Raw genomic sequence first — 144,179 nt, forward strand, 5'->3', positions numbered from 1 at the left:
TGAGGACCCCTCAGCGATCATCTCATGGCTGGAGCGACAAGACACAGCGGCACCACCCTAATTCTTCGGACTCCCAACTTCACAGCAACAAGATTGAGAAGGTATTCAAGATTTGTGCCCCTGATGATACCCCTACTTGCAGTGAGTCTTTTCTCTATTGTATACCTGCCCCCCTCCTCTTTCCCCCCTCCACTTTGCTTTTGCTCCTTTGGCGCCCATTATACGCGCCCTGCCGTCCCTCCCCTTTAGCTGAAGTACACTGGACTTGCCGGCACTTTTAACAGCTGAAGCCTTGTCTCATGTCCCCCAAAATATCTCTATGACTTACTGCATAGGAGCACAAAGTTCACTCTCACTCAGGTACTCTGAAGCTGAAAACCCCAGCACCGAACTGCGCTTCTCACGACTTTTGTTCGCCCCCAGGGACAGCCGAGTCTGCACTGACGCCTCTTTTTTTTCGTCATTGGTGCACCTCGCTGCCCCCCCAAGAAATGTTTCCCTGGCCAGCCACAGTCCCCACGGCCGTGAGGGACTGTCTCAAGTTTGTTAAGCCATGCTGGTCCAGAGCTGGCAAAGTTCAAGGTTTATTCGCTTTTAGACTTTTTTTCTTTTTTTTTCCCTTTTTTTTTTCTTTTCTGTTTCCCATCAACATGATATCTGCTACACTCATTGTTGCACTCTTTGTAATACTAATCGCATCGTACTGTAATTATCTTAACTCCTTGTGGTATGGCTCACCGCTGGTCTTATGCAGTAGTTCTGCGGTTCTAGCGACCCCGCCAGCGGCGATCCAGCACATAGACTGTGTTATAAATGTATATGTGTGTTCTCCTATGAGCGAGCGTCTGCACTGGCGTGGGGGTGGTTTGCTTCCTCTGATCTGGCCGCATGCTCCCATATACCTATCTAAAATATGGCATCTATAAAACTGGTAGCCTGGAATGTGCGGGGGTTGCGAGCTAAACCCAAACGCCTAGCCGTCCTCTCCCACCTTAAACAAATGCGGGCGGACATATCTAGCCTTGCAGAAACCCACATCACGGGCCAATTACAGCTGGCGTTAAAAAAACCTTGGATGGGTTGGATTTACCAAGCCCCATACACTAATAACTCGAGAGGGGTTGCCATAATAATCGCTAAAACTGTCCAGTTTCAACTCCATAATCTGCGGTCGGATCGGCAGGGCAGATACCTATTCCTACACGCCACTGTTGGGGGGCTCGAGGTATTACTCCTGGCCTTTTACATTCCCCCACCCTTTCAGTTTACTGCTTTGAAGGATGGATTGGCCTTTATGGCCCAATACCCTGCAGTGCCCGCCATATGGATTGGTGACTTTAATATGGTCATTGACCCCTCCCTTGATAGACACCACCCACCAGGTAAAACACCCACCCACCCCACGTCAACTAGGTTTGGGAGATTTCTTCGGGAGTTTGCATTGACGGACTCCTGGAGACTTAAACACCCCTCCACAGTTGCGTTTTCGTGTTTCACCCCCTCGCAGTCCGCCATGTCCCGCATAGACATGATCTTGATTTCCCCTGCCCTAATTCCGGATATTCTGGAAGTGGGGTTTGGGGCCAGGATCTTGTCAGACCACTCGCCCTACTGGGTCACTCTTCGTCTGCCATCGGCCCCTCCGACCCGCATATGGAGACTGAACCCATTCTGGCTCACAGTTCTCTCAGATCTGGAGGCCATACAACGAGAATGGACCCACTACTTTCTCACCAATGCGGGCTCGGCGTCGGTCGGGCTCGTGTGGGAGACATTTAAAATCCATGCCCGCTTAATCCTCTCCACGAGGATCAACAGACACAAAGCTTCCTCTAAAATCCTCCTGCAACGGGCGGAGGAGCAGCTGGGCTCACTCGAGCGGCTTTTCCTTGCTGACCCCACGCCCTCTAACTGTGCCCAGCTTCGTTTACAATCTAGACTCACGAATCACTTACACTTTGAAAAAGCCAAAAGAGGAATATTCTTCAGTAAACAGAGAATATTTGAGCATGGCGAGCGGGCCGGGAAGCTTTTGGCTTATATGGCCCATCTGGACCATAGCCCCCCGGTTGTGGTTCAGCTCCGTTCGGAGTCTGGAGTCATAATCACTGACCCTGCGCAGGTAGTCCATGAATTTAGACGATTCTACGCGGACTTATATACATCTAAGACCAGCCACTCTCAAGATGCACTGACCGCCCTCCTGCAGACTGTAGACTTCCCCTCTCTTACTCCAACCCAACTTGAACTCCTTGAGGCGCCCATCACTGAAGAATGCATACAGGAGGCTCTAGCGAGTCTCCCCACATCCAAGACCCCCGGCTCAGACGGCTTGCCCCTAGAATTTTACTCCCAATTCCAAGAGGCCCTTCTCCCAAAATTACACTCCTTATATTCCCACATCTTTGACTCTAATACTCTCCCACGCTCAATGAACGAAGCCCTTATTGTCCTTATCCCGAAACCAGGCAAGGACCCCCTATACCCCGAATCATATCGCCCCATTTCCCTTTTACAATCGGACGTAAAAATACTAGCAAAGATTCTTGCCCTAAGGCTTAATAAAGTGATACTGAGTCTTATACACGCCGATCAGACCGGTTTCATGCCTAACAAAAATACAGCATTCAACCTACGTAGACTTTTCATGAACCTCCAAGCCACGCACGACAATGTTGGATCCCGGGTGGTGGTCAGCCTGGATGCCGCCAAGGCTTTTGATTCAGTGGAATGGAGCTACCTGTGGGAATGTCTTCGCAGATTCGGATTTGGGCCCAATTTCATCAGGTGGCTCCAACTCCTATACCAGGCTCCCTCCGCCCGGATTCAGGTCAACGGCAAGATATCTGATGCTTTCCCCCTGACCCGTGGAACCCGTCAGGGATGCCCCATATCCCCGTTACTGTACGCATTAGCTGTAGAACCCTTGGCCATCGCCATAAGGGCACATCCCGACATTAAAGGTCTCCGCCTCGGACAGGTGACTGAAACACTTAGTCTTTACGCAGATGACATGCTTTTATATTTAGAGGATGCAGGCCCCTCTCTGACAGCGGCACTACGCCTGATTGAACAATTCGGGAGTTTCTCTGGGTTGCAAATCAATTGGGCCAAATCCCTGATTCTACCCATTGACCCTTCTGTTCCTACGCCCGAGGAAGCGGCCCTCCCCTTGGTAAGGATTAGCAGTTTTAAATACCTAGGAATACAGTGCTCACGTTCCCTCCCTGAATATATACCCCTTAATATTGAACCAATCTATAATCTTCTTAAAAATAAAACACAAATCTGGTCCAGACTCCCTCTAGGAGTAATGGGCCGCATAAACTTGATCAAAATGATCCTGCTCCCCAAATTACTTTACCTATTCTGGCACTCCCCCTTATACATCCCCGCTCGCATGTTCAAAAACATGGAATCTATTCTCAACACATTAGTTTGGGGCTCCTCCCGGCACAAACTCTCGTGGCTGATCCTGAAGCGTCCTGTACACCTGGGGGGTACGGCCCTCCCTGACCTGGTTTCCTACTACATCGCTTCCCAACTGTCCCATTTCTATTACCTCAACCGACACGACAAACTCCGCTACTCCGCACTGGTATGCACATCGATCACTGACGTCGTGGCCCACCCTTTTCAGATACTTTTTTGCGGGTACCGGGGTTCTCCTTGCTCAGGGCGTGGAAATACTATGCTAAACCACCACCGCAAAATCTGGCAACTGCACAACCACACGCCGCTCTGGGCCAACCCTCAATTACCTGAATTAACGAGTGTCCCTGATTATAAGCTATGGATACTTTATAGAGTTATCTATCTCTCCCAGTTCATAGGCGACGGCGCAGTAAAGACGTTTCAGGCCCTTAAAGAGGAATATAACTTACCCAACTACATGCTATTCCGATTCCTCCAGGTCCGACACGCCCTCCAGACCCAATTCGGTAACTCATTCCCCGCCCTGAAACCAGATCCTATGACGGGGGTTCTCCTCGGTGAAGACCCCAAAAAACTTATTTCCACCCTATACAACCAACTCCGTCTACCAAGCACCACCTTGCAGGCACATCGAGCAAAGTCCAGCTGGGAGGGTGACGTGGGGGGGATGGAGGACGAGGAGTGGGAGGAGATATTGGGTTCATGTAAAAAAGTGTCCCCCAAACTTTCAGACCGTCTCACACAGCTCTACATCCTTCATAGATCTTACCTCACTCCTTCCCGACTAAGCAGGTACAGGCCGGATACCACCCCAACATGCCCCAGATGTGACAGTACAGACAGCACCTTCTACCACTTGATCTGGACTTGTCCACCCATCCAACAATACTGGTCACAAATAGTCAGATTTCTTCATGACCACATGGGCTCTCCCCTGACACTGTGCCCACGCCAGTGCCTGCTTGGCCTTCTCCCTATCCCTAACAGAAATATTTATCCACTTTTCTCCATGAAACACTTTTTATAGCCAGAATGTTAATAGCTCGCCTTTGGCTCAGGGCCACATCTCCTACCACTCAACAATGGAAGAGGGCGGTCAATCTCACCCTTCCGTATAAAAAAGTTCTTTATTTACATCGCGGGTGTCCGGGCAAATTCCATAAGATATGGGACAGATGGATTGATGACTCCTCCACTTGTTCTGATTGAGCCTGAATGTATCCTAGTCAACTCAACCAGTATACTCACTATGTGGTAATGCTGCCGGGGCCTGTTGGGCAGGCGGGAGGCCGGGACTTGTATACATCAAGCAGTATTTATATGTCTTAATGTTAACGCAACATGCCATATGGATATAAGGGATAGGAAAATTTGTTTTAATTTTTTTCTCCCCTTTTTTTTTTTTTTTTCTTTCTTATTTTATTTTTTTCTCTGCAATTGTTTACCTCTGTTTAAATGTTAGATGCCGATAGCATCCCCAAATTCATTTTTCCCTGTACGCAACCTCCTGTATAACTGTTTATGCTCAATAAACTTTGCTTTTGACTAAAAAAAGGGTCAGACAGATACAGGCAATGGTAGACGTTTCACAAGCGATAGCTTGCTTGTTTAGCTCTCTGTCACCAATCTCGTAATTGCACTCGGCAGGTGACAATTTCTTGGAAAAGTAGCCACAAGGATGCATAGCACTCTCAGAGGTAGGACATTGAGACAGAAGGGTGCCAACACCAGTCTCAGAAGCATCAACCTCAAGGATAAAAGATAACGTAGGATCTGGATGTGCCAACACAGGAGCAAAGGCAGCCTTGAGACTTTCAAAGGCCTTAATGGACTCCGAAGACCAACTCTGTGGGTTACCATTCTTTCTGGTCATATCGGTCAGGGGCTTAACCAGAGACGAGAATTTACGAATAAACTTCTGATAATAGTTGGCAAAACCCAGGAAATGCTGCAGAGGATGTAACCCCACGGGTCAAGGCCACTGTAGGACTGCCGAAAGTTTCTCTGGGTCCATCGAAAAACCAGCAGTGGAAATGACAACCTGTTCCTGATGGAACTCGCACTTCTCCAGTTTACAATAGAGATTGTTCTCTCTTAATTTCTGAAGCACACAACAGACATCTGTGTGGTGGCTCTCCAGGGACTTGAAAAATATGAGGATATCATCGAGATAAACCACCACACATAACTGCAACAAATCTCGGAGGACATCTGTCACGGAACGTCCCACACTCCCACACTCCGCTTGAGTGCTTCCGTCATATACCGCTTCCTAAGTTCTGGAACACGAGTCCAATGGATCTGGCTATAGGTACCCCAAGAACTAGACAACACCAGTCTTGGAGTACATCAGAACTACTCTTTATTTGAGATCTCCCACACATTTATACACCAGGATGACTCAAAGCTAACCTAATTAACATGAGCTCTAATAGGAGTCGTCCCATCTCCTACATTGTATAGAGGACAATGTGATCAGCTCATTCAATTTACACAGATTACCATAAACATCAACACAGGGTTAATTAGAACAAACAACAATGAGTTGAATACCCTTAGAACCTAGACTAAACTTATTTACATTAAACACATTATAGCTGACATCAGACAGGTGAGTGAAGTTGATGACATTAGCATCTCCTCACAGGATGTGTCCCAACGGAATGAATCCATTGAAAATCCAGGGCCCATAATCAAAAGGCAACAGGCTTGCATACAGTCCTCTCCAACAGCCTCTGTTCTGGCTAGGTCTGTGACATTTCTCCCCTTTCGGCAGGAGACTAACACAGGAGAAGACCCCAGACGGGTTGACTCCGAAGTTAGTCCATAGTTCCAGTCCTCTACTGCCTGTACCCACACAGTACCCCAAACAAATTGTTCCAAACAGAGTATTACTCACCCAGCCAACCTCTGCCTCTCTCAGAGAACATATCTGCTGCTGGGGAGAGGCCTGGACTGGCTCTTCTCCCTGGAATCCTTTCTGCCGCTGGAGAGAAGACAGGGTGTCTGGGCTCACTCTGTCATGCTGTTGGGGATCGGGGCCCACTGCCCAGCATCCCTGGGGTATACAGGTGGAGACTGAAGTCCCATCCACCTTCACAGGAAATCCATCCTCTGTTAGTTGAGGGCAGAGTCCAGCAGTCCTCGGCCCTGTTGCCAGCCCTTCTGCTGGAAACCCCACACCATCTGTTCCAGCTAACTGTTGGGGAGGGAGGCCGACTGCCCCGCCTCCCTGGAACTCTGCAGTTGTTGCCGGTGCTGGGCAGAGGTTGGTAGCACTCTGCCCTGTTGCCAGCACTTCTGCTGGCGACTCCGCATCCTCCGCTCCGGCTAACCGTTGGGGCAGGAGGCTGGCTTCCTCCACTACCAAACTGTGTAGCTGCCATTGGGGAGGTGAGCTGGCTGCTTCCTTTTCCATTCCCTCATCTGGCTGCTGGGACGACATGTCGATGGTACTGTCTCCCAGGTGCACTGATCTTTGCTGGGGAGGGAAGGCCGCTTCCTCCACCCTGGCCAACTGTTGGGGAGGGACAACACACACCTCCTCTCCCTTCTCCCCCTGTATCTGCTGCTGGGAAGTGATTGCCACCTTCTCACCCTGAGCCTCCGAAACTGCCACAGGTGTGGGGCAGAGGTCTTGGACCCTCTGTCCGGTTGCCAGCACTTCTGCTGGGGGTTTGCTAGGTGGTTCCTCCTCTACAGAAATGTCTATTAAATCCCCAGTCTCTGGAATTGGTAAAAGTGTGGGACAAAGGTCTTGGACCCTCTGTTCAGTTACCAGATCTTCAGCTGGAGAAGTTTGTTTTAACTCCATAAATGCTGCTGGCAGAAAATCACATGTCCCTGTCAGTGTTGTGGGAGAAAGGCCGACTACCTAAGAAGGCCGAAGCCACTGTTGGTGCTGGGCAGAACACAGTGAACTTTGGCCCTGATATCAGCTCTTCTGCTGGAGGCTCATCAGGTTGTTTTTCCTCAGCAGAAAAGTCTATCAAATCCCATGTCTCTGCAACTGATGTCTGGGGATAGAGGTTCACCATCTCCTGTCCATGGAACCCAGAAGATGCTATCATTTCTGGGCAGAGGTTAGCAGAGCTCTGCCCTGTTGTCAGCACTTCAGGTTTGGGGACGGCAATCTCCGGATTTTCCACTGCCGATTCTCTGGCATGCTGCTGAACTTGTTCTAGCAGTTTCCTGTATGCCCTTTCCAGATGCTGTTCCTTCCTTAGCAAATGGTCCAGATCAGGTTTGAGTTCTGAGACCCCTGCAAGACCGAGCATAGACTCTCTTTAGTCTCTCAGGTCCTCAAGGTCAGGTTCCCCTTCATCGCCAAACATAAAAAGATCTGTAAGGCTCTCCCACAGCAATCCAGGGCCGCCAAAGTCATATCCCTCCGGAGAGCATTCTGTTGTCTCCCTTAAATATCCCTCCTCTGCGTGCCATTGCAGAGCCCGATAACGATTGTCCAGCTCTATCTCCTGCTGGACCAACCTGTCCAACTCAGTCACCCATTGCTCCTGGGGCTGCTCTCCCAGGAATGCCATCCGCAATGCCCGTTGGTCACTGGCCCGTTGCTCTTGGGTTGGAAAGCACTTGCCCTGTTTTATACCAGCGAGACGGAGGGCTGCAATCCAGAGCTCCACCCGAATTTGCTGCCTAAGCTCCAGGTATTCATCCTCAGACACAGTCCTGGTGTATGTTGAAAGGATGATCCGCAGCAGCCCCGGGAACTCTGATGCCAGGTCCATATCTCCGCTGGGGTGACTGAAGTCTGCTATGCTGATCTTGGATCCAGTTGGAGGTTTGGATGTCCCAGACTTCAGGAAGCTTTCCCGCTGCTTGCCACCAATGTCACGGAATGTCCCACACTCCGCTTGAGTGCTTCCGTCATATACCGCTTCCTAAGTTCTGGAACACGAGTTCAATGGATCTGGCTATAGGAACCCCAAGAACTAGACAACACCAGTCTTGGAGTACATCAGAACTACTCTTTATTTGAGATCTCCCACACATTTATACACCAGGATGACTCAAAGCTAACCTAATTAACATGAGCTCCAATAGGAGTCGTCCCGTCTCCTACATTGTATAGAGGACAATGTGATCAGCTCATTCAATTTACACAGATTACCATAAACATCAACACAGGGTTAATTAGAACAAACAACAATGAGTTGAATACCCTTAGAACCTAGACTAAACTTATTTACATTAAACACATTATAGCTGACATCAGACAGGTGAGTGAAGTTGATGACATAGCATCTCCTCACAGGATGTGTCCCAACGGAATGAATCCATTGAAAATCCAGGGCCCATAATCAAAAGGCAACAGGCTTGCATACAGTCCTCTCCAACAGCCTCTGTTCTGGCTAGGTCTGTGACATTCATTAATAAATTCCTGGAAAACTGCCGGGGCATTACAAAAGCCAAAAGGCATTACAAGATCCTCATAATAGCCTGTTCTGGTATTAAATGCAGTTTTCCACTCGTCGCCCTCCTTAATCCTCACAAGATTGTAAGCCCCTCTCAGATCAAGCTAAGTGAAAACCGTTGCTCCCTTGAGGCGGTCAAATAACTTAATAATAATTAACCGGATCGGGTAGACATTCTTAATCGTGAAATGATTGAGACCCCTGTCACGGACCGTCCCACACTCCGCTTGAGTGCTTCCGTCATATACCACTTCCTCCCAGTCTGTATACAGATATCCCAACCTCTCTGAGCACAAACAAGGCGACGCTTGTTTCTACCAAGAACTCACTTTATTCAGAACCAGAATACAGTCTTATATACACAGGAGAAGATTACTCTAACAATACAAATGTAACCTAATTAACATGAGCTAATTATCTAATCCTTTATACAGCCTAGGTGACTGAGACATGACCTTTCGCCCAGACTTGTGGGCACCGAGTTTCACACAGTTATATCAACACAATAGCAGTCGTCCCGTCTCCTACATTGTATAGAGGACAATGTCATTAGCTCATTCAATTAACATAAACACAGGTTGATGACACCAGCATCTCCTCACAGGATGTGTCCCAACAGAATGAATCCATTGAAAATCCAGGGCCCATAATCAAAAGGCAACAGGCTTGCATACAGTCCTCTCCAACAGCCTCTGTCCCGGCTAGGTCTGTGACATTTCTCCCCTTTCGGCAGGAGACTAACACAGGAGGAGACCCCAGACGGGTTGACTCCGAAGTTAGTCCATAGTTCCAGTCCTCTACTGCCTGTACCCACACAGTACCCCAAACAAATTGTTCCAAACAGAGTATTACTCACCCAGCCAACCTCTGCCTCTCTCAGAGAACATATCTGCCGCTGGGGAGAGGCCTGGACCGGCTCTTCTCCCTGGAATCCTTTCTGCCGCTGGAGAGAAGACAGGGTGTCTGGGCTCACTCTGTCATGCTGTTGGGGATCGGGGCCCACTGCCCAGCATCCCTGGGGTATACAGGTGGAGACTGAAGTCCCATCCACCTTCACAGGAAATCCATCCTCTGTTAGTTGAGGGCAGAGTCCAGCAGTCCTCGGCCCTGTTGCCAGCCCTTCTGCTGGAAACCCCACACCATCTGTTCCGGCTAACTGTTGGAGAGGGAGGCCGACGGCCCCGCCTCCCTGGAACTCTGTAGTTGTTGCCGGTGCTGGGCAGAGGTTGGTAGCACTCTGCCCTGTTGCCAGCTCTTCTGCTGGGGACTCTGCATCCTCTGCTCCGGCTAACTATTGGGGCAGGAGGCTGGCTTCCTCCACTCCCAAACTGTGTAGCTGCCATTGGGGAGGTGAGCCGGCTGCTTCCTTTTCCATTCCCTCATCTGGCTGCTGGGACGACATGTCGATGGTACTGTCTCCCAGGTACATGGATCTTTGCTGGGGAGGAAAGCCCACTTCCTCCACCCTGGCCAACTGTTGGGGAGGGACAACACACACCTCCTCTCCCTTCTCCCCCTGTATCTGCTGCTGGGAAGTGATTGCCATCTTCTCAGCCTGAGCCTCCACAATTGCTGCAGGTGTGGGGCAGAGGTCTTGGACCCTCTGTCCGGTTGCCAGCACTTCTGCTGGGGGTTTGCCAGGTGGTTCCTCCTCTACAGAAACGTCTATTAAATCCCCAGTCTCTGGAATTGGTAAAAGTGTGGGACAGAGGTCTTGGACCCTCTGTTCAGTTACCAGATCTTCAGCTGGAGAAGTTTGTTTTAACTCCATAGATGCTGCTGGCAGAAAATCACATGTCCCTGTCAGTGTTGTGGGAGAAAGGCCGACTACCTCTTCTCTCAGGAAGGCTGAAGCCACTGTTGGTGCTGGGCAGAACACAGTGAACTTTGGCCCTGATAGCAGCTCTTCTGCTGGAGGCTCATCAGGTTGTTCTTCCTCAGCAGAAAAGTCTATCAAATCTCATGTCTCTGCAACTGATGTCTGGGGATGGAGGTTCACCATCTCCTGTCCATGGAACCCAGAAGATGTTATCAGTGCTGGGCAGAGGTTAGCAGAGCTCTGCCCTGTTGTCAGCACTTCAGCTTTGGGGATGGCAATCTCCAGATTTTCCACTGCAGATTCTCTGGCATGCTGCTGGATAGGCACATTCCTCCATCCAAGATCATCCCATGTAGAAACAGGATCATCAAGGTCAGTCAGCACTTGCTGCATCCGCCATAAGACCTCCGCCTCCATAGCTGTGGGGGCAGGTTGGCAAAGCACACTATTGCTCTGCCACATTGCCGACTCTTCAGCCAGGATTTCAGGATTGTCAGCTGGTATTTCCTGATAGTCCCAGGCAAAGGGAGCCCAGCCCTGGCACTGAGCAATGTCTAGCAGCCGTCTGTAGGCGATCTCTAGCTCCCATTCCTGAACGGCCAGAAACTCCAACTCTTCCTGTGCCCAGTGCACTTCCGAAATGTTCAGTAGCCCTTCTCTGAAATCCATGATTTCGTCCACCCGCCGCTCCAAATCACTCCCAAAGTTAGGGTCCCCTGTCAGCTTCACAAACAACAGTCCCAAGCCGCCGTAGCTTAAGCCTTCCGTTGGGCTGTCATCCGCTATCCAGGGACATGCTTGGGATACATGCCACCGGAGGGCTCTGTAGCTCTCATCCAGCTTTATCTCTGCCCAGACCAGCCTGCTTAATTCAGCTGTCTGCTTCTTGTGTGGTTTTTCTCCCAAAAACCGCACCCGCAGTCCGTACTGCGACCAGTACCTTTCCTCGATGGAGGGGAGAACTTTTCCCTGGTGTCGCTGCTCACGGGCTAGCGCTTCCTTCCAGAGTTTGCAGCGAATAGAATCACACCATCCCAGCAGGACCTGCTCCGATACTGGTCCTCTGTGCTGTATCTGCATCTCTCGCAACCTCCTTCTGAATTCCTCATCCATGGCGGCTGGTATCTGTACCTCTCCTCTCCTGCTATCTGGACCTTGGATCCAGATGGAAGTTTGGATGTCCCAGACTGCAGGAAGCTTTCCCGCTGCTTGCCACCAATGTCACGGAACGTCCCACACTCCGCTTGAGTGCTTCCGTCATATACCACTTCCTCCCAGTCTGTATACAGATATCCCAACCTCTCTGAGCACAAACAAGGCGACACTTGCTTGTTGCTACCAAGAACTCACTTTATTCAGAACCAGAATACAGTCTTATATACACAGGAGAAGATTACTCTAACAATACAAATGTAACCTAATTAACATGAGCTAATTATCTAATCCTTTATACAGCCTAGGTGACTGAGACATGACCTTTCGCCCAGACTTGTGGACACCGAGTTTCACACAGTTATATCAACACAATAGCAGTGGTCCCGTCTCCTACATTGTATAGAGGACAATGTCATTAGCTCATTCAATTAACATAAACACAGGTTGATGACACCAGCATCTCCTCACAGGATGTGTCCCAACAGAATGAATCCATTGAAAATCCAGGGCCCATAATCAAAAGGCAACAGGCTTGCATACAGTCCTCTCCAACAGCCTATGTCCCGGCTAGGTCTGTGACAACCCCTATAATCAATACAAGGTCTGAGTTCACCGCTCCTCTTCTTCACAAAGAAGAAACCAGCACAAGCAGGAGATGAGGATTTGCGGATGAAGCCCAGAGAAAGTGCGTCTGCAACATACTCCTCCGACAAAGGGTAAACCTGGCCACGAGGGGGAGTGGCACCAGGTTGAAGGTCAATTGCGCAATCATACGGCCGGTGTGGAGGCAAACTACCGGCTTGATCTTTGTCAAAGACATCGCTAAAATCACGATACTCCTCTGGCAGGGAGGAGAGTGAAGAGGTACACAGGACCTTGGCTACCTTCCGGAAGCATGTTTCACTGCATTGCGGTGACCAGGAGAGAACCTCAGCACGGAGCCACTCAAAAGAGGGGTTGTGCCTCTGTAACCAAGGATAGCCAATAACCAGTGGAAACTTAGGAGAGGAAATCACTTGGAATTGGATTATCTCAAGGTGAAGAGCCCCTACAGCCATGGACAACGGAACCGTCTCATGAGTCTCATGGGCAGGCTGTAGAGGTCTCCCGTCAAGAGCCTCAATGGCAAGTGGAGTATCACGCAGCTGCAGTGGAATTGAGTGCTTCGATACAAAGGCAGCATCAATGAACAGGCCTGCGGCCCCAGAGTCGATTAGAGCCTGTATCATGACAGACGACTTAACCCAAGAAAGGGTGACCAAAACCAGGGGCTTATCCTTCTGGATAACTGGGGATGACACACAACCTAAGGTCTGTCCATGACAGGACCTCAAGGTTCGGCTGTTCCCAGGACGGGTAGGACAAGGCCTCAAAAAGTGACCTGCCTGGCCACAATAAAGGCACAATCTCTCCCTCCTCCTAAAGGCTCTCTCATCCACAGAGAGACGCGTGAATCCCAAATGCATGGGTTCATCTTCACTGACCAACTCGGTACCAGGAGGCATGGGAGGTGAGGGAGACACGGGTGGGACTGCAAAGCTCGGAGGCAAACGTACAGGAGGCTTCCGCAAGCGCTCCTTAAAAGAAAGTCTTTCTCTGATCTGGAGTCAATGAGGATGGTAAACGAGATCAAGCTCTCCAGCTCAGTGGGTATATCTCGGGCTGCTATCTCATCCTTGATGGAATCTGAGAGACCATGAGAAAAATCAGCCACGAGGGGCTCATTGTTCCAAGCAACCTCTGCTGCCAGAGTACAGAACTCAATGGCGTAGTCGACAACAGTTCTCGTACTCTGTATCAGGATAGACGACTTAGCCCAAGAGAGGGTGACCAAAACCAGGGCTTATCCTTCTGGATAACTGGGGATGACACACAACCTAAGGTCTGTCCATGACAGGACCTCAAGGTTCGGGTGTTCCCAGGATGGGTAGGACAAGGCTTCAAAAAGTGACCTGCCTGGCCACAATAAAGGCACAATCTCTCCCTCCTCCTAAAGGCTCTCTCATCCACAGAGAGATGCGTGAAGCCCAAATGCATGGGTTCATCTTCACTGACCAACTCGGTACCAGGAGGCATGGAAGGTGAGGGAGACACGGGTGGGACTGCAAAGCTCGGAGGCAAACGTACAGGAGGCTTCCGCAAGCGCTCCTTAAAAGAAAGTCTTTCTCTGATCTGGAGTCAATGAGGATGGCAAACGAGATCAAGCTCTCCAGCTCAGTGGGTATATCTTGGGCTGCTATCTCATCCTTGATGGAATCTGAGAGACCATGAGAAAAAGCAGCCACGAGGGCCTCATTGTTCCAAGCAACCTCTGCTGCCAGAGTACGGAACTCAATGGCGTAGTCGGCAACAGTTCTCGTACTCTGTTTGATGGAGATGACGCACTTGGCAGCAGAAGCGGAGCGTGCGGGAATGTCAAATACCCTTTTAAAAGAGGTCACAAACTCAGGGTAACTCAAGCCAACAGGTTTTTGCGTCTCCCATAGAGGGTTAGCCCAGGCCAAGGCTCTCTCAGAAAGCAAAGATATCACAAACCCTACTTTGCTTCTGTCCGTGGGGGAATGCCTGGAGCAGCATCTCAAAGTATATCTCTACTTGGTTGAGAAACCCTCTGAATTGAACTGGATCGCCCCCAAATGGCTGGGGTGGAACCAGACATACCTCTTATAGAGGTGATACTCAAGACAGGTGCTTGCACAGAGACTGGCGCAGCAGCAGGGAAAGCCTGCAACTCAGGTTGTACCAGAGCAGCCACAGTGGGGGATTCCAGGTGGGCCGTGCAACTCAGGAGCATTTGTAATGCTATGGCAAACTGATCCATGCAGTGATCTTGCTCATCCAATCTGGGAAAGATATTACCAACAAGTGGATTGACTGTATATTCTGAATTCATGGCCTTCGCCTACTGTCAGAAACCATGAACCAGACCGAGACAGAAGTACAGTAAAATCACACTTGTTTATTAATAAAAATAAAAAGGTAAATAAAGTAAGCATAGTCAAAGTATAGCCATAGAGTCCAGTAACCAGATCGGGTAGTCAGCCAAGCCAGAGTTCAGTAACCAGATCGGGTAATCAGCCAAGCCAGAGTTCAATAACCAGATCGGGTAATCAGTCAAGCCAGAAGTCAGGGATCCAAGTAGAGGAACAGCAAGCAGGATAAGGAGCCAGAAGGGATGTCAGCAAAGCCAGTCTTTAAACAGGAATGCAGGAGATGATTTCTTGTGATGTGACAAAGGCGAAGGCAGGAATGAAGTGAGCTGAAGATCTTTAAGTAGGCGGGACTGATGAGCAGATCGACTACAGCTGGTTAACTGTGGAGAGAGATGAGAGCTGGCAATTAGCCGACAGCTGAGCGGCCAGCTCAGAGAAGGAAGGGCTGAGCCAGCCCTGACAGTTTCATATTCATATTTCTGTACTCAAATATCTGTGTGCTAAATATACCTTTTGTTTCATTCTCATAGGGGAGAAAAGACTAAGAGGACACCACTCAGAGGACACCAGGAACCCCACACCTTAGAAGGAAGGGGAACTCAGCACAACACCACACCCCAAGGATCTGGAGGAAGGAGAGGTGGAGGAAGTGGGCGAACTTGTCACCACAACAGGTGTCAGGAGAGTACTTACCGAGGCTGAGATGCCAAGAGCGGTCCGCCCTTGCAACTACGCGCACCCCGTCCCCTGGAGATGATACAGGGACTGGGTAGCACTAAGGAGCACGGGCCACCAGCAGGTATAGAATCCTTTGTGGAGGACTGCAGAGCCAGGTCAGGGGGTGCAGGAGTCCTGGAACTGGCTGAATACCCGATGCTGGGTGGAGTAGGCAAAACTGTAAGCAAGCAGAGGGTCAAACACAAGTGATAGGCAAGGCAAGTCCGTATAGGCAGGCCGGCGGTCAAACACTGGTGGCAGGCGGAGCAAGTCCGTTAAACAGGCGAAGGGTCAAACACTGGTGGCAGGCAGAGCAAGTCCGTTAAACAGGCCGAGGGTCAAACACTGGAGGCAGGCAAGGCAGAGTCCGTTAAGCAGGCCGAGGGTCAATTCAGGAGAGAAGTAGCGTGGTGGGAACAGTCCGGGTCACAACAGGAGATCAGGTAAGCATAAACAGGAAACAGGAACTAACAGGAGCTGACGACAAACCAGCAACCCGTCTGGACGCTGGAGCCGTTTTAAATAGCCCCGCCAGAGTGTCATGATGGGCGTGCACAAGTTATCGCATGCACCCGTGTGCTATAGCGCACGCGCTGCTCCATCGGACCGTGTGCGTGCATGCGCCGGGGCACCAATCCATCGCGCACAGGGACATGGTGAATGCGGCTGGAGAAGACCCTTCTCTGACAGTGCCCCCCCGAGGGGCGGACTCTGGATGCCCAGACTGGACATCAATTCAGGATGTTCCTGATGAAAAGCTTGAATTAAACGTGGGGAATGGAGATTCCTAGCAGGCTTCCAGGAATTGTCCTCGGGAGGGTATCCCTTCCACTGAATTAGATATTGAAGCTGTCTGCCCCTCTTCCTGCAACTCAGGACAGACTCCATTTCGAATTCGTTCTCCCCATCCACTTCAACTGATGGAGGAGGAAGTTCCTTTCTCCCAGGGAAAGGACTGGCCACCATAGGCTTTAGTAGGGATGCATGAAAAACTGGGTGTATCCTATAAGAGGTTGGTAATGCCAGCTCAAATGCCACGCGGTTGACCATCTTCTTGATTTTAAAAGGGCCGATGAATTTTGGCCCCAGTTTCCGTGAGGGCAGGGGTAATCTGAGATTTGTGGTTGACAACCAAACTTCCTCACCTACTTTGAAGATTGGATTCTCCTTCCTTCCTCGGTCATACTGTTTCTTATAACTTTCCTGAGCTTTCCGTAAGGTGTCCTGAATCTTTTGGAAGTTAGATTGGATAGAGCCTATCCGGTCTTGTACGGCAGGAACAGACATTTCAGGGATGATGTTAAGGAGGAAGGGAGGATGGAATCCAAAGTTTGCCCAGAAGGGTGTTTGGTTACTTGCGGAGTGAACAGAGTTGTTGTAGGCGAACTCAGCATATGGTAGAAGAGTCGCCCAATCATCCTGAGAACCAGAACAAAAACATCGGAGGTACTGCTCCAAAGATTGATTTGTTCTCTCTGTCTGGCCGTGAGGATGGTACGCAGAGGAGAGGCACATCTTTATTTCCAGGGTCTTGCAGAGCTCCTTCCAAAACTTGGAGGTAAATTGAACACCCCTGTCTGAGACGATGCTCTTGGGCATACCATGAAGTCTGATTATTTCCTTGAGGAAGATATTAGCCGTATCAGAAGCAGAGGGGGTGCCCACCATGGGCAGGAAATGTGCCATCTTGGAGAGGCGGTCAACAACGACCAGGATGGTGGTAAACCGCGCCGAAGCAGGTAAGTCCACAATAAAGTCCATTGACACTTCTGCCCATGGTCGTTCCGGAATGGGCAAGGGTTTGAGTAGACCACAAGCTTTAGTGTTTAGACCCTTATTGCGTTGGCAAAGTAAACAAGAAGAGACATTGTCCTTACAATCCCGTCTCCACCCTGGCCACCAGAAAGAACAGGAGATCAGCTCAGCAATCTTTCTTGTTCCGAAATGGCCTGCAAATCTGTGATCATGGAAGGTTTTGAGGGCTAGGTGCCTTACATCCTGTGGAACAAAAATTTTCTCTTTGGCACAGAGCAGCTCATCATGTCTTTTTAAAGCATGTATTTCTGGACCGGAAAAGTGGCTAGACGAGGATTTGATGGCAGTCATTAGATCAGATTGGGTGAATCCAAGGAAGTTTTGCGGAGAGAGGATGGTACTAGGATCAGTGATCTGAGGGGTTTCAGAGAACATCCGAGAGAACGCATCTGCTTTTCCGTTCTTAGAGCCAGTCTGTAGGATATATGAAAGTTAAATCTAGAGAAGAAAAGAGCCCAGCGGGCTTGTCTGGGCCTCAACCGTTTTGCTGTCCTGAGATACTCTAGGTTTTTATGATCGGTGAAGATCATAACAGGATGAGACGCCCCTTCCAACAGATACCTCCACTCTTCTAGGGCGAACTTGATGGCCAGCAGCTCCCTGTCACCTACATCATAGTTTAGTTCTGGTGGACTCAGTTTCCGGGATGCAAAGGCTACAGGGTGAAGAATGGCCTTGGGCCCATGTCTCTGGGAGAGGATGGCCCCTGTAGCGGTTTCTGAAGCATCCACTTCTAATACAAACGGTAAGGCCGGATCATGTTAAAGGATGTTAAAGGAGAAAACTTACCCTAATATAGTCCTTCTGCAGGACCTGAATGATGGCAGAACAGGTCTCTGGAATAATGATCCCCAGAGGCTGGGGGGAGATGCCTGTTGAGAACTTGAGGTCCTGTAGAATCCTCCCCATCGCTAAGTACCGCAAGGTGGCGACTAGCCTCTACTCCGGAGTGATGGCTTGCCGCATGCAGGTGTCCTGCTTCATAATATAAGGGGACAGCAAAGCCAACAGATGATGAAAAATGGGGTCTGTCATCCAGAGAAAGTTCCTGAAATCATCAGGATTATTCTCCTGGATCTTACGCAGCAAAGGCATATGAGAGAATTGATCACACTGGAGTAACCAATTCTTGGTCTATAAACTCTTCCCCACCCTGTTCATGGACTGGGCTTGGGTCCAAGTATGAACCCCAACACCAAACACGAACTCTAGAACGAGTACGTACCCGCAACATGGCTTCAAATCGGTCGGCTGTTCAGAACGAACAAACAGAATGTACTGAAGAACAGCAAGGCCTATGAAGAGCGAGCTGAAAATCAGAAACAAGCCAACAAGAATGCACTAATAAACAGATACGAACTGACTACACGCACTGAAGAACAGATACAAACCCCATGAGCACAAATTGAAGAGCAGTAACGGACTGAAAAGAACGAAAGCTAAAAAGCGCGAATCGTCTCTGGCCAAGCTTCTACTAACACAAGATAAACACAAGATTAGCAGAAGGAGCCCAAAGGGTGGCGCACTGGCTATTGAACTTTCTTTTTCTAGTCCCGTCGTATGTGTTGTACGTCACCGCATTCTTAGCGGTCGGACTTTGGTGTGACCGTGTGTATGCAAGACAGCTTGAGCAGAATTCCGTCGGAAAAACCTTTAGCGTTTATTCCGACGGCATAACCGGTTGTGTGTACAGGGCATTAGTCCTGCAGGTGTATCTATCCACCCAGTACTCCTATTGGTCTGAGGCTGCCTGTTGTGAGATTGTCCATCAGAAGCCCTTACTATGTGATGAGCCTGATTTTAACTTTCACAATGTGAGTTGCCATTTGTTATTTCACCACAATAAATCTGTTTAACCACTTTTCCTTAGGTGGACGTCATATGACATCCTGGAGTTTAAGTGGTTAAATCTCAATGATGCCTGCAGCTGCAGGAATTGTAATTATGCCATTCCACGAGTGTGCACAATATTTTTAAGCGTAAAACACTAGGCATCTCTTTATTCTGTGTAACATCATCTTTCACATTATACAAAAAAATTGGGCTAACTTTAGTGTTTTGTTTTTTCTTAATTCATGAAACTGTTTTTTTTTCCCCCAAAAAAATGCGTTTGAAAAATTGCTGTGCAATACCGTGTGACATAAAAAGTTGCAACAACCAGCATTTTATTCCCTAGTGTCTCTACTTAAAAAACATATATAATGTTTGGGGGTTCTGAGTAATTTTCTAGCAAAAAAATGATGATTTTTTACATGTAGGAGAGAAGTGCTAGAATAGGCCTGGTATGGAAGTGGTTAAATACTACACTCAGATTGCGCACTGCTGTTATTCTTACCTGTATGACAGTGGGTAGCATGCACGGGAGAGCAGTGCAGAGGATATGACAGTGGGCAGTATGCACAGGAGGGCAGTGAGAGAATATGACAGTGGGCAGTATGCACAGGAGGGCAGTGAGAGGGTATGACAGTGGGTAGTATGCACAAGAGAGCAGTGAGAGGGTATGACAGTGGGCAGTATTCACAGGAGAGCAGTGCAGAGGGTATGACAGTGGGCAGTATGCACAGGAGAGCAGTGAAAGGGTATGACAGTGGGCAGTATGCACAGGAGAGCAATGGGGAGGATATGACAGTGAACAGTATGCACAAGAAAGCAGTGTGGAGGCTATGACAGTGGGCAGTATGCACAGGAGAGCAGTGCAGAAGGTATGACAGTGGGCAGTATGCACAGGAGAGCAGTAAGGGGGTATGACAGTGGGCAGTATGCACAGGAGAGCAATGGGGAGGCTATGACAGTGGATAGTATGCACATTAGAGCAGTGGAGAAGGTATGACAGTGGGCAGTATGAACAGGATAGCAGTGAGAGGGTATGACAGTGGGCAGTATGCACAGGAGAGCAGTGAGAGGGTATGCCAGTGGGCAGTATGCACAAAGAGAGCTGTGCACAGGATATGACAGTGGGTAGTATGCACAGGAGAGCAGTGAGAGGGTATGACAGTGGGCAGTATGCATAAGAGAGCAGTGTGGAGGCTATTACAGTGGGTAGTATGCACAGGAGAGCAGTGCAGAGGGAATGACAGTAGGCAGTATGCACAGGAGAACAGTTCAGATAGTATAATAGTGGGTAATATGTACAAGAAAGGCATGTAGAGTGTGTGGCAGTAGCAGTATGTGCAAGAGAGAAGTGCAGAGGATGTGACAGTAGGTAAAATGGGTAAGAAAAAAGTGTGGTGAGTATGACAGTGGCTAATATGTGCAAGAGAGAAGTGTGGAGAATATGACAGTGGGCAATATGGGCAGGAGAAGAGTGGGGAGGCTATGACAGTGGGTACTATGCACAGAAAAGCAGTGCAGAGGGAATGACAGTGGGCAGTATGCACAGGAGAGCAGCTCAGAGGGTATGACAGTGGGCAATATGTGCAAGAGAGAAGTGTGGAGGGTATGGCAGTGGGTAATATGTCCAGGAGAAGCGTGTGGAGGGTATGACAGATGGTAATATGTGCAAGAGAGAAGTTTAGAGGATATGACAGTGAGTAATATGTGCAGGAGAAGAGTGTGGAGGCTATGACAGAGGGTACTATGCACAGAAAAGCAGTGCAGAAGGTATTACAGTGGGCAGTATGCACAGGAGAGCAGTTCAGAGGGTATGACAGTGGGTAATATGTGCAGGAGAAGAGTGTGGAGGGTATGACAGCAGCTAAGTTGTGCTGGAAAGGTGTGTGTAGGGTAAGAGAGTGGCCAGGATGTGCAGGAAAGGGTTGCAGAGAGAATGGTGGTGGGTAATATGTGCAGGAAAGGCATGTGAAGTGTATGACACTAGTAGTATGTGCAAGAGAGGAGTGCAGAGGGTGTGACAGGGGTAATACTGTATGTACAGGAGAGAAGTGCAGAGGGATTGACAGTGAGCAATATGTGCAAGAGAGGAGTGCAGCTGGTATGACAGCAAGTAATATATGTAGCGCTACCCCTTAGGGGCCACTGGATTTTAGGTCCCCCATTGCATGCACAGCCTTGTTCCCGTGGGACAAACTGTACAGCAGAACTGGTCTAAATTCCAAACTTCTGACTGCAGGTACTCTCCCTCCTCAGAGTAATGCCAAAGCACCTGGCTCCTCATTAGAGGTGTAGGATAGTTGTAATTGCTTGAATGGCTCTTAGCTGTCCCTTGTAGATAGCTAGCTGGTATTGTGCCTGGCTGCTTCTCCTCTATAGGCTCTGGGGTGTAGAATTAAAGCTACTCCCTCAGTCCCTTGTAAAGATCCTGTAGCTCATTTGGTGACTGCTGAACAGGCCTTCTGCTGGATATGTCCCAATGGCTCCTAGGGTGGCTCATTTAAGCCTAGATGAGGCTGAAGAGATGTAAGGTTTTCTCCACTGCTGCTCTCTCTCTTCCTCTCTGACTCCTTCCTTCTGGCCCCTTCTGTCTGGAGACAGAGCCCCCCAGCACAGCGGTCCCCTCCCAGGCCATGGGACCCTTCTCCACATGGTCAGGCTCCAGAATACTTAAGGGCTATCTCTCCACCTTCTGGGCCATCCTCGCCCAGGGATTGGAATCCCCATAAATATTCAGGCCTTATCTCTGCCCTCTAAGTTCCAGAACTTTCCTAAGCTCTAGAAGCCAGGGAGGGGCAGCAGAGACTCAGCACTTGGAGCACTAACAAACTAACTAACAAAATAACCCTGGTTCCAGCAGGAGCCCAACTAAATGTACTGTACTGTACAGAGGGGGTGATACGTATGTATAAGACAGGAGTGTGTATGGCATGACAACAGTCAATATATTGTATGCAGGAAAAGCGTAGCTCAGTAGCCCTGTTAGATCCTCTCAGTTTGTCTCCAACAATGTAACTTCTCTTTATTCACTGTGCTGCGTGCAGTTCAGATCACGACGTGATCAGCTCACCATGTATTCAAAGATAAAACAATGCCACCTGCATATACCATTTTGACTGTATATTGTGTCTGGTAAGCATTTTTTATAACTGTTACTGACTACAGACGTGTGGTTTTGGAAACCCATTGGTAACCTGGTTCTCGTATTACCATTATGTTGGTGCTGCCTATCTTGGTAGGTGGGTATATAAGGATAGTGGGTTCTATCCATACTTTGCTAGGACTAAGGCCAGAATTGACTGCAACGTGTTAGAGTTTGTATGTTTTTTATTCTGTTTTCGCTATGCAGAAATAAACTTGGATCATGGAAACTACAAAAATTTAGTTTTGTGTGGCTTGTACACTGTACATCTTCTCAGTGAGGCCTTTGTGTGTCCCCTCAGTGCCACCTCATTTTGGCCCCTATGTGTCCCCTTATTTTGGTTTCTGTGTTTCACTGCCCCTACAGTATGTGTGCATATATGATTTTCTAGCCAGTGGGTGGCCATGCTTCCTGACATGGAGAAGAGTAGTGGAGAGTGCTGTTGGTGGAAACAGGAAGAAGCAGCAGTGTAATATCAGCGACTTTAACTAATTGGTGGAAGCAATGCAGCAGGATGTGGCAGGAACAGGTCAGTATGGAGTGGAAGAGGTGAGGTAAGTCAGATAACCAGGGAACGCACCCCTGGCTGTGGGGATGTGTGCTGTGTATCTGTTTTTTTTTTTCTTACTGGGGGACCAGAATTAATGTCAGTGTTATGTGTACCTCTGTTTCTGTTCCTCCAGTGGGAAAATGGAAGTACATTTCACTTATATTATTAAAGGCTGGGCTCACATTTTACATAAATTGGCCTATGCAAACAAGTGGTTCCAGTAGTTTAGAACATACTGTGCCCTTTGTAAAAATATTGTTTAATTCAAATGTCCTGTAGACATTTTCTGTCACCTATAAAGCCTGGCTAAAATACTCCAATTCATAGACTGGATGCCAACCAGGAGGTACTTTAGGCAAATGATCTCTGTCAGACAGTACTTTAGGCAAATGATCTCTGTCAGACAGTTCCCTTAAAGTTCCAGCACCAACTCCACTAAGAAGTGGTATGAATGGCATTAGGACCTCTTCTGCAGCTGCCCTGACCAACAATGAATTGGGGGGGGGACGGGACTTTCTCTTAACAGCAGAGCGGAGACTGGGAGGTAGCACAGTACTGGAGGGCAGAAGCTGCCTCGGTTAACCTTTTAAGTTAACAAGAAGGTAATTGGTTGATAGGTCCTTGTAACCAATCACCATCTTGGTAATATGAAAAGCTGACTTAGGCTCCCGCTCCCTACCGGTATTGTGCTGCCTCTCACTCTCTGCTCTGCTTTATGGCCATTGTAAGGTAGGAGAATGATGCCTACACTCTACTGTGTCAGGAGGATGAAGGGGGCAAATGACACTACTTGTGGGGGACAGAGAACACTGTTGTGTGTGTGTGTGTGTGTGTGTGTGTGTGGGGGGGGGGGGAGCAGAGGACATTACAGTGGGGGGGGGGGAGTGAAATGTAGATAAAGAGGGCAGAGGACCCTGCTATTTGGAGGGGGGGGCAGAGGATGCTACAGAGGAGAAGCTGCTGTGAAAGGGGCACAGGTGGGGGCAAAGGACATTACTGTGGGGTGGCAAAGTAGTTACTGTGGGGGGTGATGTGAAGGGGGGGGAGAGGACACTACTGTGACACACTATTCTTCATACCAACCTTTTATAGGGGGCTTGATATTTATTTTTAAAAAGGGCGCTGCCCCCTCTGGGGATCTTTGATTTCCGCCATGTTTTCCAGGTAGACATCTGAAAGGTTGTCTACCCCTGGTATATTAAAGTGCATTTCGTATGAAAAAACGTGAACTTGAAAAAAAAAAAAAAATCACATCTTGACCTGGAGAATTATCAAATTGCCTTTGGGGATGGGAGATGATTTTTTCTTTGATATAGCAAATTATCTTTTCCCTAATAGGGGTTTGTAGATCAGCATCTGCAATTTTAGATTTCAAATGATGCTAGGTGTCTTTCTTTTAATTCTATGAACTATGAAATACCTAAAAACACATACACATCAATCTCATATAATTACATCCCTATCATGAGTTGTTAATATTTGAATGATCTTAGTCTCAATTTAAATGTCAGGGCGTTCTATACACTGGTAAGCTGTTGGCAGCGTAGGCTGTCCTTTCTTCTTTAACCCTTGTATAGACACCTTATACATTTAAGTTTCCATGACAGGTAGTTAAATCTTCTACCTTTTTTTACAACTGCCCACAAAAATTGCTAACATTCCATTCACAGCCAAAATTCACGTATACAGTTTATATTGACGTTTGACAAACAGTAGTGATTAAGTAGATACTGTGGTCACCTCTTATCCCATATACATCATATGTTTGTAGACACCTTTCTGTGGGAGGTTTGGAAGATGTTGTAAAATAGTAATGTTCAAAGACATCAAAAGATGTGCTCTTACAGGGGTCAAATGCAGCTGGTTAGTTTTCATAGCAAGATAGTCTTCCAATTTGAAATCTGCTTGGCACAATTTTTGAGCACCCTAAGGCTGATTTATTAAAAAATAAAAAAATAAAAGTGCATTTTTATGGCAGTGTATTACATCACCTTTTGATCTCTAACCTGCACTAAAAACATAACAGGTGAAATAGACATGTTGTTAATGGAAATTATTTGCTATTTTCTACAATCTATAGATCAAATACTGTAGAGCAATGTATAGATATTGAATGCATGGCGATATTTCCACCTAGATTACCTAGGTGATGTCAAACATGTCCAGAATCCGAGAGAAAAGCAACACCATCATATATGATTAGATAAAGAAACGTTGAGCTGCTTTTGTACAAACACACTATGTTTGCACTTCTTTGTTACATAACTCTATATCAGAACAAATACAGGATTGTTCTCGCCCAAAGATGATGTGAACAGCACAGCCGATTTAAAGCGGCTGTAAACCGCTGCTGGTTTAAAATTAAAAAAAAAAAAAACACCTGTAAGACTATGGCATAATGTGCTAGAATGCAACGGTGTGATCGCTGAGAGGACCGACATCTTCCCCCTGTCTTTTTTCCGGGTCCGCACGCTCTGACTGTGTGATTGGCCAGAGCCGCGATGACGCCCTCAGTTCCGGCAGGAAGCTCTGTAGTTCTGGCAAGGTATGACGGACCTTCAGAGCCCTTACAGGTTTACCTGTAGGTAAAAGTCACAAAGTGGGCTTTACTACCACTTTAATATCAGAAATTCCATAAACGTGGACATTTATGTTTATGGAGATCCACAGATTCCTCCAGCTTTAAGGAACAAAAATATGCAATAATGTTTAGACTTTACTTACAACTTTCATTTTTTTAAGAATTAAAAAGGCATAGAAAAAATGTTATGCTTGTTTGTTTTTTATCCATTAACATAGCCCAAAGTCATTTATAAATTTACAAAGTTATCTAAATTGAAACTCATAGCATTATCAATATTGACAAAATTCTAGCTTTACAGCAATTTCTTTTGTAACACTGTACTTTTTGCATAGCTGCTAATTAGTAATTAGCAGTGATGTATCATGCTAACCATAGATCAGGGGTTGACAACCCCCGACACATGTGCCTGAGGTGGCATCCAATGGCTTTTCTGCTGGCATGCGATTTCCCCCTGAAGTCTTGGAGGTCCCTTCAAGAATACCTAAAGGCAACTCTGTTTTTAGTTTTATATAGAGTGGAAAAAATTTAGAACACCTGTCAGGTTTTATTGCTTTATGTGCCTCTGTTAAAATGGTTGTAAACCTCAGAAATGAAAGGTGAACAAAGTATATCCCTCTATAATGTGTACTTGCCTCAATCAAAAGCACTAAGTGTCATTTCTGGCTGCTGCCCTGTTCCTCTGTTATGAGAATTAATCGCTTCTGATGAGTTTTCCTGACAACAAGAGGAAAACTGTGATGGGGAGGGACCTCCTGCAGATTGACAGCCTCAGGTCTGTTCCTGTGAATTGTGTGAAGGGGGGTGTGTCTCTTTCCTCCAATCAGTTCTCAGAGCTCTCCTCACTGAGCTCTGCAGAGTGTAACTTCACCTTTCTGCCCCCTTTTTTCTGAACTCTCAGACAGGCTTAGAAATTCAGCACTTTGATTGGCTGTAAAGAAGAGAAGACTGCAGATAGACAGGTACAACTTATGGAGGATTTGTTTCACCTCTGTGTATTACCTGAAGCCAGTCACTTCACTGGGTATACAGAATGTCTATTTGTCCTATTTACCATTATTACTCAAAGTGAAAGTAAATGAAACCCCTATAATTTGGGTTGTCACCAAAATAGGAATAGCGGAAATCTTCCAATGGGGACAAGAGTTCCTGGTGACTCCCGTCCTGTTTTGGCAATAGGACAGAAAATCAATGGAAATGGGACACTTAGCAACAACAACAAAAAAACAAACCGTTAGGGGTTATAACCATCTCTTACTGTGTCCAAAGGGAGAAGGGAAGAGCAGTCAGAGAGGTTGATGATAAATATAAAACAAATGCTGCAGGCAGGACCAGGAGCCCAGAGCGAAGGAGAGTGTGATTTTTAGCTTCAGGGAGCCCAGAGGAAAATGTGACACTGGGGCATCTGGGTGTGTGAGGAGGGATGTATAGCACAGGGTACTCTGCAGGTGCTTTCCACCTATATATTACCTGACACACCCTTCTGGGAGCAGCCCAGAGCCAGCAGAACTGAGTGCAAACACAGGGGATTGGGAGTCTGCCATGGGGCTTACCACCCACGCTGGCTATACATCAGTTAGACAGTGTTCATGAGCCTGATTGCCATCTGACTTATCATGACTGTGGGTGGTGGGTATTTTGGTAGAGTAGCAGGACTTTTCTTCCTCATATCAGAAATTCCCCATTAGCACTGGGCATTTGATGACTGCAGAAGTAATGATCAAGAAACAGCATGTAAGCAGGTTACTTTTTTTTCTTTCTTGGCAGGCTGTCTTGGGTCTGACCCCCTGGTCCTGAGCTATATAAAAAAAAAAGGATGGGGGACCGATCCAGCGGTGCGCATAGTATAAGACATGATGTCGTTGCCGGAGTCCATCAGTCCAGTCTGCTGCCAAGTCAGAATATGGATAAAGAGCCTTCTACAGTGTATGGAACCACCCGAAGATACCAACTCTAGAGATCTGCCATAATATACTCTATCCTGTGCAGGTATGCTGGGGCAGCTACAAAGCTTGAGTTAGGGACTAGGTTAGAGAAAGACTGTGCACTTTGTTTTGGATTTGTTTTGGAACTGTTATGCTGAGAGTTTCTAGCTTTTCAAATTTTGTCCTTGCCTGGTCTGAAATTACTAAAGAGGTGTAATCCAATAACCGGCGAAAACACATGTAGTTTCCAGCCTGGGTCAGAAAGCACATTCGTGTATGAAGACAGTGCTTCAGGAGTAACCTGGTGCAGAGTAAAGCAAGTAGTTACCATGAATAACACATTTTTCACATGCAGCCTGTTTTAATGGATTTATCTGGCAGGTGGGATAGCCTCCTGCAAAATGAGATATTGTTGACACTCTTTCCGTGAATGATTTGTCTCCCATAGCAATTGGGACCAGATCATCACCGCAGAGGTCCTCAGCCTGTGCACAGGTATGGAAGAGGTGGATGGCAGGCCCCAATTCCATTACTGGGCGTGAGGTAGCAGAAGTACACTGGACAGGTGGAGAGGGCATCAGCTCTGAGTGTCCCTTCTAAATGGCACAGTGACAGTGGTGGTGTACATTAACATCAAAAGGGTTAACTAGAGTTCATTCATGTGTTAAAGTAAAGGTACCCCATGTGTAAGGCAATGACCCTGTTCAAGGTGCCTAGCGTAGCCCACAAGAACCCACCCTGGGGTAGGCCTCCCAGTTGACCCACACTTGGCGCCCAACGAGAAGGAGAACATGGCAGGAGGTACTACATCCTTCCCGTCCCCTTACAAGCAGGTCCGCAGAATGAATGAAGCATAGGCAGGGATTCTTTGCACAGCAGGTCTTCAGATTCAGCTTGTTCTTCAGCAATGCAAAGAGTGAGCAGTACAGGTGTACATTTATGAACATGAGATAAACCGATAGTCACTATCATTACTTATTTCCACTGTGCAGTGTTTTATGAACTTGCGACAAGACGTGGAGATGATGTTCTTCACTTCTCATTGCAGTTCAGTGAGAAGCTGACAGGTTATTAGGGTACAATGAAAGCACCACATTGGCCATTTTTTCCCTCTCCAGAGGTGGCAATAGCAGGGAGAAAAGTGGGGATATTGTCACAATGTCAGGAGAAACCAGGCGTTCAGTATTTATGGCTATATAAATACACTCAGTTACAAGTGTCATAGAATGTCTTAATATAAACACTACCTCTCTCACACCACATCTTTTATTAACATTAGTTTTATTTTCTCATCTTTTACACTTCATTTTCTTTCGTGAGTATTTGCGTCCCTGACCTCACAAGTTCAAATCTCATTTCTACTATAAATTACAACCATTTAATATACAATAAGGCAGTACAGCAAGCCCTCCTGTACAGGGTCAAGCCCCATCAGTGCAACAGGTGACCTGGTTACTCAAAAAGCAGGAGGGAGGTGAAGTAACAGGTGCAATCCCTTAAACAGCTTTCCTGTGGCACCCCCTGGAGTGCAACCAGCTTCCACTCCACTCCATCGGCTGCAGCTGCTGCAGGACACAGAAGGATCAGTGTCAGGATGGAGTGGGAAGGCCAGTAAATATGTCATTTACCAACCCCTTTCTACTCGTACCGGTCGCTCTGGTGTTCATTCATAATTGAGACATAGTAAACTGTGTTTACTATGCATACGTTTATGAATGAACAGGGAGCCTCTGTACAGAGTGCTTCCTGTACATCTACAGTGCAGCTGAGGCTGCAGAAAAAGGGATGAAAGAACCTATGCCCTCAATTCCACTCTGTCTCAAAAGTGAGACATCAGGGGTCTGTTGTTTGGATCCCTGATATTTCACCAAAGATGCCGCCCCCATCCCCCCCCCCATCAGGACTGTTAAAACAGTGTAAAAAAATAGATCAAAACAAAAAAGTGTAAAAATGTTTACGGCCTTGTTCATACATGCTTTGTTCAGACTGGTCTTCAGAAAGCCTTTGACAGTCAGTGAGGTAGTGTTGCTCCTCACCAACTGCTTTAAACACTTCAACCCCATGCTAGCATGCCGCAGCTGTGGCTAGCATGCAGTTGCAGGACACAGAGAGCAACGCTTGAATAGGTCGCATTTAACAGGGGGTATACACCTTCAGCCACTTCAGCTAAAGGAAGTAGCAGTTGGGGGGCAGTAAAAGTGCAGCTCAACTGCTGGGTTTTACCGCCCCCAAACCTTACATGTGAATGAACCCTAAAGGGCTCATTCACACTGGCCGTGCGAATAAGTGGTTTGTTCATGCAGCTGGAGGTCACCTGTTATCTGAGGATGCAGAGGCTGTATGAACACAGCCACAGGTCCTATTTTGACTAGTGTGCAGGCATGGGCGAGTGGCCTCAAATTCACACTGTCAAATTAGGACCTTAAGTTTTTACTTTTGGAGTATAGGTCCTCTTTAAAAAATGTTTATGTGACTCTCTTGTGATACAGGCTTCCCTTCCCATATTGTTATGATTTAAAAATACAGATTTATAATTAACTACTAGGGTGGGTTAGACTTGCTTACTGATCAGATAACCATAAGAAAATACAGTTTTCAAACCATGGATTTGCATTGGGAGAGAAACAGTAAAACATTGTGCAGAACTGCAAAGCAGGAAACAGATTTTAAATATGATAAAAGCAAACTCCACGGCTCCATACGCATGTAAATAAAAATTGTAAATTGACCATAAAAAACATAGCTTTTAAATCATTAACAGATTGATGAGGGTATTTACAAAGTTTATTGCTTACTTGCATATATGGAAAACAAAATGACAGACTACACACATTTAAATTGTCCAACTTAAGAGAACACTCTCGGAATGAATGACGTTCTCCTTTCTGTTGCAGAAACACAGACAACAGCCATCAATATTTGGTGGAATTAATCAGAGAGCTTTTAAAACCTTGACTTACTGGTAGTACTTCCCCACCGCTGCAGCAGTTGGATGCCTGCACAACCAACCACCTTCACATGTCTATGGCTAAATGCTATACAATAAAGCAGACCTTCATCCCCATTAAAATTACTTTTTCTCTCCTGGCTTCTCCCCCTCCCTCTTGCAGAATTGAAAAACATTTAATTTTTAGAAATGTTTAAAACTTTTTTTTTGCTGCAGCGCAGCGCTTCCTGCCTATTTGCCAAGGTGAAAATTATGCAAGGACCCCCAACGTCACACATTAAAGAAGGCAAGCACTGATCGCCCTGTATGGCATTTCAGCTGATAGCCACGGGAGGGAGAGGAGGAGAAGCGGCTGTCAGCTACTTCACTGAAGGCTATACAGGGAGATTGGTGCATGCAGCTGTCCCTCCCGCCGCACTGATCATCCCCGACTGTCAACCAGGGGATCATCCATGTGTGCAGTGTGGGTCACAGTGGGCCCCCCTCCCCCTCAAGGCCCATGTGCAGTGAACACTCTGCACACATGGATGATACGCCACTGTACAGAGCTAGTACAGGAGCTGACACTTTGGTGAAGACCCGAGGTGTTGTGGACAGACCAAAAAGGGAAGGGAAACAAACTGGTAGTGCTGAATGCCCACAGCAAAACATAGATATTGGTGTAAATTGTTAATGCAGGGAGAATATGGAGATGTGCAAGTAGGCATTCACAGAGGTCAGAAAGTTCCCCATCTGAAGAGAAGTGATGTCTGACCTAGCAGATTCCATATGGAACCTGAATCTGAAGGAACTTGTTGGAAATCTTCAGATCCAGAATGGATGGATACCTCCCTTTGCCTTGGGGACAATGATCAAGCTGGAGGAAATCTCTGAAGCCTCTTTTCCAGGAAACAGGGCATGACTCTCTGAAATTGGAGCGCATGGAAATGAGGAGTAGAGTCCACTTTTTTTCTTGGGGGGGGGGGGGGGGTCCTGTGCCTTCAAGGAGAAGTACAGCCAAAGCTTTTTTGGCAGTACTTCTGTGGATCACAGGAGTGGAGTTTTTTTCGTCACAGGCTCCGAAAAGATCCCGACCATATGGTTGGGATTCACCCAGAAACCTGGACCAGCAGGTAGCTCAGCCTCTCAGTGATCCGCTGATAGGCGGAGCCAATCCCTCCAGTGAGCCAGAGACAGACAGTCCCAGCTCTCTGCGCAGAGTGGAGGGGTGAATTGAGCGATCAGCAGTGTTTGATCGCTCAGTTCTCATTGCCGAGCCAGCGGGGGACAGACATAGCATCATATCGATGCTGCATCCACCTAGGTGAGTAGAATTTTTTTTTTTTTTTTGCAAGGTCCATACTTCTGTTTTATGGCTCTGAAGGCTAACAAGCATTCCCCACCTGACAAGTGATAAAGGATTGGCTGAGGCAAAGACCTACACAAGGCTGAGAATGGACAAGCCATGAGAATGGCTGAGCAGCACTTAGCCTGACTTGATTTTGTTCCAGGAATGAGTTGGGAAGTCACCATACTGCTGCTGGAACACAGCACTCCTTTGAGAAAATTATACACGAGTGCAGTTTCCTGGCACCAGGTGAAATGTAGGCGCATCACTTTGCTTCAATAAGTTGGAAGTCTCTCCCTTCTTCCTTGGAGTATTGGATCTTTTGGTGGCTCACGACCAAGGAGAGACTGCTCCCTGCAGCCGGGTTGAGGGCATGAACATGTAGCCTGCAGCCACATAGGTGAGTATGAATGTTTTTTTTTTTTTTAAATACCACATTTCTCCAATAAGCAGCTGGCAACTTGCCAGAAGAGTCTTGAAGAAAAAATTAGTAAAGCACGTGGATATCATATTCTACCCATGTTTTGAAAATAAGTTGGGTCACATGCCAGGAAGTATAGCTCCTTTTGTACTTTGATTGTTCCAGATGCAAGCGCTGCAGGTCTCAGACTCCAGCGTTACAGTCATGTCTCTGCCGCCTCTCCTCCTTACCATACACAAACCACATGGCCCCAGGTTCCATTTTGTGAATGGCCTGGAGGAGAGGAAGGCAGACACACAACAGTCTGAGACCAGCAGTGCTTACATCTGAAGCGGCCAGGAAGTAGAGTGGGAGTTGTATTTCCCCCAGAATGTAAACTAAAAGAATCAAAGTGGTTCTAAAGACATACATTTTGTGTTTACCTTAATGCATTCTCCATTGGCTCTGTCAATCAAATCCTGTGAGGAGAGAGCATGGGGCAGGGCCCGAACAGCGGTGTGCGTCTATGGACCCAAAAAGCCCAGCTCAGCCTGCACAAGTGCCCCCATAGCACACAGCTTGCTATGGGGGCACTCAGAAGATAAGGAGTAAACATCGCCGGTGGGGAACCCCAGAAGAGAAGGTAAGGGGCTGCTATGTGCAATACCATTGCCTAGAGCAGGCAAGTATAACATGTTTATTATTTTAGGAAAAACAATTATACCTTTATAACTGCTTTAAGAAGGATCTCAGAACGGTTGCTGCATCTAGAAAATACTTAAATGCTGGCAGAAGAAAGGATTACAGGTGACCTATAGGGTAAACTGTCAGCCCAGCTCCTGGCAAGTGTCACACACTCATTTTTACTCATCATCTTCCTTAAATACGCTTGGCCCCTGGGGACCCAGTGACAAGTTTTTATCAAAAAGACAAGGTGTAACACATTAGAGAGAATATTACTTACACGCACATAAGCTTTACAATTTCTTCAGCATTTTCTGCATTGAAGTGTTACTAAATCCAGGACCCTGCATTCACTATATCTGGTCTGCGACAGTGCACATAATATGGAAATGCAAGTTTTAGGAAATATAAACTGCTAAATACCTTTTCTCATCAGCAGTATATAGCAGTCTTGTGACTTCTATCAGTGTCTGGTTAAAGCTTGCAGGAGGAGTTTTCATTCTCCTCTGACTGTCCTTTAAGACTGCAGGACCCCTGACCCTCTGTCTGTACAGTGCTGATTGGCCCTGTGCTGATCACATGCACTCTCCCAAGAAAAAAAACAAACTCTTCAGCAATACACACCAAACTGAGCATGTTCAGCTTGTCCCCTAGCCTAGTACTATCCGGAGATTGATTGGAGACTCTGGAAGAAGGGGAGGATCGGAGGAGACAGGATCAAACAGCCTTTTTACACAATGCAGAGGGTTAACCCCTTAGGTTCCACAGCAGGTATAACAAGCATGCTTTACTGCATATATAAACTGATTTTACTGTTGTGGTTTTAGTAAAACTTTAAATCGCTGCAGTAGCAGCTAACATCCCTTATATACTGCAAGGCACTGTTTCTGTGACATCTACTAGCCCCCAATCACTGGATGCCCATGCAGGCCAGCACAAGGCCTACCTGTCTGTACTCAAGATACCTCCTTCAGGAAGGGCACTTCCTAGTGCCCAAGTAACCCAGGGCTGGTGTGGTTGGCCACTGAGCACCCTGTTCCCGAATTCCAGTTGTCACCTTGCAGAATATAATGACAACTTTAAAAAGCTTATGCAATAAGCAGCTTGTTTAAAGGAACCACCGCTGCAAGGACCACTGAAGCCAAAGAGAGAGCCACTTCAACCACTGCTGTAGTCCTCGCCACTCGATTTGTCAAAGGAATTCTGGGATACACATGTCAGGAGCTAACACGACCCCTTTCTCAGTTGCTCAGTGAGACTGAGGAAGGCAGCATGTTAGCCCCTGAAAACGTGTATCCCAGAATTCCTTGTGCCTTTGACAAATCAAACAGCATTGTCTACAACGGCGGTTTCAGGGGCTCTCCCTTTGGCTACAGTGAGAGGCTCCCAGTGGCTTCAGCAGTCCTTGTAGTGGTGGTTCCCCCTCTCAGTCTGGCATCCTTGCTTGTAGGGTCAAGCCTCCATCCATCCCAGGCTTGTAACCAGCCTTCCTGAGACATACCTAGACCCTCTGAGGGTTTGTATGTTTATTACTTACATGTTTTCCAAATAAACAAATTTACTACACCATGTGGCTGTCTGGTGCCCCTCTCTCCTCCCTCTTCTTTTTTATACAAAATGTCTGTTCTCCTTTTATACTGCAGTAAATATATCCTTAAGGTGTATTGCCCAGCCACTTTTTTTAATTTTAGTTTTTGATAGAATGAGGAAATGTTAGACCCCTGTCAGGTTTTTACTGCTATCAAGGGTTCTCTTGGAGAGATTTACCCTCACTTTCAGCCTGTTGACGTTTTATCAAGCAAGAAGGGAATGCTCAACAGTAACAGATAAAAAAAATTGCTCTTCTAATTAAGGTAATGGAAGGATTGACCCGGTGTCAGATTTTTATTTTTGTCTGTGTCCTGGTTGTAGATTTTCCCTAATTTTCTGTCTGATACAACAGTTGTGAGCAGAACAAGAAATTAGCCTAATGTACACAGGACGCTGAGGCAACCTCTTCTGAACGATTTGTTTTGACAGCTTGAAACCAGCGTTTAAAAACGCCCGTTTAGCTGCGTTTGCATGCCTCGTTTAGCCACGTTCGCGTCTAGGAGCGCTTATCGAAGTTAACATCATAAGACCCTCCCAAAAGCACAAAAAACAGTATTGTTTAACTATTTCAGCCATTCTGTGAGACCAGAGTGAGTAGCAGCAGCTGAGAGAGCAGCAGTGTACTTGTATCTACCTCAATTTCGGTGCTTTTACTATGGATCCCATAATGAGCATATGTGAGGAAATTAAAAAAGCCAGATATTACATTTCACGCAACTATGTTTGATCAAGTTGGGGGTCAAGCTCAATGGTGGAGTCATCTGGTTGAAATCTAACAACATATGGGTCAAATTCCAATTCTACTTTGGTTAACAGCAATGCTAGTGGTGTATTGGATTGGATCATGGGCTCATTAGGGGTATATAAATGGTCTATGAAGCATTGCAAGCAATTAAAAGTTTTGAAAATATTTTTTTAGTGGTTTTTCATCATTTGCTATCATTTTTAAGTTTTGTAATGTAAAAAAAAAAAAAAATAGGGCACCTTTTAAAATCGCTTCTAAACGAAAACACGGCTAAACTTCGGTACCACGTTCAGCCGCTTTTGGCATCGGAAACTTCGGCATCTTTGCCTTCAAAGAAAAGCTTCTAAACACAACTGCCTAAAAATGACATTAAACGAACTTGTGTACATGTACACATAAGAGAACATTGGATGAGTTCAGGGGCAGCTGAAAAAAGCACCTAACTGCCTCTGAACGTCTGTTTACCAGCAGCAGTGTACATGAGGTCTAAGAGTAAATCTATCTAATGGAGCTTGGACATTAGTAAAAATCCCACAGGAGCTCTAATCCATTCTGGCTCTATCTAAAACTATATTACCAAAAAAGTTTAGGGCTGGGGATACACTTATGCCGCCTACACACGATCGGTTTTCGGCTTTTCCGACGGGATTTCGACCGTCAAGAATTCGGTGACGTACAACACTACGACGAGCCGAGAAAATTAAGTTCAATGCTTCCGAGCATGCATCAAATTGTTTCCAAGCATGCGTAGGGATTTTGCACACCGGAATTGCTACAGACGATTGCATTTTCGGATAGGAACTTTTCCCGACCGAAAAATTGAGAGCATGCTCTCAATCTTTTGCTGGCTGGAATTCCACCAGCAAAAGACCGATGGAGCATACAGCCGAACAGGTGGGGTTCTTGCGAGCCACAAGTGGACCAATGCCTCTAAGGAGTAAAACAACTATATTTAAAGCAGCAAACACTTCACTACGTTTCATTCAGTGTATTTGAATATAAATAAAATCAATTGTGCTCGCGCTAAAAATGTGAATTGAAAAAAAATATGAATATATATAAACTGAGTATAAAATATAAACTAATTGTGAAAAAATGTTAAACCATAATTAGTATGCTAATAAAAACATACATGTAAAAATATATATATATATATATATATATAATGTGCAATCCTTATATATAAAATTCACAAAGTGCATCCACATAAAAGTGCAATCCTTATATAAAATGCTGAAAGTGCATCATGCATGAATATAGACCTAATTAATAAGTGCAAATCCTGTGATAATCAAGTGTCCAAACAAAATACGATCAGTAGATTCAAACTGAAACAAAGAAGTGCAAGAAAACAGTGTCCATGAATGAAGTGTTCATCAAGCTTCTCCTGAAAAGTGTCCAAATCACAACAAGCTGGATGTGCTCTCCCGTGATCCCCCACTTGTGCTTGCGCTCACCTCTATTCGTGTGACACGGTAGTTAAACAGTGTCAAAACACGCATTGGGGCCACTCCTGGGCTCACTCAGGATGCAATGATGTATGTCCAATCCTCACAGGTAAAACATTATTCATAAAAGAGAAAAAGAAAGCTCCATGGTGTAATATAGTAAGGGATTTATTTAAAGTAAAAGAAGTTCCTCCAGGAGGGTACTCACAGTATGCAGGTGCTACAGTGCACCAAACTATACAGGTGTATTCCTCTGGGGGGATATCCCCCAGAGGAAGGCACGTGATCCCTGTGCCGAATGCGCGTCGGGGAGGGGTAGGACGGAGCTGTCAGCAGGGAAGGAGAGGAATATACACCACACCGCAGGCCATACGAGCCGCTGCTAAACGAAATACACCTGTATAGTTTGGTGCACTGTAGCACCTGCATACTGTGAGTACCCTCCTGGAGGAACTTCTTTTACTTTAAATAAATCCCTTACTATATTACACCATGGAGCTTTCTTTTTCTCTTTTATGAATGATGTTTTACCTGTGAGGATTGGACATACATCATTGCATCCTGAGTGAGCCCAGGAGTGGCCCCAATGCGTGTTTTGACACTGTTTAACTACCGTGTCACAGGAATAGAGGTGAGTGCAAGCACAAGTGGGGGATCATGGGAGAGCACATCCAGCTTGTTGTGATTTGGACACTTTTCAGGAGAAGCTTGATGAACACTTCATTCATGGACACTGTTTTCTTGCACTTCTTTGTTTCAGTTTGAATCTACTGATCGTATTTTGTTTGGACACTTGATTATCACAGGATTTGCACTTATTAATTAGGTCTATATTCATACATGATGCACTTTCAGCATTTTATATAAGGATTGCACTTTTATGTGGATGCACTTTGTGAATTTTATATATAAGGATTGCACATTATATATATATATATATTTTTACATGTATGTTTTTATTAGCATACTAATTATGGTTTAACATTTTTTCACAATTAGTTTATATTTTATACTCAGTTTATATATATTCATATTTTTTTTTCAATTCACATTTTTAGCACAAGCACAATTGATTTTATTTATGAGCATACAGCCGGTCGCATTTTCTGACGAAAAACTCTCATTAGTCTTTTGCGGGCCGAAATTTCGACCGTGTGTACGCGGCATTAGAGCTGGTTCACACCACAATGTGTTCGGGATGCGTTTTTGATGCATTTTCATTGTGTCCCAGTGCACTTTTTTTTCCCTTATTGATTTTTTTTTTTTGGACACCTGAAAACTATCTTAATTTAGGACGCGTTCTGGTGCGTTTACATGCGTTTTACCACGTTCCAGATGAAAAAAAATATGAAAAAAAATGGACTAAAGAAGGAAAGGTATAGTCGGGAAGTGTGAAAATTGGGCCATCATCCCCAAATGTTGAAATCGACAACAGGAAAGGAACCCACCTAATGGGATTTTAAAGGCCCAGATCAATATTTCACAAATCTTATAAAATACTAAAGAGTAAAATCAAACTGATAAGTCAATCATATTGATCTGGGCCTTTAAAATCCTGTTAGGTCGTTCCTTTCCTGCTGTCTATTTCAGATGAAAAAAAAAATGCAGCAGATTCTACTTTTGTTAACTGCACTGGAACTGACCACACTGGAATGAACTAGGACCACTGGAATACATGGTAAACACTGTGTGTGTGTTTTTTTTTTGCAGTTAAAAAATGGACCGGAAAGCATCAGGTGTGAATTATCCCTTAGGGCCGGTTCACACCATGAACTACATAGGAACGCCCTGTGCATCCCTGCGCGATTCACATGTGATCCAGGTGCAGTGCAATTTCAGCCCATTCTGGGCTGAAACCACGCTGGACCGCAGCAGAAGTAGTGCATGCACTACTTTACAAGACACAGAGCAAGCAGATCACATGGTACTTCTATACCATGTGATCCGATGCAGGCAAATGCACCGCGTTTGCGACCTGTATTGTGTCGTTAGCATTGCACTGACACCCGCTACAGATCACAAGCGCATTGTGTTGTGAACGCAGTGTGGTAAACATGCACTGAATGCAGGTTTTCCACACTGCATTCTGGTGTGAACTGGCCCTTAAACCATGCCACTTTCATAAAATATAAAAGCCTACCATGTTCAATCAAAAACATTATTATATAGTTTTAAATATGATTCCTTTAACTGAAACAGAAACAGTTGTGGTAATGCTTCTTAATTTAAATTTTACTTTCATAAATTAACAAAAATTGTCAACAAAAGATACCTTAAAATAATCAAAAAAGTAAAGGTCAATCAACAAACAAAAGCGACCCCAAACATTTAAACATAAATATTATAAAACAAAAAATTTTCAAGAGATTGGAAATTAAGTTCTTGTAGCTCACAGTTTTTTTTTTTTATAACTGTTTTATATAAGGCCTCACAGAGTCTGTGAGCCATGGACAGCACCACTGTAGATCACTGTGATCAGGAAGCCTACATGGCTTGTCACCATGTTGCAGGCACACCCAGTGTTAAGTTACTATGTGAAATGAAAGCTTCTGTAAAGTGTAGTTTGGGTTAAGTATCTTTGTATGTACCATATAAGGCTCTGTAGGTCTAAAAATTCCAAAGAAAAACATTGGAGAGAGCCTCCACCACATACAGCACAGCTGATTGACCCAGAGTTAAAAACAAGCTTTCATTCACGTTCATAATGATTGCCTATATCGTACCCAGAGCACAGTTCCATGGAATCCTTTACAAAAGTTACAAGGTCCGATTTCTCATAAACATAAAAAAATAATGCTTTCAGGAAGTTGAACCCCAAACCTGCCAGGGAAACAGCCTTCATAAAAAATAAAGAATCCAGTTTGTACTTTTGTTTCCTAACCCCTCCACAGGTCCTTTGCCACAGACACTAAAGAATGTTGATTTTTCGCGAACAAGTCAAGTTACTATGTACTAGTTCCCACATCTGTAGCAGTTCATCAGGTAATAGTTTGTGAACAACGAGCATGCTTTGGAAGAAGCAGGGCTCCTTGTTCATCTTGCTGTTTTTGTTTTTTACAATCCCAAAAGTTTTAAAGCCTTCATGCATTATAGGGTTGATTTTGATGACCTCTAAACACATACCTAGAAACACATCATCAATAGGATACAGTTCCAAAGTCTCAGAAGCTTTAAACAATTTTGTGACCAAAGAGCCTGCCATTAAAAAGCCTCCACCACCTGCATAAGGAGGATAGAGGTTTTTGCTGTATAGAGATGTTGGAATATAGTATTTGTTGTCTTTCCTGCGGATGGGGTGAGCTTTGTATAAGACATCTCCAACAAACAGATCAGGCATTTTGTTGCCATCCAGAAAGTCCAAGATATTGATGGGGCTGACAAACACATCGTCGTCCCCTTTGAAGATGTAGGGCACGTGATGGCAATAAATGGTCATCCATTTAAGAAAATTTACTTCCTTCAGGGTTAAATTAAAAAAAGAATCCAAAAAATCCCACTGAAGAATATCACCGTATATCTGGTTTTCAAACTCCAGAAGCTTTTGGTAATTAGCTCTTTCCTCTTCTTTCATAGCTGTTCCTAAAAGAAATAATGTTCTTATTTTCTTCCCATTCACTGCTTTCTCTTTTCCCCAGGTTTTACGAATAACGTCCCTGCGGTCATGCTGAGTGATTATTGATTTTACCACAATGAGGAGGTCAACATCTCCGCTGCACTTCTGTGGGTTGTTAATAATCATAGGGAAATAACGGCAGTCTCGGTAGAGGATAAACTGTTGAAAGTTAGGCTCCAGTGTCTTGAACCAGTCGAGATGGGTAAGGTTCAAGTTGGCAGTGCAGTTGATAACGTCAATATCCCATTCACTAGGATATCCATCTTCCGTGGGAGATATGTCCATTTGTTCACCTTTCCTTTTTGCCCAAAAAGCACCAGGTGCTTGAAAAGTATCACGTTTTGCAGCAGATATAGGACTTTCAGACTCTATATCCTTCTGAGTAAAAAACAGATTTGGGGGTGTCCCTGTGTGGAGGATGGTCAATGTAATCACCACAAAGAAGGAAATGCACAAGCCTTTGTAGATCTTCTTCTTCCTGACAAGAGAAGAAATATCAGTATTAGATTTAGCTATACTTTCAAAAATACTAATAAGATTAGGTTTGAAGGCTAACAGAAATATAGGTTTAGGGTTTAGTCAGTCTTTGTTCATACTTGAGTCTTTGGCAATATGAAAATAATGTGTTAAAGATAATACAGATCTGGGCTCAACTTCAGGGATTTCCGAGGTTATTCTGTGATCCTAACATTCCTATAATGCAACCCTAACAAGAGTAAAATTCCCCCTATTCATGGGACTTTGAAGGCTCAAAAAAGTATTTATTATATTTCTAGTTATACATGCAGAGATCAAATAGCTTTTGCACACATTTCAGAGTTAAATTAGCTTCTCCTTCAGGGATAGCTCTGCAAATGGTATGATGTGATCTATGGTAGAAACTACAACACATTAGAGCATCTAAAAAAGGCATATCACAGTAGGGCATAGATTGTATACGATGTACTTACAGAGTGTCCCTTATTCACAGAGTAAGAACAAACTTCATAAAAAGTAGATAAAAAGAGGCTATTGCCATCACTTCCAACAGACATTTACACCCCAAACATGAGATGGATAAAAGGAGGAGGGTGTTTTTGGACATGTAATCCTCAGCCCCCAAAAACTAGAACTAGAAATAAGCACAGGAACTATTGTATTTTGTGTTTACTTTATTATGTGTAAAAAAAAAAAAAAAATGTATTCTTCTATAACAAAACCTTTTAAAGAATTGTAATAAAAATTATACAATTTTATGATAAATACTTTTTTGAGCCTTCAAAGTAGAGCTGCGCAATTAATCGCAATGTTTTCCCCATTTTTTCCCCATTGCGATCTTGAAAAAAGTATTTCCCGATGCTTTCTATGCAGAGAATTCTCTCTGCTCTGCTAAAGCCGACAGCCGTCAAAAGAAAGAAAAAAAAAAAAAAAAAACGGGCAGTCTGTCATGAATCACAACATTCTTTAGCAGTGGAACTTAAGTAAAAACATTGTAACAGTTTGTCCTTTAGATCAAAGGAATATACTTTGGGGTGAAAATGAGGGAAGTTTAACCACTTAAACCAGGGTTTCTCAACCGAGGTTCCATGGAACCATAGGGTTCCTCCAGAGGTTACCAGGGGTTCCTTGAGCAATGAACAGTTTCTGCCTCTCAGATAAGTTCCCACTGACACCATTTTTTTTTAGCTATCTGTAAAGGGGTAATTCTTCCCAATGACCACAAATGAAAGGAGCATTCTTCCCACTGTCCATCACACTAATGTATCATGAGTTGTATATATAGTCATTATTAGCAGGGGTTCTCGGAGACTGGAAAGTCATTTCAAGGGTTCCCCGTGTTGAAAAGGTTGAGAAACATTTGTTGGTTTCAAGTTAAAATCATTTTTTTTTGCTAGAAAATTACTTAGAACCCCCAAACATATATATATATTTTAGTATAGACCCTAGAGAATAAAATGGTGGTTGTTGCAATATTTTATATCACACTGCATTTGCGCAGCAGTCGTTCAAATGCAATTTTGTGGGGAAAAAAAAAAGGCACTTTAATGAATAAAAAAAAAAAAAAAAAACCTAACCAGTACAGTTAGCCCAATTTTATTTTGTATAATGTGAAAGATTTTACGCTGCGAGAATGGTGAGAGAATCGTGATCTTTTTATTCTAAGCAAAATTTCTAATTTTGGCCAGAATCGTGCAGCTCTACTTCAAAGTCCCAAAAAAGGGGGAGAATTGAACTCTTGTTAGGATTCCCTACCTAACCTTTTCCCAACTCGGCTACTGTACAACTATCACAGATATATAAATATGCACAAAATTGTACATGGTGCTAATCCCTTCTAACCTAATCTCAATAAATACACACATATTGTGTACAATCATATAAAGTCTCTCGAACTATAAATATTTAAATTTAAATAACAATGTGTTAAAAAACATGAACAGTATTCAACCCGTTACAAAAATTCTTCTATTTCCACTTCCAAAACCTCATATCACCTGATGTCTACTTCCACCTTGGCACACTCTAGCCCCCCTTGGGGATACACTCACCAAATGGTATTGCCCTCTTAAGTTAATAAGCAGGTCAAACAGCACTTGCGTGTCTCTCCTTAGGACACCTGCACCAATGATATACCAAAATTGACATTTATACAACAAAGGGGGAAAGACATCTGAGAGTCCATTCCCACTTGTCCGATTTGTCATGCAACTTTGGGTATCAAAGTCGCATGACAAACCGCGCACCTTTCTTTTCAATGGTACTTAAAGTCGCAGTAACTTTGCAAAGGTACCTGCACTACTTTGGTGCAACTTTTGATACAACTTAGAATTTAAAGTCAAATCAAAATTGTACCAAAAGTTGCAATGAAAATCGTGCGACTTTGAAGACATGCTATTGTGAAAGGAGCCTTAGCACTAACTCTGTTTAATAAAAAGGTTACATTAAAATAATCAATACATGCACTCTCCTAGCACTAAGGGTAGAAGAAGCTTTAGAAAAGTATGTACCACAGTGATAATTTTTGGGGCCTTCCATGATGTCACTGTGCTCTCAGTGTGACGAAACACAACATGCAGGACTATGGCACAGTGACGTCACAACACACAAATTACCACTGTGGCGTCTACTTTCCCAATGCTTCTAGCCTTAGTGCTAGGTGAGCTCTTTTAACATGTGAGTGTTTTGAATTATATAATGTAATGCTGACCATAGTTCAAATCTTAGCCGGTTCAGCAGGAACTGGCCGAGATTCAAAGCATGTGCGGGTAGGCTGAATGTACCAAGTTGATTGACCGATTAACTTGGTTACACCCAGCCTGCTGGATTTACTTGCGACTAGCAGCTAACAATAATCACCGTCTTCTCCCGGCGGAGACAGCTTCCCCGCCCCCCACCCCCCGCCGTGAAAATACAAGGTCTCGGCAAGAGGGATTCCCCTGTCAGCACTATCTGTTTTAATGGGGGAATCCTGCTAATTTATTTTCTACAACCCATGGTTGCAAGAAAGAAATTTGCACCGTCTATGTCCTGCCTAACATTTTAAACAAATGGAGGTAGCACACTGATGTCCCCTACCTTCTTTGTTGTGTAAACACTGATGTCTGTATAGCGTATAGGAAATTACAGAGGTGCAAGTGACCTCAGATGAGCAAACAAGTGCCATTTGACCTAATAACTTAAAGGATCACTAAAGCGATTTTTTTTTTTTAAATAACAAACATGTTATACTTACCTCCACTGTGCAGCTCGTTTTGCACAGAGTGGCCCGAACCTGGTCTTCTGGGGTCCCTCGGCAGCTGTCTCGGCTCCGCCCCGCAAGGACTCAACACTTTCATGCGAGCTCCCTCGCATGGTGTTGAGTGCTTGCAGGCATGCTCCCGTCATACAGCCGGCGGCCATAGCCGCTCACTGTATCACTCGGCCCCACCCCCCGGCGTGCCACATCATTGGATATGTTGGCAGCAGCGCGAGCCAATGGCTGCACTGCTTTCAATCCATCCACTCTAGCCAATCAACGGCCAGGCTGAGCGGCGAAGCGGATGTCGGGAACGAGCGTAGGACTTTCGAGGGGTCAGGTAAGTAAAACGGGGGGCGGGCGGTATTGTCAGATGTTTTTTCACCTTAATGCATAGATTGCATTAAGGTGAAAAAACTTTTACCTTTACAACCCCTTTAAGCCTTGTACACACTACTAGTTTCTTTTTGTTCAACTGTATCACTTCTAGCACTTAGGGATTTGTTTATTTTTTTGTTTGGTTTCGAGAAGTCGAGGATTTATATAGTTGGGTGCACTTTATTCTATTTTACACTATTTTATATTATTTTTTTAATTATTGAGATTGGGTTAGAGGGGATTAGTTCATGCACATTTTTTTTTTTTTTTTTTTTTGAGTACAAAAAGTGTGTCATGCATTGCTGATAGTAGTTTCTTCTCAATAGTTTTCTATTAATCCTTAAAAAACATCAACCTGAAAACAAGAAAAAATTAAGAATTTGCAGATCTTCATTTCTGAGAAAAAAAAATGATCACAGAAATATATTCCTTCCCTTAGTATATTTTGTAATCCTGTTGAATTTTATATGTAGTTCCACTGTTGACTTTGTGGCTATTTACTCAAGATTTAGGAGCATATTTGGGGGATGGGACTGCTGGTATGGTGCGAATATTCTGGACTGAATAGCAGAATTATCAGCAAGAGCCCAGGATCTTGCATGGATAGAGACTTGAGAGGTTAATACGATTCAGATCACCTCCAGAAAACCTCCCATACACCCTGCCTGGCACGTTTACATTACAGAGAAGCCTCTTCAGTTTCGAGGCAATTAAATGGGGCTTTGCAATGAAAGGCTTCTTTCTACTTGCTAAGTAGTAAAACTTTGGATAACGGGAAGGAAACAGGACTTGGGAATCAAAAACTGTGCTTTGCAAGGACAGCCTGGCAATGAAGCATATGTAAAAATGGTAGCTGAATAAAATAAAATGACTAGGTTGTCAACTACATACGCACATTACAGTTATCTCTTCTAAAGGATTCACCTTGTAAACTGTTTCCTGACATCACTGGAAAATAAGTGGAAAATACAGACAATGACTGTCTACTTCTTGTTCAACATTTGTGCCAATAACAGTCTACATTATAACACGGCAAACAAGAACACACATAAAAAGCGGAATTGCACAGAAGCTGCAAAAAAAAGGATATATAGATAAAATGTACCAATTCAAGCCCTACAGATAGAACTCAGTCACGTGAATAGTTCTGTGTATTCTGCTGCAGACCATGTTATTATTATTATTATTATACAGGATTTATATAGCGCCAACAGTTTACGTAGCGCTTTACAACTTGAGGGTAGACAGTACAAATACAATACACTTTGATACAGTAGGAATCAGAGGGCCCTGCTCCTTAGAGCTTACAATCTAAGAGGGAAGGTCAAGAGATACAAGAGGTAATAACTGTGGGTGATGTGCTGATTGAGAAGATAAATGTACAGTTGTTAGGTGGGGGCCAGATAGGCTTCTCTGAAGAGATGAGTTTTCAGGGATCGTCTGAATGTGGATAAAGTAGGAGAAATTCGGACGGATTGGGGTAGAGCATTCCAGAGGATGGGGGAGGCTCTGGAGAAGTCCTGAAGGCGAGCATGGGATGAGGTGACAAGGGAGTTTGAGAGCAGGAGGTCTTGGGAGGAGCGAAGAGAACGATTAGGTTGGTATTTTGTGACTAGGTTAGAGATGTAGCTGGGGGCCAGGTTGTGGATGGCTTTGTAAGTTATAGTTAGTATCTTGAATTTAATTCGGTGACTGAGTGGCAGCCAATGGAGGGATTGGCAGAGGGGTGTAGCAGACGCTGAGCGGTTTGTGAGGTGGATGAGCCTGGCAGCAGCGTTCATGATGGACTGAAGTGGGGATAGCCTATTTAGAGGTAAACCAATGAGGAGGGAGTTGCAATAGTCGAGGCGGGAGATGACCAGGGAGTGGATTAAAAGCTTTGTGGTGACATTGGTTAGGAAGGGGCGTATCTTAGAGATGTTGCGGAGATTGAGGCTGCAAGTTTTGGATAGTGATAGAATGTGGGGTCGAAAGGTTAGTTCAGAGTCCAGGATTACACCTAGGACCTTGGCGTGGGGAGATGGGTTGATAGTTGAGCCGTTGATATTGACAGGGAAATCAGGGGAAGTGGCACCTGAGGGAGGAAATATCATGAGCTTGGTTTTGGATAGGTTGAGTTTGAGGAAGTGATGTGACATCCAGGCTGATATGTCTGCTAGTAAGTTGGTAATGCGTGAGGAGACAGATGGAGAGAGCTGGGGGGTGGAGAGATAGATTTGGGTGTCATCAGCGTAGAGATGATATTTAAAGCCGTGGGAGGCAATCAACTGACCCAGGGAAGTGGTGTAGATTGAGAAAAGGAGAGGTCCAAGAACAGAACCTTGGGGGACCCCAGCGGAGAAAGGAAGAGGAGAGGAGGAAGTAGAGTTGTAAGTGACACTGAATGAGTGGTAGGATAGGTAGGATGAGAACCAGCGAAGAGTACAGTCACGGAGACCAAAGGAGTGGAGTTTTTGGAGGAGGAGGGGGTGGTCCACTGTGTCAAAGGCAGCAGAGAGATCCAGGAGAAGTAGTACAGAATAGTGTCCATTGGCTTTAGCCATTAGTAGGTCATTTGAGAGTTTAAGGAGAGCAGTTTCCGTGGAGTGTTGAGGGCGAAAACCGGACTGAAGGGGATCAAGAAGTTTATTCATGGTCAGATGGTCGCTTAGTCGGTTGTAGACCAGTCTTTCAAGAAGTTTGGAGGAGAAGGAGAGTAAGGAGATGGGACGTAAGTTGTTGAGATTGGTGGGGTCCAGTGAGGGCTTTTTAAGTATGGGGGTGACTAGCGCATGTTTTAGAGAGTTTGGGAAGATGCCACAAGAGAGGGAGAGGTTGAAAATGTGAGTTAGGGAGTGTAGAATCGAGTCAGAGGGTGAGCGTAGCATTTGCGAGGGAACAGGATCCAGGGGGCAGGTGGTTAGATGAGTGTTAGATAAAAGTTTAGCAACCTCAGTAATAGTAGCAGGGTTGAATGAGTGAAGTAATGATTGTATCTGTGGACATGGGGTGTTGCATGGGGGAGGTTTTTGCGCATTGGTGATCTCCTCATGAATTGTATCAATCTTAGTTTTGAAGTGATTGGCAATCTCCTGGGCAGTGATTGAGTTGGTGGGTGGAGGCAGTGGAGGACAGAGTAGAGTGTTGAAGGTAGAGAAGCGTTGACGTGGACTGGATGAGAAGGTGTTAATGAGTGTGATAAAGTAGGTCTGTTTGGCAGTGTGAAGGCAGGAGTAGTATTTTAGGAGGGCAGATTAATATTGTGTGAAGTCTTCCTGGGTCTTAGTCTTATGCCACAGGCGCTCAAGAGCACGGCTACGTTTTCTGAGACTTCTGGTGTCATCTGTTTGCCAGGGTTGTAGCAGGGTTGTAGCAGTCGGGGCCTAATTCTGCGTGTAGTGAGGGGGGCAAGCTTGTCTAGGGAGGAAGACAGTGAGCTGTTGTAGATGAAAGTAGCTAGGTGGGGGCAGGACAGAGGTGAGATTTGGTCAGAGGTGATCAGTAGCAGAGTAGAGAAGAGAAGGGTTGAGGTGGCGAAGGTTTCTACGTGTAACTGTTAGGCGGTTGGAGGGAGAAGAGGTGGAAGACAGGGAGAGAGCAAAACTAATAAGGTGGTGATCAGAGAGTGGGAGTGGATTGTTGGAAAGGTTGCACGGAGTGCACAGATAGGAGAAGACAAGGTCAAGGGTGTTGCCGTTGGAGTGGGTAGGAGCCTGTATCCATTGCTTCAGGTCAAGCGATGAGGTTAGACTGAGAAGTTTAGAAGTAATAGTAGTGTTAATGTTAACAGGGATGTTGAAGTCCCCAAGAATAATTGTGGGGATTTCAGAAGAGAGAAAGTAGGGTAGCCAGGCAGAGAAGTCATCAAGAAAGGCTGATACTGGTCCAGGGGGCCGGTAGATGACAGCAATTCTTAGAGAAATGGGAGAGAATAGACGAATGCAGTGTGCCTCAAAAGAGGAGAGTGTCAGAGAGGGAGGTGGGTGAAGTACCTGATAGGTGCTGCATGGGGCTAGGAGTCGTCCAACTCCACCTCCCTTCCGTCCACTTGGTCTGGGGGAGTGGGTCCAGAGAAGGCCCCCATGGGAAAGGGAAGCAGGAGAAATAGTATCTGATTCATGAAGCCAGGTTTCAGTAATGGCAAGTAGGTTAAAGGAATTTGTGATAAAGAGGTCGTGAAGGGCGGTGAGTTTGTTGCAGACAGAATGTGCATTCCACAGGGCACAGGAAAAGGGGGGGGCTGGTTTTGGAAAGAGGAATAGAGACCAAGTTCTGTGGGTTTACTGCATATGCTTTTGGAGTATAGAAAGGAGTCAACGGTAAAAAATATTCTAGATGGTTTACATGCCATTACGATCCACAAATTTTTAGCATGTCTATAGTCAGAAAAATCTATTGTGGCAAAAGAATAGCTGCAAAGGAAAACAGCGAATACTTACAATTTGAATGCTGTGTCACTCAAGAGGAATCCTCTACTTGAAGGGGAAATAAACCCTCCTATCCTTTACTGCCAAGGAAGCTGCCATCTTAGTCTTTGATCTGCAGTTACCATGGTGTTGCATAAGTGATCAGTTATGACACCAGTCATTTGATGGTTTGACCGTTCTCTTTTATGACATGCCTTGGATGTAACTGTTTGGGAAAGCACTAAATCAGTGGGTTTAGGTCTGTTGAAAGACCAACACTTCCCAGAGTATTATCTCTTGTGTCCCCCACAGTGCTCAGTGGTGCCTCCCTACGACCTCCATATCACTACAGGGCACAGGGATCACATGGAGTTTGGCAGGAGGAACCACTCAGCACTGCAGGTAACAAGGCAGTCCAATACTCCCAAGTCTATCAGCAGACTTTAGGCCCCTTTCACACTGAGGCGCTTTGCAGGCACTAAAGTGCTAAAAATAGCGCCTGCAAAGCACCCTGAAAGAGCCGCTCAATGCACTCCAATGTGAAAGCCACGAGGGCTTTCACACTGGAGCGGTGCGCTTGCAGGGCGGTCTAAAAAGTCCTGCAAGCCAGCATCTTTGGAGCGGTGTATTTACCGCTCCTAAAGCGCCCATTCCCATTGAAAACAATGGGGCAGCGCTCCAAGCCCGCCTGCAAAGCAGTGCTGCAGCGGCGCTTTGCGGGCGGTTTTAACCCTTTTTCAGCCGCTAGCGGGGGTTGAAACTGCCCTGCTAGTGTCCGAATAGCGCCGCTAAAACGGCGCTAAATATAGCGCCGATTTACTGCCAGCGCCCGCAACACTTCAGTGTGAAAGTAGCCTTAGAGTAGCATTCCTGTTGAATGGAGTGGGGTTCAGTAGTGCTGGCAGGGGGGTATGGGAAAAAATACTCATCCTATTTGCAGGTGTTCTTTTTGCCCAAATTCATTTTACTGACAGGGTTGTTTTAAAGACCTTTAGTAAAACGTAGGAAACATCAGGAGATACTGTGCACAGAACTTGGGCTACTGAAGGTGGCAAAGCAATTTAACCAGAACCATGTTTTTGTACATTGGGTTGCTTGTTATTCTAATATAGGAAGAAGAGCACATATGCGTTGTGAAAAGGTAAAAGCTGTTTAGCATATGACGTAGATCTAAACCTAACCACTGGAATCGCTTAGAAGCTTTAAACTGGCACGAATTATCCTTGTATTCCAAAAATAGTCCCTACACATCCACTACTTAATGGCCGTGTATTTTATTTTTAATTAAATCTTTTGTAACTTTGTTTTTCTGCCTCCTTGTAAAGTCCTACGTGAGCTCCTTAACCCCTCCCCCCCACCCTTACTTCTGTTTATGTGTGCTAATACAATCTCTTAAAAACTGATCCAAAAGCACAGAAAAAAAATGATCAAAAGAAAACTATATTTAAAGCCAACATCTATTTTAAGTTTTTAATTGCAATACTCTTAAAATTGTAAATCAACAAACGTGCCAAACTATTAACAAAAATGTTCTCAAATGCAGTTACACATCAGATCTACAAAAATAAAAAAATTTTTAAAATTGTGTGCGTGTGGCCTGCTTTACATCCTTGGTTTAGGAGCCAGGCTACTAGGGAAGAAGTAGCAGCCCCAAAATATCACCAGCAGTATTATGGCTAAAGTGGGATGCAAGAAAAACTAAATATCCTGATAAATACGATCTAACCCAGTGAGTCAATCAATCTGGATTAAGGGAAGGAACCGTTTAATTATTTTTACTTTCCCCCACTATTTATCTCTGCCTGGACATTGTACTCAGAGTGTCATTATTATTCTATTTATATTCACCGTCACATCACCAATTTGAAGATTTATTTTGGCAATTTTAACACATGTATTAGCACCATAATTATTTATTTATTTTATTCACATGTATGCATTTTTTATTCCTGGATTTAAGCTTAGTCGCAGCAGCATATTGTGCACTATTTATTTAAAGCGCATCAATTTTATACTTAGTACTATTTGTTTGGTTATCTGATCACCCTATATTGATAGCAGCTTTAATTTACTGATTTTTTCATAGCACTAACTATATTGGTATATATATTTTTAAGCACAATTTATTTATATCACACATATCTATCCACATCAGCGCTTGGTTTTTATTCATTTTTTTAGCCCCAAAATATGGTTGGAGATATTCTCAACCATGGGTTCCAATATTAATATAAATTAAGTGAATATCTTACTTGGCCACATCCTCTGGTAGGGAATTGTTGTGAATTAGTAAAGAGAGTAAAACTAAGGGAAGAACGAGTGCTGAAAAGAAGAACACACAATATGTGGAAACAAAATGAGGTGAACAGTGGTTTTTAGTAAACGATATGAGGGCTTCAAAAATAAACAGCAGAAAGTTTACGAGTCTTGCAGGCAATGAGCTGTATCGTTCAGTTGCATTTCACTGTTAACTTACTTTCTACATTGACACAGTCTTTTCCTGCAGAATGACGTGCAATTCATCTCTACAGGTTAATGTTTTTTGGCTGCAGATCTTTAGATTTTCACTTGCCCACATGGTCTTAAGCCGGTCACAGATGGATCGAATCTCGTCCAGTTGAGCAGGTACCAGACGAGATTCAAACCATCTATGGGCAGGCTGATCATACCCAAGTTGATCCATCAATCGCCTTGGATACAACCGGCATGTCAGATTTTTCATGCGATTATTGCCAGAGGGTATAGCCATTAACAATAATCACTGTGTTCTCCCAGGAGGGATGGTCCCAATCCCCCCCCCCCTCTTGCCAGGAGAACATAATAGTTCCCCATCAATACTGACTGTATTGAAAGTGTTGGATAGAGCAGAGAAGGATTAGACCACTAGATTAGTCATGTTATAACCACTGTCATATACCACAGTTCACAAATGCCTACGGCTAGGTCCATTCATCCAACAGTTCACAAATGCCTATGGCCGGGTCCATTCATCCAACAGTTTGTTTACAAATACCTATGGCTAGGTCCACTCATCCAACAGTTTACAAATGCCTACGGCCAGGTCCATTCATCCAACAGTTTACAAATGCCTACGGCCAGGTCCATTCATCCAACAGTTCACAAATGCCTATGGCCAGGTCCATTCATTTAAAAATGCACAAATGCCTACTGCCAGATTCATTCATCCATGAAGGATGTAGACTGTCATTCACACCTAAAAGCCCACTACAGTGCAGAGGGAGCTGCATCTAAAAAAAAAAAAAAAAAAAAAAAAAAAAAAGCCGACAGCTCAGGAGGAGCCGCTGTACTAACTATCCAACGTTAGTATAGTGATCTCCCCTGCTGTTCTATTGTGTTCTGACAGGAGGACCCCCCTGTTCCACAGCCATGTTTTTAAGCGTGAGTAGGTTCCTCAAGTGCTTGTGTGTTTATTCATTTCATTAGCCAGAATATTAACCACTTAATTACCATGCCAATTCTCACCTTGACACTTCTCACATGCATTTTTACTAGAAAATTCTTTAGAACCCCCAAACATATATTTCTTAGCAAAGGCCCAATAAAATAAAATGATGGGTGTTGCAACCTGCAAAAGTGATCGAGTAGCTATTTAGTGACTCAAATCACTTCTGCCATACAGGGAAATGCCGGCTGCAAATTTTAATACTGGGATGATGCCTGCAGGTGCAAGCATCATCCCGTTCTAACCACTTCAATCTAAGGACATCCATGAACATCCTACGGTAATGAAATGGTTATTTTATTCTGGCTACTGAAATGAAAAAAATGCTCAAACGCTAAGAGGCACCTAGTGTTAACACACATTTAGGCACATAAAGCGTTTTTTATGCTCAAAAGCTCCTTTCATAAATGTACAAGTGATGTTTTTTTTTTCTTCCTCCAAACATTCCTGCCTTTAAAACTTGTAAACGCCTACAGTGTGCATGAACACATAGGTTAACCTAGACAGAGAAAATAAAAAAAAGTTTAAATACCTGTAAAAACAGCATTTTTGAGCACAAGTGTGCATGAGGCCTAATGCATTGCATGCTCCAGTGTAAGAAACTAACTTGTACCAGTGTTTGTGAATAGCTGTTGCTATGCTTTCCCTTCCTGTGATTGCAACCAATAATATCGATTTACATGACTGTAATGTTTTGTGTGTAGAGTAAAATTAGCCATGTACCTCCAAGGCTGTTGTATGTGTAGACATGATTTGTCTTTTGACAGGTTGTTTCCTCAATACGTGTGCTTAACTAAACCTAAACATGGATTTTTTAGGTCTATGGAGCAAAAATTAGTAGTTGGGGAGGGGTAGAGCAGTAATCCAGTCTTCAATATAATACGAATCTTGCTTGATCAATCAGCCAGCTGGGAGGGGTGTCTGGGAGGGGTGTCCGGAAGTGCAGGTGCAAGAGCAAGTATTTATTCCCCTCTGTTACAGGTAAAAAGCTTTTTGGCATTTAAAATTTTGGCAATGGAGTAACTTGAGATTAACAAGAACAATGAAAAATACTGGATGAACCCTCCAGTCACTGTTCTACCCTTTTTAGCAAACTTTTCAATAAAAAATAGGGATATTTAATTCACACATATTGCAATACGTGTTTAACTGGCCAATAACCAATCAGCAGTGCGCTTCTCCGGAGAGGCAAGGCTCTCGTGGACAATCGCTGGATCGAGAGGGGGCTTAGGTAAGTATTTGGGGGCTGCTGCACATAGGTTTTTTAACTTCATGCATAGAATGCATTAAAGTGATTGTAAATTCTTGTTTAAAAAAAATTAAAATAACAAACATGTTATACTTACCTCTTCTGTGCAGTTGGTTTTGCACAGAGCAGCCTAGATCCTCCTCCTTTCAGGTCCCTCTTCGCTGCTCCTGGCCCCTCCATCATGTTCAGTGCCCCCACAGCTTGCTATGGGGGCACCCGAGCCGAGTCACAGCTCCCTGTGTCCATTCAGACACAGAGTTCCGAACCAGCCCCACCGTTTCTCCCCCCCGATTGGCTAACTGATTTTGATCGACAGCTGTGGGAGCCAATGGAGCCGCTGCTGTGTCTCAGCCAATCAGGAGGAGAGTCCGGGATGGCTAAGACACTCGTGGACATCACTGGAGAGAGATCGGGCTAAGGTAAGTATTAGGGGGTGCTGGGGAGGCTGCTACACAAAGAAGGCTTTTTATCTTAATGCATATGATGCATTAAGATAAAAAAACCTTCTGCCTTTAAAACTCCTTTAAGGTAAAAAACCTTGTGCCTTTACAACCACTTTAAACTGGCCAACTGCGTCAAAATAATCCCTCTTTATATCTTGTTTCTGTTGTATTTTAGGTCAGTGACCAGACCTAAACCTCGCTCTCCCCCATTGTGTGTCTTTGCCCCATGTTGGCATGGTGTCCACCGTAGCATTTGCAGTGGCAGAGCAGTGCAGGACTGGCCATAAGAGGGATTACGCTGATGCAGTTGGCTGGCTTAATCATGTATTGCAATATGGGTGTAACTAAATATCTCTGTTTTTTTATTGCAAAGTTTGCTAGAAAGGGTATAGCAGGGTGCATAGGGTTCATCCAGAATTTTTAGTGTTAATATGTGGGAAAAAAAATAATGTAGCGCCTTAAATAAAGTGCATGATAATTACAATAAACGATATAGCTTAACATGTGAATAAACAGGGTCAAAAATATATTGTCCAATAATCAAAAAGAGGAGTCCCAATGTGCATATTCGGTGAAAACAAATACTGTGTATAGCACCATTAGGAACACCTGAAGAACATCATTAGATGTTCCTCAGCAAGTGCTTCAATGACCAGCCACCAACATTGAGTGAATTTAAAACTCACCAGAGCAAATAGCTACCATTAAAGCAGCATATGCCCAAACCAGCATAAGGATCTCACAGGAAACCTCATGCATGCCTCTCAATCGTGCAGTCAGCCTTTGGCCTCCCAGCCTGTTACTATGTGTGCATGATCCACGTATGATGGCAGTTATACTGTCTTTTGTATTAGCAGCCTTACTTGAATATTTATTGCACGGCACAGATAGCACTATTTACACAATAGTCTTTATATGTCATCACACCCTTATAGCACCTGACAGGTTATATGTACAAGCTATTGGGATCTGAGCACAGGTATATCTGGTTTCTAACTAGAACAATGGCCGCAGCATTTGGCCAACAAGTCAAATCAAGAAAGACAATATACAGTATGTTGGTATGAGGGCTCATGCACACTGCAGCTCAAAAAAAAAAAAAAAAAAAAAAAAAAAAAAAGCTAAAAAAATCTGCTTTTACAGGCATTTAAGCTTTTAATCCTCTGTCTAAGGCTGCATTCACACCTGAGCATAGCATTTTGAGCATTATTCTGGCGGGTTTTTTTTTTTTGCACATTTTTATGCGCCACTTGCGCTTTTTTATACAGTGTTTTTGAGCTTTGCCGTTTTTGTTTTTATCAGCCAATAGGGAAAACTATTATCTGTTGCATCTAGGTATTTTAGCTTTTTTAGCTTTTCTGTTAGCTCTTCTTTATTTTTTTATTTTTTTCCTTAAGGTAAGGGGTTAGAGTTAAAGGGGTTGTAAACCTTCACGGTTTTCACCTTAATGCATTCTATGCCTTCTATTGGATAGATTGATAGTAGCAGGAGCCATTGGCTCCCGCAGCTGTCAATCAAATCCAGTGACACGGGGGGCGGGGCGGAGTCCTGCTGTCTGCGTCAATGGACGCACCCACACTAGTGCCCCCATGGAATCCGGCTCTCCATGGGGGAACTCGAGAAGAAGGAGCCTGGAACACCACTAAGGGACCTCAGAAAAGGAGGACCAGGGTCACTCTGTGCAAAACCCTTACTCAGAGGAGGCGAGTATGTCAGAAACCATGAATCAGACCGAGACAGAAGTACAGTTAAATCACACTTGTTTAATAAAGTAAATAGAACAAACGTAGTCAAAATATAGCCAAAGTTCAGTAACTGGAATGGATAGACAAGCCAGAAAGTCAGGAAGCCAGGAATCAGCAAAGTGGAACAACAAGCAGGATCTGGAGCCTGAAGGAACATCGGCCAAGCGAAGGCAGAGATCATCTGGGCTGGACGGCCCAGTAAGTAAGCAGGACTGATGAGCAGGATATCATCAACAGGTAAGTCACTGTGGAGAGATAGGAGCTGGCAATTAATCGACAGCTGATCGACCAGCTCAGAGAAGGAAGGGCTGAGCCCAGTCCTGACAGTACCCCCTCCTCAATGACCCCTCCCCCTCAGAGTACCACCAGGCTTGAGGGGAATACGTCTATGGAAATCACGGAGGAGGACAGGGGCATGTACGTCCGAGGATGAGACCCAAGAGCGTTCCTCCGGATCGTACCCTTTCCAATGCACCAGGTACTGTATGCGCCCACGGAACCTATGGGAGTCAACAATGGACTGTACTTCATACTCCTCATGGCTCTTAACCTGTACAGGGCGAGGACGTGGCACCGAGGTGGTAAAGTGGTTGCAGACCAAAGGTTTTAATAAGGAGACATGGAATACATTTGAGATACGCAAATTCGAAGGAAGGTCTAAAGCGTAAGCCACTGGGTTAATCCTGTGGAGAATACGGAAAGGCCCAATAAACCGAGGTGCCAAATTCAGAGAGGGAACGCGGAGTCAGAGGTTGCAAAATGACAGCCAGACACTGTCCCCAACCTGGTAGAAAGGTGCAGGCAGGAGTCTACGGTCAACATGGAGTCTGTACCCATCATTGGCATGTCGTAAAGCCTCCTGGACTTGTGCCCAAGTGGAACGAAGACCACAGAGGAGATGTTCCTCTAACGCAGGAATGCACTGTGGAACAAAGGAGTCAAGCAACATGGAAGGTTGGAAACCATAAATGGGGACAATCGGGAAGCAGAATTCAAGGCACTATTGTGAGGAAACTCCACCCAAGGTAAGAGGTCTGACCATTTATGATGGTCAGAAATATAGCAACGTAGGAACTGCTCCAAGGACTGGTTGGCTCGTTCTGCAGCCCCATTAAACTGTGGGTGATACGCATAGGAGAAAGCAAGCTGAATTCCCAACTGTGCACAAAAGGCTTGCAAGAACCGGGAAAAAACACTGACTATCCCTTTCCAAGACGATTACGTCGAGATAAACCACCACACATAGCTGACACAAATCTTGGAGGACATCGTTGATAAAATGGCATTGCCAGGTACTCATAATGGCCTGTTCTGGTATTAAACACAGTTTTCCGTTTGTCGCTCTCCTTATTCCTCACGAGATTGTATGCCCCTCTCAAATCAAGCTTTGTGAAAACCGTTGCTCCCTTGAGGCGGTCAAATAATTCTGAAATCAATGGAATTGGATAAGCATTCTTAATCGCGAGACGATTGAGACCCCAATAATCAATACAAGGTCTCAGTTCATCACTCTTCTTCACAAAGAAGAAACCAGTACCGGCAGGAGACAAGGATTTGCGGATGAAACCTCGAGAAAGTGTGTCTGCAACATACTCCTCCATGGCTCTATCCTCCGAGACCGACAAAGGGTGTATGGCACCAGGTTGAAGGTCAATTGCACAATCATATGATCGGTGTGGAGGCAAACTACCGGCTTGACCTTTGTCATAGACATCGCTAAAATCGTGGTCTTAAAGCATTGTGGCGACCAGGAGAGAACCTCAGCACGAAGCCAATCGAAAGAGGGATTGTGCCTCTGTAACCAAGGATAACCAATAACCAGTGGAACTTTAGGTGAGGAGATAACTTGGAATTGAATTATCTCATGCTGAAGAGCCCCTATGGCTATGAGTCACATGGGCAGGCTGTAGAGGTCTCCTGTCAAGGGCCCCAATGGCAAGTGGAGTGGCACGCAGCTGCAGCAGAATTTAGTGCTTCGACACAAAGACAGCATCAATGAACAGGCCTGCAGCCCCAGAGTCGTTTAGCGCCTGTATCTCGACGGACAACTCAGCCCAAGAAAGGGTAACTGGAACCAGGGGCTTATCCTTCTGGATAACTGGGGACGAAACAATGCGAAACAATGCCACCTAAGATCTGTCCGTGACAGGACCTCAAGGTTCGGGCGTTCCTTGGATGGGTAGGACAAGACTTCAAAAACTTCAAAAAGTAACCTGCCTGGCCACAATAAAGGCACAATCTCTCCCTCCTTCTAAGGGCTCTCTCATCCGCAGAGAGACGTGTGAAGCCCAAGTGCATGGGTTCACCTTCACTGACCGACTTGGTACGAGAAGGCATGGGAAGTGAGGGGGACAAGGGTGGTACTGCAAAGAGACAAATGCACAGGAGGCTTCCGCAAGCGCTCCTTAAGAGAGTCTTTTTCTGGAGCCAATAAGGATGGCAACCTCTGCTGCCAGTGTATGGAATTTAATGGCGTAAACGGCAATAGTTCTCGTACTCTTGACACTTGGCAGCAGAAGCGGAGTGTGCGGGAACGTTAAATACCCTTTTAAAAGAAGCCACAAACTCTGGTTAACTCAGGACAATGGGTTTTTGCTTCTCCCATAGAGGGTTTGCCCAGGCCAAGGCTCTCTCAGAAAGAAAAGATATCATGAAACCTACTTTGCTTCTGTCCGTGGGAAAAGCCTGGGGCAGCATCTCAAAGTACATCTCAACCTGGTTTAAAAACCCTCTGCATTGGACTGGATCACGCCCAAATCACTGGGGAAGCGGACAGGAACCAGACATACCTCTTATAGAGGTAATACTCAAGGCGGGTGCCTGCACAGAGACTGGAGCAGCAGCAGCAGGGACGGCCTGCAACACATGTTGTACCGGAGCAGCCACAGTGGGAGATTCCAGGTGGACCGTGAGACTCAGGAGCGTCTAACGCCATGGCAAACTGATCCATGCGATGATCATGTTCATCCAATCAGGAAAAAATATTACCAAGTGGATTGACTGCATCTTCTGAATTCATGGCCTTCCCCTACTGTCAGAATCCATGAATCAGACAGAGACAGAAGTACAGTTAAATCACACTTGTTTAATAATAAAAGTAAATAGAACAAACGTAGTCAAAACATAGCCAAAATTCGGTAACTGAAATGGATAGTCAGATAAGCCAGAAAGTCAGAAAGCCAGGAATCAGCTTAGTGGAACAGCAAGCAGGATCTGGAGCCAGACGGAACGTCAGCCAAGCAAGTCTTTATCAGGCACGCAGGAGAGAATCTCTGTGATGTTGACCAGGTGAAGGCAGAGATCATCTGGGCTGGACGGCTTAAGTAAGCAGGACTGATGAGCAGGATATCATCAACAGGTAAGTCACTGTGGAGAGATAGGAGCTGGCAATTAACTGACAGCTGAGCGACCAGCTCAGAGAAGGAAGGGCTGAGCCCAGCCCTGAGAGAGTATAACATGTTTGTGGTTTAAAAAAACAAAAAAAACAAAACACGAAGCTTTACAAATCACTTTAAGGTTAGTATTAGGAGTTGGGGTTATTTATTTATTTATTTATTATGCTAGGGGTAGGGTGTTAATACTACTACTAATATATGAATAAATACATTTAAAATAAATACACAAATAAATAAATATCATAAATAATACATTTAGTAAATTAATACTAAGTAATAATAAATAATTAATCTTTAACCTGAACCTGAAGCTTCAAAACGCTGGGGGAGAAAGCAAATCAATTATTCTCTATGGAGATGGTTCACATCTCCACTCCAAGTGGAGACTCCAAAGTTCTGGATCTTCATTTGTAGCTCAAGCAGTTTTTGGTGTGTTTTTATACTCATAGAAAATAATGGAGACGCGCCATGTGCGCGTTTTTGTGCGCATTCGCACATTTTGTTGCACGATTTTCTACTCAAATGAAAACATTTTAAAAATAAAGTAGCAATAATATATGAATAAATAAATACACAAATAGCTAAAAATAATGTGAATGGGGCCTAAAAGCTTGAAGAAACTTGTGCTTTTTTGTGCTCTTTTGCATGTTTGTATTGAGCCTTTTTCACAAACCCTCAACTAATTTATGCTTTTTTTGTTGTTTTGTTTTAGCACTTTCAAGCTTTTTCACATGTTTTTGGGCACTTAGACATCTTTTCTGCTCGAAAGCTCCTCTCAAAAACGAGTTTGATGGGGGTTTTATTCTGCCTGTGAGAGAATGTGCCTGTAAAACACCTGAAAAAGCAATAGTGTGCATGAACACAAAGGCTAACATGTAGGGAAGTTTCCAGGCAGAAAAAAAATGAGAGGTCAAAAGAGCTAAAAAGCCTGTAGGAGCCACTTCCTTGAGATGCAGTGTGCATGAGCCCTTAGTTGAGAGAGACCTAACAGTGGTGGGTCTAGTGGTGTACATTAGGAAACATCTGAGTGCATGGAGTAACTTTACACTAAACTTGATTTTTTTTAAAAGTAGCACATTTAAGATGAAATGCGTATTTACTGCACTTCATAAAAATTCTATCTTTGCCATTCTTGTGAAATAAAAAAGTGGTTGTAAACCTTGTTATAACCCATTTGTACCTACAGGTAAGCCTATAATAAGGCTTACCTGTAGGTACTGTAAATTTCTCTTAAACCTGCACGGTTTAGGAGATATTTACAATATACGCTTGCGCTGTCATCGCATGCGCACTTAAGAAACAGCTCGATCGTGCCATTTCTAAAGGGCCTGTGCCGTGGCCTGTGGCTCCCACGCGCATGCGTGGGCATGACATCATCATGGCTCCGGTTAATCACAGCGCCGAAGCCACCGGACCCGAAAATAACTCCGGGAGATGTGTCGCCAGTCACAGCGATGAGTGGGAACCGCTGCAACAGCTTTGATCTAAGAGAAGCATTTTATAATGAGCTAGTATGCAATGCTTACTAGCTCATTATGCCTTGGTCTTGCAGGTTTTTTTTTATGAGTTTACAACCACTTTAAAGCTGAAAAAAGGAAATCTCCCCCAACTGTCCGGTATCATAATATCCAGGACATGTGTAGTAATTTCCTATGTTCTTTCAGCGCATTCCTACTACATTCCACACATATACACGGAAGAAGGATTTGCTGATTTAAATGTAGGTAGTCTCATATCAGATTATAATAAAGGTAGCTCTGCCTGTTATCTAAAAGCGAAGGCATCATTTTCACAGTAAATTTTCACTAGGAACAAAAACAGGCTCCTGAATCATGTCACATTAGTGACATATTGTAAAAGGTCGGAGTTTAAGGTCTACATAGTTGTAACATGATGAGCAACTTTAAGGGAAGCCAAGAAAACAGGAAAACAATCCGCCATTGCTTACTTTTTAAAGTGCAAGCTCAACGATCCTAACCATGACGATCCTGACTTCAATACTCAGCGAGTCACAGACCTGGACAAGCATGCACCCAGTGAAATCTGAAATACTGAGTTTACATCTTGCATACACATTCCATGTCAGTGTTTTATGGATCAGGCCATTAAAGGCACAGGTTAGCCGCACAGCACGCAGTCACATTAGAGTATGTAGTTGCACAGGTTAGGGTGAAGCAACATGTCAGATCACCTAGCTACGAAATAAAGCGGGAATTAAACCAATGTAGCTTACCAATTTTTGGATGTGATGGCTGCGTTGGTTTTCTTTTTTAGGTTTGGTTGCTATTATTTTCACCTGATGATCTGGCCAGCATGGCTGTTTTTCAAACGAAAAAGCTGTCATGCAGATGTAGCAGTTAGGGGGTTCAGACAAACAATTATTACTGACAGGGGTGCTTATAACGATCAACATCCAACACTCTTACCCCCCAGACTGACAACGCTGCTGTCCAAACGTGCCCCCTGTGCTCATTCATCCAGAGTGGGGGCAGTCTAATACAGGAGGTGGGTTAGTGGCCACATCCCCAGGTAAAAACAGAAGGGGGGTGGGGGAGTCTTAGTGGTAGTAAACTCTGTTCTACCACTTGTACCTACAGGCAAGCCTATAGTAAAGCTTACCTGTCGGTACTGCGAATGTCTCCTAAACTTGCACGGTTTAGGAGATATTCAAAGTGCATGCAGCGTGTGACGTTACAGCGCCGGACCTTCAGAGCCCCTGCCGTAAATGGCTGCTCCTGCAGTGACGTCATCGCGCCCCCCGCCACTCATGTAACCAGAGGACGCAAACCCGGAAGGAAGACCGGGGGAAGATGTCAGCCCTCTCAGCGGTGACAGCGTGGCACTGGAGGGCTTCGTACTAAGGCAAGTCTCCCATAATGTGCCAGTATGAGATGCATACTAGCACATTATGATATTGCCTTTAAGTATTTAGTAGCTAATCCTTTAGGAAAAAAGGAGTTGGAAAATGGCAACCTTTGCTCTTGTGTTCCTGTGAACCCCACCGCCAGCTTGTTAATACAGGAGAAATGCACTGGCAGGAAGGAGAAGGGGGAGAGAGCTGGGCCTGCACAGCCAAGTGCTAGAAGTGTTCAGGAGAGGAGGAGTGAAGAAGGAGGTGGCAGGGGTGGAGTTCTCTCTCCCCCCCTCCATGGCTCCCTCTTCCTCTCATCATCACTTCTAGCACTGGGCTGACAGAAGTAAGTGATGCAGCTGTTGCTACTCTTGTCAGCCTTGTAGCAGAAGGAACTTGCCACAGGGCACCTCCAACCTTATAATAAACCACTGTGCCCGGGGGCCACTGCCTTTCCTGCCCACCCCTTGTCCTGAACCTGCCTGTGACCAGGGCTATAGAAAATTATTACCATATTGTTAACAAGCAATACATAGGCTACAAACAAGCACTTGCTGACCTCTAACTGCAGGCACTCTGGGGCAATTCATACTCAAAGTTCATAGGCACAGCAGTCAGGTTCTAGTGCGTTTCTCAGCAGGTTTAGCTCCTTCACCCATCTTTCCCAACAGTGAATTGGCAAACTTTCTGGGTCTTCTAAAAACACAGAGCAATTGCTTTGTGTTTTAGGCCCCTTTCACATGTACGGATCCGTTTTTAGACATCCGCCTGCTCAGCAGGGATCGATCTGTTGATCCCCGCTGAGCCGGTGGATGACAAGTCCGTCTCTGCACACTGTGCAGGGACGGTCCTGTCAGATCTCCGCTCTCCTCTATGGGGGGGATCAGATGAAAACGGACCGCCTGTCCGTTTTCATCCGATCAACAGATGGAAACTGACAGCCAGATCAGCACATGTGTAAGGGCCTTTAAGAAGAATTCCTGGTATGGCTATATTGTATATAATTACATTGTTCCAGCTTGGACCATTGTAACTATGTATATCATACCTGGCCGATTCCCCTGGAAGCTAGAAATCACTGATGTAGACACTGCTACTCATGTGATTTCCACTTGCTTCCGGGTCTTGTGCTGAGTGGATGGCCTGATGCATTGTGAACACAGGAGGTTGGGCGTTTAGCACGGGCGCCATTCAGATAATGTTTCACTCTCTGAATGAATGCAAAGCCCTCTCGGATTGGATGAGGTAGAAATCGTGACAACCCCCCCAGCCCCATCTGAGGGGGACATGCAAGGAAAATAAAAACAGCATTTTAGCTTGCACATGATTTGGATGATAAAATCAGCAGAGCTTCCCCTCAGATCTACAGCGACTGCACTTCCAAGTGCACTTGTAGTGCAAAGTGGATTTGCCTTTAGTAAATAAACCCCACTGTGTATACTTGTTGTTCATGCAAGCAGCATTTTACAATGGATGGCTAAGCTGCTGCCAATTCAAAAGGCAAGGGACAGCGTAGCTACCATCCATTCACAGGGATCTGTGAAAGGAAGACTAAAAGTTCAGTTCACCACTGCAGCAGAGGAGCTCGTAGATCTCAAAAGGATGTACAAGTGATATGTACTTCATTAATTACTTCCTCCCTCGGCCCATAACAATAGGGCCATTCCTTCATATTCTCTGAATGAGAATTTCTGCACCCGCAATGCACCATAGTTGCAAAGCTCTGCAGGCCTAAATGCAAAAACAATAAATAAGAGAAGCACATTTTAATAGAAGCAATTTGGGTGTATTTATTTATTTATTTTTTCCCAAAAGGTGGATTATGCTTTAAAAAGCTCATTTACTGCTAGTTAATAATATGTAAATTAATGTCCATAGCCAACCACAAGTTCACTTTAATAGCATGCACATAAACTATTTATGAAATCCGATAAACACGGTACGAGGAGGAATTTACCTTTGTCTACATAGTGACATTTTCCTTCACACCAGCCACTGCATTGCAATGCATAGGAGTTTAGAGCAGTGAGAATGTGCCGGTCTTGGTGCATCGCAGGGTTTCCTTTTTTAAATGAACTTTGAGATGTCACACAGACATCTCATAAAGTTCAATAGCCAGCCACATGGTGCTAGGCAGTGGATTGTCTTGCACTGTGCTGCTCTGAAAAAAAAAAAAAAAGTACGGTACGCAGTACTTTTCTTCAGCACACACCACAGCAACGCAGTGCCGTGAACTGGGCAGACAGGGAGACAAAGCATTTTGCCTTGTCATGCAGTGGGACTGTGCCAGAATAGCCACCCAACGCAGTCCCAACGCCTGTGGTGTGAACTGACCTTATGTAATAACTATTGCAAAGACAGTAGTAAGATTTGTATTATTTTCCTTGATTTTAACAAACACTGTTCATACAGTAATGGGAATCAGTCATGAAACAAAATACCAGTGCAAATGATTTCTAGTGCAGCTAAGGCACATGCAGTGAAGTGGATTGGTTATTCAGACAGTCATCATTTTTCAGGGATGCTCCTTCCCATGATACATTTTTTCCCAGCCTACATGTCTCCAGAGGAGATTGTAAACTGCAGCACTCATGCTGGCTGGGTAAAAAACAAAAAAAAACAAACACACAACATATACAAACAAACAGGTGGGGTTCTTGCGAGCCACAAGTGGACCAATGCCTCTAAGGAGTAAAACAACTATATTTAAAGCAGCAAACACTTCACCACGTTTCATTCCGTGTATTTGAATATAAATAAAATCAATTGTGCTCGCGCTAAAAATGTGAATTGAAAAAAATATGAATTATATATAAACTGAGTATAAAATATAAACTAATTGTGCAGAAATATTAAACCATAATTAGTATGCTAATAAAAACATACATGTAAAAATATATATATATATAATGTGCAATCCTTATATATAAAATTCACAAAGTGCATCCACATAAAAGTGCAATCCTTATATAAAATGCTGAAAGTGCATCATGCATGAATATAGACCTAATTAATAAGTGCAAATCCTGTGATAATCAAGTGGCCAAACAAAATACGATCAGCAGATTCAAACTGAAACAAAGAAGTGCAAGAAAACAGTGTCCATGAATGAAGTGTTCATCAAGCTTCTCCTGAAAAGTGTCCAAATCACAACAAGCTGGATGTGCTCTCCCGTGATCCCCCACTTGTGCTTGCGCTCACCTCTATTCCTGTGACACGGTAGTTAAACAGTGTCAAAACACGCATTGGGGCCACTCCTGGGCTCACTCAGGATGCAATGATGTATGTCCAATCCTCACAGGTAAAACATCATTCATAAAAGAGAAAAAGAAAGCTCCATGGTGTAATATAGTAAGGGATTTATTTAAAGTAAAAGAAGTTCCTCCAGGAGGGTACTACTCACAGTATGCAGGTGCTACAGTGCACCAAACTATACAGGTGTATTTCGTTTAGCAGCGGCTCGTATGGCGTGCGGTGTGGTGTATATTCCTCTCCTTCCCTGCTGACAGCTCCGTCCTACCCCTCCCCGACGCGTATTCGGCACAGGGATCACATGCCTTCCTCCAGAGTGGAGTGGCCCCAATGCGTGTTTTGACACTGTTTAACTACCGTGTCACAGGAATAGAGGTGAGCGCAAGCACAAGTGGGGGATCACGGGAGAGCACATCCAGCTTGTTGTGATTTGGACACTTTTCAGGAGAAGCTTGATGAACACTTCATTCATGGACACTGTTTTCTTGCACTTCTTTGTTTCAGTTTGAATCTGCTGATCGTATTTTGTTTGGACACTTGATTATCACAGGATTTGCACTTATTAATTAGGTCTATATTCATGCATGATGCACTTTCAGCATTTTATATAAGGATTGCACTTTTATGTGGATGCACTTTGTGAATTTTATATATAAGGATTGCACATTATATATATATTTTTACATGTATGTTTTTATTAGCATACTAATTATGGTTTAATATTTCTGCACAATTAGTTTATATTTTAAACTCAGTTTATATATATTCATATTTTTTTCAATTCACATTTTTAGCGCGAGCACAATTGATTTTATTTATACACAACATATACAGTAGAGCCACGGTTTAGGCAAGTATGGCTGGTTTTTCATGGGCAGTGTGAACAGCAAGCATTTACAAAGCATTCGCAGAGCTTTCATCAAGCTTTGTTGAAGCCTTTAAAATGCTTTTCAGCTCAAGTTTGTAAATGCTGAACACAGATCCTAATTGGAGTGCTGATAGTCACTTTAATCAAGCTGCTAGCAGGCTTCACCACAACTTGAACCTTGTAAAAAGCCTGCTGAAGCCTGCTAGCAGCTTGTTTAAAGTGACCATCAGCACTACTTTTAAGACCGGTGTATAACATTTCCAAACAGGAGCTAAAGGGCGCTTTAAAGGCTTAAAGGAAGCCGCGCAAAGCTTTGCAAAAGCTTGCTGAAAAAGTTTTCTTAAAAGCTTGCTCTACTCTTATACAAGCTGAAACTTGTGTGAAAGACTCTTCAATCCTATGTGTGATTTGTTCACTCCAGAGATGTGGGCCTGAAATATATGTGTACCTTAAGTGTGTTTACTGTTACATTTATCTTCTAATCATGTATTTACAGGCATACAACCAATTTGTTACATGTATTTACAGGCAATAACCTAATCAGCTTATATTCCTTCAATAGTGTGAGCATTTCCCATGAGCAGATTACTAAACATTTAAACCTACACACACAAAAACTTTAAACATTCTGGACGGAGCTGGGTGCCCACCACCATTATTCCTTAGTGGAAACAGCAATCAAACCAGTTAGAAACCTTTATCCAACTACTACTGATTGTTGAGGTCTACAACACACCTAAATTGCCCAACATATGCCCAAATTGCCCAAGCTAAGGGCCTATTTTTACCAATGCAGTGTGATGACGCTTGCGTTACCATTCCACACGTTGCATGTGCGGTGGCACCATTCATTCTGAATGTCGTCCAAAGGGACCTTCACAACGCACCAAATTGCAGCGCAAGGCAACACAATACTGCGCATAGTGGTGTGCTGAGTAAAAAAAAAAAAAAAAAACACCACAGCTACGTTTTCTGCCCAGTCTGGTGTCTTGACAGTCCACACAAAATAAATAGGCTGCCTTAATGCAACACCCCAAAGCAGACAGGTGTGAGTGGGCCCTTAATGTTTAGGGACTGGCAGCCTGCACAGACCTCTTCTGCTGTACATCTTGGCCACTTTAACACTTTCATTGCCAAAGACATGTACCATTGCTGAACATATCCTAGGTAGCCAATAATGTATTGAATACTTTGTGGCAATCAGGGCATTCATTGCTCTTGATATTGTGCTGCGCCTAAATTTGTTCTGACAGCAACTCGTGTGCCAAATTCAGGTAGTTCTAATTTGCTTCAACTGCGCCAAATTCAAAATAAAACCAAATACAGAAGAGTTCTTATCTTACAAAAGTGTACAGAGAAGTGGTGGCTGGTGCTCAATATTTGGAGGGGGGGGGGCAAACTGACCCCCCCACACACACACGGGAGACAAGCCATCGCTTCTCCTCCAGGACGAACAGGAAGTGGATCCTGACACCCGATTGGCCAATCAGGTCTAAGGGACTGCTTCCTGATTGTCTGGGAGGAGAATTTGAATTTCTTATTGTCACATGAGTGGGTGCTCCCCGAGTCCACCCCTTTTGAAGCCAATTAGAGGCCTCAGGCTCCAATTATGTGCTTAAAAAAAAAAAAAAAAACCCATTGGAATCCATGCGAACGGCGCCCCGCATGTAGATTAGGGAACCAGACTCCCGTGCGCCCCTTATGGAGGGGCCACCACTGGTACAGAGACAGATTTTCCGAAAGTGTGTCACATGTGTTCTAAAAGTGACCGAGCATGCAACAAGTTCAAGTACAAGTTCTAGGCAGGTATTTGAACTGGGCGCACGCTGTGCCACTTTTAGAACGTACGCAAGACATTTTCACAAAATTTGTCTGCACCAGTCTTTATGAATTCCAAGGACAGATTTTTAATTGTATTCTGTGGTCTCTCTTCAGTTTTGTAGATGTATTTGCATAGCTAGGTCAGGTCTACTCACAGCAACGCGGGTATCCTCATCTTCTGCGTTCTCACTTCTCCCACCCATTCCTTCAGCAATGAGACCAACCTGTTTCTGGTCAAAAAAAACAAAAAGAAGTAAAAATGTTAAAAGGAAAAAAAAAACACAATACACCTGTACACATACACACCATTATGATGACACACAGATACATATCAGTTGTCGATTGAACTATATAGGTTTGTCATTTTTGTACTAGTGAGGGTAAAAAAAACAGTAGTAATACTAGTATTGCAAGTATATCAGTAGAACACTAAACCCATTAAGTAAGTTGCTTATTTACTATTCGATGTACCCTCCTTTAAAAAACACCACACACAAAAAAGAAAAAAATACAATTTTATTTTTCAATATTCTTATTGAAAGTATTAAAGTGTTACTAAACCCACAACCATAAAATCAGTCTGTTTATGCAGTAAAGCATGCTTGTTATACTCACTGTGGAACCTTAGGTGGTTAATTGTGCATTGTGTAAAAAGGCTGTTTGATCCTCCCCTTTCTTTTACTGTCCCCAATCCATCTGCTGATAGAACAGAGCCTTGGGGGCACTCTGCACATGCTCAGTTTGGTGTGTATCGCTAGAGAGGTTTTTTTTTTCTTAGGAGCATGCGATCAGCACAAGGCCAATCAGCACTGTCTAGACAAAGGGTCAGGGGTCCTGCAACCTTATAGGACAAACAGGGAAGAATGACATTTCCTCCTACAAGCTTTAGCCAGACACTGATAGAAGTCACTAGACTGCTATATACTGCTGATGAGAAAAGGTATTTTGCCATTTAGAATTACTAAAACTTTTGCATTTCCATATTCTGTGTACTGTGGGAGACCAGATATAGTGAATGCAGGCTCTTGGGTTTAGAAACATTTTAAAGTGGAGTTTCAGTCATTTTTGTGTTTATTAAAAGTCAGCAGCTACAAAAAGTGTAGCTGCTGACTTCTATAAACACACACTCACCTGTCCTAGGATCCAGCGATGTGGCCACCCGAACAACATTCTCTCCCTCTCCTCTCCCCGGCATTACAAATGTGGGCACCCGGCTGTGACAGCTTGCAGATTCACAGCCAGGTTCGCACTGCGCCTCCTAAATGGTTGGACAATCTTCTGGGACCTGTGACATGTCCCAGAAGATTGCAGGGAGGGAGTGGCAGAGGAGAACTTCTGCTTGGATCGCCTAGGCCAGTGATGGCGAACCTTGGCACCCCAGATGTTTTGGAACTACATTTCCCATGATGCTCATGCACTCTGCATTGTAGTTGAGCATCATGGGAAATGTAGTTCTAAAACACCTGGGTTGCCAAGGTTCGCCATCACTGGCCTAGGCGGTCAGAGCGGAAGCGGGAACGGGTACCTGTCAAAACTAGGTACCCACTCCCCCCCCAAAAAAAAATTACATGCTAACTGTGGCATGGGGCAGGGGATATGCTTAAAGCCAAACTTCCCCTTTTGGGAGGAGCTCAGCTATAAGTACAGAAAACAGAGATGTCGCCAACAGCAAAAATAGAGACTCAGGTTATCCCCAGTGCAACATAAGAATACATAAAAAATTAGGACAATAATTATCCAGGTAAATATGGGTCATTTAAACAAGAAAATATACAACAGCCTAAAAAAATACAGTTTTAAACAGTGAACAGAGGGCATCTGTTTATATCCATTTGTCTTCCAAAATGGAAAAGTATGCAGACCTAAATCGAATCAGATTCAGGCGGATGCAAAACACGTGTCGATTTATATCTGCTCTCCCATAAAGATGAAGTGTCCTTCCTTCTGGATGGTTCCAGACTAAACGCTCAAGTAAAAAAGGAACCAAAAAAGTTTTCCACACCATCAAAAAAAATTGAACAAAAAAAATGTTTAGCATGAAGAAAACAATTTTTTTTTTCTGATCTGTAGTGATTACCTTCACCACCTCTTCCTATTACAGAAGTCATTTTTATGGGTACGAGTATCAAGTGCATACAAAGCAGTTTGGGCTTGTTATCCAATCTGGGCATGCACTAATAACACTGAATGAGACATTTTGGATGAAGGTATGCAATAAATAAATAAATAAAAAAAAAAAAAAAAAAAAAGAAAGCTTTGTAACTTGACTATTTCCATTGGTACATATCTGAATGTATGTGAGCAAGCACACCTGTGTAAAAACTACAATGCATCTTTATGAGACAAGACCCAGGTATCAGATTTCTTTTCACCCAGGAATGTTATTATTGCTCAGCCTTTATTCCTCAGTTGCAACAGCTCATTCTCCATATTAACATGATTACTTTGTGTTTTTTTTTCTTTTCCCAGCAGATCACACGCAAACATGAATAGGCAATATACACTAGGAGCCATTGTTAAGGCACAGCCCAGTTAATAAAGTGTAGTTTACTAATTAGAAAGTGATGATGATCAAGAAAGACAGGTGTTCTGTAGCCTTGAACTTACCCTGAAAACATCTAAACTGAATTTCTAGATTTAAAGCAGAATTCCACTCAAAATAGATTATCTGATTGTTTAGAACGCGATGACGTACGACGGGACTAGAAAAAGGAAGTTCAATAGCCAGTAGCCAATAGCTGCCCTTGAGTTGTTTTTGGTCCGTCGGAATAGCATACAGACGAACGGTTTTCCCGATAGGAATTGATTCCGTCTGAAAGATTTAAAACATGTTCTATTTCTAGGTCCGTCAGAATTTTCGAAAGGAAAAGTCAGATGAAGCCCACACACGATCGGAATGTCCGATGGAATGATTCCGTCGGACCTTTTCTGCCGGAAAGTCCGGTCGTGTGTACGCGGCATTTGAATTTATTTTTACTAGGACCTCAGACCGAAGATCTCCAATCACCTACAGATACATACTGAAGTGACTGGCCTAAAATTTGATCCCTATATATTCATATGCAGAATCTACTAGAGCAGCCTTTTTTTTTCAAACAGGGTTCAGTGGAACCCTGGGGTTCTTTGGGTTCCTCGAGCAAGTTCGGCCTCTCAGATGGGTAACCATTTAAAACCCATGATATTTTTTCTTTCCAATGACCCCCAAATGTAAGGAGCATTCATCACAGTGACCCCCCAACATTAATATACGGTGAACTGTAAATATAGTAATTATTAGCAGGGGTTCCTTAGGCCCAAAAGGTAGAACTATGGGGAGTATAGTCTCGGCCTTACGTGAGCTTGAAGCAAGAGAGTGGCTCATAAGGTTGCACTCGGCACTTATGACCCAAAAAAATCTCCCCAAATACAACCACATATATAAGATAAATTACACAGAACACAAAATTGGCGTAAATTGGCCGCGGCACTTTTATTGGTTTTACATATTCAAAACCATTTAGAAAATAATATAATACCATTTATAAGTATAGAAACAAAACTGACCATGCTTAGCCGGAATGACTCAAGCACAATATAAAACTTTCAACACTGATAATGTCCCCCTTTACAGAGGTGACGAACCACATAAAGTGCGCGCGACGGGTGGGGGGTGGAAAGCTCCTTTTGCTCATTGTCCAGCCAAAAGGCCGACAATCTGCCAGAGCCCCTTTATATACTTAAGCCCCCAGGCCTCTGGCAAAAATCCTGTACACCACTGGACACAAAGCACCTGTCCACAGGTGTGCTTTAATTACTTGCAGGGGGAGAAAACCTGTAAAAGAAACCAACCTAAAACTAGTACCTTACTCAGTATTACATTTTTTGGGCAGCGGCAAACCCATAAAAGTGTGTCCAAATAAATTGTGCCCACTTTATACAGCAGTGTGCAACATGGTAAATAAACGTGGTGTTAACTCCAAGGCAGGAGGTGAGGATGTCAGGGATCCGCATTTGAGACCTTTTCATTTTCAAGTTCACCACTACTTCTTTAGTGGGTTTTACACTGTGCCGTATATTGAGAATTCATCAAAGTAGACGGGACTGGATGCTAGCCTAAAAGCAGCCAGTCACAGCTTAGTTGGGGATTTTTTGCTCTTGCACTCAGAGCATTAAAAATACAGCATCAAACCATCCCCCCTTCCTAATTTTACTAGACCAAGATGCCATAGTTTCAAACTAAGCTTCAAGTGTTACTAATCCCAGGACCCTGCATTCACTATATCTGGTCTCCCACAGTACACAGAACATGGAAATGCAATTATTTTAGTAAATATAAACTGCTAAATACCTTTTTTCATCAGCAGTTAGAGCAGTCTTGTGACTTCTATCAGTGTCTTGTTAAAAGAGGTTGTTAAAGTGTTACTAAACCCACAACAGTAAAATCAGTCTGTATATGCAGTAAAGCATGCTTGTTATACTCACTGTGGAACCTAAGGGGTTAATCCTCCGCATTGTGTAAAAAGGCTGTTTTATCCTGTATGTATAGATCCTCCCCTCCTGCACTGTCCATCTGGGGGAACTGCTAACACAGAGTAGCCAACCTGCACATGCTCAGTTGGAGAGAATAATTACCTGTTCTCCAAGATAGCCAGGTCACATGATATTGGACATCACACATGTGGGCGTGTATACAGGCTGTAGTGGAAATCTCCTCCCACCTGAACTCTCAGCACTGGAGAAACTGTGCAGTTTATCATGTAACCGTGGTATACAGATCATCCAAAAAGGTATACAGTGGCAGTATTTTAATGTAAAAAGAAGATTTATAAGCTATTGGCACTGTCCTGGGGGGGTGGATGAACTATTTTCATATTACTGGGTTTAGTAAAAGTATGCTTGTTATACTCACTGTGGAACTTAAGGGGTTAATCCTCTGCATTGTGTAAAAAGGCCTTTTTGATCCTGCCTTCTCTGATCCACCCCTTCTCCCACTGTCCTCCATCTTCTGATAGAACAGAGCCTTGGGGACACTCTGCACATGCTCAGTTTGATGTGTATTGCTACAGAGGTTTGTTTTCTTGGGAGAGTCCATGTGATCAGCACAGTGCCAATCAGCACTGTCTAGACAGAGGGTCAGGGGTCCTGCAGTCTTATAGGCCAGTCAGGTGAGAATGAAAATTCCTCCTACAAGCTTTACCCAGACACTGATAGAAGTCTGCTATATACTGCTGATGAGAAAAGGTATTTAGCAGTTTATATTTACTAAAACTATTGCATTTCCATGTTCTGTGTACTGTGGGAGACCAGATATAGTGAATGCACGGTCCAGGGTTTAGTAACACTTTAAGCTTAGTTTGAAACTATTGTGAATTATTGAACTATTAAGATTGGGGACTTCTACTGTCTAGGAGCATCAAAAATGTTAAACAACCAACTTGCCAGGTACAAGCCTTGCTTTTCCCATCAAGCTGTACAGTCACACCACTTTGCTTTTCTTTTCTTTGCAAAAGATTACAAATGCCTCTCTGCACAGGTACGGATATCAGTGGAACATTGATAATGTAGGAATAAACACAAGTATGGTGCCAAAAATTGGATGCATGGACCGTAATGGAACATAGATAAGGGACAGCAATGAATGTAGAACAACCAGACAAAATGGTCCATAATAATGAAAAAGTCTCCCCATTAACTGGTGTCGCTTGATCAAACACCAAGAAGCCCTGGTGTATGAAGAAGTATACAAAACCTTCAGCCCACTCAGCTTAGTTGGGAACCGCAGGCTGAGAATAGTCTGATAACCGCTAGGTTGCCCCACGCATGAAACAGCGGTGACCAATATATCATATATTATGTCACTTCTCAGGCATGCATAGGGAAAAAATGGCAATAGGAGAATATGATTGTGAAAGTAATGCTGGCCATACACTATGTGAAAAATTGGCCAAATCCATTTTTGAAAAACGAACATTCGACCGTGAGTGCAAACGATAGTGCCATCATGTAACGACCGATAAATCGTTCAGTGGAGATAAATGAATGCATTTTTTGTTTGTTTTTTTACATATACCTAGTGCAGACAGTTCGGACTGGAAACACATTAACCTTTCAATTTATCATTCGTTTGGCAGAAAATTTCCAAACTTGTCCTTCGTTTTTTCGGCTCAAAAACGTCTCAACAAGTATCGATTTTGTGTTCATTAACTGTCCGAAAAACGAACAAACTGTCTGACTGAATTTTGTATAGCGTATGGCCAGCATTAGTCACTATTTCCCTGGTGATAACTGAAATAACTTCCTTTTGAAATGCACCAAACCAGTAACAACTTGAAGAACCAGTCTACATATGACAACCAGGGAGTCCAAAGTGAAGTAAACAATAATGATCTTCTTTATTGATTAAACATAAAAGCCCTCTGCATTTCAAAAGGAAACTATTGCAGAGGATGCATTAAAGTAAAAAACGTTCTTCCTTTTCAACCACAGAGGTCTAGGGGGAGAATTAGTGATAGTTAGGTTAAAGGCTTGTACACACGATAAGAAAATCGGCAAATATTTTTGTCCAAAGAATGTTCGTACAATTTTCGTATAGCGTGTACACAACTTTTGACAGCCGATTCCGAATTTTCGTACGAAAATTCCCGAAGTGACAAACTCCAAAATTTTTCTCGCACGGGAATGGAACAAACGATTTTCGTTTAATGTGTACCATTTTCGTCCAATAAAAATCAGAAAAGAAAGACTGCGCATGATCAGCAACAATAAACAACAAAAAAAGCTTTTGTCGTACGAGAATATTCGTAAGAATTTTCGTACAAATTTTCTTTCATCGGTTTCGGATTTGCTGTGAAACATTGTGAAAAATCGGACAAACGTTGCCCAATTTTCTTATAGTGTGCACCCCACCTTATGGCCCGTACACACGATCCGAATATCGTGCGAAAACTGTCGTCCGAGGAAGAATCATATGATTTTCGGATCGTGTGTGCACTTTCGACAGCCGATCACGACAGTTCATTCGATACTATTCGATCAGACATGCACGAAAATTTTCCTCGTATAGTTGTCGTCCGAAAATACAATACAAATACATTACAACACGACATCACTTCTGATTTTTTTTCTGTCGTACGAGAATTTGTGACTTTATTTACCTATTCAATTTCTACTTGCGACTATTAAGCAAAAAAGGTCGTATGATCTGTCGTACGATATTCAGATCGTGTGTACGGGCCATTAGGCTTCATGTACATGAGAAGTTTTTACAACCTCTCCTGAACGATTTAACTTGACAGATAGTAACCCACGTTTAAAACGTCCATTTTGCCGCATTTACATGTCGCGTTTGCATTTAGAAGTGTTTTAAAAAATAAATAAAATATATATATATTTTTTTTAAATATCCAAAAATGAAAAACGCCTGTTTACCAAAACACGGCTAAATACGAGTTACCGCGTTTAGAAGCATTTGACGCTTGAAATGCCTCTAAACTCAGCTTCTGAACCCATTTTTTGCGTTTCAAAAAAGCCTTTAAACTCAACTGCCTAGAAATGACTATAAACGACCCTATGTACATGTACTGATAAGATAACATTGGGTGAGTTCAGGGCCAGCTGAAAAAATCAGCCAACTGCTAGCCTCATGTACACTGCTGCTGGTAAACAGACGTTCAGAGGCAGTTGGCTGCTTTTTTCAGCTGCCCCTGAACTCACCCAATGTTATCTTATGTGTACATGTACACAGAGTCGTTTAATGTCATTTTTAGGCAGTTGAGTTTAGAGGCCTTTTTTGGAAAGCAAAAAAATTAGTTCAGACGCTGAATTCAGAGGCATTTCAAACGCCAAACGCTTATAAACGTGGCTTAACGCAGTAAGTCGCGTTTCGTTTACAGGCGTTTTTCGTTTTTGCCTATTTTGAAAAAAAAAAAAAAGGATATATTTTTTTTTCAAACGATTCTAAACACAAATGCGGCTAAACGTGGCATGTAACCGCGGCAAAAACGGACGTTTTAAACGTGGGTTACTATCTGTCAAGTTAAAGTCCCATGTACATTAAGCCTAAAAAAGATCAAAAGGATATAGATTATGTGCACTGTATAAAAGCTGAACGTTATAATGTATGCCTTTTTTATTTTCCATATTTACTTTTATGATCAAAAAGTAACATTTATAGAAGCCAGAAATATCATTCCTTTTTAAACATGTGAATGGGTTAGAAGGTGAAGCACATTCTTTGTACTAGCTAAGATAACTAAACTAGTCGTCTTTTTTTTTCCCCCTGAATTGATTTAAGGGAATTTCTGCTATCAGTAACTATGTAAACATTACTTAAAAGTTTACATAGTTGTACACAGATTATTAGGTCAAAAAAAAAAAAAAAAACATGGGTAAACGGATGTCATAGTGATGATGTTTCTATAATTTAATAACATTGTCATTTAATGAAAAAGGTCATATAATTATGGTTGGGAAAATAAATATATATATACACACACACACACACACACACACACACACACACACACACACACACACACTTTTTCCCCTGTCCTCTGGCAGCATTGCTTCCTTTTAAATGATTTTGGAAACTACATAATTACTTTTAATTATAATTACTACATAATTACTCCTAATAATTGAATATCACAAAGTTCAGAACAGAACATTAGCAGGAAGCCAGCATAAAGTTTATGAGAGCAGCAGGACAAATTTGCTCGTCAAACAACGCCCAAATGTCAAATACCAATTTTCATGAGTCCTTATGGAGTTTATAAGTAAGGTGTTACCAGTTTTACTAAATTGTGCTTGAAATTAAAGTCTATAAAATGTATGGAAAATAATAATAAAGTATAACATAAAAAAATCACGACATAGCATTATAAAAAATTTATATATATATATATATATATATATATATATATATATATATACATACACACACATATACACATACATACATATACACACACACTTTTTACCCCCGCCCTCTGGCAATATTGCTTCACAATGGCATCGCATTATTAAAATAAAATAATAAAAAATATATATATATATATATATATATATATATATATATATATAACTGAATAACTGAATCTGTGATAAATAATAAACCAATCAAATGACTTATTAAGTAAATGAATTAAATCAAAAAAATCTCCATGTGTGAAAGTGTCCATAAATACATCAAATAAACAAATAGTGCGCATAGTGATGAAGTCCTTAAATCAGGTAAAATTTCTTCTTGGATATCTAAGAATATCTTTCACCACACCACTTGTGATTGTGCTCCACTCCCTGTTGAAAACGCACTCACCAGAAAAATATGCCTTGCATTCTCATGCGCGGCAAGCAAGCTGTTAGAGAACCACCAGGGCTTTAATCAGAGCTCAGCTCACAGCAGCATTCAGTAAGGGAGGAACTTCCCATCAGTAAGCATGAAACGATAAAAAGCTTCCAATAGTGTGATATTGCAAACCATTTATTTTAAAACCAAAGAAAAATCTTCAACTATAACATGTGTCACATAACAAAAGAGCATTGACAAGAGTATGGGTAGATAGTCACCAAGCCTAGAGCTGTATGCTGCAGTCAGGCAGACCCGGAACGCTCAGCGCTGTACACCTCCTCGCTGTCTCTCTTACCTCTCCCGTTCATCGTATGGAAACTACATAATTACTCTTAATAAATGAATTCAATATCACAAAGTTCAGAACAGAACATTAGCAGGAAGCCAGCATAAAGTTTATGAGAGAGCATCAGGACAATTTTACTCGTCAAACAACGCCCAAATGTCAAATACCAATTGTCCTTATGGAGTTTATAAGTCTGCATGAGTCCTTATGGAGTTTGTAAGTAAGGTGTTACCAGTTTTACTAAATTGTGCTTGAAATGAAAGTCTATCAAATGTATGAAAAATAGTAATAAAGTATAAAATCAAAAATCACAATGGCATTGCATTATTACTCACTGCAGAGCTTGCAACAAACAGAATGCGTACTTGTATCTGAGCAAAATACAGACCTTGTGCAGAACTAAAGACACTTTTCACATGGGCTGACACTTCTATAAGAGCAGTGTAAACAGTAAGCATTTGCAGAGTTTTCAGCAAGTTTTGTTGAGGCTTTTAAAGTATCATTTGTTCCAGTTTGTAAATACTGAACACAGATCATAATGGAAGTGCTCATTGTCACTTAAGCTGCTAACAGGCTTCAAAATGAACAAACATTTTATACTTACCTAAAAGTACCCCTAAGTGCTAGAGTATAAAGTGCACAGTGCTATATAAAAACACAGAATGTGAGTGATCAATAAAAAACATATCACTTAGAAAATGAAACAACTATAATGTAAAGGGATATACCAACAGGTGAATGAAATAAAGTCCAAAGACAGTGTATATCCAAAGATATAAAAGTGCCCAGAAAAAATAGTCCGAATGTTTAGTGAAGTTCACATATCCTTCCTTTCACAAGTGTGTCACCAGGAAAACATGCTGTGGTGTCTTCCAGCCGCCCCCACAGGTGTATATGCTCACCTTCCTGTGTGTGACACAGCGATTAGACTATGTCAAACAAAGCCTTGGAGCCACTCCTGTGCTCATTCGGAACCAGCTGTGCAGACCTCCAATGCTCTCAAATCAAGATAGTATATGCAAAAGAAAAAAACTCCATAGCGCAATATTGTAAGGTATATTGAAAGGATTTTAATAAAACGATTATCTCCCCTTGCTGGGGTACTCACATACTATGGGTGCGTGAGTGCACCATCCTTAACAAACACAGAACAGTCAATCTCGCGGTGTGGCGTGCGATGCGGTGTGTGTGTCGAAGCTCTCCTTCTCCCTCTCTGCTGACAGCTCCGTCCAGGCCCCTTACAATACAATACCTTACAATATTGCGCTATGGAGTTTTTTTCTTTTGCATATACTATCTTGATTTGAGAGCATTGGAGGTCTGCACAGCTGGTTCCGAATGAGCACAGGAGTGGCTCCAAGGCTTTGTTTGACATAGTCTAATCGCTGTGTCACACACAGGAAGGTGAGCATATACACCTGTGGGGGCGGCTGGAAGACACTACAGCATGTTTTCCTGGTGACACACTTGTGAAAGGAAGGATATGTGAACTTCACTAAACATTCGGACTATTTTTTCTGGGCACTTTTATATCTTTGGATATACACTGTCTTTGGACTTTATTTCATTCACCTGTTGGTATATCCCTTTACATTATAGTTGTTTCATTTTCTAAGTGATATGTTTTTTATTGATCACTCACATTCTGTGTTTTATATAGCACTGTGCACTTTATACTCTAGCACTTAGGGGTATTTTTCACTTAAGTACATTATATGCTAACACCCATGTTGTTTATGTTCATTATTGCTGCACTTTTGATTGAAGTGATTTTTCTAGCGCAGACACATTTTTCTATCTTTATCACTTTGCACGATTATGAAACGTGACTGAGTGTTTGCAGCTGGTCTCCACATAAGACTAATTACTCACCATTTTGTAGGCATTCATCCATAAGTGGCTCGCAGGGTTTTGCTCATTATTTTATACTTACCTGCTCTGTACGGTGGTTTTGCACAGAGCAGCCCCAATCCTCCTCTTCTCGGGTCCCCTGTCAGTGCCCACGGCCCCTCCTTCCTGCCAAGTGCCCCCACAGCAAGCAGCTTGCTATGGGGCACCCAAGCAGGTTCACTCCTGAGCTGCTGCTCAATCAACCAATGGCTCCCTCTGCTGTCTCAGCCAATGAGGAAGGAGGGTCCTCAGGGAGCTGAGGCTCTCCTGCACATTGCTGGATCGTGATGGAGCTCAGGTAAGTATTGGGGGGGGGGGTTGCTGCACACAGAAGGTAAAAAAAAAAAAAAAAAAACCTAAGCCTTTAGAACCACTTTCAGCACTACTTAAAGCTTGTTGAAAGCCTTGTTTAAAGTGACAAGCAGCACTCATATTAAGAGGCTTAGAGAAAGTTGCTCAAAGTTTGCTGAAAGCTTTGAGTGTGCTTTCACAAGTTTTTTTGTGATGACGGGTGTGGTAAGAGGATCCCCCACCCGCTATCATGGGGGGGGAAATTGGGAGGAGAGGGGGTGCATGTGGAACATGTTACTCCCTAAATACAGATGTAACATGTAACACGTTCACACATAACACGTTCAGAAAAGTGAACTTGGCCTTTTACCTGGTCATAGTCAGATCGAAATGCAGCGAAGTTCAGCAGGACCTGGCAGAATTTCTATCTTTGGACAGGCTCATTGTACTAAAGTCGATTCAGCAAAGATCATGGCCAGTGGGAAAGGTTCCCCGCCAGCAAAGCACAGTGGCACTGCGGGGGGGGGGGGGGGGGGGGGGGGGGGATTGCCCTACACTGTGTCGATCTGGGAATCAAGCAATTTTCTTTTCTTCAACCTAGGGTTGAAGGAAAGAAAATGGCATAATGTATGGCCTCCCTTAGTCGGCTGTCTTCAGCTCCAGTGCTTTGCTGCTTCCCAGCCTGCTCCAGAAATCCTATACTTCCAGGTCCATACCCGATTCACCTGCAGAAGAAAGCACAGTGTGCAGCAGGAATTTGACACAACAGGAAGTGCGGAAGACCTACAGTCTTCCAGAAGAAGTAAAGAGGTGGAGTATGAAAAGAAGGGCCACCGGATTGGTATAGATTTATTTTGTTTTTTTTTTGTTTTGTTTTTTTAACAGCCTGTTCTTAGTTTATAAGTGAAAGGCTCACTTTAAAGTAATCCCTCCAGCATCTGGGTCACAACTAAGATATAGACACACATAATGCATTAAATTAACATGGTTTTTTTTTGACTTGTGCTTAAAAAAAAAAAAAAAAAAAAACGCAACATTTTTGCTAACAGTGCACAAAACGCAAGGTTTATACAGGTGGGTTGGTGACTACTGTATGTGTGTGTGTTGGAGCAGGGTGGATATAAAATCAATTATTTTTTTTTTTAATTAAAAAAAAAAAAAAAGTATTTTTTTTTATTTTTAATCAAATTTATTTTAATAAAATAATTTTGGAGTAAAAACTAAAGATAGTTTTCTATTGAAGATACATTAATAATTTAGTTTATTCAGCATGAAATGGAGCTTAGTTATGTAGCACGAAACTGTATATTCTGCAATATTTACATTTTTGGTAAACTCGTTCAATGAATCCAAGCTCTGCAAGCCGAGATAACATGCAGTACAATGATGCATTCACACAATTACACAGTAACTATGAGATAAACCAAAGTTCAGGAACATTCCTTTATCCCATTGTTTTGCAAATCTATGTGCACTACAAACTGTATGATTGAATCGGTTCTGATATCGCTGTTTTACTAACCTGACAGCTTATTACTCTAAGGGTCGGTTCACACTGGGGCGACTTGGGATCCGACTTGTACGCCCTCAAGTCGCCCCAAGTCGCCCCAAGTCGCTTTGCATTTAGATTATCATGGTAGGCAATGGGAGCGTCTTAATTGACACTACTGAAGTCGCTCCGACTTCAGAAAAGGTTCCTGTACTACTTCTATCCGACTTGTAGGCGACTTGTACCCATTCAACTCAATGTAAGTCGCCTGCAAGTCGGATCTCTCAAGCGACTTTGCAGAGAAAACCCCTCCCTCCCCCCTCCCTCCCAGAGAGGTGATTGGCCACAGGCGAAGTCGCCTGTCATGGAGGCGACTTCAAGTCGCCTCGTAATTTGCCGAAGTCGCGCTGAAGTCGCGCTAAAGTCGCGCTGAAGCCGCGTTGAAGTCGCGGTACAAAGTCGCGCTAAAGTCGTGTTGCCCATGTGTGAACCGACCCTTAATAGGAAACCTTCATTTTGTTTGTAAATATTAAAGATTCTAACTACCAGCAAGAATGAGTCCTTACATTTAAAGAGCACCTGTCATTTCAGATCCATCATGGCAGCGCCTGTTAGCGGGCATCCACTCAGCTGCTGCTGACACGTCCCTCCCCTTGTTGTGTCACTGCCACATCACCAGCCATTCCATTAAAGTGAATAGGACTGTCAAGTCAACAGCGGGTCAGAGGAGGAGCCGCTGCAGGACAGAGATGAGAGTTGCTCTTTAAAAATTACGATTTAAATCATGATTTAAATCAAATCCACCCCGTGTTGGAGTGACATACGATGCATACTTTTTGGTAAAAGGCAGTATATCTTACCACAACATACGGGTGTGAAGCTAATGGGGACCTCCAAAGAATATTAACTGCCAGGCTGTCTCCATCTGTAATACTTTTAATGAATGCCCTACGGGCTTGTTCACACTTGTGTGGAGATCAGCGTTTTTTTGTACTAAAAAAAAACACGGATCTCTTGCAAGGGCATACAGAACCAGCCCTTGAACATAAAGATTAGTACGCCACTACGCCCTGACCATATCGCCTGACCTGCAATTCTCCCCCCCCAACCCCTTTTGAAAGTCTAATCCTGGCAGGCACTGCCCAGAAAGGTTTAATCTCCGACATCTACAAAATACCAAATGCCTTCCCACTAGAAACTAAAGGCAAACATGCCTATATTATCAAATGGGAGAAAGCCCTCAATGAGGAACTTCCTATAGAACAACGGCAGACAATATGGACTCAGGCGGCAAAAAGCTCCCTCTGGCACACTATACAAAGAAAACACGTATAAAATCCTCCTCTTCTGGTACATGACTCCAGATATCCTCCACACCATATACCCCACTAGTTCTGATCGATGCTGGCAATGTCAAAGAGATAGAGGCACCCTCCTCCATATTTACTGGAGTTGCCCACTAATTGCTATGGGGCACCCAAGCAGGTTCGCTCCTGAGCTGCTGCTCTGCATGTCCATTCACACACAGAGCCATGGCTTGCCCCCCCCCCCCCTCATTGGCTGTAATGGACAGCAGTAGAAACCAATGGCTCCTGCTGCTGTCTCAGCCAATGAGGAAGGAGGGTCCTCAGGGAGCTGAGGCTCTCCTGCACATTGCTGGATCGTGATGGAGCTCAGGTAAGTATGGGGGGGGGGGGGGTTGCTGCACACAGAAGGTACAAAAAAAAACTAAGCCTTTAGAACCACTTTCAGCACTACTTAAAGCACTCATATTAAGAGGCTTAGAGAAAGCTGCTCAAAGTTTGCCGAAAGCTTTGAGTGTGCTTTCACAAGTTTTTTGTGATGACGGGTGTGGTAAGAGGATCCCCCACCCGCTATCATGGGGGGGAAATTGTGAGGAGAGGGGGTGCATGTGGAACATGTTACTCCCTAAATACAGATGTAACATGTAACACGTTCACACATAACACGTTCAAAAAAGTGAACTTGGCCTTTTACCTGGTCATAGTCAGATCGAAATGCAGCGAAGTTCAGCAGGACCTGGTAGAATTCCTATCTTTGAACAGGCTCATTGTACTAAAGTCGATTCAGCAAAGATCATGGCCAGTGGGAAAGGTTTCCCGGCAGCAAAGCACAGTGGCACTGGAGATATCCTCCACACCATATACCCCACTAGTTCTGATTGCACCTTTCTGGAATGTGGTCCAGCAGTTGCTGGCCCGTCTTCTAGAGTCACAGGTCCCCATGACCCCCAAGTTTTTCCTATTAGGAGTTTTACAACCAGGGCCGGTACAAGGGGTGGGCGGGGCTTCTGCCCTGGGCGCAGTGTGTGTGTGTGTGGGTGGGTGTGTGTGTGTGGGGTGTGTGTGTGTGGGGTGTGTGTGTGTGTGTGTGTGTGTGTGTGTGGGGGGGGGGGGGGGGCGCTAGGTTGTGAGAAGAAAAATCTGTCCACAAAATCTAGCTGTGACACTTGTATGCCCGTTGCCTGCCTAAATCAATAATTATGCGCCCCTGCTTGCTGCTCTGCGGTCGCATATACACCCCTTTCCAGGCTCCAGGATGTAATTTCTTATCCCAGCCCAACTCCAAGAAAGTCCACTCTTGCAGTGTGGGAGAGGGGGAGAAAGGGGGTCTTTTTTTACCTACCCGATTCTATGCTTCAGCCAGCTCTAGTGCTCCCCCCCTCCCTAGACATCATCACATCTACAGGAGGATTAACCCTGTATGGTCCAAAGTGGAGGCTGGAGTGTGACCACTGTCACTGCAGGGGACCTATAACAGCTCTGCAGGGAGCAGCAAAGGACAAGGTAAAACTGGGTACACTCATCAGAATTCATCTGGTTCAGTGGGGGGGGCTGAATTTTGATCAGTGTGTAACCCTCTCCGTTAGGCAGAAACCGATTCTTATATCCGCTTCTGCTGGACATCCTTATGCAATGTAGCGGTTTGCAGCCAAACGGCTGCAGTGCTGATCAGTGTATTCTGATAGGGAAGAGTCCCTGCTGTCAGAATACAATGTCCCAGTAAGGGGGAATTCCCTCATCCACCCCACTTGTGTGGATGGAGGAATCTGTCGGCCACGTGCTCTCGATCCAGCAATGTGCACAAGAGCAGTTGCTCTCTACTGGGCTGTTTGTTTATAGTGCACTTTATAGTACTTTGCACGGTGTTTGATTTGCAGCACTGGGAGTTTGGTAGTAACTCCAACACCAAATTGTGTGCAAATGAACCATATGAATTTGACTAGAGTTAATTGAATATTATTTGGGAGTTATTTACATTATATGTTATAGTATTTAATTTTTTTATTTACAGCACCAGAAGTGTATTCTTAACTCCCTCACAAAATGTTTTTGCAGCACAGGGAATTTGGTCCCACATACATGTGATATGTAATTGAATATTTATGGGTTGTTCGCATTATATGTTTTGGTATTCTACTTACAGCACCGGGGGTCTGGGATTTGCCCCCTCACAATTTTGTTTGCAGCACTGGTATTTTGGTTCCATATTCATGTGATTATATATATATATATATATATATATATATATATATATATATATATATATATATATATATATATATATATATATATATATATATATATATGATAATGACACGTACACTAAATATGATATAATTTATAGGGGTACTGCTATGCACTAGGGTGTATATACTCCTGGTCTCTGCACTCCACCGCTCTTGACTCCTGCACATTGTATATTACTGTACATACACCTTACCTCTGCACTCTGTATGTTTTCCTATCCTGACTCCTGCACACTGTACATTATCTTTGCTCCTGATTTTTGTACCTTGTAATTTATCCAATCCTGACCTCTGCACTCTATATTTAGTTATAATGATCAGGTATGTGTAAGATAATTGGTCGAGGGGGGGGGGGGCAGCTCAGCATGTTCGCCCTGGGCGCTGTTTGACCTTGTCCCGGCCTTGTTTACAGCTGAAGATTCCCACACCTTACAAAAAACGAACACGCCACATCCTCAAAGCGCCACGCTGTCTTATCACCCTAAACTGGAAAAAACGTCTCCCCCCCTACTCCTGAGGCCCTATACGCCAGAATTGAAGATGTGGAGTTGATGGAGAAGATGACGGCCAGGATGCAGGACAGGCTGGAAGGTCATGACAAAGTGTGGAAGTTGTGAGATCTTCGGGAGGACCCACCATGACCAGGTAAACAAGCCATTACGATGACCTTTTCCTTCTCCTCTACCTTGAGTATTCTTGTGACTCTCTCTACTTTACAAAGGTTGCTACATGTGATTACACGATATTAAAACACATACAACATCTCCAGATATGTGACTAGGGCTTTTTTTCTCAAACAATAGGTGCTGGAACTCAACCACGATCCCCCCAAAACCCTTCTCCCCACACATACCCTCCAAATCACATCAAATAGTGGGTGTGATCATATTTCATAAACAGTAGAAGGCTCTTAAAGGGACATTAAATATCAGGATTGCATTACAGAGTGCAGACTTCATGGGGGTTACACACAGAGTGCAGATCTGTCACTTGTAAACACAGAAACCAGACTTCTGTGTTTACAAGTGATTGTGGTGAGCAGGCCCCCCCAAGGGTCTGAGCCAGAGGTGGTGGAACTGAGTTCCACCAAGTTCCCCCTGAAATAAAGCCCTGTATGTGACTACTACTGTCTTAGAATATAATAGAAGTAGCTTCAAGTAAATGTCAGCAAGAATTGTGGCATAATATGACCTGCATTTTTTTTTTATTTGACTTCTACATCTTACGTATTCCTGTAATACAAACATTCTAATAAAATGTTATTTGGAAAAACAAAGATTATAAAGTCAGAATTTCATAGCTGCCATGCAAGTACATGCACAGTCACCAAAGGAGAGGTCAGTGGTGTCAGTTTCCATTTCTTCCAAGTAGATGTTGCTTTAATGTTGTGAAATCAACCTAGGTGGCATTTTTCATAGGCGAATTATGCAACTTTCATTCATTGATCGTGTGCTGTATCAAGCAAAGAGGTCACATTCAACATTCCCTAATTGCCAAGTGAGGGATCAAACTCCATAATTACATGAGGCCTAAAAAGGTAAACCTTTAAGTAATATTTACATAGTTACTGATAGATCAAAAGAGGGGGAGCAAGGAGGGTGGGACTTTATGTGAAGCATATGGTAGCGAGAGGGTAATTAGCTGAATAAAGGAATTTTATTGCTATACACAGCTTGCAGACATACATATATAATCATGAGGGTAAAAAGGTACACTCAGTAGCCATGAAATGACATAACCATGATTGTAATATCATTACAAGATAAAACGATCATAAACAAAAAAAAAAAAAAAAAAAAAGAAATTACCCTAAATAAATTCAGGGGGGAAAAAAGGACTAGTTTAATTAGCTTAGCTAGTACAAAGAATCTGCTTTACCTTCTGACCCATTCACATGTTTAAAAAGGAATGAGATTTCTGGCTTCTATAAACATTACTTTTTGATCACAAAAATAAATATGCAAAATAAAAATAAAAAAGGCACCCATTATAACATTCAACTTTTCTACAGTGCATATAATCTATATCCTTTTGATCTTTTTACAGTACACAGATTATTATTAGATCAACAAAAAAAGAATGGTTAAACTCCACATAATTTAACCATGATGTCATAGTGATGACGTTTCTATAATTTAATAAAATAGGTCATTTAATTATGTATGGGAAAATTATATATATATATATATATATATATATATATATATATATATATATATATATATATATATATATATATATATATATATATATATATATATATATATATATACACACATACACACACACACTTACTTTTTTCCCCCGCCCTCTGGCAACATTGCTTCCTTTTAAATTATTTTGGAAACGACATAATTACTCCTAATAATGAATTTAATATCACAAAGTTCAGAACAGAACATTAGCAGGAAGCCAGCATAAAGTTTATGAGAGCAGCAGGACAAATTTGCTTGTCAAACAATGTGCAGAACTAAAAGACACTTTTCACATGGACTTCCACTTTTATGAGAGCAGTTTAAACAGCAAGCTTTGGCAAAGCATTTGCAGAGCTTTCAGCAAGTTTTGTTGAGGCTTTTAAAGTACCATTTGTTATTTACAAATTAAATAAATTGTTTTTTTTTTAATTTAGCGCTTTTTCAATGTGGAATGTGTAAATATATGTTAATATATATGTGTAAAAATATTCGCAAACAAAAAACAGCTTTTATTATTTATCATTTAAAAATAGACATGAAAAAAAACAAAAAAACAGGAAAATAATAATTAGGATAGGGAGTTAATTAAGGCTGATTAGAGTAAATTAAGGGTTAATAAGGGGTTAAACAGAGGAACATTTGTTCATCCTTTTGATCTGCAGATGAAGAAACAGAAAGATACAAAAAGAAACAATGTTTCTTTTTATTTTAGTGTTTCAGGGCTGAGCAATGTTGTTAATAAACATTGCAGGCTGCTTTATTTTTTTTGACAGCTCCAATTATCTGACTTTTTTAACACTGGGGAGAACCACTGACAAAGAACTGAGCCTGGTTTCAAGAATCAGTGCATTTGCACAAGTACCGATACTTGTGCAAATACTCGGTATCGGTGTAACCCTAGTGCATAAAATCTATATCCTTTTGATCGTTTTACAGTACACAGATTATTAGGTCAACAAAAAAAGTACTAGTTACTTACCGGTAACTGTCTTTCTGGGAAATCTTCCAGGACGGCACACCTGAGAGATGAGAGGCTCCTCCCGACAGGAAACACAATCAATCAACAGCTGTTTTAAGTCCACACCCTTCCCCTTGATCCTCAGTTTGTAGAGAAGTAACTCCTGAACCTGTTTCACAAGGGAAATCATTCCTCATTAGGTACTCACCTTCTAGTGTTCTAAAATTATTCCTTCCTCCAACAGGTGGGAAGTAGGCCTGCCGTCCTGGAAGATTTCCCAGAAAGACAGTTACCGGTAAGTAACTAGTACTTTTCTCAAGTCATCTTCCAGGACGGCACACCTGAGAGGATAATCAAGTAGCTCAGGCCTACCTTTAGGGTGGGACCACTGCAAGACCCTCTTGGCGAACCTCGGTTCTGCAGTGAGCTTTACCTTCACTCCATATGCTTGATGAAGGTATCTTAGCTGGATCATGCGGCTGATCTGCCGGTCTACTCCACCGGTGTCCCTGCCTTCTCTGCTTCGGATGCAGGATCTAGGTGGAGTGGGCTCTTAAAGATGGAATCAGAAAACATGTTAAACTTGTAGGTTATCAATGTTGCCTGTCACACATCTAACAACAATGGCCTATTCTGCCTATAGGTGCTGCTTAGAACCACTAAAAAGATTAATCGGAGAGCTGTGTTGTAAGACAAGGACACTACATTGATCAATAAGGGAGCCTGTCTTAACCCAACCCTGTCCAGGGAAATAAAACTGCCAAAAGGGGGGCCCCTGACAGACAACCTTTTTTGTTCATTTTTATCTTTACGTCAGCAAAGACTGAAGAGAAACCTACTTAAGGGAAATAGATTAACAAAAACTTAACCCCTGGGTTTAAGGCATGCCCAATCTATAGTTTTACTTATGCCTGAGAGCCTACTCAGGAGATTAACATCCGTAGCAGGAGGAGAACACTCATACTGCTACATCTAGTTTTGCTAGAAGGGCAAAATGAAGGCCATGCACCGAGCTGTAACCTATTTGGTCGGGTATACATCTTTATACTTCATCTTCAGGCCATAAAACTCCTCTGAACCGAACTTCCTAAGTTCTTATTACAGGGCGACTCATTATCGCCTTCCTCCAGTGACCCATAACTCTACCGGGCTTCAACCCTAGGAAATGGCTCTGGCATCCCTGAAAGTAAGGGGTCGAGGCTTTCCGACATGTGACATTTGCAGCCAGAACGCCTGGCCCTTCCACGGAAGAGAAGGCTGAAATACAAAAGGTGATACATGTATTATTAATATCACAAATAAAAAGAAAAAATCATAGATTGTGGACATAGCACAATAGATTTAAACAGAAAGGACACAAACAGACAAAAATGTTGTGTATCTGAGTGTGACTAGCTAAACCAACATATCAAACATGGGAAGAGACCCAAATCTGAACCTCACAGTCTGGTTTTCTGATGTGCGGCCAATATGTAAACATTAAGACACAAACACACCTTAAATGCTGCGCATTTCTGAAGTGCAGCTAGCTAGGTCATAACTGGTAAATACAAAAAGGACGGGAACCCCCTTTTACAATGGTGTTTTACTGATGTACAGCAAAACAAGGCCTTAAAGAGAAGACAGAAAGACCCAAACTTCTATGTTGCGTATTTATGACGAACCACCAAGTACAGTTATAAGACAATCCTTTCTGTTATGCAGTTCTGTAGTGCAGTTACATAGAACCAACACAGAAAGAACACAAGCAACCTACAGCATTGGGTTTTTCTGAAGTGCCATAAGGTAAGGCAATATAAAACAGAAAGCACCAACAAGCTTCAATGTTGAGTATTTCTGCTGTGCAGCAACATAAAAACAAAGAAACAACAGACAGCCTTTACAGCTGCGATCTTTCTGGTCTACTGCAAAATAAGGCAATAACTCCACAATGAGTATCCCTGCTGCGTAGCAAAACCTCAGCAGTAGGGACAGATAAGCTTAGGGTTCCCACACCCGTGCGACCCAACCTGCCACTTGGGACTGCAAGACGCCTGAGAAGTCATATACTATGGCTTCCAAAGGGTACCATTCGTGACTGTGCGACTCCAGGTCGCAGCGTCTCCAGCAGTCCCTGCTTACGGAACCACAGACCTCAAGATTACATAGGTCGCAGGAAAAGCAGTTTTCAGGTTGAACAAACAAGGGGTCCCCATGCTGTGGCTCCCTGGAGGAGTGCAGCCAACAACCCCCTACTGTGTATACCTAAGAAACAGCAAGGAAGGTCAATGAGAAACACCACTTACTGCTGTGCCTTTCTGATATACAGACGATAAGGCAGTAAATATAGGACATACAGGACACAAACAATGTTCAATCTTTGTGTATGTCTGATGTGTAGCATATACCAATACTGAGCAGAGATGCCATCACGCTCAATGTGTCTCCCTGCTGAGCAGCAAAAACAAAATCAGAAAAAGACAAACAACCTTCACTGTTGTGTCCTTTCTGATATGCAGCCAATAAGGCAGTAAATGTAAGACATAAAGGACAGACAACCTTCAATCTTGTATGTGTCTGATGTGCAACAACAATTTTGAATAGAGATAGCACATCCATATTCAAGTGATTTGGCATGCGACTCAACATGTCAAATCGCATGCCTAAAATCAGCAGCCATTGCCGTTAATAGCACTGTCTGAATCAGTACGGGCCACTTTGTGGTGCTGCACTGATTACCAATGGCAGTATGTGTACTACCCCAGGCACAGGTTCAATTTTGTATTTTCCAACAAAATCAGGACCATCCATCTTCACTGCTGCCTTTCTGATAAGCAACCAATAAGGCAGTAATACAGGACCCACAGACAGACCTCAGTCGTGTATATCTCTGATGTGCAACAATCTAACAATTCTGAATAGAGATAGCACATCCATCTTCAAGCGATTTGGCATGCGACTCAACATGTCAAATCGCATGCCTAAAATCGGCAGCCATTGCCGTTAATAGCACTGTCTGAATCAGCACGACGCCACTTTGTGGTGCTGTACCGATTACCAAAGGCAGTATATGTACTACCCCTGGCCCAGGTTCAATTTGTACTTCTGTTATGGAGCCTGACAAATCAGGACCATCAATCTTTCCTGCTGCCTTTCTGATAAGCAATCAATAAGGCAGTAATACAGGACACAAAACCCCCACAGACAGACCTCAATCTTGTGTAGGTCTGATGTGCAGCAATATAACACTTATGAGCAGAGATGTCTTTTCCAGACTCAATGATGTGCGTTTCTGCCGTGCGGCACAAAACCAGAAAGTACAGACCAACTTCCCTGTTGTATTTTCTGATCTGTAGCCAAACAAAGCAGTACCTTTAGGACATAAAGGACACCCAACAAGCTTCAGTGCAGTGCATTTCTGATGTACAGCAATATACCCCTTATGAGCAGAGATGTCACAAATCTCAATGTGTATTTCTGCTGTGCCACCAAACACCCCAGCAAGGACAAACCTTCACTACTGAGGTCTACTGGTGAGCAGCCAAGGAGTCATGGTGTATCCCTTTATGAAATAACCAAAACAGGGGCAATTTATTTCATAGGCCTAGCCTGGGCTGTAGATACTAATCCTTCACCACCAGTGAAGGAACCAATCCTAAAATGGTTGGACACCTTACTATAGTAGCTGTTGTCCTACCTTACCTCCGTAGATTGAGCAAACGCTAGCCAGCTCATACACGGGTGGGGCTGATTAGTAACTAAAGTCTCAATGAGCCCAGCCCTAGAGACCAATTTAAGACCCCTAGAAAGGGTGGTTACCAATTTAGCCTGGAGGTAAATAGCCACCTGCAGGCCTTAAACAAGCAATCATATAGCCATCTAGCTCTCGCATATGTTTGCACAGAAAATCCTTATTCAAAGGATCTAGGAAAACGATTTATGGTAAATCGCTTTTAGATCTGTCACTGAGTGGACTGTAGCCCAAACCAACAAAAAGGTTTTTCTTACCCCCTGCATTAAAATATAACCACAATGTAAGAGTGGAGTGGGAGGTTGGAGCTTATGAAAAGTTACCCATAGCAAGCAACCCCCAAAAGGAGGATCTGTCACAAGGGAACCCCTACTGTGCCACACAGAAGCTTGGTCCCTGCCACATTGTTGAAGGTTAGGTCAGCTTTTAAGCATCTTGGAGCAACTTCAGATTCCTAGCAGCTGGGCTAATAGGGCCAGATAACCTAGTGCACCTGCTGAGCAAGGGAGCTTACTCCTGAATCCTTCAACCATTGCACCAATAATTTGTTCAGTGGTATACCTGGCCAGTAAGGAACTCTTTGTTCTACCAGGTCACCCCCTTTGCTATATTCACCCCTACTAATGTACCACAACCGGGTATGTAGGGAGAGGCTGGCAACCTACTATTGTGATAACCACAGTGTCTCTGCTATAAGAGGGAGCTGTGGCTGGTGGTTTTTAGCAGTAGCTTCTGGGCTGTTCTGTTATGCAGACCCCAGGCCCTGCACTGCACTGCACCACTCACTAAATATAGGTGGAAGGGGAAAAAAATGCCTTACCTACCTCTTTCCCATCTGAGGTGGTTTAGGCACATTCGCTCCTCTGCACCACTTGTCCACCATACAGCATCATTGATGTAAGAGGGAGCTGTGGCTGGTGTTCTTAGCAAAAGCTTCTGGGCTATTTGAATCCAGACCCCAGGGGAGATGATCTCAAATGCCCAGAAACCATCTGGCTGGGATTGGGGATTTTTGACTCACCGTTGTCGTCTTCCCCCTTTTGCCACAGCCACCGGGCTTGCTTTTCCATCCTTATGGTCCACACGCAAGGAGGATAGCCGCCAAAGTGCCCCCCCCTCCAACTGCTGTCCCTTTAGGGAGCTGCAAGGTTAGGCTGTGTCCTGCACTGTACCAGTAAGTATATACACATAGGGGGGGGGGGGCAATGCCATACGTTCCTCATTCCCATCTGAGGTGGTTTAGGCAGACAATTACCATAGTGAATTGGTGCCTCCTCGAAAGGAGGATGTGGGCGCCTGCTCCTGCTGACTCTCAGCCTTCCCTTCTGGGTAAGAACGCAGGTCGTTCAGGCGGTGCCCTCCCCAGCAGCCCACGCGAGCTACCAGGGGCCCAGAAGTCAGGGGATACGATCCCCCTGGAAAGAACCGACGGCCAGCACCCCCGTCTGAACGGACGCCCGGACAGGTAAGGGGGGAGACAGGATAAGGGCCCCTGAAGTTCTGGGTACACCACTATACCCAGGGGCCTTCAGCTATCAGGGGGGCTTTCCCAGTTTTTGCTGCCCCCCCTGAAGAAAGGATAGGGGAACCCCCCGGGAAGGATAAATATATCCTGCCAGACCCAGAGGCTTCCCAGGCATTTGGTCCGGCTCCCAGGGGGAGACCACCAGCCCCAGGCTTCGGTCATTTGGAAAAAAAACAAACAGTTTCGCTGTGTAGGGAGAAACACAATCAAAAACTGAGGATCAAGGGGAAGGGTGTGCCGTCCTGGAAGATGACTTGAGAAAAGTACTAGTTACTTACCGGTAACTGTCTTTCTGGGAAATCTTCCAGGACGGCAGGCCTACTTCCCACCCGTTGGAGGAAGGAATAATTTTAGAACACTAGAAGGTGAGTACCTAATGAGGAATGATTTCCCTTGTGAAACAGGTTCAGGAGTTACTTCTCTACAAACTGAGGATCAAGGGGAAGGGTGTGGACTTAAAACAGCTGTTGATTGATTGTGTTTCCTGTCGGGAGGAGTCTCTCATCTCTCAGGTGTGCCGTCCTGGAAGATGACTTGAGAAAACATGGTTAAACACCATATAGTTTAACCATGATGTCATAGTGATGACGTTTCTATAATTTAATAACATTGTCATTTAATGAAAAAGGTCATTTAATTATGCATGGGAAAATAAATATACACACACACGCACACTTTTTCCCCCGCCCTCTGGCAGCATTGCTTCCTTTTAAATGATTTTGGGAACTACATAATTACTTTTATTTTATAATTAATTAATAATTACTACTAATAATGAATTTAATATCACAAAGTTCAGAACAGAACATTAGCAGGAAGCCAGCATAAAGTTTATGAGAGCAGCAGAACAAATTTTCTCGTCAAACAACGCCCAAATGTCAAATACCAATTTTCATGAGTCCTTATGGAGTTTGTAAGTAAGGTGTTACCAGTTTTACTAAATTGTGCTTGAAATGAAAGTCTATCAAATGTATGAAAAATAATAATAAAGTATAAAATAAAAAAAATCCCAATGGCATCGCATTATTACTCACTACAGAGCTTGCAACAAACAGAATGCGTACTTGTATCTGAACAAAATACAGACCTTTTCCAGAACTAAAGACACTTTTCACATGGACTGCCACTTCTATAAGAGCAGTGTAAACAGCAAGCTTTAGCAAAGTATTTGCAGAGCTTTCAGCAAGTTTTGTTGAGGCTTTTAAAGTACCATTTGTTCCAGTTTGTAAATACTGAACACAGATCCTAGTGGAAGTGCTGATTGTCACTCAACAACTAAACAAACTGCTAACAGGCTTCAAGTGGTATTAAAGCCTTGTTTAAAAAAAATAAAAATAAACAAACATGTTATACTTACCTGCTCTGTGCGGTGGTTTTGCACAGAGCAGCCCCAATCCTCCTCTTCTCGGGTCCCCTGTCAGCGCCCGCGGCCCCTCCCTCCTTCCAAGTGCCTCCACAGCAAGCGGCTTATTACGGGGCACCCAAGCAGGCTTACTCCCGAGCTGCTGCTCTGTGTGTCCATTCACACACAGAGCCACAGCTTGCCCCCCCCCCCTTTCTCCTCATTGGCTGTGATGGACAGCAATGGCTCCCGCTGCTGTCTCAGCCAATGAGGAGGGAGGATTTCCCTATCAACACTGTGTCGATCTGGGAATCAAGCAATTTTCTTTTCTTCAACCTGTATGGCCTCCCTTAGTCGGCTGTCTTCAACTCCAGTGCTTTGCTGCTTCCCAGCCTGCTCCAGAAATCCTATACTTCCAGGTCCATACCCGATTCCCCTGCAGAAGAAAGCACAGTGTGCAGCAGGTATTTGACACAACAGGAAGTGCGGAAGACCTACAATGTTCCAGAAGAAGTAAAGAGGAGGAGTATGAAAAGAAGGGCCACCGGATTGGTATAGATTTTTTTTTTAACAGGTTGTTCTTAGTTTACAAGTGAAATGCTCACTTTAACGTAATCCCTCCTCCCTGGGTCACAACTAAGATATAGACACACAAAATGCATTCAATTAACATGGTTTGTTTTTTACTTGAAAAGATAAAAAAAAAAGCAACATTTTTTGTAACAGTGCACAAAACACAAGGTTTATGCAGGTGGGTTGGTGACTACTGTATGTGCGTGTTGGAGCAGGGTGGCTCCAAAAAAAAAAAAAAAAAATCTTATTTTAATTAACTCAATTTTTTTGATTTTTAATCAAATTTATTTGAATAAAAAGATTTTGGAGTAAAATCCTGTCTAAAGATACTTTTCTATTTATGATACATTAATAATTTAGTTTATTCAGCATGAAATGGAGCTTAGTTATGTAGCATGAGGCTGTATATTCTGCAATAATTCAATTTTTGGTAAACTCGTTCAATGAATCCAAGCTCTGCAAGCTGAGATAACATGCAGTGCATTGATGCATTCACACAATTTCACAGTAACCATGAGATAAACCAAAGTTCAGGAATATTTCTTTACCCCATTGTTTTGCAACTCTATGTACACTAAAAACTGTATGATTGAATCGGTTCTGACATCGCTGTTTTACTAACTTGACAGCTTATTTTTCTAAATAGGAAACCTTCTTGTAAATATTAAAGCTTCTAACTACCAGCAAGAATAAGTCCTTACATTTAAAGATCACCTGTCATTTCAGATCCATCATGGCAGCACCTGTTAGTGGGCATTCACTCACTTGTTGCCACCACGTCCCTCACCTAGTTTTATCACTGCTGCATCACCAGCCATCTCATTAAAGTGAATGGGACTGTAGGCGAGTCAACAGCGGGTCAGAGGAGCCGCCGCTGCGGGATAGAGATGACAGTAGCTCTTTAAAAATAATGATTTAAATTGTGATTTAAATCAAATCCACCCCGTGTTGGAGTGACATACGATGCATACTTTTTGGTAAAAGGCAGTATATCTTACCACAACATACGGGTGTGAAGCTAATGGTGACCTCCAAAGAATATTAACTGCCAGGCTGTCTCCATCTGTAATCTTCTGGGGCCCTTTACTACAATCCCACAATGGCCCTTTCACATGTTCTGCAGTGAGCTCCCTTCCTACTGTATTGGGGCCCCCAGGGTGGCAGAAAACAAGATATATATGTCACCAGCATACCAAGAAAATATAAGGGTCCAAAGCAGTGGGAGAACTATCAGGGTTGCAAAGGTTGTCTTGCCCCTGGGCCCTGGTGTTCTGCCACTGTGGGGTTCCCCAGCCTCCTCTTGCTGTCCTGCCCCTGCTATTGACAGCGCTGGTCTGGCATCTCTTGGAATTTACAGGCTGGTTCTCCTGTCCTAAGGACGGGAGAAATCAGTCTGTTTTTTCCAGTACCTGAGAGTCCTGGTGGAGTCCTTCATGCAACTCGCTCTTCTCCCTGCCAATGAGGATGCAGGGGAAGGAGCAGATCGGGCAGCCGTGGTTCTGTGAGCGATCACAATACGCAGTGTCAGCGAGCAGAGGGAGGGGGGAGAATTCACCCGCAGGAGCAGACTGGGGACGCTCTCCCTCTCAATAGAGACTGTTACTCCAGCGGCAGCCTGAGAAGGATGTGGCGCATCCGCTATGAATGCAAACAAAAAGACATTGCCTTTTTGTAAAAAAAATATTTTTTTTTAATTGGGGAGGGGGGGGGGGGCACACGGTGGGGCACAGTATAAATGTTGGGGGGGGGGGGGGGTCAGGGCCACCATTGGCCATGCAAGTACATGCACGGTCAAAGGAGAGGTCAGTAGTGGCAGTTTCCATTTCTTTTAAAGAGGAGTTCCACCCAAGGGGCCCATGAAAAAAAAAAAAAATTAAAAGTCAGCAGCTACAAATACTGCAGCTGCTGACTTTTAATTGGACGCTTACCTGTCCCTGGGTCCAGCGATGCGGGGGGATCCAAGCCCCGCTCGTCTCCCCCTCCGTTCAGCGGCGCCGGCATTGCAACTGTGGGCGCCGGGCTGTGGCTTCACAGGGAGGGAGCAGAGAGGAGCCCTTCCTGTGCCGAGGGGGAAGTGATGTCACCAGCCCAGGCACTGGAAGGGGCAGACTACGAGGGACCCCCTAGCAACAGGCATTTAGAGGCAAGTTAAAAAAAAAAAATATCCAAATTTTTTTTGTTTTTGGGATTTTTCATGTATTTTTGTTTTTTTGGGTGGAACCCCACTTTAAGTAGATGTTGCTTTAATGTTGTGAAATCAACCTAGGTGGCATTTTTCATAGGCGATTTATGCAACTTTCATTCACTGATCATGTGCTGTATGAAGCAATGAGGTCATGTTCAACATTCCCTAATTGTCAAGTGAGGGATCAAACTCCATATTTACATGCGGAAGGAGTGAGTACTGGTGACTCAAGGGCTTCAAAAGCTGTACAAATACAAGTGTATCCTGGTTACAGGATTTTTAGAAAAGATAAAAACTTACCAGACCTGAAGACCTGACCAGTGACTAAGGTGATGTCTCAGGTAATCAGAGTACACAGACATTCTATAATACTGGCGCAAGTAATATGAATGCTGGACTCTTCCCCCGCCGCGCTATTGTATTCTGACAGCAGGGACTCCCCTTTCCCCATCGCCATTGCGGTGGCTCATTGAATGCTGGTCTTCCAGCAGAACCATTCGACAGAAGCCGTCTTTAGATTGTCTCCCGTTGAACAGAGGGATCACATACATCAGACAAATGTCAATGCATGTATACCCTGCTTTACTCACCCACTACATAAATATACAGAAAGATAAGACAGTGTGGGGAAATCTCTATTGTATGACATGTTTTGTATGTAATGCAGAAAAACAGTAAGTAAATAATATAGACATAAGTGTACAAACAATAGCCTATGCAGCAGTTGCTTCATTACTAATTTCCATCCTTTAAATACCCCTTAAAAATCCAAACCTGTAGTTCATGAGATTGGTAAATATACTAATATTAGTGAACCACCCCTGCCTTGCCCATTTTGAAGCTTTGCTAGTCTGAAGAACGACCTGCCAACTGGCAAGGCAGGCCAATGCAATTCCAAACACAATTCTAGTGAACATTTGTTATACCAGTTCCTGGCAGAAATTCCGTCTAAAGGGAATATTGTTTTTCCTCTAAGGCCCAAGCTACACAGGGATTTTAATCTCTCGCTTAAGCTGGCCATACACCAGTAGAACTTCACTCAAATATTTTCATTTTTGGAAAGTTCATTCGATTTATTTATTTTTTTTAAACCGTTAATGGGGTCAAATTGATGATCGCTTGGACTGTTGTGATGAAAAAAACAAAAAAACAAAAAACGAAGGAGCAGGATCGAAAATGTTTCCAGAATGAACAAAGCTCTGACAGTGAATGTTTTCCATTCCATTCATTCCGAAATTTAATGTTAAACGCAAACAAAATTTTTTACTTTCAAACAACATTTGGCAAATCTCTGATGGCGTTACCAAATGTACTGACAAGATTTTTTGTGCAAACGTTTGTATGAAAATCTAAAGCCAGACCTAGACGGATCGAAATTCAGCCAAATCTCAATCCATGTATGATTGTATTGACTTCAGTACATCCAGAATGTTTTTTTTTTTTTTTTTTTTTTTTGAACAATCACTGCTGCTAGGTATAGCTGGCAGCAGTGATCCTTGTATTTGGACGGTGGGGAAACCTCCCACTGTCAGAATACAATAGCACAGCTGGAGGGATTCCCCCATTCACACTGATTGTGTTGATGGGGGAATCAGGCGATTTTCTTTCCTTTAACGGTCCCGTGGCTAAAGGAAAGAAAACTGCATAAGTTATGAAGTGTACAACCAACTTAAGAGAGTTGGCAGTTCCTTAAAGTGGAGCTCCAGTCTCCTTGGCAATTTTCTCCAAAAAGCACCCTCGTCATTCTCTTTGTTTGTATGTATGATATAAATAGGATACTGTTATAAGTGTATTTCTTCTTCTTAGGCTCCGTTTACATCTTGCCAATCTAAATCGCCGTGATTCGAAACAGCACCAAATCGCAGGACGCCCATTATGGTTGCCACATCATCCCTTTAATCGAGGACACATATTAATTACACAGGTTCTGAGGCTGATTTAATGCAGAAAAGGCACCGAGTGAGTTTAATTACCACCTTAATCAGCCACAGAACCTGTATAATTAATGCGTTTACTGGATTAAAGGGATTGATGTGGCAACCCTAACGCCCATGCAATCCCCGTCACTTCTAATGGCACCCTGATCTCGGAGTGATTGTCACCTGACGAATCGCGGGACACCTGTCGCCCACAAGAAGTTCTTGAACTTCTTGTGGGCGACAGGCGTCCCACGATTTGCCGCTATTTCAAATCGCGGGCAAAACTGCGAGGATTCTGCCCATGATTCGGAATGCCAAGATGTGAACGGAGCCTTTCTTGTAAATATGACATTCAACACACAATCCCGGCAGACAGGCAGCAGCCATTACTAGCATGGGCATCTGAAGCCCGCTCCTACTAGCTTCCGGGATTCCATGCAGCTGGCAACCCAGCATGCACCTCCTTTGGCGAACTGCATTGTTTACAGGTTTCCACAATAATGGCAGCGGCGGAAGATCCCACCCCATTGTTATGACAACCCGTTAATCAACACAGATCCTGGAAGGAAGGCAAGTGCGGTCCGAAGACTCAAAGACTCATGGGATAGATGATGCAGATATCCCAGGAGTCCTAGTGAATTGCCTAATGATGAAATCGCTTAGGCAGCCGGGACCGGAAGTACTGACTACTTATAAAAAAATAAGGTACTTAGAAAAAAAGAAATACTTGCCATTACTGACTGTTCTGCGAGTGGGCATTGTGTTGCAAGGAACATGAAGAAATGGGTGGAACTCTGCTTTAAATAGACCATAGATAAAGTAGCTTAATCCTACTACTGAAGTAGCTAGGTGCAGCAAAGAATCAATCAACAAATTACTCACTATGGATAAAGCAATCAATATCCCCACAATGTACATCCGTATGTTCACGTACGAAGGATTGCTGCAAGATGCTACCCATGAGGGTTATCTTGTATTGAATCATTTTACACCTAGCAATTATTTGCAAGTAACCTCTTTTTGCAACTGCCAGCAAGTAGTTAAGTCTCTCAATAGCAAGAGATTTAAACTGCCCACGTAGGTCTAACTTAATGAGTCTCTTTGGCTGCACCTGATACTAATGGCCCGTACACACGATCCGAAAATCATACGCAAAATACCGCTTTCGAATCGATCGTACAATAATCGAATCGTTAGTACAGAGCTTTTGAGAGCCAATCATGACAGTTCATCTGATAGTATCCGATCGGACAACCACAAATTTTGTTTTTTCGTATGATGCCAGATTGTCCGATTTTTGTTTAATCAGTACAGTTGTCATCCGAAAATACAATACAAATACACTACAACACATGACATCACTTCCGAATTTTATTCTGTCGTACGAGAATTTACGTAACTTTAGTAAGCTCTTCATGTTCGATATACAACTAGCATGCAAAAAAAAAAAAACGAACGTTCTGTCTTTCGATTTTCGGATCGTGTGCATAAGGCAGCCCATAGACGGATCATTTCTATTATCTACTGGTTAGTGGGGGTCAAACTGCCCACAGAGACCACAGATTTCCAAGGAGTAGATTGAAAAGTCTTTCACAAATGAACAAAATCCTAAGTACAGTACGTGTGGTTTTCGTTTAAGAAAAAAAAAAAGAATACGTTCTGTAATGAAACTTGTTTAATATTCAATGATGGCAAGAAGGAATGTTCTTATGAATGATTTTTCTAGAATGAAAATCTAGCCAACTCAGACATACAACAGTCACTCATGAGAAACTCCATCCACTTTGAGAATTTCAGACAGTTTCTGAGGAGCCAGACAAAATTCTCTCAGTGGATGGCCCTGTTGGCCAACTTTCACCTAACATCCCTCGGCTAAAAAAAAAAAAAAAAAAAAAAAATAGAAAGAAGCTGGAAGGAAAATTATCAGCCAAAAAAGCAGCTTCATCCAATTAAAGGCAAATATTTTGACAGCCAGTGGAGTCGGCTGTCAAAATACAACTGGCACAGTGGGAGATTCATCCGCCCGCATTGTATAGCATGAATGGAGCAACCTGCAGGCTGAACAAAAATCCTATCAGTGTATGGCCAGCTTTAACCTCCAGCAGACCAAAGCACAACATATTGTCCTTGTAAATTTTCCACCTATATTCAGTTTCTTCAAACCACATGAGCACTTTTCCAGCAGATCTTATGCCCCTTTCACACGGGCGCCTCTGCCAGATGGACTCCGCTTGCTCAGCGGGACATCGCTCCGTTGAACCCCACTGAGATGGTGGATGACAGGTCCGTCTACGCTCACTGTGCAGAGCGGACATGAACCCAGCCCTGCTCTCCTCTATGGGCAAATCAGGTGAAATATAGGACGGCCATCCATCTGGATTTTGCGGATCGGATAGCGTAGGATGTCAGCGTACATGTCACCGCTGACATCGGCCGCTCCATAGGGAAGAGTGCAAGGTCCCCCTGAAAAACTGACAGGCAGACCTGATCGGACAGCCTGTGTGAAAGGGGCCTTAAAGTTACACTGTCCAGGAAGTTATCCAAATGACCTTTTAGGGAACAGGATGGATTTTTTTTTCTATCTGTAAGGTCCTATTCACATCTAGCGATTTGGGATCTCCGCGATTCTAATGCTGGCAAAAATGGTGCACGCGTGTTTGTGTGCCATTCATTTTTCATGGCACTAAAACAGAGTGAGATTGCTGCGATTCTCAGACAATTTTTAATGGTCACCCAAAAAGGCGCAGGAGCTTCTTTTGGGCGACAAGCTTCATGCGATGCGGTTTGTCACAATCGCCGCAGGATAAATCACTAAAAATGAACAGCACACAAACATGCGTGCTGCGTTTGCCCAGCATTGCAATGGGATTTGGAATCATGGGCAGAAATGTGCCGATTCCACCTGCGATCCCAAATCGCTAGATTTCAGGTTCTTAGGAAGCAATTTTCTTTTTGTAACACACACGTTACTTGAACATGTTGAAGCTACATGATGCATGCACACAGTGTGCACAAACAGCAGCTGCTGTCAGATTTGTGTTCTGTACAGATCAATGTTCAGCGTTGCCGCTGTCCGCATGTAACCGCTCATCCAAGAGGTTACTTGGAAATAGAGCTACTGACCGACCCTGGATGCAGACTGCATTTATTTAGGATTTCTGACCAAAGCTAATCAGTCACAGAGTGCAGCAGCGTTCGGAGATGGCTTCAACTGCCTATGAATGCAACTAAATATCTGCCCCTGGCCATAAATGTGAATTAAACTGGGGGTCAGTAATATATAACAGTAATAATAGACAGTAATAATAGACCCGCCCCTTGCTAGACGATATAACAGTAATAGACCCACCCCTTTCAGAATAGCACAAGTATCGGGAGCATGCGGCATAGTTTGGTAGAATGTCATGTTAATTGCGCATGCGTGGTGTAGAGTTCGCTCACAGCTGTTTATGTTTGCCAATTTTCGGCATGACCGTAGTAGTTTGTACTGCGCTTGGTCCTTATCCGCGGGGGGAACTTTCTCGGCAAGACACCAGCTAGCGGTCTCCAGAGTGGTGCCAACAGCAGGGAAGAAGAAATCTTCAGGTCAGTTTGAAGCAATACACTGGGCATAATAGTATAAGGCTGCTTTCACACTGATGTGCTGCAAATGCCCTGCAACCTTTAGTACAGCAAACAAGGGGTTAAAGCAGGCAGAGTTGTGTTGCTTTCTCACCATCTGCTTTAACCCCTTGGACCCCGCCGAGGCATGCAGTTGTGGGATTCTAGCAGAGTGGCCCTATTTACTTAAATGGGTCGCGATTGGCAGGCAATAGCACCCATCAAAAGCATCAGGGGACTTATTTCCTGCTGCAGCATGTGTACACCTTTGGCTGCTGCCTCAGCGGGTAAAGGGGGTAGGGATTGGGGGCAGTAAATCCATGAATCAACCCTAAGGTTTTACCACCCCCCAACTTTGTGTGAACGATAGCAAAGGCTGCCGCTGCCGAATGCAACTGAGGGCTCATTCACAAGTGCAGCAGGAACGGCTGCTCCTCTGAAAAGCGATCCAAGTGCGTTTGACAGGTTATCAATATGTTGCCTTCTCACCACCTGAATACGGCAATTAGAGGTTTAAATCAGGTGTGAGGAGGCGACACTGTGCCCTGTGATCTTTGACTTCTCCCATGTTGTTCAGGTAGATCTCCACCTCGCAAGGTTGTCTACCCCTGGACAAAACCCTTCACCATTTTTTGTTGCCCTTCTCTGGACTTTATCTTATCAATATGTTTTTGTAAGTGTGGTCTTCAGAAGTGGATAAAGTATTCTAATGCCTAGTACACACAATGAGAAAGTGGGATGAAAACTTACGCTTTTGAAGTGATTGTATGATAATCTGATCCTTAGTACACGGCTTTTGAGAGCCAATCACTACAGTTCAAGCAAAATTATCCGCATAAAAGGGACAAATTATTTTCGGACGATACCAGAACGTACAATTTATATATATATATTTTTTTTTAAATATGGAACGCTTCACGAACTTGCACAGGGGCCATGCTAATCTTCTCTGTATCGTTCCAATTTTAGTATATGTGCTGCCGAGGCAAGCACACAATTTATATTTTAATCAGTGCAGTATTCGTCCAAACAAAAAAAAAAATGGGTAAGATCAGATACACGCAGCGGAAATGAAAGACGACATTACTATACAATACAAACACATTACATCAGTTCTGAAGTTGTATTCTGTCGTACGAGAATTGTCAAAACTTTAGTAACCTATTGGTGTTCTATACGAGACCATCCAATATTCTCAGCTATAGGCTTGGTTCACATCACTGCAATATGCGTTCTGGATGAAAGGGCACCCTGTTCATTTCAAGGGGCAGCCCAATTTGTAGAAACATGAGGAAAGATGTCCCTGATCCCCTTTTTTTTTTTTTTAATCAATTAGCACGGAACCATATGGGGCTTGCCGCACACCATGCAGTTTGACACGCACATGCAAAAAAATGAGGCTACAATCACACCTAGGATTAAAACCAGTGCAAACTGCAGCGGTAGGAATGTTGCACATTTCTCACGTGTGGCTCTCAGTGGCTCGGTGTGGCCAGTGGCCTCATTCGCTATATTGTCAGATCACCGGCAGCCGCAGCTATTCGCACAGCTAGCGATTACCTGCAGTGATCGCTGCTGGATGCAACACAAAGTGTTTCTACAATTTGGACCAGCTTTGATCACTGGTATAAATGTTGCCTTAAAGCGGAGTTCCACCCACTTTTAAGCGGTTAAATCAAAGACCACCGCTCGTTTTTGGCTGGTTAAAATTTTATTTTTTTTCTTCTAACTTACCATTTTTATGAAGTACAGCCTGTACTTCCGATCCATCCAGTCCGCGACGCAGGACGTCATGTCCTCTTCTTCGGCAAGCCCCCCTGATGTCTTCTGGGACATGTGTGTGTCCCAGAAGACAGCTGGCCATTCACAGGGCGTCGCACGACTCGCGCATGCGCAGTAGGAAACGGGCAGTGAAGCTGCAAGTCTCCACTGCCTGGTTCCCTTAATTAGAATGGCAGTGCCTGCACCCGATCCGATGGACGGATCGGCCTCGGGGGGCCGACATCACGGGCTCCCTGGACAGGTAAGTGCCCTTATTTAAAGTCAGCAGCTACAGTGTTTGTACTAGTGTTCCCAGTACGCTATAATGTTTACACTGCTGAGACATGGGATCTGACATGTGAGACACCAAGTCACATGACATGTCAAATTCAATATTTCCCTATGGAAGCCGTCTTAACTGATACCACACAAGCCGCTCCGACTTTAGAAAAGGTTCCTGCACTACTTTGGTCCGACTTGGGTGCAATTTCAGCCCTTATAGAGGCTCCTAAATAGCATCCAAGTTGGACCAAGTCCGAAGGAAGTTGCAGGGCAAAGTCGTACGACTTTGTCATCATAGGAGTGTGAAGCGAGCCTAAATGATTCTAAATGAACTAAAGTATCTGTAACGCTAGGTTCACACTAGTGCCGGCCGGCTGTGCATTCCGTATTTGCTCGGGTATGGCAGCCCCCCCCCCCAAAAAAAAAAAAAAAAAGAGTGCATATTTTTTTTAAAAAAGCGGCCGCATACAGTTCCCCAGCGATCCCTACACCCACGATAGCGCTGCAGGCTGAGATGAGTAGGGGTGCCATTCAGAATGAATAACAGCCCTGCACGTCTCTCGCAAGAGCAGTGCGATTCGGTTGCGGGTATCGATGCGATTCCAGCACCAGGAATGCACAGAGTGGGCTAGTATGAACCTAACCTTAGAGAGGGATTCCTTCCAATGACCACAATTATGAGGGGCAATCTTCATTCTGACATCATGCTATAGTACAATAAGCTGTAGCTATAGTGTTTATCAGCAGGGATTCCCTGACAACGGAAAGCAGTGCCATCTTAAGAGCATTATAGGCCCCCGGGCAATACAGTGCACTGGGGCCCTGTATACACAATCACGCTCGATTGCACAAAGTTTGCACACTTTCTCTTTCTCCTCTGCAGCCTTTTTCCTCTTCTGTGCTCCACTCAAAACATTACGTTTCATTTCTGCTCTAAAGGTTATTTTCACCAACACGTAATAAAGTTTCTTTTTCCCCACCTTTCTTACACTTCCTCGAACTAGTGGCAACTCTAAGATTGATATATAAAAGGGGGTCACATAAGATAATACAGTCAAAACTTGGGGGGGCCCGGGCACTAATAACTTTCACCACTAAATCATACAACAACAAAAAAAAACTAAATAAATATATATAAATGTACACACTCACACTCTGGTGCTGCCTGGTGGATATTAATGCTGGCATGTGTACTGCTGCCTGGTTCCTCTGAGACGTGGAAGTGTGACAGGAAGCTGCAGCATGTGGCTGCAGTAGAGAGCAGAGCCGATGCTTCCTGTATCTGTCACAGGCGGAGTGCATTTCATATTACTCCGCCTGTGAAGAGCCGGAACTACACAGAAAGCATCAGCTCCGTTCTTCATAGTGACAGCTGACTCGCACAGCCAGTCGCTGACTGATATCGGGACTGTCACTGATCGCACGGCACAATACGGCAGCGAACTTTGTGACATCTGAATGATGCTTGGCTGGGGTCACTGGGCAGGCGGGGCCCCCCAGGCAAGTGGGGCCCCCGGGCAACTGCCCAGCGTGCCCATGCGAAAAGACGGCCCTGTCGGAAAGGTATTTCAAGGGTTCCTCAATGATAAAAAAAATAGTTGAGAAAGGCTGGTAAAAGCACTTGCACCAACCTTCAGTTTAGCAGGGGGAGACCCATACAAAAGGGATTTCTTAGAATAAATACCATTCATTAAACATTATCTGGATTTGCAGGACAAATACATTGACCAAGATTACCCCAGAAATGCCCCACCCGAGGCTTTGCACCGAACTCCTCTATTTTGTAAAGCCAGCCATACACACACTAGTAGGAATGGAATCGTTCTAATCGATACGACTAAATTCACAACGACTTAGAAAAAGGTTCCTGGACTACTTTGGGGCTACTTCATCGTGACTTGCAATGACATCTGTTAACGAAGTCGCAAGCAAGCCGCAATGAAGTCGCACAGGATGTCAGCTGTCGAAGCCGCATAAATATGAACTGGCGCTTAGACTGCTCCCACTTTGGATGAGGGAGCACTTTTGGACAGCAGCACTGGCAGTCTGTGGGTAGGGGAGTGTTGGATGTATCAGCAGATTTAAACACACTTACAAATTGAAGCCTAACGCCAGCTCACATTTTATAAGCATTTACAGCAAACAGGTTTTACAGAAATAAAAGCTGATCATGTCACCCCTGGTTTGCCACAAGACTTTCAACCAATACATGTGCAGGAGACCTTGTACTGTTTAAAAAAACAGCAGATTTACTGGCAGGATCACCATGTGAAAATAATGGAAAGAAGGCCAAAGGGCTCTTTCATGCGGGCGGTCCGCCTGACGGACTCCGCTTTGTTTAGCGGAGGATCGATCCACTGGTCCCCGCTGAGCAGGCGGATGACATGTCTGTCTCCAGTCACTGTGCAGTTTCAGACCTGTCAGAGCCCCGCTGTCCTCTACAGGGAGATCAGATGAAAACGGATCACCTGTCCGTTTTCATCTGATCCCATACTCCACACAGATGGAAAATAGGGTCACTATCCATCTGGATTTCATGGTCAGGATTGGATCGGATATCAGCGGACACATCATCGCTGACATCCCCTGCTCCAAACTGACATCGGAAAGCCCGTGTGAAAGGGCACTAAAAAGAAAACAAATGCAACCATCATATCTGAAGCTGGCCATACATTACACAATTTTCATATTCAATTTCAACTATGTAGTGCAAGGGCCTGCCTTATTGCATACAAAATGGAAAGTGTTTAGGTTTGACCTTGTTATATGGTTTTTGGTAAATCTAAAGGAAAATTGTATAATGTATGGCCAGCCTAAGAATTGGTAAGCGTCAATAAAATCAATGTTTGCTTTTGGGTTTAACACCGCTTTAAATCTACTGCTTGCCCTATACAGATTCCCAGTGATAGGACTGCGGAGACCCAACAACTGGGACAGGACTGCGGAGACCCAACAACTGGGACAGGACTGCGGAGACCCAACAACTGGGACAGGACTGCGGAGACCCAACAACTGGGACAGGACTGCGGAGACCCAACAACTGGGACAGGACTGCGGAGACCCAACAACTGGGACAGGACTGCGGAGACCCAACAACTGGGACAGGACTGCGGAGACCCAACAACTGGGACAGGACTGCGGAGACCCAACAACTGGGACAGGACTGCGGAGACCCAACAACTGGGACAGGACTGCGGAGACCCAACAACTGGGACAGGACTGCGGAGACCCAACAACTGGGACAGGACTGGGGAGACCCAACAACTGGGACAGGACTGGGGAGACCCAACAACTGGGACAGGACTGGGGAGACCCAACAACTGGGACAGGACTGGGGAGACCCAACAACTGGGACAGGACTGGGGAGACCCAACAACTGGGACAGGACTGGGGAGACCCAACAACTGGGACAGGACTGGGGAGACCCAACAACTGGGACAGGACTGCGGAGACCCAACAACTGGGACAGGACTGCGGAGACCCAACAACTGGGACAGGACTGCGGAGACCCAACAACTGGGACAGGACTGCGGAGACCCAACAACTGGGACAGGACTGCGGAGACCCAACAACTGGGACAGGACTGCGGAGACCCAACAACTGGGACAGGACTGCGGAGACCCAACAACTGGGACAGGACTGCGGAGACCCAACAACTGGGACAGGACTGCGGAGACCCAACAACTGGGACAGGACTGGGGAGACCCAACAACTGGGACAGGACTGCGGAGACCCAACAACTGGGACAGGACTGCGGAGACCCAACAACTGGGACAGGACTGCGGAGACCCAACAACTGGGACAGGACTGCGGAGACCCAACAACTGGGACAGGACTGCGGAGACCCAACAACTGGGACAGGACTGCGGAGACCCAACAACTGGGACAGGACTGCGGAGACCCAACAACTGGGACAGGACTGCGGAGACCCAACAACTGGGACAGGACTGCGGAGACCCAACAACTGGGACAGGACTGCGGAGACCCAACAACTGGGACAGGACTGCGGAGACCCAACAACTGGGACAGGACTGCGGAGACCCAACAACTGGGACAGGACTGCGGAGACCCAACAACTGGGACAGGACTGCGGAGACCCAACAACTGGGACAGGACTGCGGAGACCCAACAACTGGGACAGGACTGCGGAGACCCAACAACTGGGACAGGACTGCGGAGACCCAACAACTGGGACAGGACTGCGGAGACCCAACAACTGGGACAGGACTGCGGAGACCCAACAACTGGGACAGGACTGGGGAGACCCAACAACTGGGACAGGACTGCGGAGACCCAACAACTGGGACAGGACTGGGGAGACCCAACAACTGGGACAGGACTGGGGAGACCCAACAACTGGGACAGGACTGGGGAGACCCAACAACTGGGACAGGACTGGGGAGACCCAACAACTGGGACAGGACTGGGGAGACCCAACAACTGGGACAGGACTGGGGAGACCCAACAACTGGGACAGGACTGCGGAGACCCAACAACTGGGACAGGACTGGGGAGACCCAACAACTGGGACAGGACTGCGGAGACCCAACAACTGGGACAGGACTGGGGAGACCCAACAACTGGGACAGGACTGCGGAGACCCAACAACTGGGACAGGACTGCGGAGACCCAACAACTGGGACAGGACTGCGGAGACCCAACAACTGGGACAGGACTGCGGAGACCCAACAACTGGGACAGGACTGGGGAGACCCACCTGGGATAGGACTGGGGAGCCCCAATTGAGATTTCTGATTAAGCTGCTCCAGTCCTAAGATCTCCATGCTTTATGATGGACTGGGAGGTCAGTAATGCCCCAGCAAAATCACTACAGCTCCCATATTTCCTCCCTCATCATTCCCTTCCATCTCTGTTACTACGATCTCCAATATAGTAATATGAATAGAGGTTGTAGTCAGAGTATACAGATCAGGCACCTGGCAGTGTATAGAAAAGATCGGAGGCTCCCAGCACAGGTCTTTCTATACAGGATTCCTTGTATCAGGTGGAAGCAATAAGAAAGTGATCACAGAAAGTTATAGAGGAGAAGACTCACCCCTGGATCATCCTGAGTGCGGAGCGGAGTGAAGAGGAGTGTGTGCGAGGCTGAGGACAGACAGCACTGCTTAGGGGGCGGAGCTATTCTCGGCATTCATTCCATGTGCAGCGAGGTGGAGTCCTGTACCCCGGAGTGTGCGATCACACGGCCAGTGCTGCCATAGGAGGGAATGGTTCCCATTCTGTATACACCCAGTGTACAGGTCATCTGTGCCCCGTGCCACATACTGCACAATTCCAACACAAGGCTGGATGATTGTTAAACGGGAATACAAAATATAAATAAATAATCAGAATAAATAATAAGAAAAAATAAATGTAATAAATAATAAAAATGGAATAAAAAAACAAAAATGTCAGAAAATGCAGCTTACCAGTCCTTACGTATGCTGGCTGCATTAGTTTTCTTTTTTTAGGCTATTTTAGGCTTTATTTCCAGCTGATCATCCTGCTGGCCAACTTCCTTTAAAGTGATTTTAATGCTAACCAAAAGAGGAAAAAAACTGCACTAATGTAAAGGGGGGGGGGGCACAATTTATTTGAGCGCACCTTCACGGGGTTGCCTCCGCCCCTCTTTTCATGCTATTTGCATTATTTAAAACTGTTGTATACTAATTCTGATCATTTTTCATTAAATTAATAATAGCAGGCTATAATATAATTTGCCATTTTTTATTATTATTATACAGTATTTATATAGCGCCAACAGTTTATGCAGCGCTTTACAACTTGAGGGTAGACAGTACAAATACAATACACTTTAATACAGTAGGAATCAGAGGGCCCTGCTCCTTAGAGCTTACAATCTAGGGAAGGACAAGAGGTAATGACTGTGGGTGATGTGCTGATGGAGAAAATAAATGTACAGTTGTTAGGTGGGGGCCAGATGGGCTTCTCTGAAGAGATGAATTTTCAGAGATCGTCTGAAAGTGGACAAAGTAGGAGAAAGTTGGACAGATTGGGGTAGAGCATTCCAGAGGATGGGAGAGGCTCTGGAGAAGTCCTGAAGGCGAGCATGGGATGAGGTGACAAGGGAGTTTGAGAGCAGGAGGTCTTGGGAGGAGCGAAGAGAACGATTAGGTTGGTATTTTGTGACTAGGTTAGAGATGTAGCTGGGGGCCAGGTTGTGGATGGCTTTGTAAGTTATAGTTAGTATCTTGGATTTAATTAGTTCGCTGAGTGGCAGCCAATGGTGGGATTGACAGAAGGGTATAGCAGACACTGAGCGGGTTGTGAGGTGGATGAGCCTGGCAGCAGTGTTCATGATGGACTGAAGTGGGGATAGCCTATTTAGAGGCAAACCAATGAGCAGGGAGTTGCAGTAGTCGAGGCGGGAGATGACCAGGGAGTGGTTTAGTAGCTTTGTGGTGACATTGGTTAGGAAGGGGCGTATCTTGGAGACGTTGTGGCAGTTGAGGCGTCAAATTTTGGATAGAGATAGAATGTGGGGCCGAAAGGTTAGTTCGGAGTCCAGGATTTCACCTAGGACTTTGGCGTGGGGGGACAAGTTGATAGTTGAGCCGTTGATATTGACAGAGAAATCAGGGGACGTGGCACCTGAGGGAGAAAATATCATGAGCTTGGTTTTGGATAGGTTGAGTTTGAGGAAGTGATGTGACATCCAGGCTGATATGTCTGCTAGTAAGTTGGTGATGCATGAGGCGACAGATGGAGAGAGTTGGGGGGTGGAGAGATAGATTTGGGTGTCATCAGCGTAGAGATGATATTGAAAGCCATGGGAGGCAATCAACTGACCCAGGGAGGTGGTGTAGATTGAGAAAAGGAGAGGTCCAAGAACAGAACCTTGGGGGACCCCGACGTAGAAAGGAAGAGGAGAGGAGGAAGTAAAGTTGTAAGTGACACTGAAGGAGCGGTGGAAGAGGTAGGATGAGTACCAGCGAAGAGTACAGTCACGGAGACCAAAGGAGTGGAGTTTACGGAGGAGGGTGTGGTCCACTGTGTCAAAGGCAGCCGAGAGGTTCAGGAGAAGTAGTACAGAATAGTGTACGTTGGTTTTAGCCGTTAGTAGGTCATTTGAGAGTTTAAGGAGAGCAGTTTCCGTGGAGTGTTGAGGGCGAAATCCGGACTGAAGGGGATGAAGAGGTTCATGGTCACATGGTCACTCGTCGGTTGTAGACCAGTCTTTCAAGAAGTTTGGAGGAGAAGGCGAGTAAGGAGATGGGACTTAGGTTTTTAAAATTGGTGGGGTCCAGTGAGAGCTATTTAAGTATGGGAATGACTAGCGCTTGTTTTAGAGAGTTTGGGAAGATGCCACAAGAGAGGGAGAGGTTGAAAATGTGAGTTAGAGAGTGTAGAATCGAGAGGGCGAGCGTAGCATTTGCGAGGAAGCAGAATCCAGGGGGAGGTGGTTAGAGGAGTGTTAGATAAAAGTTTAGCAACCTCATTACTAGCAGGGTTGAATGAGGGAAGTAATGATTGTATCTGTGGACATGGGGTGTTGCGTGGGTGAGGTTTCTGCGCATTGGAGATCTCCTCATGAATTGTATCTTATTTTTTAAGCGATTGGCAATCTCCTGGGCAGTGAGTGAATTAGAGGGTGGAGGCAGCGGAGGACAGAGTAGAGTGTTAAAGGTAGAGAAGAGTTGACGTGGACTGGATGAGCAGGTGTTAACGAGTGTGATAAAATAGGTCTGTTTTGCAGTGTGGAGGCAGAAATAGTATTTTAGGTGGGCAGATTTATTGTTTGAAGTCTTCCTGGAACTTAGTCTTATGCCACAGATGCTCACGAGCGCAGCTACAGTCAGGTCCATAAATATTGGGACATCGACACAATTCTAATCTTTTTGGCTCTATACACCACCACAATGGATTTGAAAAGAAACGAACAAGATGTGCTTTAACTGCAGACTTTCAGCTTTAATTTGAGGGTATTTACATCCAAATCAGTTGAACGGTGTAGGAATTACAACAGTTTGTATATGTGCTTCCCACTTTTTAAGGGACCAAAAGTAATGGGACAGATTAACAATCATCCATCAAACTTTCACTTTTTAATACTTGGTTGCATATCCTTTGCAGTCAATTACAGCTTGAAGTCTGGAACGCATAAACGCTGGGTTTCATCCCTGGTGATGTTCTGCCAGGCCTCTACTGCACCTGTCTTCGGTTCCTGCTTGTTCTTGGGGCATTTTCCCTTCAGTTTTGTCTTCAGCAAGTGGAATGCATGCTCAATCGGATTCAGGTCAGGTGATTGACTTGGCCATTGCATAACATTCCACTTCTTTCCCTTAAAAAAAACCCTTTGGTTGCTTTTGTAGTATGCTTCGGGTCATTGTCCATCTGCACTGTGAAGCACTGTCCAATGAGTTTTGAAGAATTTTGCTGAATATTAGCATATAATATTGCCCGTAACACTTCAGAATTCATCCTGCTGCTTTTGTCAGCAGTCACATCATCAATAAATACAAGAGAACCAGTTCCATTGGCAGCCGTACATGCCCACACCATGACATAACCACCACCATGCTTCACTGATGAGGTGGTATGCTTTGGATCATGAGCAGTTCCTTTCCTTCTCCATACTCTTCACTTCCCATCACTCTGGTACAAGTTGATCTTGGTCTCATCTGTTCATAGGATGTTGTTCCAGAGCTGTGAAGGCTTTTTTAGATGTTGTTTGGCAAACTCTAATCTGGCCTTCCTGTTTTTGAGGCTCACCAATGGTTTACATCTTGTGGTGAACCCTCTGTAGTCACTCTGGTGAAGTCTTCTCTTGATTGTTGACTTTGACACACATACACCTACCTGGAGAGTGTTCTTGATCTGGCCAACTGTTGTGAAGGGGGTTTTCTTCACCAGGGAAAGAATTCTTCGGTCATACACCACAGTTGTTTTCCGTGGTCTTCCGGGTCTTTTGGTGTTGCTGAGCTCACCGGTGCGTTCTTTCTTTTTAAGGATGTTCCAAACAGTTGATTTGGCCACACCTAATGTTTTTGCTATCTTTCTGATGGGTTTGTTTTGTTTTTTCAGCCTAATGATGGCTTGCTTCACTGATAGTGGCAGCTCTTTGGATCTCATATTGAGAGTTGACAGCAACAGATTCCAAATGCAAATAGCACACTTGAAATTAACTCTGGACCTTTTATCTGCTCCTTGTAAATGGGATAATGAGGGAATAACACACACCTGGCCATGGAACAGCTGAGCAGCCAATTGTCCCATTACTTTTGGTCCCTTTAAAAGTGTGAGGCACATATACAAACTGTTGTAATTCCTACACCGTTCACCTGATTTGGATGTAAATACCCTCAAATGAAAGCTGAAATTCTGCAGTTAAAGCACATCTTGTTCATTTCATTTCAAATCCATTGTGGCGGTGTATAGAGCCAAAAAGATTAGAATTGTGTCGATGTCCCAATATTTATGGACCTGACTGTATGTTTTCTGAGACTTCTGGTGTCGTCTGTTTGCCAGGGTTGTAGCGGTCAGGGCCTGATTCTGCGTGTAGTAAGGGGGGCAAGCTTGTCTAGGGAGGAAGACAGTGAGCTGTTGTAGACAAAAGTGGCTAGGTTGGGACAGGACAGGGATAAGATTATGTCATAGAGGTGATCAGTAGCAGAGTAGAGAAGAGAAGGGTTGAGGTGGCGAAGGTTTCTACGTGTAACAGTTAGGCGGTTGCAGGGAGAGGAGGTGGAAGACAGGGAGAGAGCAAAACTAATACGGTGGTTATCAGAGAGTGGGAGAGGATTGTTGGAGAGGTTGCAGGGAGTACACAGATAGAAGACAAGGTCAAGGGTGTTGCAGTTGGAGCAGGGGCGGATCCAGAGTCTTGTCTCGGGAGGGGCACTGTCAGAAATACGTTTTTTTGTGGGCAATTTATCGAGGAAATGGCTGATGTTGGCGCTTCATTCATCACTGCACCATGGTTGTTATGGTGTCAGGATGATTGAAGCGCATTATTTCTATTATTACATTGTAATATAAAATGAAATGGTTCAACTCACCATAATGCAGAATCAGTGGGAGCCCCGAGTGTGTCACTTTCCACCGTCGCCTGCCACACATTGCGAATTGTCACTTGCCTGCCACCAGATGCAGATTGTCACTTGCCACATCACCTGACACACATTGCGAATTGTCACTTGCCACGTCACCTGCCACACATTGCAAATTATCACTTGCCACGTCACCTGCCACACCTTGCAGATTGCCACTTGCCACACCTTGCGGATTGTCACTTGCCACGTCACCTGCCACACCTTGCGGATTGTCACTTGCCACGTCACTTGCCACACATTGCGAATTGTCACTTGCCACGTCACCTGCCACACCTTGCAGATTGTCAGTTGCCACGTCACTTGCCACACCTTGAGGATTGTCCACTTGCCACACCTTGCGGATTTCCACTTGCCATGTCACCTGCCACACCTTGCGGATTGTCACTTGCCACGTCACTTGTCACACATTGTGGATTGTCCACTTGCCACACCTTGCGGATTGTCCACTTGCCACGTCACCTGCCACACCTTGCGGATTGTCACTTGCCACGTCACTTGTCACACATTGTGGATTGTCCACTTGCCACACCTTGTGGATTGTCCACTTGCCACACCTTGCGGATTGTCCACTTGCCACGTCACCTGCCACAATTTGCGGATTGTCACTTGCCACGTCACTTGTCACACATTGTGGATTGTCCACTTGCCACACCTTGTGGATTGTCCACTTGCCACACCTTGCGGATTGTCCATTTGCCACGTTACTTGCCACAATTTGCGGATAGTCACCTGCCTGCTAAGGTGGTGTTTTGTCTGTTTCTTGCTGTGTCCCAGACTCAGGCAGCAGAGAGATAATGTAATCTCTCTGCTGCACCCACTGCCTACACAGTGAGGGCGGAACTTAGTTACTGCAGGGATGCAGGGCGGTGAGAGATGATCTCATCTCTCTGCTCCCCGTCCTTCAGCTAGCTGATTGGCCAGCTGTGCGCTCACGCTGAGCCACCCACACACTGCCGCGGCAGCCTGGCCCGCCCGCCCGCCCACAAACTGCGCCAACTGCTTGCAAACCTCACCGCCCGGTTCGCCTGCGGGGAGACCTGCGGCGCGGCTGAGAAGTTTATAAGTAATAGTAGTGTTAATGTTAACAGGGATGTTAAAGTCACAGAGAATAATTGGGATTTCAGAAGAGAGAAGAGAGAAAGTAGGGTAGCCAGGCAGAGAAGCCATCAAGGAAGGTTGATGCTGGTCCAGGGGGCCGGTAGATGACAGCAATTCTTAGACAAACAGGAGAGAATAGACAAATGCAATGTGCCTCAAAAGAGGAGAGTGTCAGAGAGTGAAGTGCGTGAAGTACCTGATAGGTGCTGCATAGGGCTAGAAGGATTCCCACTCCACCTCCCTTCCATCCACTTGTTCTGGGGAGTGAGTCCAGAGAAGGCAACCATGGGAGAGAGAAGCAGGAGAAGTAGTGTCTGATTCATGAAGCCAGGTTTTTCGGCAATGGCAAGTAGGTTAAAGGAATTTATGGTAAAGAGGTCGTGGAGGGTGATGAGTTTGTTACAGACAGAGCGTGCGTTTCAGAGGGCACAGGAGAAGGGGGGCTGGTTTTGGAAAGAAGTGGAATAGAGACTAAGTTCTGTGGGTTGTGGCTGCTGTCAGAGGGTGTATGGAGAATGGAGCGTCGGGCAAAGACAGATGATGGAGGCCCAGGGTTTGGGGATTTGTCACCAGAGGTTAGGAGAAGTAGGAGGGTGAGGGAGGTAATATGGGAATGTAATTTATATGAAGGTGCATGCCTCAGAGTGCTGGAGGTTTTATCAGTATATGAATGTAGAAAGAGCAAGAGTTGGTAGGAGCAGTAATAGGAGAGGACAGAAGGGAGGGTGATATGTATAAGTGTAGGGGGAGGTGGAGAAGAGGGGTGAAGGTAAGAGAGTTTGAGGAGAGAGGACACAAGTGTCAGAAGGAGTGGCAGAAAGTGCATGTTGCAGAGTGGAAGGAGAGCTGAATAGAGAGACAGGGTCACCTGCAGTCTGTTAGGTGCTTTCCAGCGCTTCTCCTGGGGGGTTTCCCGATGCGGAAAGGAGCTGCAAGCGCCGTTGGGGGACCCCAGAAAACAACGATCAGGGCCACTCTGTGCAAAACAAACTGCACAGTGGAGGTAAGTATGATATGTTTGTTTTTTAAGGAAAAAAAATGAGGGTTTACAGCCCCTTTAAATGTGGTATCATTGTCAGAGTTTACTACCCCTTGAAATAGGAATAGGTGCAATATAATTTAAGGGACGCTGGCCCTTTAAATATTCCTGCTCCCCTGTTGGCAGTCAGGCATGTTTACAAGTCCACGTGCCCGCACCCGCCAGGAAGCTGACACTCCGCATCGCTAATTTCAGGCAGTGAGTCATTTCTCGATCCGCGGCTGCACAGATCGGGAAATGTCTCACTGCCTGTGATTAGCGCTGCGGAGCGTCAGCTTCCCGGCGGGCACGTGGACTTGCGAACACTCCTGAGCTCATCCTTAGTGGGCAGGTAGGAATGGGCCAATAGGAGCATGTGGAATTTACTAGAAGCATTGGGGCTCATTATATAAAGGGGCCACGGTCCCAGGAATCTTGCTGTCGGTCAAAAGAGCAGACCAAGAAGAGCTACCCACCCTCCCACCCCTTCCCCTGTTGCAAGCACTTTATGTGGTGCGTCACCTTTGCATCAAAGGGGGACTTTTGGTTATAAAGTTGATGTAATGTAATTGGCTTGAGTCATTAAGGCTATTTGCTGAATGATAAAGTTGATTTGATATGGAATAATAATATGTTTATTAAAATGTATAACATTTATTTTAAACCAATAAAAGTGCCGCGGCCAATTTATGCCATTAATAGAGTATGGTGTTTTATTTGTTAACTAGTATTGATTGTGTCTGGAGATGGGAAAAGGGGTGCAGAGTGCAATCCCATGTATAATACAATTAAATGAATCCCTTTAAGCAGCAAGTGAGATATACACAGTTCAAATCTTAGGCCTCTTCCACATGAGGCGGAGGATGACAAGTCCATCTCTGCTCACTGAGCGGGGAGGGGCCTTTCAGAGCCCCGCTGATTCCTATGGAGAGATCGGACGAAAACAGACAGCATGTCCGTTTTGATCAGATCTCATCCGATCCACCAAGACGGATGGTGAACCTATCACCATACGTCTGATTTTAGCGGATCGGATGGCAGACGGGTGTCAGCGGACAAATCTCCGCTGACATCCGTCTTCCCATGGGAGTCAATGAATGGCCCCCTCGGATCCACCTGAAAAACGGATAGGCAGATTCGAGCGGGCTTGCCGTGTGAAAGGGGCTTTATAGTTCATACAGAGTCACACTAGCAAAAATATTTTTTCATAGTGAAACAAATAAATTATCAAAAATAACACAACTAAAGCATAATAAATGCAGTCCGCATGTGATGAAGTGATAACGTTTTTTGATTGAATGTCAGCAGCATCCACCACCGTAAATATAAGATCCTCTGTGATAACACCACCGTCGTGTGCAAAAATGCTTGCTTACGAGCTAATATTGACCTCGTATTACAGGAGGTCAACCGCACTTACAGTCAGGTCCATAAATATTGGGACATCGACATAATTCTAATCTTTTTTGGACCAAAAGTAATGGGACAGATTAACAATCATCCATCAAACTTTCACTTTTTAATACTTGGTTGCAAATCCTTTGCAGTCAATTACAGCCTGAAGTCTGGAATGCATAGACATCACCAGACGCTGGGTTTCATCCCTGGTGATGCTCTGCCAGGCCTCTACTGCAACTGTCTTCAGTTCCTGCTTGTTCTTGGGGCATTTTCCCCTCAGTTTTGTCTTCAGCAAGTGAAATGCATGCTCAATCGGATTCAGGTCAGGTGATTGACTTGGCCATTGCATAACATTCCACTTCTTTCCCTTAAAAAACTCTTTGGTTGCCTTCTCAGTATGCTTCGGGTCATTGTCCATCTGCACTGTGAAGCTTTGTCCAATGAGTTCTGAAGCATTTTGCTGAATATGAGCAGATAATATTGCCCGAAACACTTCAGAATTCATCCTGCTGCTTTTGTCAGCAGTCACATCATCAATAAATACAAGAGAACCAGTTCCATTGGCAGCCATACATGCCCACGCCATGACACTACCACCACCATGCTTCACTGATGAGGTGGTATGCTTTGGATCATGAGCAGTTCCTTTCCTTCTCCATACTCTTCTCTTCCCATCACTCTGGTACAAGTTGATCTTGGTTTCATCTGTCCATAGGATGTTGTTCCAGAACTGTGAAGGCTTTTTTAGATGTTGTTTGGCAAACTTTAATCTGGCCTTTCTGTTTTTGAGGCTCACCAAGGGTTTACATCTTGTGGTGAACCCTCTGTATTCACTCTGGTGAAGTCTTCTCTTGATTGTTGACTTTGACACACATACTTATACACCTACCTCCTAGAGAGTGTTCTTGATCTGGCCAACTGTTGTGAAGAGTGTTTTCTTCACCAAGGAAAGAATTCTTCAGTCATCCACCACAGTTGTTTTCGTGGTCTTCCGGGTCTTTTGGTGTTGCTGAGTTCACCGGTGTGTTCTTTCTTTTTAAGGATGTTCCAGTTGATTTGGCGACACTAATTTTTTTTTTTTTTTGCTTCACTGATAGTGACAGCTCTTTCGATCTCATATTGAGAGTTGACAGCAACAGATTCCAAATGCAAATAGCACACTTGAAATTAACTCTGGACCTTTTATCTGCTCCTTGTAAATGGGATAATGAGGGAAGAACACACACCTGGCCATGGAACAGCTGAGCAGCCAATTGTCCCATTACTTTTGGTCCCTTAAAAAGTGGGAGGCACATATACAATCTGTTGTAATTCCTACACCGTTCACCTGATTTGGATGTAAATACCCTCAAATTAAAGCTGAAAGTCTGCAGTTAAAGCACAACTTGTTTGTTTCATTTCAAATCCATTGTGGTGGTGTATAGAGACAAAAAGATTAGAATTGTGTCGATGTCCCAATATTTATGGACCTGACTGTACAATGACCACTTATGTAAAGGGGATTTACACTGACCACTAATGTAATCTGAACATTCACAGTAACCACCAATGTAGAGAGGGATTTACACTGACCACCAATGTAAGGGGGACCTTCACGCTGGCAACTAGTGTGAATGAAAGGATTCTACACCAAGCCACAATGTAACTGAGACATTTAGCCTGCGTTCACATTTGTGTGTGTCGGGAATGCATGCAAAATTGCTTTCCTGACACCATAGGAACGTGCTGCAGATACACAACAGTGCAAATAATTGTTAATGACACCCTCACGTATCTGCAGACATGTGCTGTGCAACCGTGTGATTTTGGAAAAGTGTTAGGGACATTCTTCCGTATTTCTAGCGCATAGAGCAGCCCATTGAAATAATTGGGCTGCCCTACACGCGATCTACCTCTTTATCCACTCTGAGCAACACAGACAAATGAGAGTACAATGAGCAACACAAAGAAATGGGAGTGCTATGAGCAACACAAAGAAATGGGAGTGCTATGAGCAACACAGAGAAATGGGAGTGCTATGAGCAACACAGAGAAATGGGAGTACAATGAGCAACACAAAGAAATGGGAGTGCTATGAGCAACACAGAGAAATGGGAGTGCTATGTGCAAGACAGAGAAATGGGAGTGCTATGAGCAACACAAAGAAATGGGAGTGCTATGAGCAACACAAAGAAATGGGAGTGCTATGAGCAACACAGAGAAATGGGAGTGCTATGAGCAACACAAAGAAATGGGAGTGCAATGAGCAACACAAAGAAATGGGAGTGCAATGAGCAACACAAAGAAATAGGAGTGCAATGAGCAACACAGAGAAATGGGAGTGCTATGAGCAACACAAAGAAATGGGAGTGCAATGAGCAACACAAAGAAATGGGAGTGCTATGAGCAACACAGAGAAATGGGAGTACAATGAGCAACACAAAGAAATGGGAGTACAATGAGCAACACAAAGAAATGGGAGTGCAATGAGCAACACAAAGAAATGGGAGTGCAATGAGCAACACAGAGAAATGGGAGTACAATGAGCAACACAAAGAAATGGGAGTGCTATGAGCAACACAGAGAAATGGGAGTGGTATGAACAACACAGAGAAATGGGAGTGCTATGAGCAACACAGAGAAATGGGAGTGCTATGAGCAACACAGAGAAATGGGAGTGCTATGAGCAACACAAAGAAATGGGAGTGCAATGAGCAACACAAAGAAATGGGAGTGCTATGAGCAACACAGAGAAATGGGAGTGCTATGAGCAACACAGAGAAATGGGAGTGCAATGTTTTTGTTTTTTAATTTTAAAAAAGTTTGTTTTTCACATTATCACACTGGAGCCTTTTTTCTCTGCTGCACGACCAATGACCAATGTGGATCAGAGATGGATAATTTAAAAGAAAATAATTTTACAGCTTTCTTAAAACAAAGGCCATTTACTTCTGGCGAGTCACCCATGAGAGCACTGAAATGGACTGCACTGCAGTTTAGTTTCTGGAGTGATCTTCAAATGATGGTGTTCTGAAAAAAAAGGAGGGGAGCATTAATAATATTTGTTAAGACTGTGAAAGAAACTTGTTGGGTTTGTATATAATTATTTCTTACATGTCTATTTCCATCATTGTATTTGATTTCACACAGTTTGCACTGAATTGTTAGTTCTCAGTGTTCGTGGCACTTAAAGTGGAGTTCCACCCATTTAAAAGTCAGCAGCTACAAAAAGTGTACCTGCTGGCTTTTAATAAACAGACACTCACCTGTCCCATGGTCCAGCGATGCGGCCGTCACTGTAACTGTGGGTGCCCGGCTATGACTTGACAGCCGGGCACGCACTGCACATGCACGAGCCTCGATGCACGTTATGAATGGCCAGGCAATCTTCTAGGACGTATGATGTATCCCAGAAAATTGCAGGGAGGGAGGGGGGAGAGGTGAACTTCCTTCCGGCACCACGGTGTCAGGGGAGGAAGTGAGAGCTGGGTGCCTGTTAAAACTGGGTACCCGCCCCCCCCCCCCCCCCCAAAAAAAAATGACATGTCAAATGTGGCATGTCGGGGGTCATCAGTACTTAAAGTGGAAGTTCCATTTTTGGGTGGAACTCCGCTTTGATTTGAACAGCATCTGTGGTTGCACATATTCTTGTTTGTTTTAGATAGCGAAAAACATTTGTTTTATCACCCCCATTACAGCTCCTCTTCCCCTTAGTAGAGCTCCCCCAGTACAGATCTCCCCCCTCCCCCAGTACAGTGCCCAAAATACAGACTTACTGCCCCTTCCCTGCTTAGTACAGCTCCCTTAAGTACCGTTCCTCCTTCCCTTAGTAGAGCTCCCCCAGTACAGATCCCCCCCCCAGTACAGTGTCCCAAATACAGATTTACTTGAAGCCAAACTCCAGCTAACACTTTATAAGCAGATACAGCAAACAGTTTTGTTCCTTTTGGGATAAAGGTTTTACATAAATAAAAGCTGATCATTGTAAGCACCCTGTCTTTAAACTGCTACATCTATTTAAAATAAAAAAACAGACTTACTGGCCAGATCAGCAGGTGGAAATAAAATAAAGAAAAAGAGAAAACTAGTGCAGCCATCACATCTAAGAATTGGTAGGCTGCAATATAATGCATCTTTTCTTTTGGGTTTAATACCAGGACTGTAAATGGCCCGATATAATGCCGCAACTGTAAGCAGAGGACTGGGAAGATGCTATATGTTCTTTGGTTATCATATCTTATCAAGTCTAGATAAACTTGTCCAAATCAAACTTTATGGTCATATAAACTATACTCCTTTATGACTTGATAGTTTGAAACTCAGACATTCTGCACTTTGTTTTTTGTGCCTGACTTCCTTCATGTGCTATGGCTTTACCCACACTTGCACTTTTTCTGCTCCACAGGTCAAAGGAGTTTCCTGAATTAGCATTAGGCCTGCCTAAAATACAGGTGCATCTCATAAAATTTGAATATCATCAAAAAGTTAATGTGTTTTAGTAATTCAATTCAGAAAGTGAAACACATATATTATATAGATTCATTACACACATATATTTCAAGCATTTCTTTCTTTTAATTTTGATGATTGTGGCTTAGAGCTAGTGAAAACCCAAAGTTCAGTATCTCAGAAAATTAGAATATTACATAAGACCAATAAAAAAATAATTTTTAATACAGAAGTGTTGGCTTACTGAAAAGTATGTCCATGTACAGTATAGTATGCACTCAATACTTGGTTGGGGCTTCTTTTGCATGAATAACTGCATCAATGCGGCATGGCATGGAGGCGATCAGCCTGTGGCACTGCTGAGGTGTTATGGAGCCCAGGTTTCTTTGATAGTGGCTTTCAGCTCATCTGCATTTTTGGGTCTGTTGTCTCTCGTATTCCTCTTGACAATACCCCACGGATTCTTTATGGGGTTTGGGTCAACCAAATTTGCTGGCCAATCAAGCATAGTGATACCATGATCATTAAACCAGGTGTTGATACTTTTGGCAGTGTGGACAGGTGCCAAGTCCTGCTGGAAAATGAAATCAGCATCTCCATAAAGTTGGTCAGCAGAGGGAAGTATGAAGTGCTCTAGAATTTCCTGGTAGAGGGCTGTGCTGACTTTGGATTCGATAAAACACAGTGGACCAACACCAGCTGATGACATGGCTCCCCAAATCATCCCGGACTGTGGGAAATTATGCATTTCATTTGGAAATCAAGGTCTGGAGTAAGAGTGGAGAGGCACAGAATCCAAGTTGCATGAGGTCCAGTGTGAAGTTTTCACAGTCAGTTAGATACCTTATGAAAGAATCTTAAAGAAAAAGTGCTCCATGCATCCTCAAAATCACCATCTGTGCTCACACCAGGGCATGCACTCACTCACTGATGTGGACCCCCTAAGCATATAGTCAGGTGGGTCCTCCAGGCTTCAAATTAATGCTATATTGCCAGTCAAGTGCAATGGATCAACTTCTCAATGTAAAACTCAGAGGAGGAGAGAGACCAGGGAGAGCATCATAGTGTAACTCTGTATTTTATTGTTAAAACCAACTAAAATTACATATGCACTTACGCAATCGATTTATTGTATTCGGTATTAGGTAATTTTTACCTCCTCCACTATTTAGCCAGAGTGTAATGAGCATGACAAGACACAAGATCAAAAAATATGGAGGGGTGCAAACAGAGCTAAAGGTATTATAAGCAATAAACCTTTGAAGAACAACAAACATTATCTGAAACACAAATTATATCACAAAGTAGTGCAATATAAACAGCTGAACCTTGAACAGACACAGTAGCATGATACTATATGAAAAAGGAAATGGCAGCTAAAAATCTGTAGACTGAAGTGTATGCACATCCTTGTTGACTTAAAGTATTTGTTACCCAGGGCTGCTGATAGAAATCGCAGGGCCCCGTACAGACTACCTGACAGCCCTCCCATAAGAAAATATTAAAGCTATATTTTGCAAAAATACAATCAAATTATTAGCAGACACAAATACAACATAACTAAAAGAATTCCTGCTAAATCTAAAAGAAAAAACTGAGTTTATAAATAAAAATGAAGATGAGATGAAACAAATATACAGGATGGGCTCCAAGGATAGAGAGAAACAAAGTTACAGAGATAACAAACTCAGGAGCAGAGCTAACGTTAGAGCCAGCCCTGAGAGAGAGGGGGTCTGCACAGTGAGGGGGATTAGTGAGGGACAACTGTCTCTTTCTAAGCAGATAAAAGCTGGCAGCAGGGAGAGGGGGAGAGACCAGCTTTCAGCTGCTGGAGGAAGAGAGACACAATTGTCATCCATCACTAATCCCCCTACTTGTGTGGGCCCCCCTGTGTGCTTGGGTCCCTACAAGAGGTCCGGTGGTCCCCCCTATTAGCAGCCCTGACCCCAACATTTCATGTTACTGATATGTGTTTGTTGTACCATATACTTGTATTAAAAAGGAACTCTGCTCTCTTTGCCATGCTTTCTTTGTGTGAAATTCCTGGTAATCCTGCCAGTCCCCCTACTTTCCTATTTAAAACTGACCAAGTTAGGTATGGAAGTTCTTTCATCCCAGCGTGGTCAGTTCTCTGGCTGTGCTGGGTCAACAGCCTCCCTGTAACCAGCTGAGAAATTTGTGAAGGGAAAGCAGAGAAAGTGGTGGATAACATCCTATGGGGTCAATTCCCTAAGCTTTACCACATGTGATAAGGGTATCATGTTATTCATTTGCATAAATTAAATGGAACTAAAAAAAGGCGCAATATCTAACACCACCCTTTTGCTGGCGGTAACCAGTGTGGTATTTCCTGTTGGAGTGAGAGGGAGTGGAAAAAGAGAGTTGTTATTGTTTTGTCCCCAATGGAGCCTTTTGAAAGCAACCTGTTTCAGTCCAACCTGCTGAGAAGGCATCAGAGGAGGAGGAGGAGGGTTGTGGTGATGGCTCTGCATCATTTTTCAGAAAGGACCCTGCTGGACGACATCTCTGATTGTGAGGCACCACCCAGAGGAGTCATGCGATCCCAGGCATAACCAAATTGCTGGCCGTGCTGCACTGCCTGGGGAAGGCATCATACCAATTGGTGGCTGGCGATGTGGTTGGTGTTTCGCAGGCACCTTTGTACAAGTCTTGGGACAACTGTTGGAAGGATTTTGTGACATCGCACCCAATTTCAGCTACATGCCTGCGTCTCGCCAGGATCAGATCAAAGGGGGCTTCTATAGCATGGCTTCTATCCCCAATATAATGGGAGCTATAGATTGCACCCAGGTCCCTCTCTTTCCCCCGAGCAAGAAGGAGCATATTTACAGGAACTGCAAGGGCTACCATTCAATGAACATCCAGATGGTGTGTGAAAGCCAGATGCTAATCAGTTATTCCTGAGGTCAGTCCACGATGCCAATATTCTCTGACAGTCGCAGCTGAAATTTTGAAAAGGGATTATTCCCTCATGGCTGGCTATTTGGTAAGTAGTGGAAAATCCTCATATATGTTTTTTTTGCATGCATGTTTGTTTACATACCTGTAAGATCATTTCATGTCTCACCTCTGCAAGCTCTTACCTGTGACTCCTCAGTAATGTACCCCTCTTTCCAATTTGTGTCTCATCTCTGCAATCTCTTACCTGTGCCTCCTCAGTAATGTGCCCATCTTTCCAATTTATTCCCTCCTATGCTATTGTTTTGGCAAACTTAAATGCAACTTACATTTTTTGTTTAACACTTAGGTGATTCCGGATATGCATGCCTCCCGTGGCTGCTCACACCTGTCACGTACTGCACATCTGGAGCCCAGTCGCGTTACAACCAGATCATAATAGAGCAGACCTTTGGTTTCCCTGAACAGTCGATTCCTCTGTATATCTTTATCTGGAGGGTTCCTTAAATATACTTCGGGGAAAGTGGGGGACATGTCCTCAACAACATAGCCCGACATGCAGGACTGCTGCAGGATATAGATGTGGAGCTGATGGAGGATGAGGAGAACATCTTTGTGGCTGAAATGTCACCAAATTCTTGTGGGAATGCATGTCAACAGCGGCTGATCGATCAGTACTTCACCTGGTGTGTTACAATTTAAATATGACATGTCTTGCAAAGTGTGATTTTTCCAGTGTAAAAATGTACCCTGTGCACCTTTTCACATGCCTTTCTGTATTTTTGGGGGTTTGCTGAGGTGTAGTGGTGCTTGGTGATTATTAGCATACCGCCTCTACTTATGTGATGCCAACATTAATAATTATACACAACACAATTTAATAGCAAAGTATTAGACAAGTTAGTTTTCAGCCATTCTAACAATTGCAGCAGCATGACATGTAATAAATATACAACCAAAACAAATAATGGATACGGTGGTCTTTACTTGCAAAGAACAATCTACATATAACATGTTCAAAAAGGGGTACTGTGTTACACCTGGAAACCCACACAAATGGGCATTATAACAAACCCCCTTACCACCCCCCCCCCCCCCCCACAAATGGGCACTATTCCGTTCCAAAGGACACCCACACAAATGGGCATTTATTATTGCTCTATAGGAAACACCGACAGAAATGGTGCACTATACCAACCAAGGAGATCTGCATACATGTTCCTCACAAATAGAACAAAAATTGGACAGTAATCTACTTGCAGAAAAGGGCACAATACTACCCACAGATTTCACCCTCAGAAAGGGAGCCTAATTCCACCCACAGAGGACCCACAAGAAGGGGTACTATTTTACCCACAGAAAGGGGTGCAATAATATCCTCAGAGAGGGGCCTAATTCCACCCACAGAGGACCCACAGGAAGGGGTACTATTCCACCAACAGAAGGTTGTGCAATACTACCCTCATAGAGAGGCCTAATTACACCCACAGAGGACCCACAGGAAGGGGACCTAATTCCACCCACAGAAAGGGGCCTAATTCCACACATAGCTGATGCACAGGAAGGGGTACTATTCAAACCACAGAAAGGGGTGCAATGATACCCTCAGAGAGCCTAATTCAACCCACAGAAGGCCTACAGAGAACCTAATTCAACCCACAGAGGACCCACAGGAGGGGGCCTAATTCCAACCACAGAAGACCCACAGAGAGCCTAATTCAACCCACAGAGAGCCTAATTCAACCCACAGAAGACCCACAGAGAGCCTAAATCAACCCACAAAGGACCCACAGGAAGGGAGCCTAATTCCACACACACAAGACCCACAGAGAGCCTAATTCAACCCACAGAGGACCCACAGGAAGGGGGCCTAATTCCACACACAGAAGACAGATCTTACAGATCTTCAGTAGCGAAACCTAAAAAGAAACAGAAGTTTTTTCCAATCCACACAATCCTGCCACTATCTAATCCTACCACCACTCCAGCCAACCTGCTTCAGTCTACCTCCACAATGGCCAATGGGGTTGGGCCTTTGTCTGATGGACCCGAACCCGCTGTCCAGCCTGCTGTTCCAGTGCCCGTTGCCCAGTCTGATGTTCCAGTGCCCGCTGTTCAGCCTGTTGTTCCAGTGCCTGTTGCCCGGTCTGATGTTCCAGTGCCCGCTGCCCAGTCTGATGTTCCAGTGGCAGCTGTTCAGCCTGATGATTTGGTGCCTGCTGTCCAGTCTGATGTTCCAGTGCCCACTGTTCAGCCTGATGATTTGGTGCCTGCTGTTAAGTCTGATGTTCCAGTGCCCGCTGTCCAGTCTGATGTTCCAATGCCCGCTGTCCAGCCTGCTGTTCCAGTGCCCACTGTCCAGTCTGATGTTCTAGTGCCCGCTGTCCAGGCTAATGTTCCTGTGCCCGCTGTCCAGTCTGATGTTCCAGTGCCCGCTGCCCAGTCTGATGTTCCAGTGCCCACTGCCCAGTCTGATGTTCCAGTGGCCGCTGTCCAGCCTGATGATTTGGTGCCTGCTGTCCAGTCTGATGTTCCAGTGCCCGCTGTCCAGTCTGATGTTCCGATGCCCTCTATCCAGTTTGCTGTTCCAGTGCCCGCTGTCCAGTCTGATGTTCTAGTACCTGCTGTCCAGGCTGATGTTCCTGTGCCCGCTGTCCAGTCTGATGTTCCAGTGCCCGCTGCCCAGCCTGCTCTTCCAGTGCCCACTGTCCAGTCTGATGTTCCAGTGCCCGCTGTCCAGTCTGATGTTCCAGTATCTGCTGCCCAGCCTGCTGTTCCAGTGCCCACTGTCCAGCCTGTTGTTCTGGTGCCTGCTGCCCTGCCTGCTGTCCTGGTGCCTGATGCCCAGCTTGATGATCCATTTTCTGATGATCCGGTTCCTGATGCCCAACCTGTTGATCCTATGCCTGTTGCCCAGCCTAATGTTCCAGTGCCCACTGACTAGCCTGTTGTTCCGGTGCCTGATGCCCAGCTTGATGATCCAGTTCCTGATACCCAGCCTGATGATACAGCTTCTGATGATCCAGTTCCTGATGCCCAGCCTGATGTTCTGGTGCCCGCTGTCCAGCCTGATGTTCCGGTGCCCACAGTCCAGCCTGATGTTCCAGTGCCCGCTGCCCTGCCTGCTGTCCTGCTGCCCGATGCCCAGCTTGATGATCCAGTTACTGATGATTCTGTGCCTGTTACCCAACCTGCTGATCCTGTGCCTGTTGCCCAGCCTGTTGTTCCTGTGCCTGCTGCCCTGCCTGCTGTTCCGGTGCCGGAAGCCCAGCTTGATGATCTAGTTCTTGATACCCAGCCTGATGATATAGTTCCTGATGATCCGGTTTTTGAAGCCCAACCTGATGTTCTGGTGCCCGCTGCCCAGCCTGCTGTTCCAGTGCTCGCTGTCCAGCCTATTGTTCCGGTTCCCAATGCACTGCCTGCTGTTCTGGTGCCAGATGCCCAGCTTGATGATCTGATGCCCAATGCTCAGCTTGATGCTCCAGTTCCTGATACTTGATGATCTGATGATTGGGTTCCTGATGCCCAACCTGCTGATTCTGTGCCTGTTGCCCAGACTGATGTTCCAGTGCCCATTACCCAGCCTGCTGTGCCTCTGCCCGCTGTCCAGCTTGATGTGCCTCTGCCCGCTGCCTAGATGATGTGCCCCTGCCCGCTGCCCAGCTTGATGTGCCTCTGCCCGCTGCCCAGCTTGATGTGCGCCTGCCTGTCGCCCAGCCTGATGTGCCCCTGCCTGTCGCCCAGCCTGATGTGTCTCTGACCGTTGCCCAGTCTGTTAATCCTGTGTCTGTTGTTCCAATGCCTGCTTTCCAGCCCACCTCTGATGATGCTTTGACCAAAGATCAGCTTGATGTTATGGACTCTATGCTTACTGCCCTGCCGGATTGTCCTGTGGAAGATAGGATTCCATCTGCCATTGGGTCTTACACATCTTAATCTTTGGGTACCTAGGATGGGTTACCTGTTCTGCCTAAGGTTCTTTTTTCAGTTGCTGCAATTGGGTCCCTCCTACAGTACATAAAAGTGGAAAAAACAAGAACCCTAGAAATAGGGAACTTTCGTACCCCCCAGTACAATGGGACTTTATGGGCGAACAGAACAATTACGTTTAAGTAAAATTATTATTTATTTAGAAAAGACATAAAAACAAGACATACTGAACATAAATCTCTACAAAAGTGCTTATGCAGTGAATTTCCTTTCATATGATCATTATATACTTCCATCTATAGATACATGTTTCTCTGTAGGCCTAACATATTTCAGGACGATGTCCCTTCTTCAGAGGCGTGTTGCAGAGAGAAGTATTATATGTATGGAAGACACATTCTGGAAAGACAGGTGAAAGCAATTTACATATTGAAGTATTCTGCAGAATGAGCATTTCACAACAAAGCATCCGACAATGTCCACTATATGTACCAAAAAGCTGGTCCTTAAAATGAGAATAAAGTGCATAATATATGCTCACAAGCAAACTTTATGTCATATGAAAAAAGAGAAAAAAAGGAAATAATTTGATAAAATAGCAATGGCCATCAGTTAGCCGAATGGCGGGCGTGATGGTTATACCCTGGATTCAGGAATAGCCCTGCAAAGGCCACCAAATGAAAGGACGAGCCTGCCGCGTCCGCAGAGTGGCCCTAGAGGGGGAAGGGAAGAAAAGGGAGATTTGTGTGAATTATCAGATCATATTAGCTTATTATAAGCATTTTGATTTGCTATAAATTGCTTTCTCCATAGTTTTAAGCAACATATATGGCTTTATCTTATAACTACAGAACCAATTATTCCAAAACTTCTAACTTCAAAAAAGGAAAAGAAAGGGAAAGTATCAAAAAGAATTTTAAACATCAGAAGCGCCGCTTATACCCCAATCTCTATATCAAGGGAATGTATTTTTCCTTGTATATAGACAGGTGGAAAAGGATTAATTATACAGCTACGGATTTAACCATCCGAGCACGGTTAGGGGAATAATAGGGGGATGACAAGGTATCCCTTCTCCTTCTTTGCAAAGCATAACAATATATATAACAATAAAGTTTCTCTCATTACTTACTTATTTAAGTTTGGCTGTATCGAGCAGGCGGCTAGAGCATGATGAGCCTTGATAGATAAGGTTTCACATTGGGCAGGACACCAAGAGTGGCTTTTAAATAGCCGCTGGCGCCTGCGCAGTGTGGATCGCGCCTGAAATGTCAGCAAAGGCGGATTAGTGTCGTCGTGTATGACGCACACGCGTCATACAGAGCGACGAGCATAGGTAAACTACATGAGTAATAGCCTAAGGAAACTACAGGGCCGCGACGCCCCTAGAAGATTGCGTCACCGCGCACAGCGCATAGCGCGGTGACGTAACAAGAGTGCAATGCATCACGCAGAGGAGGACCGTGCTATATGCCGTTAAGGAAGGGAGAGTCCAATCATCGCCATGACAACTAAGGGGGCGGTGCAGGAGACCAAAAAACGGACAACCAGACCGTGTGATAGGCTGTTGGAGAAAATACAGCCATCACCACGGAAACCAAAAGATACATAAATATACTCATAAGATAATAAGTATTAGGCCAATGAAAATGGGAGAGTAATGGAAAATCAGGGGACTTGAGGCTTGGGACATCCAATGATGGAGCCCCAGGGACAAATCTGCACGGCGACCACCCAGCGCCTAAGCGCTGGGGGAGCGTCATGCAGGCAAGTCCCACCGACGCACAGAACACCGTCATGACCCGCCCGGGAACCGGGCAAACCTGCAGTGTAAAAAGATGCCACGCCGTCATCATGGATGAACCGACATGGCCCCTGTGCGCCGGGCGGGGATAAATCCAAAACCAGGGGCGAAAAGAAGAAAAATTATATATCAAAAACAAAAATAATGTCTTTAGTGAGCATACATCTGAGTATATAGACATGTTAATTCTCAAAGATGATTCAATAATCAAAATACAGTGGACACGGTCGGATACATATGGCGAAAGGGTAACGAAAATGAATGAATGCAGGACAACGTATGAAACTATATATTATCTTAAATGGGAAAAGAGAGGGGGGGGGGGGGAATAGAGGGAAAGAATGTCATAGCCAGAGATTAAAAGGGCAATCAGATGTAAACATATATTCAATATATTCATCATATAATGATGTCAGCATCATGCACAAGTATATAAGTATATTAAGTACAATATATAAAACAATGTGCGTTCACAAATATATTAACAGCATTGCATAACAGAGAAAACAGCAGTATAAAAATATGAACAGAAAAATCTTTCACACAGTCAAAATCAATTATCCCATTACCCTTTGTTTCAGGGTTTCCTCTAAGTATGCATCTCCTTAATATTTTTGGGTATGCAATATTAAATTCTTATTCTTTTTCACATCCTCCTGATACAAAACCATCTAAAAATGGACGAAAGCTCATTTGGGTATTTAAACCTGGAAATTCTGTTGCATTGAGGCTCACGATCCAGCGGACCTCCCTCTGGAGCAAGATCTTATTCCAATCACCACCCCTCGTGTCCGGATGAATCCGGTCGAGAATGGTGAAATGGATAAGGGAAAATTTTCCCGTGTGATGGTCTCGCACATGTCGCCCCAGAGGAAGGTTCGGGTCCACTTGCCTCATGCTGGTGATATGTCGTGCCGCCCTTCTATGAAACTCCAACTTTGTTTTTCCGACATAAAAGCATTTACATTGACATGTCAGAAGATAAATGACCCCAGGGGTCTTGCAATTAGCAAAATGTCTCGGCCTATACATTCTGCCATTTGGTAATTTAAATTTAGTTTGTGTGTTCATATAACGGCAGCACGGACAACAAGTAAAAGTTCCAAATCTCTTATATGTATCGGATCGAAAGGTGCCCGTATATTCGCTTTTTACAAGGTGGTCCCTTAATGAGCATGCTTTTCTGAAGGTAAAGGTGGGTGTTGCGGATACATGTGATTTTAGGTTGGGATCTATTTGTAATAGATGCCAATGTTTCTGTAAAATGCTTTTGATAGTCCCATGTTGTTTATTATAGGTGGTGATTAATCTAATAGCTGGTTGAGAATTAGAAGATGTTTTTTTAGAGAACAAAATATTATGCTTTAATTGTCCCCGAGCTCGTTTAAAAGCTTTTTTCAGACATGTGGGCGAGTATCCTCGCTCTAGGAGTCTTTCTCTTAATTTGTTTGCCTCCCGGACAAAGTCAGTGTCAGTTGAGCAGTTACGTCTAAGTCTTAAATATTGCCCATATGGGATAGATAGGACTAATGATTTAGGATGTGAACTTGACGCGTGTAGGATGGTATTTCCAGCGGTCTCTTTCCGATAGAGGCCGCTGGATAAGGAACCGTCTATGGATTTCGTTATACTTAAATCAAGGAAGGTGATAGAGGTGTCACTAAAAGTCATTGTGAAATATAGATTGGAATTATTTTGATTCATTATTTGTATAAAGGTATGCAGAGCCTCTAATGTACCATTCCATATCATGAATATCGTCTATATACCTGAACCATGCTGCTACATGGGTGGTATATGGCGAAAGGCTGTCATCTGACAGAAGAGACTGCTCCCACTCCCCCAGGTACAGGTTGGCATACGATGGGGCACAACAAGTCCCCATCGCAACCCCCTGCACCTGGAGGTAGTGGGAGCCGTCAAACAAAAAAATGTTATGTGTTAGAATGAAATCCAACGCTTCCAAAAGAAAAGAGTTTAGATTACGATCATCTTTGTGAGATTGTGATAAAATGTGTCTAATGACTGAAAGGCCTAAATCGTGCGGGATAGAACTGTATAGTGCTTCTACGTCAATGGCCACTAGAAGCGAGTGTAGTAATGTATGTAACTCCTCCAAATTTTGCAACAGATGAATGGTGTCCTTGGTATATGAGAATAGACCCGCAACATAGGGTCTGAGATGGCTGTCTATGAATTTGCTTAAATTTTCAGTTATAGAACCGTTCCCGCAGATGATGGGACGACCAGGAGGGGTTTTTTTGTTTTTATGTATTTTGGGAAGGCAATACAGGGTAGGGGTATGCGGATATGGTGTCCTTATGTATTCCCAAACGTCTTTATCGATGGCCCCACTACAGAACGCTTTATCAACCAAATCATAGAAGGCACCATGAAATTTGTCTATGGTGCCCTTTGAGATAGGTTTGTACCATGATGGATTGGTTACAACCTTCAGGCACATGTCTCTATACTGCTCATTAGTCATGATGACGATGTTCCCACCTTTGTCCGATGGCTTGATCGTAAGAGTGTTCTCTTTTTAGGGATTCTAAAGCTAATTGTTCATCTTTAGTGAGATTACTTTGAGAAATTTGTGATTTAGTATTTTTTAATTTTTTGATCTCTCATGTGGTGGATGTTATGAATGCTGCTACATTAGGACTAGTTGTGAAAGACAGAAATTTGTCTGATTTTTTCTTAAATTTTGCCTGTTTGTCTGGCCGTGATGGAACTTCCTTTGTAATATGTTCCTCTAAAAGGTTTTCAATATCAATTGTATCGATGAGGTCGCTAGGATCTTGTTCCTCAAGGAGGGTTAAAAGATCGTCTAACGCCTCATCTGATCTCCTGGTCTCTATTTGGGAAATACTTTTTTCTTTAGAGATAAGGCTTTTATAATAGAGTTTTCGAGCAAAAAGATGTAGATCTTTTATCACTTCAAAGGGATCTAGATCTGCATCTGGACAGAAACTGAGACCTTTGTGCAATAAATCTCTTTCGGCTTGTGTAAGTGGGTGATTGGAAAGATTAACAATATTTAACGTGTTAGACGATAAGGAGGTTTGTGAGAATTTTAAAGATTCGGAGGCTTCGTCTCCGTTTAATGAACTGAAAAATCTTGATCTGAATGAAGAAGTGTAGTAGTGATAGAGGATAGAGAAATGTCACCCATAGATGTGGATGTGGTAAACCCTGCACCGGTGAGCCCTGCTGATGGGAGCTGATTATCACCACGTGTATTACCTTTACCAGTAGAGAGAAGATTAGTAGTAGGAAGAGTGATAGCAGTGTCTTTGATTCTCTTCTTATTGTGCGCAGGATCATCTCCAGATGGTGGTCTTTTATTCTTTTGTGATTTGCGATTTCTGTGTCTGTTATGGGAAGAAGATGAGACAGAAGAATTTAAAGAAGAATTAGATTCAGAATTTCTTGAAGTTCTATTCAGATTGCCCCTATATGGGCGTTGAATTGAGGAGGTTTGATGCCATTTATAAGCAGTACCTTCCTGAAAGGCTCTTTTATCTCTCCAAAGTTTTTTATCCCTTATTGTTAGCCTTTCTTGGGATTTTTGATTCAATCGGGTTTTGATTTTTTCCTCATGTTCTTTGAAGATGGGCAAGTCTTTAAAGGGAAGCAATTTAGCATAAATTGCATCAATATCTTTGTCCAAGTTGACAATTCTTTTTTTATACTCTTCACTTAATAATGCGCAAGGGGGCCATGTCGGTTCATCCATGATGACAGCGTGGCATCTTTTTACACTGCAGATTTGCCCGGCTCCCGGGCGGGTCATGACGGTGTTCTGTGCGTTGGTGGGACTTGCCTGCATGACGCTCCCCCAGCGCTTAGGCGCTGGGTGGGCGCCGTGCAGATTTGTCCCTGGGGCTCCATCATTGGATGTCCCAAGCCTCAAGTCCCCTGATTTTCCATTACTCTCCCATTTTCATTGGCCTAATACTTATTATCTCCTCAAGTCCCCTGATTTTCCATTACTCTCCCATTTTCATTGGCCTAATACTTATTATCTTATGAGTATGTTTATGTATCTTTTGGTTTCCGTGGTGATGGCTGTATTTTCTCCAACAGCCTATCACACGGTCTGGTTGTCTGTTTTTTGGTCTCCTGCACCGCCCCCTTAGTTGTCATGGTAATGATTGGACTCTCCCTTCCTTAACGGCATATAGCACGGTCCTCCTCTGCGTGATGCATTGCACTCTTGTTACGTCACCGCGCTATGCGCTGTGTGCGGTGACCCAATCTTCTAGGGGCGTCGCAGCCCTGTAGTTTCCTTAGGCTATTACTCATGTAGTTTACCTATGCTCGTCGCTCTGTATGACGCGTGTGCGTCATACACGACGACACTAATCCACCTTTGCTGACACTTCAGGCGCGAACCACACTGCGCAGGCGCCGGCGCTTATTTAAAAGCCGCTCTTGGCGTCCTGCCCAATGTGAAACCTTATCTATCAAGGCTCATCACACTCTAGCCGCCCGCTCGATACAGCCAAACTTAAATAAGTAAGTAATGAGAGAAACTTTATTGTTATATATATTGTTATGCTTTGCAAGGAAGGAGAAGGGATACCTTGTCATCCCCCCTATTATTCCCCTAACCGTGCTCGGATGGTTAAATCCATAGCTGTATAATTAATCCTTTTCCACCTGTCTATATACAAGGAAAAATACATTCCTTTGATATAGAGATTGGGGTATAAGCGGCGCTTCTGATGTTTAAAATTCTTTTTGATACTTTCCCTTTATTTTCCTTTTTTGAAGTTAGAAGTTTTGGAATTATTGGTTCTGCAGTTATAAGATAAAGCCATATATGTTGCTTAAAACTATGGAGAAAGCAATTTATAGCAAATCAAAATGCTTATAATAAGCTAATATGATCTGATAATTCACACAAATCTCCCTTTTCTTCCCTTCCCCCTCTAGGGCCACTCTGGGGACGCGGCAGGGTCGTCCTTTCATTTGGGGGCCTTTGCGGGGCTATTCCTGAATCCAGGGGATAACCATCACGCCCGCCATTCGGCTAACTGATGGCCATTGCTATTTTATCAAATTATTTCCTTTTTTTCTCTTTTTTCATATGACATAAAGTTTGCTTGTGTGCATATTTTATGCACTTTATTCTCATTTTAAGGACCAGCTTTTTGGTACGTATAGTGGACATTGTCGGAAGCTTTGTTGTGAAATGCTCATTCTGCAGAAAACTTCAATATGTAAATTGCTTTCACCTGTCTTTTCAGAATGTGTCTTCCATACATATAATACTTCTCTCTGCAACACGCCTGTGAAGAAGGGACATCGTCCTGAAACATGTTAGGCCTACAGAGAAACATGTATCTATAGATGGAAGTATATAATGATCATATGAAAGAAATTCACTGCATAAGCACTTTTGTAGAGAATTATGTTCAGTATGTCTTGTTTTTATGTCTTTTCTAAATAAATAATAATTTCACTTAAACGTAATTGTTCTGTTCACCCATAAAGTCCCATTGTACTGGTGGGTACGAAAGTTCCCTATTTCTAGGGTTCTTGTTTTTTCCGCTTTTATGTACTGTAGGAGGGACCCAATTGCAGCAACTGAAAAAAGAACCTTAGGCAGAACAGGTAACCCATCCTAGGTACCCAAAGATTAAGATGTGTAAGACCCAATGGCAGATGGAATCCTACCTTCCACAGGACAATCCGGCAGGGCAGTAAGCATAGAGTCCATAACATCAAGCTGATCTTTGGTCAAAGCATCATCAGAGGTGGGCTGGAAAGCAGGCATTGGAACAACAGGCACAGGATTAACAGACTGGGCAACGGTCAGAGACACATCAGGCTGGGCGACAGGCAGGGGCACATCAGGCTGGGTGACAGGCAGGAGCGCATCAAGCTGGGCAGCGGGCAGAGGCACATCAAGCTGGGCAGTGGGCAGAGGCACAGCAGGCTGGGTAATGGGCACTGGAACATCAGCCTGGGCAACAGGCACAGAATCAGCAGGTTGGGCATTGCTCTGATGGCAAAAAAGACATACCCTTCACAATTGGTAGCCACGTTTGCCTCCATGACCTTGATAGTGGTGAGCTCCAGGGGAGTGGTAGAGCACCATCTGTGCCTTGCCACAACCCAGGTGCGATCGCCACAACTTCAGGTGCATTAGGGGACCTGTGTTGGGTAGCCAGTGCCTTGGGGAAACCTAAATGGCCGTTGGAGTGTGGAACAAGTCCTGGAGATCAGGCAAGCTACATGGTTGTAATCAGACATTCCAGTGTCAGAGTTGCGGTATTAGGAAAATAAGTAAATTTACAGTAAGTATGTCACCAGAGTTTCGGTATTGTCACTTGACTCCAGGGCTAAGTTTGCGAATGACCAATGGTACCTCAGCATTGGGATGCCTAATGTTTTAAGGGGTCAAAGTACCTATGCTTCTAAGAATCTGGCCGACAGGATACCTAGCCAATGGCCTAGCCCCAGTGGTGGGGTACCTAGCCAGTTACCAGACCCAGGCGGTGAAACACTTAGCTTCATTTTGGATCCCAGCAGCAAGACTTCTGATTTTGAACTCGACACCCCTTGGACTTACGAGACATTTTTTTTCCTGGACTTTTTCAGCTACGACTGGTTGGAGCGTCCAGAGGTTGCTCCTTCGAGGGGGGGTACTGTCAGGAAAAGATTCCACCTGCTGGTGGCGCTGGTGAATCTCGGCAGTTTGGGGTTTACTTCATCTCCTGCAATCAGGCATCACCTGATACTGATTGCAGGAAGCACATTTAAATTGGTGATTGATTACTAGCACGCCTCACCTTGATATTTTATCCATGTACCCAGACCTGTGTTCCTGAGTCCTGTGTTCCTGTAGCCTGAATACTGTATCCTGAACCCTGCATCCGTTCCTGGACCCCTGCCCTGCAGCCGGATCCCTTCCCGCCTGCTCTCTCTGTCTCCTCTTACCCCCTCCCTGTCCAATCTTCCTCCCAACCCTATCTGCTTGAACTCCTGTGTATGACCCTGGCTTGTTACGATAATGATTGTATCCCACACCTATATATACAGTATATAGGACTGTTTTTGGTAGTGATTTGTTGTGTGTCACTGTGGTTTTGGTTGCTGGTTTGTACACTGTTTACCATATTGGAGGTGAATTTACTTTGTATATTCACTTACCTTTTAATAAATTCTACTATTTATACTGAACCCGTGCTTGGATTTTCTGTGATAGTCCACATATTTCTGGTCACATCGGTCCCTGACAGGTATTTTTATCTTAAAAATCATATTTCGGCTGGAACTCCGCTTTATTAATGTCATTTTGGAACTACAATACTCTGAATTTTGGTTGTGGAAATCTTTTAAAAAAACATTTATGTCCTTGAGCTGATCTGTTATACAGCACAAATGATTGTCCAGCATTTCCCTATTTTTCTCCTGAGCTACATGAAAATGTACGCTTTGTTCCTGATCAAATATTAACTGTCCCCTGTCTAGACTCCTAGTTCTGCAGATGGTCCGGCTTCTCCTTCTTTCTGCTGTCTGTTCCCTTTCTGGTCTTCTTTCTATTGTTGGAGCTGTCACTGAACTTGTGTTTTGTGTCATGGAAATATCACCTCCAACTGCCGATATCATCCCCGATGAGTGTTGTCAGAGGAAACAACGAAACTATTTTGTTGTCAGACGATTCATGTTGCAAATCTTCCCTATCAGAAAAAAGCATCAATGTGCCTGGATCAGCATTGGAACCTGTAAAAGAAGATGGCATGTTAGTCATGTGACAATTGCACTCATTAATTTGGCTAACAGCACTTGTATATTTCCAACCATTCTCAAAAGTTGTCTTCTAAATAGTATACTTACCGAGCTGTTCCATGTTGTCCAATTACGTATACTTACCTAGCTGTCCCACATTGTCTAATCAACAGTAAATTTACCTAGCTGTCCCACAGTGTCTAATCAACAGTATACTTACCTAGCTGTCCCACCTTGTCTAATAAATAGTATAATTACCTAGCTGTTCTACGTTGTCTAAATAACAGTATACTTACCTAACAAACATTTGGATGCTATTGTTGCAAGAACGATACAAACAATAAAAAACTGTTAAACAACATTTCTTTTTAAATAGGTGTCAAAACCTTTCCCAATTCCTGACACCGTGCCTTGATCAATGTATGGTAACAGAAGCGCCTCATAATCCATGAATTCTATTATTTTGGCTAAACCGGAACCAGTTTCCTTTCTGCAAAAAATAGAACTGACATTAAAAATCACAACACCTAAAAAAAAAATATTAAAAGCATAACATTTGTAGAGGACTTATAAACAAACTTAAAATACATATATTAGCGTACCTTTCTTTACTATTATCGCTGAGTTTCTTCTTGATTGTCCCCTTGATGTCTTTATAACGTTTTCGGATGTGTTCCCCAGACCTTGGGAAAATTCCTACTGCATTCACTACCTTAATAATCTTCTGCCACAGCTGTATTTTCCATGCGGACTCTGTCTTCAACATTTGTGAGCCGATTCGTTTGTCAAACACAGGCAGAAGATGCTCAATAATTGCCAGGTTTTCAGAATGTGTAAACTTTAAATTTCGGACACGTCCATCCTTCTTCTGTGTCGTTTTCTGTGACAGAAAGCTCCTTTTCTCTGTACTGTCGCTGTTATTGCACTGCCGTCTCCTTTTCATAAATGTTTTCATGTACCTCCCTGCACCCATTTCTTGACTGCTGTCACTGGCCTCTTCCTCCACTGGTTAGTATGTTTTGTCTTCTACATCGTCATAAATTTCTGTGCTGCTGCCTTCACTGCTGTTGATCGTTATTCAACCATAACTCTAAAAAGAAAGAAAAAATGGTTAATGTTTTACATTACAATACTTTTGAGGGTCTGGAATACAGTGATGTTCACTTACCAATCTGTTCTTTCTTACAGATGATCCTGTTGGGACTGCACTGCCCTCGTCTGTCCTGGCTTCTGATATGTCCACTGAAAAAATACTATTACTATATCTACATTTAAAATTTGGATTGTATAATTGTTGTTATACTTACATTTGATGTTTTTCTGTTTGGCCAAGTGTCCTGCTTTCTCAACACCAATTGTCATTGGAACCTGTGTTAAAATTGAGAGTGAGTGAGAGAGAGACCGCGCGAGAAAGAGAGGGGTACAGACAGGGCTGACTGGCCTACCGGGATACCGGGAAATTTCCTGATAGGCCGCGTGCCCTGGGGCTGCTTTGAGTTGTGGCTGCAGTGGGGCCGATGCTGGGTGGGTGCACAGCACGCACCGTGCCGGGCCTCAAGAGTCCTCCACTCCCTCCCTCCTCCTCTCCTTGTGTATGGCACACACACATCGGCGATCTCCCGCTGTGTCATGGAGCTTTGGTCTGAAATGTTCGGCGGCCGCTGTAACAAAGTCCCGCCTCCTAGACTGGCTCCTGTGATAGACGTCACACTAATCCAATGCCGGGAAATTGAATAAGTGTGACGTGTGTAGTGCTGGTAGATTTACAATCTACCGCAGATTAGGTAAATTTAGTAAATTGTGTGTTAGGAAGGTTAAAAGTTCGCCTCTGTTCCACCTTGGCTGACGTTGTGTATGCTTCCGTGCTGACCGGTGGGTGTCGCTGTTGCCACTGGTCAGTGTTGGAAAGGCAACGTGTCGAAGTGTATAGATGCTCCTCTGTCTCGGAGACAAGCTCGGTGGAGGTGGTCCTCCGAGTGGCATTCTGGGAAGAGGGTATTTATGGGACAGACGCCATGTTCTAGGGTCATTTTACAGCCACCTGCTGGCCCTCCTGGCCGACAGGTATGCGTTAAGGAGCTACCTCGTGGTCCTCCAATCGGGAGGCCCATGATGCTGCGGCGCAGGGGTGGGTCTAGAGGCTTGTCTGGGGCCTACCACCGTGGCTGAGGAATGGTCCTGAGCTGTCGGTCGTATGTGACGAAGCTGGACAACCGAGGAGATCCCAGGGGAGGACCCGTCTTGGAGAGATCACGCAGCGTGCTGGTCTATAGAGGGGCCTGGTGACTCGGTTGCAGGACGTATCCAAAAGAAGTAACCATACAGCATAGTGTTGCCGGTTCGGCTTAAAGGTTCAGGCACTGTGACTGACTTTCACTGCAGAAAATCTGATACATCCTGTGGCAGAGGATCGTACGGATTTATTCCCCCAAATAAGTTTGTGGCAGAGACTTTCGATTCGTGCTGCGTACTGGCTGCTAGACCGGTGAGAGAGGCCTATCCAGACAAGCAAAGAGTGTGTCCCATGAGTGGAACGCATTCCACATAATTATCTGAATTCTATCGGGACATTTGTCGCTAAGATCTTTGCAAGAAGATATTTGAGTTTCTCCTGAAAGTTTCCTTTTCCGCCTCTTTCCTGCTACTTCCTAAAGTTTGTCTGTTCAATAAAGCATTGAAAACGTACTCCAGTGTTGGTGCGTGTGTCGTCCAGAAGTAAACTCAATGGAACCCCTAGACCCGGTGCCGGTGAAACAGAGGGAAGCAAAGTGAAGGTAACAGACCCGCATAAACCAGCAGCTCCACCGTGAGTTATTGCTACATGTGTATCATAGGAGCTGGTCTAGGAGGCAGGACTTTGTTAGATCGCCCACCCAGACAATTCAAGTCCAAAGTCTGTGACACAGCGGGAGATCGCACTTGTAGGCTGCATTTATGAGCACTAGTAGGCTGCATTGATGGGAATTGGTAGGCTGCACTGATGGGCACTAGGGATGAGCTTTGTGTTCGAGTCGAACCCATGTTCAACTCGAACATCGTCTGTTCGCCCGTTCGTGTGGCGCGTCACGGCCCATAATTCACTGCGGCATCGCAGTGCATTGCTGGCTGATGATTGGCCAAGCATGCACTATGACCCGCATGCTTGGCCAATCACAGCGCCGTCTGAACAGAGAGCCGTAATTGGCCAAAGCCAAGGAGGCTTTGGCCAATTATGGCTCAGGGGATTTAGCACACGCCCCACACTATATAAGGCCGCCTGCACGGCGGCCCTATGTAGTGTGTGTTCCGGCGTTCATAGATAGAGAGAGAGAGAGACAGACAGTGTCATTTGATTTGAGTTAGATAGATTAGGCAGAACACTCAGTCAGTTAGCTGCATTTACAGTGTATTGTGTATATATATGCATCCCAGGTGTTGCATATATATATATATATATATATATACACTGTATTCAGTTTAGCTAGATCCGTTCCTGTTATCTTCTTACTGACAGGCAGGCTTGTCTTGTTACAGTATTTACAGCTACCTGAAGAAAATTGCTGGTGTTCTTTTGATCCTATTAGTACCACAGTCAGGCAGCTAGACTATTTACAGTTAGTGCAGTGCGTCCTGCTCACAGTGTTCAGCTAAAACTACAAGTTAGTGGGGTGCGTCCTGCTCACAGTGTTCAGCTAAACCTACAAGTTAGTGGGGTGCGTCCTGCTCACAGTGTTCAGCTAAACCTACAAGTTAGTGTGGTGCGTCCACCTCACAGTGTTTAGCTAAACCTACAAGTTAGAGCGGTACGTCCTGCTCACAGTGTTCAGCTAAAACTACAAGTTAGTGCGGTGCGTCCACCTCACAGTGTTCAGCTAAACCTAGAAGTTAGTGCTGTGCGTCCTGCTCACAGTGTTCAGCTAAAACTACGAGTTAGCGTAGAGAGACCTCTGCACAGTGTTCATCTAAAGCTACAAGTTAGTGCAGTGCGTCCTGCTCACAGTGTTCAGCTAGATCCATTCCTGTTATCTTCTTACTGACAGGCAGGCTTGTCTTGTTACAGTATTTACAGCTACCTAAAGAAAATTGCTGGTGGTCTTTTGATCCTATTAGTACCACAGTCAGGCAGCTAGACTATTTACAGTTAGTGCAGTGCGTCCTGCTCACAGTGTTCAGCTAAACCTACAAGTTAGTGCGGTGCATCCTGCTCACAGTGTTCAGCTAGATCCATTCCTGTTATCTTCTTACTGACAGGCAGGCTTGTCTTGTTACAGTATTTACAGCTACCTGAAGAAAATTGCTGGTGTTCTTTTGATCCTATTAGTACCACAGTCAGGCAGCTAGACTATTTACAGTTAGTGCAGTGTGTCCTCCTCACAGTGTCCACCTAAACCTACAAGTTATTTTTTTGCGAGCTCTGCACAGTGTTCAGCTAAAGCTACCTCAAGAAGGTTGGTGGTGTTTTCCTGATCCTATCACTACCGCAGGCAGCTAAAAAAGCTACAAGTTATTTTTTTGCGAGCTCTGCACAGTGTTCAGCTAAAGCTACCTGTAGAAGGTTGGTGGTGTTCTCATAAAACAGGCAGGCAGTTGATTTTGCTAGCTGCAGTATCAGTATATATATATATATATATATATATATATATATATATATATATCCCAGCTTAGTGCAGCTACAGGCCATTAGTATGTCTGGAAGGCCAAGAAGGAGAGGCAGACAGTCACAAGCCACTAAGAGAGGGCAAGCAGGCTCTGTGTCTAGTGCTGGTCGTGGAGACGGTGCATCCTCATCAGCACGTGGCCGTGGGACACGCTTGGCCTTTTTTTCGGCAGCTGGCCGTGTTGAGCCACAACATGCGGAAGACTTGGTCGAGTGGATGACCAAGCCGTCCTCATCCTCCTCATCCTCTCTCACCCATGCCCAGGGTACTTTGTCTGGCAAAGCAGCGGCCTCTTCCCTTGGCTCAATGTCATCAGTGACTCCTTCCCTAGTCCCACCATGTCCTCCTGAGGAGTCCCTCGAACTGTTTGACCACAGTGTTGGGTACATGCTCCAGGAGGATGCCCAGCGTTTGGAAGGCTCTGATGATGATACTGAGCTTGATGAAGGCAGTAACGTGAGCACGGACAGAGGGGGTGCCCAAGAAGGACAGCAATCTGGCAGTCATGCTCCCCCTGCTGCAGCATACTGCCAGGTTTGCTCCAGTGATGAGAAGGGAGGGGATGATG

General features: G+C 44.3%; 1 protein-coding gene and 1 non-coding gene across 2 annotated transcripts; both read right to left on the reverse strand.

Annotated features, from left to right (window-relative positions):
* Positions 1-38,686: 38,686 nt before the first annotated feature.
* Positions 38,687-109,754, reverse strand: B3GNT7 (UDP-GlcNAc:betaGal beta-1,3-N-acetylglucosaminyltransferase 7). Its single transcript, XM_073626511.1, has 3 exons — positions 109,614-109,754; positions 67,809-67,883; positions 38,687-40,566 (listed from the first exon to the last, which is right to left on the reverse strand). Exons 1-3 carry the CDS (start codon positions 109,622-109,624, stop codon positions 39,384-39,386), a joined length of 1,269 nt encoding a protein of 422 aa, XP_073482612.1. The 5' UTR covers positions 109,625-109,754; the 3' UTR covers positions 38,687-39,383.
* On the reverse strand, positions 103,398-103,507 carry LOC141142045 (U6 spliceosomal RNA). The gene has a single exon (XR_012244294.1). It is a non-coding gene; the product is annotated as a U6 spliceosomal RNA (small nuclear RNA).
* Positions 109,755-144,179: the final 34,425 nt, after the last annotated feature.

The sequence above is a fragment of the Aquarana catesbeiana genome, linkage group LG04 (genome assembly GCF_042186555.1).
Source record: "Aquarana catesbeiana isolate 2022-GZ linkage group LG04, ASM4218655v1, whole genome shotgun sequence".
In the NCBI taxonomy this organism is placed as follows: Eukaryota; Metazoa; Chordata; class Amphibia; order Anura; family Ranidae; genus Aquarana; species Aquarana catesbeiana.

Excerpts from the sequence above, each read along its gene's own strand:
- B3GNT7 (XM_073626511.1), bottom strand. Across the intron at positions 40,567-67,808 it reads ATGAGGATACCCGCGTTGCT|GAAGAAGAAGATCTACAAAG; the intron begins GTGAGTAGACCT and ends TTCTCTTGTCAG.